At 38.1% G+C, this 144,179-nt stretch overlaps 2 protein-coding genes and 1 long non-coding RNA gene across 5 annotated transcripts; all 3 read left to right on the top strand.

The window, feature by feature from the left end:
• The first annotated feature begins 14,193 nt into the window (after positions 1-14,193).
• E2F6 (E2F transcription factor 6) lies at positions 14,194-26,177 on the top strand. Its single transcript, XM_067294298.1, has 7 exons — positions 14,194-14,460; positions 17,795-17,843; positions 19,374-19,590; positions 19,919-20,078; positions 21,029-21,142; positions 21,795-21,942; positions 23,428-26,177. The coding sequence occupies exons 1-7, from the start codon at positions 14,404-14,406 to the stop codon at positions 23,430-23,432; spliced, it is 750 nt and encodes a 249-aa protein (XP_067150399.1). The 5' UTR covers positions 14,194-14,403; the 3' UTR covers positions 23,433-26,177.
• A 16,175-nt stretch (positions 26,178-42,352) lies between these two features.
• ROCK2 (Rho associated coiled-coil containing protein kinase 2) lies at positions 42,353-140,030 on the top strand. Of its 3 annotated transcripts, XM_067294294.1 has the most exons (33): positions 42,353-42,602; positions 82,273-82,354; positions 90,863-90,963; positions 97,941-98,078; positions 100,680-100,940; positions 106,447-106,591; positions 109,863-110,001; positions 111,657-111,748; positions 112,549-112,708; positions 113,340-113,403; positions 115,251-115,330; positions 115,690-115,738; positions 116,515-116,650; positions 116,777-116,868; positions 117,122-117,368; positions 117,689-117,795; positions 118,461-118,620; positions 119,549-119,709; positions 120,132-120,316; positions 121,576-121,645; positions 123,069-123,172; positions 123,294-123,480; positions 123,708-123,801; positions 123,917-124,011; positions 124,506-124,685; positions 124,922-125,090; positions 128,232-128,302; positions 129,293-129,381; positions 130,253-130,331; positions 130,549-130,810; positions 131,508-131,721; positions 136,569-136,678; positions 137,921-140,030. In XM_067294294.1, exons 1-32 carry the CDS (start codon positions 42,462-42,464, stop codon positions 136,663-136,665), a joined length of 4,251 nt encoding a protein of 1,416 aa, XP_067150395.1. In that variant the 5' UTR covers positions 42,353-42,461; the 3' UTR covers positions 136,666-136,678; positions 137,921-140,030. The 3 variants fall into 3 exon arrangements, with proteins under 3 accessions (XP_067150395.1, XP_067150396.1, XP_067150397.1); XM_067294295.1 differs by lacking the exon at positions 136,569-136,678; XM_067294296.1 differs by lacking the exons at positions 42,353-42,602; positions 82,273-82,354 and adding an exon at positions 90,115-90,139.
• On the top strand, positions 51,528-60,422 carry LOC106494771 (uncharacterized). Its single transcript, XR_001294358.2, has 3 exons — positions 51,528-51,551; positions 57,504-57,586; positions 58,249-60,422. It is a non-coding gene; the product is annotated as an uncharacterized lncRNA (long non-coding RNA).
• Positions 140,031-144,179: the final 4,149 nt, after the last annotated feature.

Below are 144,179 nucleotides of genomic sequence, written 5' to 3'. Positions count from 1 at the left end.
AGTGCTAGCTCCTTTTGAATGGTCACCCCATTTGAAAAAGATACAGCAGAACAGAAAAACAACATAGTAGGGTCACTACAAACTTGAAATAACTTCCATACAAACTGTATTACATAGGCTAGGAGTCTTTAGACTAGAAAAGAGGCAACTGAGCTGATATACTAAATATATATGAAGTTACAAATAATACGGAGAAAGTGAATTAAAAATCATTTCTAGCAATTTCTCATAACACAAGAATTACAGAGCATTCAATGAGATGATCAGAAGCATATTTGAAAAAAATTGAATTAGTTTTTTTAAACAATTTATAATTAAATTGTGGGACTCACTGCTGCAAAATATAATAGCAGCCAAAATTACCAGTAGTTTCAAAAACAAATTAAATTAACACATGGAGACTGGTCTATCGGTAGATAGTCCAGATGCAGGAAGTCTGCCAGTATAGGAATTCTCTAAACTGTTTATTCCAAAGGATATTCTGTATCTCTTCATCCTCTTAAACTATTCCCTAAGATAGCTGTTGCTAATGTTCATTGTCATGGACAGAATACAAATAACATACTTTGGTACCATGTATTCTTATGAAACAAAGTTTTCTGTAGACAATCCTGTGTCCTTTTAATAAAACACATTTCTAACAATTTTCTTAGTAAAGTGAGATGAAAAATCTGCACATAAGACATCAATTCTATAACTCAGTAGTCAACGTGCTTCATAAAGATGCTAAACATTTAAAAACCATACACTGCATAAAACTTTAAAGATATAAGCAGTCTTCAAAAAGGGCAAGAAGGAGGAACCAGGGAACTACAGGCCAGTCAGCCTCACCTCCATCCTGGAAAGGTGATGCAGCAGCTCATCCTGGAGGCCATCTCCAAGCATGTGGAGGAAAAGAAGGTGATCAGGAGTAGTCAGCATGGCTTCACCAAGGGGAAATCATGCTTAACCAATCTGATAGCCTTCTCTGATGGAATGACTGGCTGTGTAGACAAGAGGAAAGCAGTGGATGTTGTCTCCCTTGACTTCAGCGAGGCTTTCAACACTGTCTCCCATAACATCCTCATAGGCAAGCTCAGGAAGTGTGGGTTAGATGAGTGGACAGTGAGGTGGATTGAGAACTGGCTGAATGGCAGAGCTCAGAGAGTTGTGATCAGTGGTGCAGAGTCTAGTTGGAGGCCTGTAGTTAGCGGTGTCCCCCAGGGGTCAGTACTGGGTCCAGTCTTGTTCAACTTCTTCATCAAGGACCTGGATGAAGGCACAGAGTGCACCCTCAGCAAGTTTGCTGATGATACAAAACTGGGAGGAGTGGCCGATACACCAGAGGGCTGTGCTGCCATTCAGAGAGACCTGGACAGGCTGGAGAGGTGGGCAGAGAGGAACCTCATGAAGTTCAACAAAGGCAAGTGCAGGGTCCTGCACCTGGGGAGGAATAACCCCAGTCACCAGTACAGGTTGGGGGTTGACCTGCTGGAAAGCAGCTCTGCGGAGAAGGACCTGGGAGTGCTGGTGGACACCAAGTTAACCATGAGGCAGCAATGTGCCCTTGTGGCCAGGAAGGCCAATGGTATCCTGGGGTGCATCAGGAAGAGTGTTGCCAGCAGGTTGAGGGAGGTGATTCTCCCCCTCTCCTCAGCCCTGGTGAGGCCCCATCTGGAGTACTGCGTCCAGTTCTGGGCTCCCCAGTACAAGAGGGATGTGGCACTACTGGAGCAAGTCCAGCGGAGGGCTACAAAGATGATTAGGGGACTGGAGCATCTCTCTTATGAGGAAAGACTGAGAGAGCTGGGCCTGTTTAGCCTGGAGAAGGCTGAGAGGAGATCTTATTAACGTGTACAAGTATCTGAAGGGAGGGTGTCGAGAGGATGAGACCAGACTCTTTTCAGTGGTGCCCAGAGACAGGACAAGAGGCAACGGGCACAAACTGAAACACAGACACTTCCATCTTAACATGAGGAAAAACTTTTTCACTGTGAGGGTGACAGAGCACTGGAACAGGTTGCCCAGAGAGGTTGTGGAGTCTGCTTCTCTGGAGATATTCAAAACCCGCCTGGATGCAGTCCTGTGCAATGTGCTCTAGGTGACCCTGCTTGAGCAGGGGGGTTGGACTAGATGATCTCCAGAGGTCCCTTCCAACCTCAGCGATTCTGTGATTCTGTGATAATCACATAGCAAAGATTTATTTATTATATCCTGATACAGCCACAGCACGCAGTCTTTAAATAACTGCACATTTTTCATCGGCCATGTCCAGCAGAAGACTTCTACCACAGATACTCTAACAGTCTCCACTGTTTCTTCATTGATCATACGTAAATCATACACCACTGCAAAGATGTAGCAAATGGTACTGAGGGCATGCTAGATAAAAAGTATACAAGTTCTCAACAGAATTAAATTAGCAATAAATAGTATTTTCCCTCAAGGCTGACTGTCCTCTCAACTTTCAATAACAGGCCATCAAAACAGGTTCTTAGCTTCGTTAGAATAGCTACACTCTGAACTCCAGTAGCAAAAGACAATGATGACCTGTACAATTTCAACAGCAGAATCATATTTTTGGCAGAAGCCTAGGTTTCTGACCAGAGTGTACAGATCAGTGGAATAGCCCTGGGGTTGTCATGGCAGCCATGAAATTCTGAACTAGTCCAGAAGACTCATTCTCTGTATGAACAGAGTAAGTGCCTGCTTTACACTTCCAACACCAGCCAGGAGCTTGATCGTTTCAGCTGAAGCATAAATTTTAGCATATATTTTACTTCAGCTATAATCACTAAGCCTCAGTGTTCTCCTATTTTATGCAAAATATGCAGAAGCTTTTTCTAAAAGTTTGCAGAAACTCATTGTGTTTAAAATGTTCAAACAAAAGGCAAATCTGCCAAAATCCACTGTCTTATTAGAAACTATTTGGTTTGCTGTTGGGGCCCTTGCGGTGCTTCAGAACAATAATCTATATGAGATATAGAGCATGGAACTAACACTGTTTAGGATTAATTGCTTAGCACAACTTGCTTAGCATTAGTAGCTAAATTTGCTGAAGCCTTAGGCCTCAGGCTATAGCCACTGCTACGTGCTTTGAAGTAGTTTTACCAAGGACACTGGTGCAGCTGGGAATGATACATCCTGAGAAAGTACAGATAAGCTAGCAGAAGCCAGTGGGAACCAAGGTTAAGGGCTAGACAGCTTTGCTAAACAAGCAGCAAGGTACAAGGCATGACCGCTGCGTGCGTGATCGGTGCAATGATTGGCTACCTGTGACATAATCTGTATGAACCACAAATCAAGGGCCAGAGCGCCGAATACCTGTACTTATAAAATGGGCAAATTGCTGAATAAAGATGGAATTGAACCTGCATTCTGTGAATGCGTATGATTCTTTCCCGTCACTCCCGCGGACCGCGACAGTTTGCATTATTGATCATAAGCAATCATTTTAGGTGTCTGTCACCTATTTTCTAATTTGTACCTGATTTGGCCTCCAGCCTTCTTAAGCCTTGTAATAAACTAGTGAGAAGATTTTGTATCATTCATGTTACAAACATTACCCAAGGTAGTATAAATATATAAGCAATAACATTTAAAAGGAAAATACTAAATATCCAATATCTCCTCATAGACAGAGAGAGTAACTGAGGATGTGTTTCTGTCAATAGTGATATATTTAGATAGCCACAAGAATGAGGATGCAATCACATTATACATAAATATGTACTAGAAATAAAAAAGAAATCTGCATTGTGGATTCTAGAATTAGTACTGGACATATTCACAAACTATAAATGAAAGTGACCACCAGATTCTCACTAACTGATGAAATTAACCATGTAATCACCACTTTCCTAAAACAAAACTCAGTTGATGCTGAAATCCTAGAATTTAAGCCATCTTTGACACCTTTACGGAAGTCATGCTAGACACTTAACAGCTATCCACTTAAAATGTTCAAGTTCTAACCTACAGAGGGAAGAAATCCTGTCCAGTTTTTATGTCTAGATGTTGAATGAATTCCTGAACTTCCCTCTTCAAAATCAGTATATTTAATTATCTGAATCCCAGGTGCTCAATATATAGTCTACCATTTGGTGGACTACAGCCTACCAAGACAATTAATTTGGCCTATAGCCTTTTCTTTCCCTTTTTCTAGGACACATTGTTCTTTCCCACTACTCATCTAGAATAGCACTCATTACATGACCAAAAAGCATTTTTTTTCTAGTGCATAATGGATATGCATCCAATCACTTCTAGAGAAACAAAAGCAGGAACAAAAATCCCCACAATATTTTGTTGTGAAACTGTGAAAATTAATGCATCATAAGCATTTTCAATCACATGACATGCTTATCACATGGCCAAAATAAAGGCATCCTCATGCATGTGACTAAAGGTACCCAGAACTTAATGCACTTGTCTGCATTTTATTTAGGTGACATGCATGTTTGATTATTCCTGAGTAGAGGTTACTGTAGTAACTGTAAGTGCTTCTAAGAAGATGTGTGGCTCATCTCAGCTACATAAGCCACTCTCCATCATCTTTGAAAGGTCATGGAGAACAGGAGGGTGCCTGAAGACTGGAAGAAAGCCAAGGTCACCGCAGTCTTCAAAAAGGGCAAGAAGGAGGAACCAGGGAACTACAGGCCAGTCAGCCTCACCTCCATCCCTGGAAAGGTGATGCAGCAGCTCATCCTGGAGGCCATCTCCAAGCACGTGGAGGACAAGAAAGTGATCAGGAGTAGTCAGCATGGCTTCACCAAGGGGAAATCATGCTTAACCAATCTGATAGCCTTCTCTGATGGAATGACTGGCTGTGTAGACAAGAGGAAAGCAGTGGATGTTGTCTCCCTTGACTTCAGCAAGGCTTTTGACACTGTCTCCCATAACAGCCTCATAGGTAAGCTCAGGAAGTGTGGGTTAGATGAGTGGACAGTGAGGTGGATTGAGAACTGGCTGAATGGCAGAGCTCAGAGAGTTGTGATCAGTGGTGCAGAGTCTAGTTGGAGGCCTGTAGCTAGCAGTGTCCCCCAGGGGTCAGTACTGGGTCCAGTCTTGTTCACCTTCTTCATCAATGACCTGGATGAAGGGACAGAGTGCACCCTCAGCAAGTTTGCTGATGATACAAAACTGGGAGGAGTGGCCGATACACCAGAGGGCTGTGCTGCCATTCAGAGAGACCTGGACAGGCTGGAGAGGTGGGCAGAGAGGAACCTCATGAAGTTCAACAAAGGCAAGTGCAGGGTCCTGCACCTGGGGAGGAATAACCCCAGTCACCAGTACAGGTTGGGGGTTGACCTGCTGGAAAGCAGCTCTGCGGAGAAGGACCTGGGAGTGCTGGTGGACACCAAGTTAACCATGAGGCAGCAATGTGCCCTTGTGGCCAGGAAGGCCAATGGTATCCTGGGGTGCATCAGGAAGAGTGTTGCCAGCAGGTCGAGGGAGGTGATTCTCCCCCTCTACTCAGCCCTGGGGAGGCCACATCTGGAGTACTGCATCCAGTTCTGGGCTCCCCAGTACAAGAGGGATGTGGCACTACTGGAGCAAGTCCAGCGAAGGGCTGCAAAGATGATTAGGGGACTGGAGCATCTCTCTCTTATGAGGAAAGGCTGAGAGAGCTGGGCCTGTTTAGCCTGGAGAAGAGAAGGCTGAGAGAAGATCTTATTAACGTGTACAAGTATCTGAAGGGAGGGTGTCAAGAGGATTGGACCAGACTCTTTTCAGTGGTGCCCAGAGACAGGACAAGAGGCAACGGGCACAAACTGAAACACAGGCAGTTCCATCTGAACATGAGGAAAAACTTTTTCACTGTGAGGGTGACAGAGCACTGGAACAGGTTGCTCAGAGAGGCTGTGGAGTCTGCTTCTCTGGAGATATTCAAAAGCCGCCTGGACACGATCCTGTGCAACGTGCTCTAGGTGACCCTGCTTGAGCAGGGGGGTTGGACTAGATGATCTCCAGAGGTCCCTTCCAACCTCAACCATTCTGTGATTCTGTGATGACAGCTAAAACACAGAAAAATTACTGTACCTGTCCTGGGGTCAAGTCCAAAGACACAGTGTCAGAATACAAAAGCCGAGGCAAACTTGTAAAGAGAGACATCATCTTTGTTAGATCAAGAATTACAGCCGGAAAACAGAAGGATTTTTTTTTTTTTTTTAGGGAAATGAGAGAAATATAACATGTAATGTAATGAAATGACATGAAATTTCATGTCATGTAATAAGAGTTATTCCAAATGAATATTGAGGAAAAACTATTCTAGAAAAAGAAGGAAAGAAAAGTCTATGGGCCAAATTTTTCAGAGAACTGAGAGGAATAGGATTATGGTAATTTCATTTGCTGCATTATAAATGTGAAGTTATCTCTACATTTTTTTCTTGCTTTGCCAAGGTGTATCTTTAGAAAAAAAGTGACATTTACAATCAAATAATTTACTATTATTTGTTATAATTTACCTCTCAATCAGACCCCACTCAAGATTTCTCAGTACCATAGGCAAAACTGAATTTTGCCATTCCATACAGAGCAACTAATTTTGTTCTCATCACTGGTGATAGCTACACTGTTTTGTTTGTGGTGGCAAAGCAGGAGGAAGGGAAGGACAGAGGGGTAGAAAAGTCTGCTTGGTCTGGGGATGGAGGTGGTCTAACCTTGCTGGAGGATTGGAACCTATTCCTGAGGGGTGTTACCCAAGAAGGGGAAAACATGGCAGAACACGGCAGCACTAGATTTGGCTAAGCACAGCATGGGTGGTTGGAACACAGACACTTCCAGTATGGAAACCGCTCCCAGGGTTTTGCCAGTATTTTCTGCTTTTCCAGCATTCTCCCACAGCATGGGATGCCAGCAGCAGGGAACCCACTTTCCCAGAATCTCTGTCTCTTCTACACTCCCATCAGCACAGATCAGGTCTCCCAACACTCTGCTCCCACTCCTCTGTCATCTCATGCTCTCATTGCTAATAAGCAGAGTGAAAAACAGGCGAAGAGGATGGCGGTGGTCAACTTAAACCTTTGCCTCTGTTAGGCTATAGTATATTCACCCAGATCCAACTCTGCCTTCAATGAATGTGCTATATCATAAGCCTCAGCACACACATGAGATGATTACTCTAATTTCAGGTAGGCGCTATAAAACATTTTCTCATATGATGAAATAAAGTTAAGATATTAATAAAGATATGTGTTAGGTTACATGATAAAAAAGCTCATCTCCACAGTCACAAAGGAGCGTAGAGGCACAACGGCAGGCAGGGGAACCTCAGTAAACTAGTCAGAGAAACAGATATCCCCACCCAGCTCCTCCTAGGGCTGTCCAAGGAAGGATATAAAGCCCCAGGGACCAGGAGGGACACCTACTCATAGAATAAGGGCAGTTACTCCCTGGGGAGTATGGGACACATTATGGGATGCAGAGGAAGAGTATTTTGGAATTGCAGATTACTTATGGGAAGTTTAGGGGAGGAACCAAAGGTGGGGAAAAGATGGGATCAAGGTGGTTTGAGGAGGAACATATGTGAGGAAATAGATAGTTGAGGGACTAAAAGGGGCTGGTCACATGTAAACAGGTTGCTGGTCAGTACATTTGTCTGGCCATACCTTGCATCTGTTCAGTGCAGTCTGTCCTGTCTTCTTATTAAACCTTATTTCTAACAATTTTCCTGTGTGAGGGGGCTCTTTTGTGTGTGGATGTGTGTGTGTATGGAGGTCTAAGTGCCAGCAACTGGAGTTAGACCGTGGGCCAGAGAGCCTGTGTGTCTGGGATGCCAGCAGCTGGAGAGATGGAAGGTATGTAACTCAGTGGGTGATTGCTAGTGAATATCAGGCTGGACTAGCTGCCGAGTAGGTTAAGTGGCTTGGGAGCCAGGTGTGTGTGTGTCTGAGGGGGAGGCACGGGAGCAGCTGGCTGCCGGAGGGACCAGAGGGGCCAGCCCAACTCTCAAAGAGACCGTGAGGTCTGGGGATTAACTGAGAGACTCATTTGTGTGCGTGTGTGTGTGTGTGTGTGTGTGTCTCTCTCTTTGTGCAGGAGGCTACTGGGGAAAGCGAGAATCCAGGACCGCCTACTGTATGCACTGTGCAGCTAAGCCCAGTTACTGGAGAGATCCACTCTGCGTGTGTGTGCGTGTGTGTGCGTCTGTGTCTGTAAAGTAAGGAGGTCTATACCAGCAACTGCAGTGGAGCTTCAGGCCTCACAAGCTCACATGTCCAGTTGCCAGCAACTGGGGAGATCAGGGATCTAAGGGCAGCTACTCACTGGACAGAACGTCTAAGCCCAGCTACTGGAGGGATCCACACTGTATATAGGTATGAATTTCCCACTAGCAGACCTTCATCCTGATCAGCCTGAGAGGGGAACAGGATGAGGCTGTAGGTGCTGTTTGGGTTTGTAAGAGTAATGAGTGTGTCTGTGTTGTGTGGCCTGTCATGTGTATTTGTGTATCTGTATATTGTATATTTGTGTTTGTTTGCGTGTCTACTGGGAATATAAGCTCAGCTTTGCTAGTGGTTGGACTTGGGGCCTGGAGCTGCAGCAGCCTTGCTTCCAATGGGCTACTAGATTCTGCAGCTCCCTGATAATAAAGATATTAAATGAAAGCATCTCTCCATCAGCCTTTCCTTCATTGTGTTTAAAATAACATAAAAATTGCAATGGGGCAATCTTCACCTAAAGCAAAAAAATAACTTCAAATAGCTAGAAAACCTGTCAAGATACTTTCAGCCATAAGATACACAGAAGCCATCTTATGAGGACATGCTTCAACTTTTCTATACATTTAAAGCTGACAAAATGAAATACATCATGCACTTCTGAAATCTTCTGGCTAATAAATAAAAATAAACATATTTTTTTACTAGTCATCTTTCAAAATCAAAGGGTGACTCACCATAGCATTCTGCTGCATTATGTAAAATTAGTTGGATACCTAGACTGAAAGCAAATATTCATTGTAATTGTTCATTATTTCATAAACAGGGGTGTCTCCCAAAGTTAATATTAAGATTATGAATTGCATATAACAATCTCATGTCAAACTTCAAACTGTTTGTTTATAGCATCCTTTTCATAATTTGAAATGGAGTTTAACTACTCCCTTGAAGAGAATCAAGCAGAAAATACATTATTCACCTCTCAACCATATAGTAACAAGCAGCTATTGGAAGTTTTTTGGTATTTCCACGGTTTTATGCATCAGAAGTTGCACTATGCCTGTCCAGATGACTTAAACTGTTTTTGCATTCAAAAGAAAAGCAAACATCATACTTGCAATTCCCAAAGTTTTCTCCTATCTAGAGGTATTTTTACTATGGAGGATTCTTGAAAATCTAAACTATGTGAATTCTTTTAAAATTCTTGTCAAGGGTTCTATATTAACTAGCATGGAAAACTCTTTACAATATTTTTGTTGTTTTACCAATAGCTACTCAATCATCTTTTATATTCTAGAATTACCTTTACGTGTAGTGGCACATGAGCAATAAAGGTCTTCTACATAAACTTCAGTAACCTTGCAGGCAATTTTTGTTGGCTTGATTGATTCTCATAATTTCATTCCTCTACTCATTTTAGAAAATACAAATCCTCTTCTTTCTGGGAGATAAATTTTTAGGGGTAACTATTGGACAGTAATTTTGAACATTACCATAACAATAACCATCACAGTCATATCTAAGGGAGGAACATATCTTGTCAAACTAAATATAAAAATCAATAATCATGCGTACAAGATTTGATCTCTAAGAGCAAAGTGGCTGGGGGAAATGAAGCATCTTTCGGGAGAGAACTCAGATTTGAAAACTCAGAAGTTCTCCACAGTATTTCTCCCAGCTTTTCATAATGAAGGAATTGAGAATCTCCACCTCCTTTTGGTATCAGAGAGCCTTCTATCTCAATTCTCCTCATGTAGGTTTATCAATCCTTCTTTCATGTCTCATGCCACAGTTCTGAAGCACTCCTTCAAAAAGAAATATAATAAAGCCTACTTGCAACAGAAAACTCATGTTTATAAACTACTTATCATGAAAATTTCCAGCAAGTTCGGTTAAGACCTTTGCTTAGAAACACTCAGGTTCTTCCAGATGAGGGATGGCTCACTGCCAAGTTTCAAAACCCTACCAAGCACACAACATTCACTGAACCTTTTCAATAAAATACAATAGTGTTCATATGCAGCAAGCACTTGCTCTTTGCTTAACAATAATGACCCCTTTAGGGTACTTTTTCCATTTATTTAATTTCTTGTCTGGGTTACAGGTACAAAAAGTAATGGTTTAGGTTAATATCATGTCCTAAAAAGCTATGTCATACCATGTCATATATATCTATGACTTTTAATTTTATTTCAGGTGTACAATGCAGGACATCACAGAAAAAAGAATGCTGCTTCGCACTGCTCTGTAAAAGATCTGACTCAACCTTCCCAATACTCCTATGACAAATGAAAGAAATAGACTTGATTTCTTAAATTAATGGATGAGTATTCACCATATATGCAGAAACAATTTTTCTACTCAGATTAAGATGAGCAAATCAAATAAGGCTGCATTATTACCAGAAATGGATTCAAATCATTACATTCTACAGAATAAAAAAATTACATAATAATGTTTCATATCTTTATGCCTCATCATTATGCAGTAGTGAGGACCTTTAAATAGGATTTCAGGAAGGCTAAGCAGCTTACAGAAACAGGCACACTAATATACAAAAATATATATTTTAAACAAATACTTGCAGCCATTTCTGTCTTCCATGATTTTTCACTTTTGCACCTTTGCAGGAAGATATTTCCCTAGCTCATCTTTGCAACGGTACATATGTACCTCCTGGAAGATTCACTTACAAGATTATTATCACTAAATAGAAGACTGCATTTAATACAGAATCTCTCTTAAGCGTGTATAGTTTCTTACAGAATAAGGCCTTGGTTTTAATTGTAGTATGTTAAAACTCCTATACATATAATTAAAATAAATACATATCAAATGAGGATATAAAGGCATCTGTCAGGTGATATAATTCCCAAATTTAGGATTATGTATATAGGCTAATAAATACTAATAGGAAACTAGTGCAATAAAACAAAAAAGGACTAATGTAAAAGCAATGGCATTCAAAACAAATTTTAAAACATTAGAGTGGGAATATAAAATATACAAAAAAATCCATTTTGCATGAAACCTAAACCATGCAGCACTAGGTTCACCACTAAAAACTTTATACAAAACAATCTAAGTTCAGCTGTTCAAAATGGAAGCACAACCTACATGCATGAGAAGCGTAAGCAAAATACAAGATTCATTTTATTAACCTAAATGGCATTAAATTACACTAGTGATGTTTTTTTAAGCAAATGATATTTTAACTTTTACATATAGCCCTTCAAAAGTTTAGTGAAACCACTGTTCTTAAAAACACTAATTTTAACAGATCAGACTTAGGAAATGGAATTAGTGCCCCCTGGTGGCAGATCAAGAATCAATTCAATGAGGTAAACAATTTCAAAATGATAACTAAGCAAATCTTTCACTTTAAGAATCGTGTCTAGTACAGTTAATGCTGGAAATATTACAAAAAGCTGAAGAGCTATTTTCATGTGCAATAAGATAACAGTAAGTGGGGTATAATTTACATTTTCATACACAAATGTATTAACCAAAGAATTAATGTGGGAGAGATTTAATTATCAGCTTTATTAAAAGTAAATAGTAATACTCTTGAATTAAACTCTTTGTTCAACAAAATGCCACAGCTGAAATTCCTGACAGCCCAATCAGTTTCTTCAAAACCTAATTTTCATTTAAAATAAGAATCAGATTTTACACTTTTTAGGTGAATGCAGAAAAATCTTCCTGAATCTTAATTAGTGTGGGACTTTTCTGTGCTCAGTTACATATTTCCACAAGCTCATGGTTAGAGAGGCACAGGAACAACAGAATTTGATCTTACGACTCGCTAGAAAAACTGTACAATATTCTTTTCTAAAAGATGTAAATTTTAACACAATGTTTTTCACATGGGTTAAAATGGAAATACATGTGTCCTAATCCTCAAATTATAGTCCTTCGTCTATCCAACAATCATCAAAATTGTATGCAAAGGTTTTTATACTGCATGGCACATTCATTTCATAACCTCCAAAATAAAGTGGTCCAAGACATCTATTCCAAACCATCTTGCTGTTCCAGCTGCAAAAACCTGCTTTATCACAGTGGGTTTATACAACCTGTGATAACAAATGTAAGATATGTCTTCCAGTCAACAAGGGGACAAAGGAGGAGACATTTTGATTCCTTGGGGGAATATAGATTAGCACCTTAAAGCAGTTAGCAAGAATCCTGATGTTCATAAAAAGTGAATATGAACCAGGAATGTCACACTAGCATTTCATCTCCCGTGATGTGTTGTTGCTTCCATGGAGAACCTTTGCATTTGCACTAGTCTCAGCTCTCCCGAGAATACAAACAAGCAACATCAGCATCTTCAAATCTATAACTCAAGCCTCCACATCTCCTGATACATAGAAATCATACTTTTGAGGAGTTACAACATACTTTTTTCCCCCTTTTTATTATAAAATGATTAGAACACAAAAACAACCTACCTCAGTTCTATGTGTCTCTACAAGGATGATTGTTGTTATGCAAGTCATTAAATAAAAATGAGTTGCTATGCAGAAAATTCCATCCTCTATCAAGAGACCTGATGTATCATCAGTGGTGCCAGATGCTACTCCAAAGGAATGTCTAACCTGCAGGGATAAGAAAGAGCTAGTAAATGGAAATGGATTCAATATTTTATCAAGATAACAGAGTGTTATTTCACCTAATCAGTCAGGTACATTAGAAGACAAATCAAGTCATTCATGCCTTGGACTTCCTCATACTAGACTAGCAGTTTCACAAAATGTCCTGTGCAATTCACATTTCTACAGCACACCTGCCTTGAGAGTGTGGAAGAGGGAGTGACTTGAATTTTCACCTGAAGTGCAGGGCACGGAAGCAAAACGACTCAGAATGTTTTCATGTAAAATAACTCTATGACAGAGCATCTATTGTACCATATGGTGGAGGATGTTAACTGGCATAAACAGTCATCTATCAACAAATTAAACAGTTTAACAGACAAAAAGAGTTCCATGTTTTATAGAAGTGTTTTCACCTGACAAACAGAAGTTAGCTACTAAATGATGCAGACAAATGAGCAAGGAGAGAGTCAGTGACTGACAAAGGGTATCAGAAGCCTGGAAGAAAGGACAGAAGCAGCCACGGAATTGGGTATTTGGGAAAGGATTTGAGAACTCCTGCTGAGAGAGAAACGGAGAGGCTTGGTTGAGGCAAGCTCCAGCTGTTGGCCCTTGAGGAATATACTCAACTCTTCCTCCATTAACCACTTGTAATTAAGTTATTCTCGATATGGGCATGGGATCCCGATCTCCTTAACAAGTGTCACAAATATCTTTCTAGCGGCCTGCTCCTGGCAGGTCGTGACAGGAATGCATTATTTGGCAAGAAGCAATGCTAACTATTCCCACACATATTTACATGAAGGTGCCTGGGCAGGGCACTTTCTCCTGGCTTATGCTGTACATGGAGGGAGCACAAAGATGCCACTTTCAAATAACCGAAGTAGCGAAAACTCCCGTTTTAATCTATTTTAGCCCCCTGGGTGGGGTGAAGGGAGTTCTCCTTGCCAGCTACATCCCGCTGGAAACACACGGAGGAAGCGGGAGAGCAAATCTTCTTTTACGCTGCTCCGGGAGGGGGGAGACCAGCGCAGGAAGCACCAACCCGGGCGACACTCGAAGAAGCCTCCCTCCCCTCGGCGTCCAGAGGAGGCACCGCCCCGGCGCCCCCGCGGGCGCCACCGAGCCGCCCGCCGCCGCGCTGAGGGATGATGGCGGGGGCGGCTCCGCCCCTCCCCCCGCAGACGAGCGGCCGTTGAGGCCCCGGAGGGGGGAAAGGCGGCGTGGGCGGGGCTGCCGCGAGGGCGCGCGCCGCAGGGGCTCGTGGGTAAGGGAAGTCGCCGCTCGCCGCCTTTTCGGGGGTGGGTGGGGGGAAGGTTTGTCGTCGGCACCGTTCGCGCGCCGCGCCCGCGCCCCGTCTCCGCGCGCGGGTCGGGAAGGGGGGGCGGGGGCAGCCGAGCGCGCGGCCGCCGCCGCCGGGGCCCTCTCCCGCCCAACTGTCCGCTCGCGGGGGAGGGGGAGGGGAGGCCGGGAGGCCCCCGCCGCCCGCCTCCGCCCGCCTCCCCGCGGCGGGGTGGGGATGGCGGCGCCTTCTTCCGACATGGACTCGCAGCCGCGCCGCCGAGGCCGCTAAGCGCCCTCCCGCCGCCGCCTGCCCTCCCGGCGGGAGAGGCCTCCCTCGGCGCTAGGCCGCGGCCGGCCTGAGGAAGGAGGGGCCGGCAAACATGGCCACCCCCGCCAAGTGGGAGCGTCTGAGGCCCCTGCAGCCGGACACGCTGCGTGTGAGTGAGGGACGCGGCGGGCGGGCGGGGAAGGGAGGCGCTGCCCGCGGCCGGGGCTAGGGCGGGACGGCCCTGCAGCGCTGCGCTCCCGCCGCGGAGCGCTTTAGGGCGATCCCGGAAAGTCCTTCCTCTCACCTGCCCCGCAGGGTTGCCCTGAGCGGGGAAGGTGTGGTGTGCCTGGCCTGAGAAGTACATAAAAGCGTAGTGATGCCTCCCTCCCTCATCGCATCGTAGCAGGCCGCCTGGGGAAGGAAGCTGTTACAATGATAGTACAAAACGATGCCTTTCTTAGCTGCGTTAACTATAACCTGTTAGTCAAGTTAACTAGGTTGTAGATGTTTGAAAAAACAGTTGCAGGCTGGGGCTTTATTTTGCTTTTCTCTTCACATCTGTGAAGTTCAGGTAATCTACTTTTATGCAGTGTCTGGCATTATTTTTAGTAATGTTATGAGGTAGCTAATTAAAAATAGGTTTACTTTTAATTCTGTGGCACTTTATTTAAAAAATGCCTGGTTTTATTAACTTCAGCTGTGGGGCTAAATGTTGTTTGGTAGTATCGTCTTCATGCCGTGAAAAGGTTTCTATGAATTTTTCCATCAGTAGTTTAAAATTTCTTACTACTAGAGATGATGATTTTTAGAAACAAAGGGTGTAGGCCACAACATAGTGCCAGGTGGTGGATCAGTCAACCACAGGTGGTGCTGTCCTGAGTCTGCTTCTCATGAACAAGGAAGTCAGAAATGTGGCAATCAGTAGCAGCCTTGGCTGTAGCAGCCATCGAATAATGGTGTTCAAGATGCTGAGTGTAGGGAGGAAGACAAATAGCTGAGTACGGATGTTGGACTTCAGGAAAGCAGACTCTAGCTTATTCAAGGAACTAGTAGCTGATTTTTTTTTTGGAAGGCTTTTTTTGGAACTCTGTAGGGTAGAGGAGCCCAAGAGCTGGGAGGTCTGGTAAGGACAACTTCACTCAAGCACAGGAGTGTTCTGTCCAGGAATGTTCCATCCAGATATGCAGCAAAACAAGCAGATGTATAGAGGTATGGCTATGCCTGAGCTGGGCAAGGGGGGAGATCTGCAGGAGGTGAAAGCAAAGGCAAGCTACAAAGGGGAAATAAAAACATTGTCTGGACGTCCAGGTATGACGCTAGGAAAGCCACAGCTTATTTAGTGTTGAAACTGGCAAGGGGTGTCAAGGGTGACAAAAAAGAACTGTTATCGCTACCTTAGCAGTAAAAGAATAAACAGGAAAATGAGAATCTGCTGTTGAATGGGGCAAGTGATTTAGGGACAGCAGACACAGATGAGGTTGAAGTACTCAGCCTTTTTGCCTGGGTCTTCAGAAGCAAGGTCCTCTAGGCTTTTGTGTCTAAGGACAGGATTCAAGGAGGAGAGGAGCTACCATTAGTGGCAAAGTATCAGGTCAGGGATTTCTTGAGAAATCTCAACCCCTACAAGTCTAATGGGACCCAACGGGGTGCTTCTAGAGGGATCTGAGAGAGCTGGCTGACATCATTGTGAGGTTGCTCTATCATTTTTGAGAAGTTGTGGAGATCAGGTACAGGTTGGTCAGCTGCACTTCAGTCTCTCAGAAACCATGGAGCATGTTCTCTTGGAAGGCATTTCTGGGAACATGAAGGAAAAGAAGGTGACTGGGAACAGCCAGCATGACTATTCTTGCTTGACCAAACTGATTATCATCTTTGATGAAATAACTAGATCTGTAGACACAAAATATTGGATATCATCTACTTTAGCAGGACTTTTGAAACAGTGTCCCACAGCATCCTTGTCTTCAAGTTGGGATGTTATAGATAGTCAACTACTAGATGCATGAAAAACTGGCTGGATCGTGAAGCTCAAAGAATAGTGGTTAATGGTTTGTATTTCACTTGGGAGCAAGTTACAAGTGGAGTTTCTCAGGGATCTGTCCTGGCATCTATCCTGTTAATATCTTTATTGGTGATCTGGAGAAGGACATGGGATGCACTCTTATCAAGTTTATGGATGATACCAAATGGGGAGGGGAAGGTGCCATACACCCCTAGGCATAGGCTAGAGGAATGGTTTGACAAGAGCCTTATGAAATTTAATAAGTTGAAAATTCAATTCAGAGTGGAAGTCCTGCCACCTGAGCTTATACCCTGCAGTGGTACACACTGAGGACAGAGTGGCTGGGGAGCAGCTCTTCTGAAAGGAGCTGGGGGTTCTGGTGGACAGTAGGCTAAATGCAAGCCAGCAGTGTGCCCTGGCAGTGATGAAGCCCTATGGGACTGTATCAGCAGGAACATACCTAACAAATCAAGGGAAGTGATTATTCTTCTTTACTTGGCACTTGTTAAACCACTCCTGAATTACTCTGTCCAGTTTTAGGAACTCAGTACAGAAAGGATATTGATAAACTTGAGTGCTACCAGCAGAGATCCACCAAAAGTGGTCTGGGGATTAGAGCACATGAGCTATGAGGGAAGCTGAGGGAGCTGGGCTTGTTAAGCCATAGCAATGTTCCAGTACTTACTAGGAGGTTGTTGAGAAGATGGAGCCAGACGCTTAACAGCAGTACATGATGGGAGGATGAAGGAAAACATGCATGAATTGAAACAAGAGAGGTGAGAGAGGTTCCAGCTTGATAAAAGGAGAAACTTTTCACTATGAGGACAGACAAGCAGTGGAAGAAGTTGCCCATAGAGGTGCAGCCTCTGTCCTTAGAGGCTCTCAAGATCCAACTGAATAAAGCCCTGAGTAAGCTGATCTGATGTAGTAGCTCTTCCTGCTTTGAGCAGGAGGTTGGACTAGAGACCTTCTGAGGACTCTTTCAACTGGAATGAGTCTGTGAATTTGAAACTGTTCCTTTTGTTTGAATTGGGAAGGGGGAAAGGAATAAAGAAAGTAGTTGGGCTCGTTATGTCAGTTTCAAGACCAGAGAAAACTCTGCTAGTCTGAAAATCTAGTACGAAATAACTGTGATGCTGTGTAATAGCTGTGTATCTTTTGTATGTGAACTGTTACAGGGAATGTCTGAAACTGGTGTTTATAGAGCTTATACAGAAAGTGCTTTGTGTTGGGACCATTGCCTAAGCATTAGGGAGTTTTTGGTGGCATTTCCTGCTTTCCAAGACAGAGGAAGATGTGTTGAGATTAAAACTTGAAAATTCTGACAGGAATTAATACGCAAGTATCTCTTCTATCCAGTGAGATTCCTTCACAGTAGTACCTGCTGAGTTGTCAATGCAGTGATCCCTGTAGCATCTAGAGTTGAGGTGGGGGTTTCACCTGGAGAAGCTTCCTATGCAGATGAAATCTCATAACATCAGTTATCCTTTTAATTCTGCAGCCACCAGTGATCAACCTGAATGTGGAAGATGAGGTACAGTTTGTAAGAAGTAAGTTTCTGTATTCCATATGTAAAGATTATCCTTGAAGTCTTTTATCCTTTTTTACAATGTCAGGTATGTGTTGTGAACCAGTGTTGTGTATCTAATAAAGACAGAACAGAAGGAATGCTGCACACTTAGTGAAATAGTAAAGATAATGCAACACATTCTTAGGTTTCCTCTTTTCATTCCATCTGCTGCAATTATACCTCACCCTTCTATAATGAAAGTGAGCTTAAGGAAAAAATGAGTTAGAGAAAACTGGAACATCATGCTGGAAGAGTCTATATTTCAACTGGCATTAACAAATGTAAATACAAGCTTAAGTGAATTTTTGTGTCTTTCTTTTTTTTCTCCCTAGCTGTACATTTTCTTAGAGTAAAAGAGTCTAAAACTGATTAGTGACTTGTTGAATCTGTCAATTCATATTAAAATGTCCACAAGCTTGCAGCAATGGAACAGATATGATATGCCGTGAGTAAAAGTGCACATATCATTCATCCTGGGAAAAATGTTGAAGATTATGAAGTAGAATGTGCTTCGCAGTGGAACTTCCTTACACGTGTGTGTGTGCACACACACATACACTCCCTTGAAGCATTAGACTGGAACGCTCAGTGACACATTTTGATCAGATAAGAAATATCTGGTTTGCTTTGCAGGAGAAGACGCAAGTAACAGCAGGGTTTGACAGTCTTTCATTGACTCTAGCATCAGAACTCCTTGACTAGTGCATAGGCATCAAGTCTTTTTGGTGCTTTAAAACAAAGGAGCGCTCAGGCATGTATACGTGCACATAACAATCTAAAACTAACCAGGCTGTTCGTCAATAACTCTTCTGCTGTTTCTGAGAATGTGCTGATACTGGGAACATATAACACGGGAGTCTTGTTCAAACGTGTGATGTCCATGGTATCTGCAAATCTTCATCTGTATTAGTAAACTAAATAATGACATCACCAGCTCTTTGAGGCCAAATAGTACAACCTGGTTTTGTCCATATATTATTAAATTCTTATATTCTAGAACAGATTGGTCACATCCAGACAGAAATAGTCCCTAAAACCAGGCTATCTCTTGAACTGTGAAATTATTTGGGAGACTGCTGGTTGACCTGGGCCAAAAGGATATGAAGAATCATTTTAACAGCCTAACAGAGGAAATATTGGAGTTTCAGTTCTCAGGCAGGGCCCTGGCACTATCTAATATGCTAACTTACAGTTGACCTAAGTTTTTACTAGTATTCACTTAGTAGTTTGAGTCTACATAGCCCAGTGAACATATGGTTACATAACTATTAATATCCATGTTTGCATCTTCATGCTTTCAAATTTCATGCTTGGTTGCTTTTTTGGTATGCCTTTATTGGTTTGCAATAATTGTATCTGGTTAACAGACTTCATATGATGCCATCTCAATGTCAGTGTCGTAAATAGTTGTAGTGTTTCAAGACTTTTATCTTCACTGGTGTTGTTTTCTTAAGAACCACTTAATGTTGTTGCAGTAGTTTACGCTAAATATTGTATCAAACCTTTACAGAGACTCTGAAAGTCACAAAGCCTCGATTTGATGCATCCTTGGTTTATTTGACCCGAAAATTCATGGATCTTGTCAAAACAGCTCCAGATGGTGTCCTTGATTTAAACGAGGTAGCAACAACTCTTGGAGTACGAAAACGAAGAGTATATGACATCACCAATGTGTTGGATGGAATCCACTTAATTCAGAAAAGATCTAAGAACCTTATCCAGTGGGTGTGAGTTGGCTTTGAAACTTCTAGTTTCTGAAACAAAAACCAGCAGTGCTAAGTAATGTTTATAGTTTGGAACTCAGAGTATTTTTAAAGCATATTTAATTACTTTTGATAAATGAAACTATCTTAAGTTCTCCTGTGTCCTTAGACTGTCTGAATTACATACTATATTAATGGTTACCAAGTGGGGGAAAAAAATAACAATGAAATGTATTTCAGCTAAGTAAAACATGCCAGAATTCCTTTTTGGTTCCTATTAGTACACTTTCTGTATTCAATAAACAGGCTCTTATTTAAATAAACATACTAGACAACTTTCATATTCTTTTAGAGGTTCTGATCTTGATCAAGTTGTTGGAAAGGCACCAGAGCAGCAAAAGCTTAGAGATGAACTTTCTGACTTGTCAGCCATGGAAGAAGCTCTGGATGAATTAATCAAGGATTGTGCTCATCAGTTATTTGAACTAACAGATGACAAAGAAAATGCAAAATATCCTTTCAACTCTTACATCACTTTATCTAACACATGATTTTGGTTACTAGTACTCAGGTATCTAGTAATAGCTTTAGGCAGATACCACAGTTATGCAGTAATACTTGATTATGTGTATAGGGAACCTGCTGGGTTCCTTATATTAGTATGTACTAGTCATGCCCTCTACAGAATTATGTGCAGTCTAGCCCATTTCCAGGGAGTGCTACTTGAATGACCTTTCCACTGCAGAAGTTTGAGAGGAGGTGGAGTGGGAAGAACTGGAGTTGGACTATTTTCCTACTTCTTTTCCTTTGGCACTTTGCCATGGAAAGGAAAACAGAGTATCTCAGTGGCAGAGAGGGTAAGGAAGAGGATTATATTGAGATAAGGAGTCGTTTGGAACAGTAATGAAGAGGAAAGAAATTAAATGGAGGTGAAGGAATAGTCTCAGTACCTTGACCATCACCTTGTTCTCTCCATTATAGAATAATGTCTCGGGGACAAACCTTGACCTACCAGTGAGATTGAGTTGATTAGTTAGATGAGAAAGAGGACCCAAAACAGAGTCCCAGTGACCTGTTGACAAGAACATTGAATGGTGTGGTGGTTACTCTTCTGTCTGTTGGGAAAATTCCAATGTAGTCGTATCTTACAGGTGGGTCTTGATAATATAAAGAGGATTTCCTTTTATTAATTTCAATGTGATATAAACATTGTCAAGTGTGTGTGTTTTTTAATATTGAATGTCTCAATCTTTTAAGTCCCCCCCCCCCCTTAAATAGAGAGAAGGGCTATTCTCCTGTCAGCTACTACCTAATATTTCGAAGCCTAATATTAAAGCAACTTCAACTGAACTATTTATTGCTTTTCTTAAGCAGGTCTTCTGCTTCAATATAAGTTAACATCATACTCTTTGCTTCTGTCCATTAGCAAATCGCTTTACAGAATCCTTGACCAATGTATACACTAGCTTATGTGACATATCAAGATATCCATAGCATTCAGGCATTTCAAGAACAGATTGTTATTGCAATCAAAGCTCCAGAAGAAACAAAATTGGAAGTACCAGCTCCTAAAGAAGTAAGTTTTATACATTTCTCTCCTAAAGGAACAAAAGCACTGGAATCTGACCTTGCAACAGCAATCAGTAATTGACTTCCAGTTTCTCTGTCATGTATAGCAAATACTGGTACTTCCATTTTTCTTGTGATCTACTAAACAATGCAATAGGTATAATAGTCTAAGCAGCTTATTTTTAGACTATGGGGATTTTTGGTTTACCTACATTATTAAACAATAAGCATGTCTGAGCTTTAGTTACTTGGTTTTGCTAGAGATAATGGAGCAGCTGTAATAAGTGTTACTTATTTCCAGGATCAGAATATGTTTGATAATTATGTGGATAATGAAGCTTCCAAAGTGCTGTTAATGTTTGTATACTAAAATGTATATACAGTTGTAAATCTAATCAAACAAGATAATAAAATAAACATAATTTGATAATGATCTAACAGCAAATAAGTACTTTTTTACTGCTTAATGAATGGACAGTTATTGTCACTATAATACTGAAGTAGGACACAAATAATACTGTAGCCAAAATCAAAAAGTTTTGGCGCTGAGTAGATTATGTCAAGATAGATTTTTCCATGGAGGTGTGGACTGTAGCAAAAATAGGTAAATAATTTGTAAGATTTATTCTTTTGTTTATATGCAAGTCCTTGTTTTATAGGATAGCATAGAAGTACATATAAAGAGCACAAAAGGACCTATTGATGTGTATTTATGTGAGGTGGAACAAGATAAGCCAGGTGCCAAAACTTTTGAAGATATGGATACTGTGACCTCTGAAACTAAGCCATCAGTACCTCCTGATGAAGGTAACGTCTTCTATTTACCTATTTATCCCTGTCTAATTTTGTTAAATGCCTGTGATATTTAAAAGTAGGTATCATACTATTCTGATAAAATTGAAAAACTGTACAAGTATAATTTTCTGGGCATGGTTTAAGTCATTTAAGCTGTGTGGGAGTGTAGGAAATGCCTGAAATGGAAGTTTATGGTGTTGCGTTATCTCACAAGAGCAGCAGGCCAAGAGATTAGACATGTGTATCTATAGCAAGCCACTCTTGTTCCCTGACCCCTTTCCTTCCCCTGCTGGTTACTCGTTTCCTGTCAGAGCTGACTGTTCTGTTGCAGTCTGCCAGTGGAACTGAGTGTGTGAGTTCTCAGCTGCTTCAATGCAGAGTCCAGCAGCTCAGCTAAATACTAGCTGTCACAAGAGCTAAGATTCTGTTTCATGTAAGAGGGTGTGCTGCTTTCACTCATTAACTGTCCTGCCTAAAGGAGGGCAGGCAGAAGGGAAGCCAGTGTTTTAGGCTCCTGAAACACGATTGGCTGGAATTTTGTCTGTCAGAGCCCCAGTGTTGCAGGATATTGTGTTTTAAAAATAAACATGGCAGGAATTACAGTAGCTCAGAACACAAAAGATGATTTATTTTTAGTAATGCAACTTTATAGTTGAGGGGAACAGTTGGCTTTTTAATCTTGGGCTTTTTTTTTTTTTTTTTTTTTTTTTTTTTTTAACTCCTACATTGCTTGCAAACAACTTTTTGGTGCTGTTTTGATTAGTTTGCTTCATAAATTTCATAAATTATTTTTTTCCTCTGCTAACCAAAATAAATCTTAAGAGGAATGATTTTTAACATTCTTAGGGTGACTCTTTGCAAAACATTTATGGAACATAATTCAGAATGAGAAAATGTGACCATGAGAGAATTTAAGATTTGCTACAACCGGCTTGGAAATGTAGAATACCTATGTTTTGTTAGTTTGACAGATTCTTAAACGTACTATATAAGAATAACTAGTATTTTTCTTTTTTCTTTAAAGATGGTTTGGGGGAATGTAAAATATTAATAACGTAGTTTGGAATGACTGGATTTACTTCAGCATTGTTGCATAGCTAGAGCAAAGCAATTGAAAATAGCCTCTGGAGTTTAACTTTGCCCCAGCTTCTGCGAAACTCCTGTTTTTTTAAGTATCACTCATACTCTTACTGAATCTCAAAGTTTATCCATCTTGAAAGATAAGTATATCATGGGTGATAAGCAGTATACTGATGTGCAAAACTGAGCTCTTTGAATGATATATTTAACAGTATATTAACAGAATGAGTAACATATTCAGACTTTCCCTGTGTGCTTTCTTTTGGTATTTAAGTCATAGAAGGGAATATGCTTTATGAAATGGTTCTAGATATTTTATATTAGAAGCAGGTACAGTGCATGCGTCAGTGCAGTGCTTCCTCAGAAAAATATTTCCTGAAAAGCAGTAATTTTTTTCCTTTTTCACTTCTCTTTCAGAATGAGATCTCCAAAAGCAAGCTGAGATGTGAGAGATGAATTACAACTCAAAATCTAATTCAGAATGTAAATATCTGTGTTATAGAGCTTTTTCAAAACTGCTTGGAACTGCAAACTTACCGACCTGAAATGCTGCAAAATGTTTTAAATTTAAAACAGCAGTGGTTTGGTTGAGTGCTTTCACAGGACTGCTTATCTTCCCAGGTTAAAAGACAACAGTTCCTAGAGTTGCTTTTAGGAGTTTTGTTTTCATATTTGCATGTGATCTACACTGCTTTGGGAAAATGGCCCTTTTAGCTTATGAAATAACTTTGAATTGATGGAAAACATAGGTAAGGAATAACTTCTAAAAATGAGTATCGTAAAACTATTTCTGAACAATCCACAATCCTTATAAGAATGTATATAATAAAAAAATGCACTTTTCAGTTCTGAAGCTGCACTGTTATTAAACAGAATTGTCAAATACAAATGTAACAAGGAACTGGTATATCAGAAGTCTTCGTTGTAAGGAAGAAGATGTAAATATCATGAAAGTTTTGCCTTACACTGTGTAGATGCTGTTTGCATTGTTTGCATCCAGCTCTGCATGAACTACGGTATCAACACTGAAGTTAAATAAGTGGGCTTTTTTGTATATATCTGTATCAAGTCTAGGTAGTGGTTGATGTAGATTTATTGAGATGATTTGCATTTCTGCCTTTGTACAGCAAAGAAATAAAATAAGCTTATAAAAATGGTTAGTCTAACAGTACTTAAACTTCATGTTGGGGTTTGTCTTTAAACTGTTGTAATTCACTGAATAACTACAAGCAATAAAACTGATAAGAACATTTTTAAATCAGGTAAACACAGTGCTGGCAGCTAGCTTCTAGATCTGATTCTTGTGATGCCACAATACTGTAGCAATTGTCAGAAAAAACTTAATTATCAGTAAATACTTAAATTGGTCACTTGATTGTCTAGAATTTACATATAGCATAGCCTGAAACTAGTACCATACTCTCTTTATGGCTTCACCTTGCAAAAATGTCAAATACCTTACAACTACATCAAACTTCTGCGTTCATCCATCTTCAGTGTCTGTAAAATGAAGCTCCAGAATTTTGAGACTGGATGTCCTCAGTGAATTAACTGTTACTCTACAATTGACAAACTTAGCCTCATGCCTAGCATTAGAAGGTGTGTCTGCATAGTTTCCTATGTGTGATTAAAAAGCGGGGCGGGGGAAAAAACCCTCAGAACACCAGCTCTTGGTTTTCCAGATTGTACAGTATCAACAATTACCCATTTTTTTCTAGCTATTAAGATCTACTCACAGATGATCACATTAAAGCTAATAATCCACCCCCCCCAATTTAACTGACATCTTTACAGCTATTTTAGGCAGACACTGTGAAAGCAGGTGTTTTATATTCTACTAATAAATAAATAAAGTGGGACAGTTGGCACTGAAGAGCTTAAATATATGGTAATAAAGATTAAGAGTTAATTCATTTATCTACTAAGTTTGTTAGTTCTGTTAAGTATTATGGGAAATACACCAGACTAAAACTTGTGTCATAAAGTAGTCTTGACTTTATGTTCTAACAGCTTCCAGCTCTAGATGATAGGACTTCAGTGTTGGATACTATCCTTGTGCATCTCTATAAAATACAAACTACAGGCTGAGCTACTGCAATAATAAAGCAAACTGAAAGCACGTTTGGTAGATTGATCACAGTAAAAATGGGGAAGATGCTCCACCAATAAAGCTGGAGGGATGGGTGTAAAATTAGGAAATCAAGGTTTTGTACATAAGGATTGTCTTTTTCCTTTAAAGGCTGTCTTCTCTCCAGGTGGCAGACTTGCAGTTTAATTTTTGCATTGGCGTTTTGATTCGAGGGGAGGGGGGTGGAAGGGGGCTGTGTGTGAGAAACGCATCGAGTCCCCTAGATTGGTTCAACAGTTTGGGATAATGTTGCTTACTGTAAAATGTGTAGAACAACTGCCAGCATAAAATAAGGAATCCTAAATGTTATCTTTTGGGGTGAGATTTTTTTACATGATACAGCATTTTGACCTGGCGAGTAAGTGTACTTTTACAGGATAACTGTCTTATAAATATTAAGGAAGACTGTTTCTAAAAGCAGAACATAATTTAAATTACTTAATTGGAGCATTAACAATTGTTCATTTTAAATCTCTAGTGATTTTATTCCTTCCTTCCTCCCTCCTTTGTGCAGGTTTTCTAGCTGTAGAAAAGAATTTATTTTTTAACTTCAAGCTACACAATTGTCACAGTGAAATGGGAGAAGCTGTAATACAGCAGTTATACTTGAGCAATTTTCTTAAATACCTTAAATTGTTTTAATAGTACACCTTCAGTAGAACAAGTGGACTTTTGAAGATTTAAACCACTTACTTGTTATTACTGTTACTTGAATTTTTTTTAGTATTATTCACCTGTGATACTGGAATACCTTAAAGTATTGCGTAGGCTCCAGAAGTCAGCTACCTTGCTAAAAAGATTAGACTTGGACTGTGGGAAAAGTCGTTGAGTGATGCTGAGCTTAAATGCAAGTTACAAGCTCACTTAAAAAGTAGATGTGATAAGACCTTACTCTATGAATTTGTATAATAATACTTGATTTTTTTCTGAAAGGTTATTAAACTATTTTTGTTGAGTCCATAAATGTCCATTTTTCGCATATTTGTATGTGTAAGCACTTCCCTCAGGACTCTGCCTGTAATAAATTAAAAAGCTCTAATCACTTTTTTTGTCTTTCCTTTAATAAGAATGGCTGAGCATCTATTTCGCATTAATTGGTGGTAACGCCAGCCAGGATCCATAATTATAAAATACCCTGTTTTTGCTGACTCTGTACTTGAAGCACACTCCACAACTTGCAGTGTGTCTGAACAACAGTTCAGGCCTTATTTGGTGTGGGAAGTTACTCGTCAGCATTTTCAGATGTGAATAAAGGTCTTTAAATAATGCAATTTGTAAAGAAGAGAGAGGATTGCTTTAAATGATTTTGTATAAAATAATTAAAACAAATTCCTTCATTTTCATTCACACCCATCTTTTGTTGTGTGTGAAGAGCCTCATTTATAGGCATAATTCAATTACACTGATTTCAAAAGTCACTAGCTCCTGTGATTTTCAGTGCTGAAGCGGGTGTACTTGCCAGGCAATTGGTTAATCCTGAGTAGGCGGAGTTTACTGCAAACTCTAAACAATTTCATCTTCTGTAATCTTGGTATATAGGCTGGCTCTGGCACAGTGCTGGAACTTTGTTAGCTGCTGTAGTGTTTTTCCAGAGCAGAAAATCTGCGCTTTTTGGCTCCATTTCTGATGTGCTAATAGTAATTTGTGTGAAGTATGTTGAGACTAAAATGATATGAGTTATATTTAGTTGTGTATTATTTGTATAAACCTACACGAGCGCTCTCACATACAGATTTACTGATGGATGTGATATTCATTTCTAAAAGGCTATAGTATATGTTTGGAAGGAAATCTTTCTTGATGCTTAGAGAAAAAGAAGTCTTATTCTCTTCATGTACCTGCTGCTGTCATATGTGATCTCTTTCCTCCCTTTCATCCTACTGAAATCTGATAATGGGCCTTATCTAAGGGCCTGTGACTGTGCTATCCAAATGCCCTACATGTATATGCGGGTGTACAGTAGCTTCTCATACTATGATCCATGAATGAGACAGTGTTTGTAATCATCCCTGGATTAAGTGACAGGGCTATAGGAGACAAATAATTACTAAATCCTAAAAGTTGTAAGAGCAAACCCAGAAGATAAGCACTCAAAACATCATTAGCCTTTTACTGGCTCTTCTTAGGCCTCTAATATTTCATAGCATCCTTCTTAAAAAGGAAATCTTAGCATTAGCACTTGAAATGAAAGCTTTAGGAATCTAAAAATCTCTGCAAGAAGCTATTCAAATTCCTGGAATAATTTTGCTTTCTTTATAGAGTCTAATGCAGAACCTGTACAGAACATTTTAGATAATGCAATATTTTTTTGCAGACACAGGCAATTTTGGTGGTATGGCTGTCATTTTCTAAGGAATTCTTTTTTCATCTATAGCTATGAAAATGTCACAAGCAGGTTAGAGCAGTAGTTGTTGCTTCTCTCACATGCAGCCGAAGTGAATGTCATGAACAATTAAAAAAAAGTTTTTCTTGTGAACTAGAAAGGTGTCAGCTATAAAATTTCAGCAAGCTGGGAAAGGGAACTTTTATATATATATAAATATATATATATATGTAATTACAGGGCACACAAATTCTTAAGAGGTTTGTTGATTCCTAAAACTAGGATTAAAATTGTATGCACAAACAGTGGCCTTAGAAGAGTTCATTTCTAAATGTGAAAATAAAAGTTATCTGTCCAAAGAAAAGTTCAAAGTTCAGTATAAGCATTTCAGAGTTTATGGGGATAATAAAGTTTTTAAGGGGATTATAAATCAGAGATGGGCCCAAACCTTTAAGCACAAGTTAAGATCCAAATATCTGCAAACTCAAAGAGTAAGACAAGGTCAATAGGCCCCATTCTTATTATTCAGCTCATTAACAGTAAAGGTTGAAGCTAGATTCAGACTTCTCTAAAGATCAAGATTTCTGACTTAGCATAACCAGAATAATTGTGAGACAGCTGGGATTTGAACAGAAGAATTCTGGATCTGGCAACATCAGCAGAAGCAGAATTTCCCTTCATTATTTGCAGCAGTAACTCTTCATAGGCAGTTAACTGCTTGTTTATTGTCTTTACAAGCACACAAAGAGGAGTTCTTGAACAAGGGTACCCTTATGAAATATATCCTACTAGATAGTGCTGATACATAGAGGAAAAGTGATAAAGTTTTAATGTGGCATCTGGAACTAAGAAAGGTATTAGCATGACTGTGGAAAGGAGGACATGCAGTAAACATTACCAATACTGTTAGTGATATGATCGATCTTTCCACAAACTGTGATGAAGCTGCTTTCTGAAATTCTGATACACTAGGTTGTATTCTGGCTTTGTTCCTGATCAGAAGTGTCCAGAAAATAAATTTTATCTAGAATGAATGAATGAATGAATGTATTCCAGTCTTCCCCTGGTGAGAATCATAAGCATTCAGACCACTTTTTTCTGACCACATAGAAACTATGAAAGAAGCTCCTCTGACTAACAGCAGACATTGTACTATTACCTGGGCACTCAAGGATGAAAGCCAGCTTCCCAGTAGTTACTTGTGATAGTAGAAATTCCTCTTCATCAATGCATTTCCCCAAAGAAAAAAGGAGACAACACCCATGTGCTGTCTCTATCCCTTAAACTAAAGGAGGTTTCACAGAATTTGTAGCCTGGAACAGAGCAGTGTGATTTACCTTGTAATGCTACTCCACCAATCAGCAAAGAACCTTCATGCAAAGCAATGTTCTCTTCAACCAATGGTGGTGATAATTTATTCTGTTTTACCCGAGAAACAAATTATTGGGGACAAAAATCTCCATGGCGTTATAGAAAGATTCAACCCTAACTGTACAGTAATGTGTGCAAGACACTCAAATGGCAAGAAGCTATCAGAGCTGATGATTTTACATCCTTATTCGGCTGAAGGTAAAACAAACACCCGTGAAATGACACAAAATGATCCTACCCTGGGAGACTATTCGCGAGGGAAATACAGGCATCCGTCTCAAGAACTGTTGGATTAGTTCTTCCTGTGATCAGAGGATTGAAAGTAAAAGAAAAATACTTCGGAAACATTAATGCACCTGTTCTACAATAATTTTAACCTGCTCCTGTAGTGGCTCTTTTGAGGTCACATAAATCTTAAATGCAGATTCTTTTTCTCAGAGTACTAAATAAAGGAATAAATACAAATATCAGTCTTTTAATTGCCAAATTTGACTCATAGGTTGGCAGCTTCACAGTGCACAGATCTGTGGTTTCGATTTGTTTGTAAAGTGTCAAAGGCACTGACAGCCCTAGGTGGATGAATAGCACAAAAGGAAAATATGGATTACTGAATATTTATTGTGTACTTATTTCTTTCCTCCAATCTGAAAGGCTCCAGACTATAGTGGAAATTTACTGCAGATATAATCTTAGGAATCATACCTTTTTTTCAAAAGGGATTAAATTTGTGACATTAAAATGATCACTTAATAGTCTTGAAAGCAAATATCTTCCAAATTAAAATATCTTCTATTCCTAATCTGTAAAATACTGTTCCATTATTCCCGGAGAAACTAGACAGTGGTATCTGTTACAATCTGGATAGGAGGAGTTGGAAGGCTGTCCAGATATTCTCTGCATGCTATATATATATATTTCTGAAAATTTGTTACCTAGAAATGAAAACAAGACAATAATAATTGTTTATATAGATGTTCCCTGAAAACTTCTCATGTATTTATGCTCCCTCTGCTGGCTTTACACCAGCTTTTAACAGACTGTTCTTAAAAGTGACAAGTGGGAGCTATTGCTGTGGGATAAGGACAGAAGTCTGCAAAGCCGCGTTCATGTTTTGGAGAGAAGATGATACAACTATATAAAAAACCTCCAACCCCCCAAAACAACTAAAACACTTTTTACCACCTGTGACATAAAAATTGGCCAGGCTAGTGGCTCTTCAATTAATAGCTTCTGATCAGTTTAACAAAATTGAGGCACTTTGAGTACACTCCAATTTTCAACCAGAAGTGGGCTTTATTGACAGCAAACGGTGGCTTTGAAATGGATTTTGAACTGAATTGTTAGAGTTTCATATTTTGTAGAGGAACATCACCGTTTACAAAGGCTTCAGAATGGTAATACTAGTAGTGTAGAGGAATTTCTGAGTTTGAGAACTATGGTTATCAGGAAAAGCAGAACTGGGTATTCTGTTTCCATATAGAGAGAATCTCAGTGTTGGGTCCTCTAAGGACAGTTCTAGTTACGCATAAAACCATATATCCAGCCTGAAGGTCTCAACACCAAATCACTCTGCCCTCAGGCAGCTTGCTGCCTCTGGGCAAATCATTTCTCTGTTCTGCGCCTAGTTTCGAACAGCAATGACTGTCCTGAACCCCTTTGCAAATTGTTTTGCAGTGTATTGAAGGGGTTATAAGGTAGGGGTAATGTAAAAAAATATATTAGGCTGATCAGGTAACATCTGCTTCATGGATAAATGATCTGCTGATTTTAAGCATGAGAGTCTTTTACCACTAAAGTGGTAAAAAATAAAACACAACAACAACAAGTACAAAGCAGGAACTTGTATAAGTTTTTACTACTTTTCTTTTTACAAGTTTTACTACTTCTACTGTAGCAAAATAAGAACATCTTTAGAATGTAAACGTGATCTGCTGCCTTGTATCCTAAAGTTTAAGACCTGGCTGCCCTTAATAATCTGAAAATCTGCAGAAATTGCTAATGATCATAAATAGTGTTTCAGAGTTGGACAGCTTTAAGCAGCCGTGAATTCCAAAGGATGTCCAAATAAATGCTTCCTTTTGTTTATTTTACATACACAGTCTTTTTTTTTCTTTTGGTATCCTATCATTCTTGTATCCTATCATTCTTGACAGGAAAATATTTAGCATCTGATTAATTTTCAGTATAACTTGCATCATTTTCAACAATAACAATCTTTTTTTTCTCTCTAGGTAAAATAATCTGACATTTAAATAAGCTTAGAGATATCCTTAGCCCTTTCCTCTTTTTCATCTCCCAATACATTTTTTTTTACAGTGGTGAGACAAGAACTGAAATGAATTTGTCCTTTTGGCATGGTGGCTTACATGACATTAACATTGTAACCTGCAGACAGCTTGAACTGGTGCAGAGGTTCAAGGAGAATTTTAGTGAATAGGAAAACAGAGAGAAATGTAATTCCTTGGTATCTTGAAATGGAATTTTCTATCCCACCTTCCCTGCGTGATGTCATGCCATTGTTTTATGTAAAAATATAATGCTGTCCAAATTATTTACTTGCCATTTTTTTTCTAAATCTGGTATATGTAAATTTGGGTCTGTTACGGCTTAGAAACATAGGAATTCTGCTTACAGTTAGATTGCTACTCTACCATCACTTCTGATGGTGGGAAGTAGCTGATATATATGGGAAAATAGCAAGAAATCTCACAGGGAGCTATCTGCCAGGAGAAATCTCTTTCTAAAAATAATATCTAAAAATTATGTCACCAGCAACAGTTGGCTTGTGTTCTTTACACAGTAGGATTTACATCCCTTACAAAACACACCATCTAACCTAAGTCGTCTTAACCACATACCTGCTATTCATTAGGTAGGTATTAGCAGGTATCACTGTATTTGCCAGTTACGTCAGATATGTCCCAAACCCTATGCTGACTGAAATATGTAACATGCAAAGACCAAATTAAAAGACCACTCATATGCCTACCTATGTATATGTCTACACGGGGAAGAGAGAACGTTGCTTGTTATCTCACAGGAGATGGTGAGGTCCACTAGAGGGCTACCTAAAACAATACTTCTGCAACTTTTCCAATCACCGAATTACCACTTTGAAATTTCTTGCCAGCTGCAAACTACGCTTACCATCAAACACTGTAATTGAAAGCGCTGTAACGAATATATTTCAGGGCCACTTACCATAGCCTAAGGAAAATGTTTGGAAACTACTGATCTGAAGGGATGCTACGCAGAGCTGACACGGCACAAATGTCTCGAAGCTCTGAACAGAAATTTTCCAGCTGAACAATCTTCCACTGTAAAATTCCAATTTGGCGGAAAGCAAACAGCTTCCTCACAGATCCCTGGTTGCTTTTCTTCTTTCAGCACATCAGACACAATCCCCCAAGTCCTTGGCAGCCCAAGTTCAAGGGCTTTCCCGCCATCAGCAGCCCGCCCGGGGGATGCTGCTGAATCAGGGCCAGGGCTCAGCAGCCCAAGGCTCCCGGCTGCGCTGCGGGTGGCTGAACGGCTAACCGGGCGCCTGCCTTGCGGGAATCGAGGGCAGCTCCTTGGAAAATTCTCAAAAACCTACATTTCGTTCTTCTCTGAAGTGAAATTTTGTATTTCCATTCTGCAGGCAATGCCATGTTTTCAACATTTTGTTTTGAGCTGCAATTCTATTGTGGTGTAACAGAAAACATAAAAAACGTTTCCTACAGTTTTCTCTACTCCAGCTAAATATTTTCTTTTTTTGTTTCCTATGGTTTTACTTATACCATGTGCCATGGTATAATCTATTTAAACCAATAAGAAGTTAGCCATATGTTCAGTGACAAATGTATTTCTTTCTATTAGCTCTAAACTAGTTGACTGGAAAAGGATGCAGTGCTAATACTGAAGAGTCTCCCCTCCTACAGGGACTGGCTGTTAGGAATGACCAGATGAAAGGGGCTGAAAAAAATTGTCAGGCTGAAGAAATAAGCATTAGTTGTAAGTGATATAATAGGCCTTATGTGCCGCAGTAAAAGAGTACAATTTATGAACTATAATTTATTACCCTGGCTGGGTGGATGGGTCAAACTCTTATACTTAAAAAAGATTAAAATGTGTTTCAGTTTAGGTGCAAAAGAAGCAGCATAGATTTTTAAAATGGTAATAGTTAGAGTCGGGTGACTTATTTATTTTTTTAATGGTTAATTCCCCAGCAAATGTGGTTTCAGTCATCTCTAAAATATTTGCTTCAAATTTGCTGAATAATTTTGGCTGGGGGGGGGGGGGGAAGGAGAGGGTAAACTCTGGTGGAGGAAAGTCCCTTGTTACCCAAAAGCTCAACAATTTGAGCATTTACTTAGGTAGCAGAGACCCCTTACCCGTGGGGTATTTTGAGACAGGCACACTCCATCCTTCCCTTTAGCGCGTTGACTTGGTACAGACGGACGTGGCTGTGGACCTACACACAAGTAGGATTTCCAGATCCGAAGCAAGCACTGGGAGGTGAAGAGCAACTGCCTCTCTTCTTTCAAAGGATCCAGAGCAAATACACTATATTGGGTCAAACAGAACATTTAATGGTCTATGTAAAGAAACGTTTCCAGGTTATTTTCTTTAGGCAAGAAAAACAGTCAGTCTGGTTTCATCCAAACTGTGCTAGTTTTTATTATTTTCAGGGTGGCTTTTGAAGAAAAAAGGCAATCTTCACAAAGTCTTTGATTAGTCATGAAATAGCTTGGTTTTACTTTCCAGGCTGCACTACACTTTTTACAAACTATTATGATGGCAGCCATAGAAACAAAGAACTGAGAGCAACTGTGACGGTTTCTGAGTCCAGTTGCCGTCACTGCAGTCACCGCATCATATAACGGCTTTCAGAAATGCACTGATCATGCTGAAGGTAGTTATTTTTTTGCTGCCTTTTCTCAGAAGAAGGCTGTACCAAAACCTCACTGCTCTAACAGCTAGAAACTTTCTTCTTACTTCCACTCTAAGTCTATCCTTGTCCAGTTTACATCCATATGTCCTTCATTGTTCTGTAACTTCAACAGCTCTTTCTTTTGTGGTATTTATTTGGTGTGTCTACCGACAGCATCATAGCCTCTCCCAGCCATCCTTCTGTGGCACTAAGCAAACTCAGTTATTCAAGTCACCTCATATAAAAACAGCTCCCTTGTTCCCTTATCTCTGTCCAGCTCCCAATTTCAGTTCATCTCCTTTGATACAATGAACAGAGCTGTGCATGTCCCACCAGTGCTTTTACCTGACGTTGCCTTTACTCTATCTTACCTGAATATCTTCATTACATTTTACAGTACCATTTACCCTTTTTATTTCCAGTTTCATCATCTGATACACTGAGGTCTTTCACCTTGGCTGTTTCCAAATGATAAACTCTCATCTTATTTCAGATTTTCTTACCAGGTCCCCAAAGCATATCCCACTATATACTGTACTATTTAATTATATCATATTTCTATCATTCCTGTCATTAAGATCATGCAGTTCTGAGCAATATCTCAGACCTCAACTCTATTGATGTTGTCTCCTGACTTTGTGCAAATGGCAAACATCATCAGCACAATCCCAGTTTTTGTGCTGTTAAACAAGAAGGTTGAAATTCTAAGGTGCTAAACAAGACTGACAAAGACTGGTTCTTGTAATTCCTACCAATCCAAATCTTCAGCAACTCAACAAATAACCTCCTGTTTCAACCTATAAGGCATTGCTGTCTTACCTCTAGTTAGTCCTTTCACATTTTATTGTTCCTTTATTAATTCCCATCTTCTGCAACCTCAACATATCAAATTCTTTACTGAACGGCAGGTAAATGAGATCAGCTAAATTTTTTTTTTGCCTAGTTATTTTAAAGCTTTCAGATTAATCTGGTATGATGTACATATAATCTATTCCCTGTTTGCTTCCATATCTTTGTTATTTGCATTGAAATATGTTTTCAAACATTGTAGGCTACTGAGGCCACTCAAAGAGTTTGGTAATTGTCATATTTGTCTCCTTTTAACATACAGATCTGTAGTTCCTATTTTCAATCATATGGCATTACCCTGACAATAACAATTTATTTGAAAATCACTTGTTACTGAATTTAAGATTTAGTTTTAGTAATTTCAGAATTCTGGTGCTTATCTGACACCAAATTTATTAAAATCTTCAAAGTTTTTCTTCCACTCCTGTTGTAATCACTTCTGTGGTAATTTTCATTTTTGTATCTTAATTCTGTTTATCCATATTGTAGGTTTTTTTAACATCATCACCTATCACCAAAGTCTAGATGAGTATTCATTTGGATTGGAGCAAAACAGATCATCTCTATGCTAGTCTTATCATACAGTTATCCCATTTACTATCTATCTGACAGTCAAGCCTGACAAGTCGTTAAACAAGACTGTCCTTGTAGAACAAAATGAGAACAGGAAAATCAGATTTCTTTTTTTCCAAAGAGGGAAAAAACTAGGTTCTTTCTTTCCCTCCCTCTCTGTTCTGAGTGTTTATACTGCTGCTTAACTCCTCTGTTGTTTGAATATAAAATGACGTAATTTCTTCAAGTGAGTAAAAACTTATCTGCAAAGCTATGTCTTCACTGGGATACTCAAGATTGTGCTTCTTCCCATTTTACAGCCACTGCAAGTTCCCCAAGAACAGGCACAGCAGCCATAGCTGTTTATGCCCCAGTATCAAGTAGACTGGCTTATTTTACCCCCAGTTGACAGTAGCTAAGTCCTGATGAAAAGCAGACTGTTTGTAGGAATGATAGTGCTAGTACGGAGATATCTGTTTAACATAATGTGGGGATTCAGAGGTGCAGATAGAACTATGGCAATAATCATCTTTATTTAGACTGCTCTGTACAAGCCCTACTGGCTTTTCACCCTCATTGCAGGGACTGCTTGGTGCCTAAGGTTTAACTGTCACTTTCTAAGCCAGTTCCTGCATATTCATGACTAACGGCCAGATCAAAAGGATTTAGGTGCCTAATATGGGTCTTGCACCAAAATCCAGGATTGCAATCCAAAAATATTCTGTGCAATCTAACTGTGGAGGTAGCTAAATTTTCTACCTACCTCTCTCCCTTCATCCTGCTGAGTGCTTTTATCAGGAGGCTAGAAAATCTTTCCTTCTTACTCTCTTCTTGCCTTCATATTAATGCATTTTTACTGCATAAAGACTCAGCTTCATCAGGAAGGCATCCTTAAAGGGGCACAAAGACACACATAAACCTGTAAGACAGTGGTTAGGACCTTTATTTGGAGGTGATACGGCAGGAACACCCAAAGGAAGGAGAAAAGAAGGGGCCTAGGATGCCCAAGACAACATTATTTCAGAGAATACACATGGGTTCTCACTCTGCTAAGAATTCCAGATTGGTTCAGGATGGACATATCAGTTCAGAAGTACATATGAGCTGAGAAAACATAGGATTTCAAGAATATTTCTTATTAACTAGTTCTGCCCAGTATACAGTTTGGCACATCTTTCTAAAATTTCTGGCTCTCCTCATGCCTATTTAGACAGTTCTGGGTTTTGGATTTCATTTCAGAAAGCAGGTGTTTACATGTTTGATCTTAAATCCAGAATAAACTATCAGAAATGCTTGTATTCATACGGGCATGTGTTCACTGGAGGAGAGAAGTATTACTAGCATGCAGGTGACAGGACTGAATCAATCCTAATTCTCTTTGTTCCCCTGTCGGAATTAAAAGGGAGCAGAAACAGCTTTGAGAAGATGCCACCAGCACTGCTGAGGGACTAGCGGCTTTATATTATGCACGCTTCCAATTTTGCAACCTGCACAACGTGTCATGCAAAGGAAGCACTGGGGAGAATGCATACAGCAGAAGGAAGAGCAGCAGAAATCCTGTTCTTCTCTAAGGTATTATAGTCGCTACAAGCAGCCTATTGACAGCAAGACAGGGAGGATCTCATAAATCAGAGCAGCCTTTGGGAGTGCTGTGACATACACCCATGGGCTGCGTAGCCCCAAACTTAGCCTAAATGTAGAAAGAAGCAACGGGAAACTTCAGGTCCCTTTGTCCTTGCTCTCCAAGTTACGCTGAGTGCATAGTTCCTCCTGAGGTTTGCAGCACAGAATCTGGCACAGCAGCCTCACGTAAGCATTGCAATTAACCTAGATTGAGAGTTTCACTTCTGTCTTCCAAATGCCTCCAAGAAAGCACCCAGCTGGCAAAGGCAGCGGTAGCAGCTGGGGAGGGTTATGTAAGCAGGTAAAACAAAGGCACCCAGAGGAAGGCCTGCGTTTTTGGGCACACCCAGGCATTACTGTCAGCCGCTCCGCTTCTGTTTCGCACCTCCTTTCCTTGATCCTTTGGCATTTGTATTTTAGATCCTGAATTCTACACAGCACAGACTATACCAAATGATATTTCTGCATTTACCAGCTAGCGTGCTATTTAAAAGAGTGCAAAGCAATAATAAAGTGTATCTATTAAAGACACAGACTTTCTCAATTAGAGACAGCAGATATATGCCTTTACCTACAAAGTTTACAATATGAAGATATTTCCTTTAACATTTGCTTGATTGCTTTGGTTTGCATTTAATTATACAGACGGCTTGAATGGTTTTGTAATTTTATAGCCAGCCTGTGCTTGTGATTGATGTGGTAGTGTCATTCTTACCCAGGCTTGGTTTGGAAATATGTGGGTTTTGAAAGGCTTGTTGTATTTAAATCCTCCAGTTGCAATGCAGCAGATGCTGTATCGTGAATGAAATGAAAGAACATTAAAAATTGTTTTTGTAGACTTTACACAACTGTATTATTTGCACCGAGACAATATGGGAATCAGAAAATCAATGATGATGATTGTGGCTGGTTATTTAACTTTGTGACTCCTTTAAAACATAGCTCCTCTTACATCTTCCAGATACACAAAGTCATAGACATTCCTTCTTGTCTATGACTATTTTCATTAACCTATAATCAGGAAAAAAGGGAGATATTTTATTTTTAATCCAGGAAAAAAATATTAACTTTTAGACAGATTAAGCACTAGCATGTGGAAAAAGGAAACTTAAAAAAAAAATTCATTTCCCCCATTTCATATTTATGGATCTAAAAACAAAGGACCTGTTACACTAATGAAGTAAATGTAAATTATTTTCTGGAAGCTTCTTTAGCTATAACCTCTAAAGTCCCAAGACCTCATTACCTGCAAAACTGCCTTTCTATTTCCATCACAACAATTACGATTGACTGTGACACTCAAACTGTTAGTGCAGCACTATGGACTCTCCAGCGGGAAGGCCATTAGCTATATACTCTTGGCTTTAGCAGTTTGACATAGCTTATATGTGGGAGCTTTCAAAGACTGTGCATTTGCTTGGACTATTTGTTTTATTGTCCTTCTTACTGTATTGACATAATTTGTTTCTCACTCATGAACAGAGTCAGATCGTGTCTCCAGGCAGAGACAGTTCATGAGAACAGAGTTCATGAGGGCAACTCACTCAACTTTTCTATGCCTTGGTTTTTCTGTATGTACAATACAGAAATGGACTGGATCCACATGAAGTGCTACAGTTAATTTCTAGGCACCCTACCAACTAGTAGAATCTACTTCTTCCCCTGAATAATGCTTTACACTCTCTATACAGCACATGGGGAGAGTGGGAACCTAAGAATGAGATCAGCCAGCAGCAAGCGGTAAAAACATAGGAGCTCGTTCTCCTAAAACAGTTGCACAGATGAGCGGTTTCCCTCCTTTATCTTCTTACACAACAGCTAGTAGTTAAAGCATGTCCAAGATCCAGATTTGAATTCTTCTTCTTCTTGAGAAGGCTTGATCTATATGACACTACCCTAATGACAGGCATATGAAGATTTCTGCTTTGTTGAAACTGTTCCACTTTGTATTACCTAAGTCTGAGAAAGAAAGAGGTAATGCAAGAAACTTATTCTGTACAATCCAACGATTTTAGCTGTTCATCCGGTTTCAAGGCCCCTCCTGGAAAAAAAAGATTTGAAGCTGGTGACTACTGCTGGCTACTGCTTAGAAGTGTTGGATGCTCCTCTTGGGGCTGTTCTGTGAGATCAGAGTTGTTACTTTTTATGAGGATCTGAAGCCAATGAATGCTCAATTTACCAATTTCTTAAAATATGTTTATAAAAATGCAGGCAGTCCTAAGTCACTCAAGGATTTTGCTGGTAGATATTTAAGATATATTTGGATTGTAAACACCTGAAGAGTTAAATGACATCTCAGAGAGTAAAGAGACAGGGGTGAAGTATCTAACTGTGGACTCAAATGACTAAAGCTGCAGTATCTTTTTTTTTTTGTGGCAACTCCAGCCCAATAGGACTAAAATACTGCACAAACCTATTAGGAATATTCACCAATATTTTCAAAGCACACTGGAACTCTTGGATTTTGCCTTACAAAACACAGTGAATAACATTTGACAATTCACAGAGTCAGAGACTTCAAAACTATCCTACTTGAACTAAGTACTAATAGTTCTTCCTTAGGTGGCTTTTGATAGGGCTAGGTGTTATCATAAAAGATATGTGTTATTATAGGTAGAATTGCAAAAACACTGCAAAAGGTGGTGTTATTTTTCCTTTAGGATATCCATATAAAATTTGCCCAGCTATCATGTTAAAACAGCATTTTTATAAATACCAGCCCTGCAAACTAAGGGCAGGACTCTGACTTTCAGAGGGTTCTTTTGGCCACTTAATCATTTATAACCAGTAATAAAGATTCTGCTGTTAGAACTCAGCTGATGAATTTGTTGAGGATTTGCATTGTACAAAGGAATTCAGCTGACTCTACCATTGTGATTTTGTCTCTGTAATGCTAACAGAGTAAAACTTGTTTTGTCAGTAAACAGATACGTTCTTAAGGATGGAGGAATAGATCTATTGGGCAAGAATTTCAAGAAGGTACTGTGTCTACACAGTCACCTTTGAAGTCACAGCACTCACAGTTTTTTGTATGCAAAAAGAGCTGTTATGCTTATTTAAGAATTTCTTTGTCATATTACATTTAAATAGTTCCCTCAGTGATGTCACTAAATCATATAAATCAGATGAAGATTAGTTTTTACAAACTTTCTTATTTTATAGATAAGAAAATGATGGAAAGAGATGCAGCTTGCCTGCGGTTAATGGGAAACAGAAAAGCGTAGGTCGTCAAGCTGCCTGGTGCTTGGTTCAAAGCTTGATGTAGTCACCCCAAAGATTCCTGTTGACATTAACAAAACCTGACACAGGCTCTGTGGCTCTCTGGAGACACATTCCCCACATTTGCTCTTTTGTCCAAACCTATTTGAAATCCCTTCTTAAAAAAACATTTCTGCTGTGCTGCTTACGAGAAATTAGCTGGTCGCTTACGACTAGGCTGTGTGCGAATAAATCTTATTTTTCTTTTAGGTAATTTAGAGCTTCTATCTCTTGAAGCACTAGCCCACGTAACTTCACAATCCTATTAGCACCCACATCCCGAATCCTAGTAGAACCCCTAAGAGCTGTTGCACCTACCTCTTTTATCTTGTCTCAAAGTAAACTGTTTGAATGAATTATGTGGGATTTTTGCGTTACTGTAGAGTGGATCCCAACCTGCTTTGGGGATTAAGCAGTCCTTAAGTATAAATAAACTGTATATCTCCCAGATTTTCACCAGTTCCTTCAGAAAACTCAAAAACTCCTAAATGTGTTTCGATGAGAGAAGTGTGAGCAACAATGTCTGAATTCTGATTTGACTTTTCACAAAGTTCACATGTGTTTCTGCCAGATTTGGGGATTTTGATTCAGCTGACTGTAAAACAGAGTCCAGTTACAAAGTTCAGATTAATATTCAGATCTGAATTTCCTAGAGTTGGGGGTTTTTCAGCTCCAGGGTCCTGACTCAGAACATCATATAGAGCGATCTCACTCAAAACCATGCAAGTGACTCATATATTTAACTTCTCTTCGACTCTATCTCCCCTTCCTTTCAAGTTAAAATATTTGCCTATTTTTCTGACATCAGTTCATCGATATCCAGCTGTCAACTGCAAGGCAACACACCAGAACTGAAACGCTGACCCTTCCTCCCCGAGGTCTTCCCATGCCTGTCGGTGGTAGTGGATCACGCTTCCACGCCTGTCGTTCTGCCTGGGAACATTAGCTTCACCCCGATCCGCCCTTTTCGCAGACCACCGCAGGGTCACGGCCACACCGCTTCTCCCCACAGACCGGCTCTGCGGCCCCCATCCCTGCCAGCCGCGCACCGGAGCTCGGCCCCGCGGCGCGCTCCCCGCTGCCGCCTGCTCTCCGCCAGACCGATAAAGAGCCCTTTGCCCCCCTGCCCAAACAAAGCACTGCCACTAAATCCACCCGGGGCAGCTCTTCGCCCGAGCCAGGCCCGGTGCCGTGTCCTCGTGCGCTGCGGGACCCGTGCCCCGTCCCATCCCGTCCCAGGCCTCCCACCGCCAGCCACGTGTGCTCCCGCGACACCTTTGCCTGAAACTCTTCTGCTGAGCTTCTCAAACCTTGTGTGCGGGGGGGTGCGTGTGCGCGCACGTGTGTGTGCATGGTGTACCTGTGTGTGCATGTATGTGCGCGTGTGTGTGTTGCACGCGCGCGTTACCCCGCACGCACAGGCAGAGGCCTCAGTCGCACTTCGCCAGGCCACGATGCTGCGCTCTCTCTTCTTGGCAGACGGCGCTGTACGAGCCGCCGCGGCTCTCGGTCCTGACGCGGGAACAACAGCAGCAACAACAAAAACCACCCGAAAACACCGGCCCAGCGGCGAGGCGGCTGCAGAGCAGCCGGCGGCGCCGCCCCTCAGCGCCGGGCCGCCCGGGGGGGGCAAGAGCTGGGTTTGCCCTAGGGCACAGGTTAAAAATAATAATAAAAATAATCCGTGCAGGGCCGCCGCGCGGCGGCCCCACCGCCGGCTCAGAGGCCGCGGTAGCCCGGCGGGTCACCTTGGTGCTCTGGCGGGCGGCCCCGGCCCCCCCGGCAGCCCCGGCGCCTCCCGCGGCGGGCGCTGAGCTCAGGGTTATAGTTAGGCGGTGAGTGAGCGCTGAGCTATGCGGCCTCCGCGCCGAGCGCTGCCCGCCCGGCGGCCGCTCGCAGCGGGGCTTTGTGGGTAAGGGAGGCCGGCGCGGCGCGGCGGCGGCCCAGGGCCGGCAGCGGGAGCGAGCGGCGGCCGCGCCATGGACTGAGCGAGAGAGGCGGCGAGCGGGCGGGGAGGAGCGGCGAGGCCGCGGAGCCGGCGGCTGCGCTGCTCCCGCCCGAGCAGCGGCGGCCGCGGCCCGCCGGGCCCCATCGCCCTTCGCTCGCCGCCCGCCTCCGCGCGGCGTCGCGGCATCAGGGCCCGGGCGGCGGCGGCGGGGCGCGGGCAGTGAGGCGGCCGGCGCGGGGCGCCCGTGCGGGGGGAGGCGGGGGCGCGGCGGGAAGCGCTGCCTTCCTCTGCGCCCTCCCCCTCCCTCCCGTCCGCCTTTCCCTTCCCTTCCCCGCGCCGTTCATGCCCGGCGACTGCGAGGCTGCCAGCGCTCTGCTCCCGCCTCGGCCCGGCCTCCCCGCGGCGTTAGGCCGCGCCGCTGCCCCGCTCCGCCCCCTCCTCCGCGGCCGCGGGGCGGGTGCCGCGGCGCCGCCCGGCGAGCGGCGCGATGAGCCAGCAGCAGGCGGTGAAGATGTCGGCGGCGCCGGAGGCTGCAGAGCCGGCGCCGGGGATGCTCGAGGGCCGCCAGAGGAAGCTGGAGTCCCTCATCCGCGACCCGCGCTCGCCGGTCAACGTGGAGAGCCTGCTGGTGAGGGCGGCGGCGGGGCGCTCCCGCGTCCCGGGGGGCTTCGTGGGGCCGGCGGGGCCGGGGCTGCGGCCTGCGGGGCGGCCCCGACCGGGCCGGGGCGGGGGGAAGCCGGGGCCCGCGGCGGGGCGAGGCGGCCGGCGAGGCTCCGCGGATCCTCCCTGGCTGGCGAGGCGGGAGCAGCGCCCGGAGCGGCCCGCGGCGAGTGCGCGGGGCCGCGTCTCCCCGGCGGCGCGGCGCGGCGCGGTGCGGCGCGGCGCGGGGGCGCGGGCAGGGCGAGCCGGCGGCTCCGGAACGGACGGTGCGGGCGGGGGCTGCGCGCTTCCCCCAGACACAGTTCCCTGGGGGGACGTGGGAAATGCCGCTGGAGAGATCTGGCCTGGGGGGAAACTCCCTTTCTTCCCCCCCCCCCCCAGCATAATTCATATCTCCTAGTTTCACGCTTCGCCGTCATGGTGTGCTTATTTATGTCAGACAAAGTACCTGTCTTTGTGTGCGCTTCGCGGCGTGCAGTACCCATCCCCTCAAAACGCCATGTTAGAGCGTCTTCTGATAAGTTGAGGTCGAGATTTGTTGTCTGATGTGGAAATAATTCAGGAAAAGGACACGCCTAAGGGAGAAATGTGACTTGGGGACCCTTTGGGGTCACGTTTGTTCTCCATTGGGACAAATTGATTCGTCCATCTCCTATTTCAAATGGCGTTTTTCTGTGTGAACGTATGAAATATAATTTCCTTCAGTAAGAAATCCATGCCCTCAGGAAGGAGTGGGAAGGGAGTTATATTTCCCCATTTAAAACATCTAAACCCTGCAAAGGTGGTGAGAGGGAGTTTTTTTCTTTCTTTCCTTCTTCCTTTTTTTTTTTTTTTATTTAACACTAAGCTACTAGGTCTTCAGACCTGCTGTTTCCAGTCTCTCCCAAGATTTCCAGTCTGTCCCGGTTAAGAGAAACGGAAAAAGGGGCAGAAATCCCAATCCTTCCAAGAGTTACTAAAGGCACTTTAGCCTTTAGGCTAAAGGCTGAGTTCCTCCCCCCCCCCCCCCAAATGACTCAGTTCTGTTTGGCCAAAATACAGGAACTGACTGAGCAGTATGTGTGCCTGTACTATGTGGAGAATATAGGAATCTCCTATAACATCTGAAAAATGTTCTTCTCAAGGCTCTAATACTGTATTGTTCCTGTCACAGACATTCAGAAGCATAATGACATGCATAGTAGTCAATGAAGGGGAGTGGGAAACAGTGCTGCATATCTAACTAGATTCAGATAAGTTTTAGCCTAGGCCAAAGCAAAGAGAGCTGCCTCTGGGCTTCGCTCCCAGCATTTTCACTTTGGTATTTTGCTAGGAAAACTTTGACCTGTGGCCAAAAAAGAGCAGTTAAAAATAGTACAGTCATTCTGAAAAATGCATCAGGTTAATACTTAACCCTGGTAGAGTTTTTCGCACTCTCTACTTTTATACTCAAAGGAGCGTTTCTTTTTTCTTCTCACCCCCCCTGCCTTGGACAGAGATTAGATACACTAAAAACTGTTTATGAGTCTGAAGAGAAGTTCTAACCTGCAAAACTGAGATTGGTGGCTGCTTAGCTCTTGATTTTTATGTTTTGTAAGCTTACATTGTAGATCAGTTCATGTAATACATTGGAAAAATTAGCAAACCAAATAAGGGTACCAACTGGATTGTAAATGCATTTTTTTGTAGTAAGGGTCATCACTTTGCTTTCTGTACTCGCTCTGTAAGTATTGTTCAAATGATTAGCAGCAAGTGAAAAACAATGTTAATGAATCAAGTTTCCTAGTTTGTGCATTCTACATGCATACGTATGAAATAATAACTACTTCAGTTTTCTTCATTAGTTTATGAAATTTGTAGTGAATTTCCCATAAAAGCCTTTTCTTCTGGGCTTCAGTTGCTTTATACAATTTGACATTAATTCTCTGCTGGCATTCTGATGCATATGATAAAAACATATTCAAATTGCAAAATTTACTAATTTAGTAAAATACCTCATTTTTTCTGCAAATTATCATAGGTGGAAATGTGTTTTCAGTTAAAAGTAGAAATACAGTGACAGAAACCAAGAATCAGGGAAAAGGTCTTAAAAAGTCTAGCAGGAATGCTACTATTTCATCCTCCAAAAATAACATAACCAAAACTAAAAATGTGGAATGGAATTCAAAATGGAATTCATTTCCTTGCACTGTGAAAAGTCATAAACAGCTGCAATTCTGCATTTTCTGTGCATGTTTTATTTTTGGGAAGCTGTAAAATGCAAAAAAGTAACTGTTAATCTGCAACACATGGTGCAAATTTGAAAGAAGTGAAAAGCTGAGGTAATAAGCTGTTTTTCTCTAGATATCAATTCTATTGCCTGGCAAAAGCTGAATTGTTCAGTGGTTATAAATGAGGAGACTTTGTGTACCGTGCTGACCACTTCCATCTATTTTTTTAACAGGAGAATCTATGGAACCAAATACATTGATTGATTGCTCCTCTTCCCATTAAGGCTCAGAAGGGCCATTGATCTTCTAATCTGATCCTTGCTATATTGTATACCTTAACACTGGTCTATTTATGCCTCTATCGAGCATAATAATGTATTTGTTTAAAATATATCTTCTGAAAAGACATGCAGTTTCAATTCAGAGACATCAAGAGATGGAAAACTCACCACTTAGTTTATTCTGGTGGTTAACGATTAAGACTATTTTAAAGATATGGAAATTGAAATACGTAGCATGATTCTAACCAACCTTTTTCTGCTAAATTTAAAAATTATTTTACTGTAGAGACTGTTCTCGTCATTAACATAGTTCTGTTCTAGAGCCTGCGCTTGGTGGGTTTCTTCTGGTTTTGGTTTAAAGAGTTGAAAATGGGAGCACTAGAACTGTATTACCCTGTTCCATTATTGGTTTCAGATTGGTAAAATCCTCTGCAAAGGGAAGTGGTTTTTTTTCTACCTTTAGTGTTTCAGACACCCCATGAATGTCCTTTTCTCATTGTATCATGTTGAGAGCCTGGGTTAAGTTGCATATGCTATAATAAATAATTTATTTTTTTAAGTCACATCTTGCTATGTTACAGTCTCTTATTCTTTCTGGTCATGTAACATTGCATCAGCTGATATGAAAAACTATTTTACATTTAGATTGCACAGACCACTTTGTACAAGTACTGTATTCTTATAATTTACTGTTCTGCCAGATTATGTCATCCACTAATTTTAAGAACAGTGACTTTTTTATATGTACGTCACGTACGTTGATGATAGTGTTAAATAGTATTTGACCTTGGATGATCTATAAGAAACCCTTCTATAAATACATTCCTACTGAATAATTCCTGCTTGACAACTATGTTTAAGAACAGCTTAACAGTTCTCAAATACATTTAAAGTCTTTATTCTTTTGCATATATGCTTTATCTACAGTATTACCCGAGTTACTTTGAATAGTATCAAATACATCTTATTTAAAAGTGCGCTGATAGATGTTAGCGGAACACTTCATGCGCTCTAAAACTGGAGCGGATAGATCAATGTAGGCTGTGTAAATCTAACCCAGACTTCCACTTCCTTGCCCGTGTGTAACTGTATCGCCTCAGCACATGTCGAACTCAACTTCAGAATTTCATGGCGGTGGCAAACAGCTCTAACAAATCTTGTCACCCTCCTGCCTGCAGTTGTCTGTTTGGCCCCTTTGCTGGAGATGGCAATTGAATGCAGTTAATTAGAGACAGGAACTTGTGCCCGCTCTTCGTCTTGTTCAGTGCAAGCCACAGGATTTTAGCATTAAGCTTAGACCTTGACATTACACTAAAGAGGCGAAGTGTTGAATATTTTCTTCCAACTCTGCTCTAGTTGTGTTAACCTTTGAGAGAAGGAGCTCTTAACTGTGAATCTGTCAGCGTGGCGCTGGAGTTGTCAGTGCGGTGCTGGACTGTGCTACGGGGAGGTTCAAGGCAGACTGAAAAGTGGGGAGAGGAGAGGGAGCAGAATGCCTGAGTGTCCCGGGATAGATGTGCCTTAAAGCTTTCTGAAAAGCTAATTCCCTATGTATTTCTGTGTTAAAATAAAGTTGATGGGTAAACTGCGTAGTTATGCTAGTTTGAACATGAATAGTGCAATGGAAAAAGAAGTTCAACTAAGTTTATCCTTAGCATTGGGACCCTAGAATTTTACTCATGATGAAAAATGGGCTGTAGATTCAGCTATGGCTCTGGTTCTTTTCAAGCTTTCAGTAGATGCATCTGTCCGTAGGAATCCCATCAACTGAATGTGTACCAACCTTATGCCCTGTTAAAATAGCAGTTCACAAAGCTGAGCTCTCTTAATACAGGGTCTCCAGATCATCATGGCCTATACACGTGGATCACTTTGCAATATTATGGCCATGCTACTTTCATGTACCACGTACACTTTCAGAATGTTTCATATTTAATACAAAGGTTATCTCATTTTTCTAAAATTATTGGCATGTAATTCTGAATGCATAAGACCAATCTATTTTGTTAATTTGAACCATAAAACACAGGGAAGAGCTGAAAATGCAGTAGTTAGCAGGCTCTGATCGGAAATTTATTGCCCAGTAAGTAGTGGAAAGGCCAAATGATCCTGTGTTCTTGAAGTAATTTTTTTTCTTTTTTGATACAGTTCTTGTGCTGTAGTTTCTTTTTTTAGCTCTAGAAATTTTTATTCCTGTTTTTAATCTATGGTTTCAGAAGATCTTCTGTAGAGGTGGAAAAGATGAGCTTTAAAGAAACAGAGTTGTCTTTTGTTCATTGTTCTTTCATGATGGGTTTATATATAGCAGTTTAGCTAACTGGAAAAGCACTTTTTTTTTTTGACAGCTTTCAGTGTTCTTATCTGTTTTATTCCGCTGTAGAATTAAAGCATTTCACTACTAGTTTAAAAAAGAGCCAGTTTGCTCACCTTTGATACTTTTAATGCCACATGTGAGAGAAGTAGGTAGATTTTGGTAATATAATGAGCTTCAGAAAGGGTGTGTGCTTCCAGTATTTTACCTGTATTGATCGGATTGCAGAAGTGGGTCACTGGTATCCTTTAGTTGTTCAGTCTTTGTGACAATTTAAGAAAACAAACAAACAAAAAAAACCCCCAAACCCAAGCCATTGAATTAGCACAGTTCTCTTCTGCTTTAAATATATAAGATAAAATAAAAATTCAGAAACCCTTCACTTTTCCAAATATTAGTAGCCTTTGTGTTAGTTGGGGAATGTGTGCAAGTGTTGATTAAAAACTGTTTTATTAAGGTCATTTTCAGGTTTCAGGTAAAAGAATAGCATTTGACTATTTGGCTAATAATGCAAGCTGTACCAAAACTTGCCTAATTAAACAAAACTTGCTACCACAGTAACCAGTGTCTGCAGCTGTCAATTAATGATTTCTTGCCAATGTTTGATCTGTAAAATGTGACTGTGTTTCTATTACTAACATGAGGAAGCTATCCTTGGATTTTAGGGATGAAGGTCAATGAAACTTGAACAGAGTTTTAGAAAATGAAAGAATATATATATATATAATATATAGTTGGTGGTGGTGGTGGTTTTTTGGGTTTATATTGACTCTGCGATTGTTCAAAACAATCATTCTAAAAAAACACCAAATATCTTTTGGTAACAAATTTATTCAAAATAATATTTTCTTGGTACATCACTTAGGTTAAGAACAAGAATACTACGTTTATTTTGGCAGCTTTTGTTAGTAATAAACCTTTTTAATGAGTCTTGAGCTATGTAAACAGAACACTAAATATAATGCTCGGTTCCAAAATCGTGCCTACTACGTGTGAGGCCTTTGCTGCAGTGCTGAAACTTTAGAAATGCTCCTGATAGCCCCAGAAGCAGCTCATCTTCTCAGCCAGTAGCATTTAAGCTTCCTCGTGCAGATGAAGTGTCAGCCTTACTTTGGAACATTGTATTAATTACCTGTTAAGAAGGTTTTAAGATACTGTGCCTAAAATGTTAGCATTGACCACCACCCTATGTGCAGGCATTGGAGTGTTACTATAGTTGGGAGACTGTGATTTGTGAATTTTGTCCAAATTTCATTAGGTTAAATAGTCTGTTACAGTTGTTTGTTTGATGTGGATTGGCTTGCTTTTTTCTTTCCTTTTTTTTTGTCTTGTGCCTGTGCTATGGTTACAGCTACTAAGAGAATTGAATTTTTTTTTCCCTCTCTCTCTCTCGTATGAAGTATCATGGTGTTAAACTGTGGTTTGTTTCACGTGAAGGGAAGGATGCACAACTTTCTTCATCCGCTTGCCTTCCTGTTTACTCTCTGCCTCAGTTGTTGTAAGAGCTGGGATATGGTAGATGTGAGAAGAAAAGAAATCTGGCGCATACAAGTAACTTTTCATTAAGCCTGTCTCTCATTAATTTTGTTTTACATAGAACAGTTTACCTAAGTCAGATCTCTTGCAAATGGTTATCAATTGCGTATTTTATATTTTCTGTGTGCCCAAACTGAGATAATTGGATTTTGATGCTGAGGAACAGCATTGCTGCTTTAATACCAGAGTCATATTGTTCATTTTTTGTTAGTAAGGCAGTATAGTTTGGAGGGATAAATCCAAGGGTGGAACTCCGGAGGCTCCAAACTCTAATCGAGTGCTGACACTGCATTTGGCAAATCTTTCTGTTTCCAACTTTACAAAATGGGGAGGATGAGGCTTGCTTCTTTCTTTCTTTTTCTTTCTTTCTTTCTTTCTTTCTTTCTTTTTCTTTCTTAACTCACACTGCAGAAGAATTTAATATTTAGAGTGGGCTTGTCTGGTATAAAGAGGGTGACCATGAAGAAACTTTGTGTCAGTCTTTAATTCTGAACACTGAGGATTCAGATAACTGAGTGGTTGCTGTATTTCTTGACTGTTCTAAATCATGTCTGCTGGTTTTTATTAGTCTGTATTTGAACTACAGAACAACAGGATCCTGCGTAATAAAGCAGGACTATGTTTGGATGAGTCCCCCCCAAACTTTACAATCTTTTTAACTTTTCCTGAGGAGGAAATGAAGTGGAGCTCATATGCAGACATGAAAGGTTTGCAGTCATGATGAGAGAAGAAAAGCTAATGTTCGTGGAATATATTTTTTATTCTTTTTTCAATTTCAAAACAAATAATGCTGAATGTGACTGTTACTGAACAAATAAATAGCTAGAAGGAGAAATGCTAAAGTTCCCCACTTTTTCTGAGTGCAATTTAAAGTTTAACTAAAATTTCAGTTACTATTTAAAGGCTGTTATGCATCTTTGTTCTTTTTGCAAGTCTGTCATTGCTGTTGCAGGTAGTTGTCCAAAGTCTGTAGCTTAGCTGTTGATTAAAAATCAAGCCTTGCTCTCTCAACAGCATAGATTTGCCCTGAGATGATATAGATGAGAAATACCTTTGAGTGTTTCTTGGGAATTATTTTTCGTGAATGAGCTGTGAATTTGGAAAACGTACTCTGCTCGTGTGTGTTGTTACTGCACAACTTGATTGATCCTCTCCATATTTTTCTTCTGTTCAAAGTGAAATGTGCTGTGTAGATAAGTACACTGTAGTGTATGTATGTACACATCTTCCTCAAAGAGATTATGCCCTATGGTTTTTTACAACAGCACAGTTTTCAGTTGAGGGGTGTGCAATCAGGCCTGCTTGTGCTATGAAAATGTTGTTCTGTTTCATGCACGAACTAGTTTTAAACTGGTTTACCCTGTGGTTTCTGAAACTGGTTTGTTCTGGTCTTCGTTTTCAGTTAAACTGTGTTTAGCACTGATTAAGCCGAGTGAGAGATTAGGGAGAGGAGCCTCGTCATTTGTTGCATAGAGAGGGCGCAGGGTTTTATATGTAAATGACTTCTAGCACCATCTGCTATACGGGGGGATGTGTGTTGTGGCAGACTGCTCCTATGGGCGGCTAAAGTGATTTGGAACAAGCTGCAGTTAAATTCGTAGATGTGAGATATTATTGGGTTAAAACTGTGTGAAAAGGGGCAGAAGCAATATTATGACCATACATGACTCCTGAACGCTCATTTTGAAGAACTTCTAATGCGTGTGACAGAGCGTCCATGAGGTTCCCCCTTAGCAATGGAATTAGTCCCTCTGGTAGCGCGAGAAAATGGGGAAGTGCAGAAAATAATACTATGCTTGAAGTTTTTGGTTAGTGACTAATGAAAAACATTCTAATAGCAGCCATATACGCACACAGTCCGTTTCCCCTAGCAAATGTTTCAGGACCTCTTCCTCTAATGCTAAAAGTCAGCCCATTTATGGGATTAAGACATGGTTTTTAATACTTAGCTTTTAATACTTTTAATACTTGATTTAATGATCTCTTTAAATGTGTATCAGTCTGGATTGTAAACTAACCCCCCACTCCTCCTCCTCCCCCCCACCTTTTTTTTTTTTTTTCATACCAAAGGTAACTGAAGACAACTACTTGAATTACTCATGTGGCAAGGAGATACTGACAGTTTGTTCTTGTATTGCAGCTACTGCTCTTAATTTAAACATTATTCTGTGCTTAATATTTTCTCCTGGGATATGAAGTAGTGGTAATTTCCTAAAATTTAAGAGTTGCATCTGTGCTGTGCTATAAGCACCTGAACCAAGCTATAGGTCTGATAGAGTAAACTAGAAATAGCCAGGTTTTCAAGATTAAAAAAAAGTCTTTCTATTATTGAATTGTAAAAATTTAATAAGACCCAGTTCTTTTCATTCTTTTTATTAAGTTCAATAGTAAATGTCACTATTAAAAACTGTAATGAAATGTACTCAATTTATGATATTTAATACTACCTTCAGTGACTGCAGAGCAAAATGTTTTTTTTGTTTGTGTTTTTTTTTTCTTCTTTGAATCCCTGTCCTACTTTGGCTTTCCCTACTCTTCATATCCGCAGATTTGAAGGGCTTGTCTTCACTCCAGCCACGTTGTTGACGTGTGTCAGGAAGGTAGGGAATAGTAGAACTCCAGTTGTCAGTGGTGGCAAAATCTTAATGTAGCAGCAGCTAAGCTAGCAAAAATACTCTTTTGCGTGAATGTGGTGTTTGTTCCATTTGGGAATAATTTAAAGGTGAATGAGGAAAAAAATAAATATGTAAGAAACAGTAGAATATACTAGTATAAGCTGTGTCCCCATAATATATGGGGATGATTGAGAAGATACTGTGTTGGCAAACACTTTAAAGTGTATACATCTAGCTACTTCTCTGTTTTGAAAGTTATTTCTAACTGTTAAGATTATGAAGAAACCTTGCAAATGTGGGCAGTGTGATGAAGTACTGTTTGTATATCTGAAACAGTAGCATTATGAGGTATGAATCACTTCATTTATCTTAATCATTGGTTACCTCTGAAGAAAGGCAATTTAAGTATCAAAATAAACTATTTCCATGCTCTTCATTTTTTAGAAGAAATATCAGTATTCTTTCCCACATGTGCCCTGCAGTCTTTCTCAAGGAACAAAGTTTCAACTGTCCCTTATCTACATGTCAAAACATCTAACAGCTTCTTTGCTAAAACTTAGTGTATTAAGAACTGAAAATGGAGCTTCAAAATGAATTCTGTGAAATGTGTCATTGTTCATTATTTAAAAACTCCTAGTTTCATTTTATATGAATCTACTGCAGGGCTTACTTTACTCAATAGAATGCCACATACAATATTATATATTGAGCCTTACTGTAGAGTTTATTTTAGGTTTTCTGTACAGTATGCTGTGTTTTATTTAGACTATATTGTCAAAAGTGTGTTTGGTAATACTGTATTATTTCTTTTGAAATCACATGGTCTAAATTTATCAGGGAAGATGAGGCACAGTATGTCTTTCAGACTCGGATGTAAATCAGTGAAATTTCACTATACGTAAGAGCCAAGTAGTATATTTAAAATAGAAAACAAGCAATGTGCAATTAATTAAGCTTATTTCTGCCTGTCTACGTGTTACATAGAATGTGTACTGAATTTGGTGGGGAAGGGGGGTAATGGCATGATGCGTAAGCTATTTTGAGTTTTTGTAGTGTGTACAATGCAGGATTGAAGAAATGCCTTATGTACGTTCTATTCCTGGGTAAAACTTTTTTTTTTAATTTAATTTTGACTTTAAGCTTAATTTCTAGAGCAGGAGTATCAGAAGAGGCTACCATGTGATTGCAATCATTTCTTAGCATTTAGGAATTGTTCTTATTTTTATACACCTGGTAATTTTCTGAGTAGTGGAATTGGTATCATAATGTCTTGATTTATTTTCTAATGTACAAAAACTTATCAGTATTGGGATAGATGTCCTCTAAAACTGAAAAAAAGAGGGGGAAAAAAGAGCACCTTAATATCTTACAGTACCAGTGATATTGAAAATAGGTATAGATCATGAGAGGATCGCAACTTTTTTTTCTAGTATTCGGTTGTATGCAGAGTACTCCTGGAAGTAATGTTTCGCTTGCCTGCAAGTCTACATCTGTAGTAATATAGCAAACAGAGCGAGGGTCCTGCCGTTCTCTAGCGCGCAGGCTGGCTGGCACGGTCTCACCCTGTCCATCCCGTTAAATTTGTCACCCCCAGTTGTCCAAGGTGCCGTGTTAACAGTTAAGCACAGGGGCTGTTGAGTCGAACCTGCGAGCTCAGGTACTGGTGTTGTTTAATTTCCTGTTACTGAGGTAGTCCTGGAACAGGTCGTTCTCTCTGGGCGCTGTCAAGGTCCTCTTTCAGCATAAATTGCTGGTTCCTTTCTAGGTTTTAATTTGATTCCTACGTTAGATGTAGTTTCGCAGAACAGGCTAAGAAATACTGTGATGAAATTCTCTACCGCTGCTCTTCTAGCAGAGAGGGAGGTGGCAAAGGAAAAGTAGGTCTTTTAATCTAAACTAGTGCAACTCCTGTTATCTGATCCTATTCCTATGTACATGTTCTGAAAATACTGATCTGTGAGTAAATGGACTTAGTCCTGGTCCTTTGGTCAAATTTTTCTTCTGGTTGAACTCTCTTGGACAATAAGATGCATGTAGGTAGTTGTATACAGATTTTCCACAAATGACAGTAAGGAAGCACAAGAAACCTGAGTCACTTTGGGGGCACGACTTTGTCTGGAATAGCCTGAAATATTAGGGTCATGCTCTTAAGCGATGTGCAGTGAGGCTGGCAAGCTGCTTTTCGTTTTTAAGGATTTTGCTTCCCCAGATCTGAATGTTGCTTTAGTAGCTAGGGGGATTGGCAGAGAAGAGCTTGGGAGAAGAAAAGGCAAGCTTTCCGTGCACACTGGATGTGGTTTTTTTTGTTTTTTTTGTTTTTTTTAATAAACACCCCACCCACTGCTAGCGCACACGGAGGTACAAGGTCAGGTTCCAAAGCGGGCTGTGTGTTGGCAGGGAGCTATGGCAGCGAGTCGTGGGCCCTGCTTGGTGGAGGGTAGCGCAACTCCAGTGCGGCTGTGCAGCTTCTAGGTAGCTCGTGTGCTGTGCGCTCAGCTTGCGCGTGTGCCATACGGCATGCGTGCTACGGTGCTGCTCTCAGAGACATACGTACATCTCTTCCCCCCGCCCCAGCGTTTAGCCATGTTTAGATACTCCTGCTCTCAACTCGGGAGTTTCTCCTTCAAAGGTGAGAATAGGGTTCCCTCAGGAAACAGCTGATTCAGGTGATCTTGTGGAAATTGGTCTGCTCAGATCTAATGGAAAGGCAAAATAGTATGTGCCTATCAGGAACTCCTGTTGTTCAAGCTTAAGGAAACTTTAGAAAAGGTGAAGTTATTGTATCTATGGGAAAACTGTTTTCCATTTTTGGAACGACAATGAACTTGAAGACTTGAAATCTAAATTTTTTTGTTTTTTCTCCAAGTCGTTTGGAGTATTCACTTAGCTCTGAGTTCCTTGCCAGATTTTTGTTTCACAATCATGTTTTTTCATTCTTTGTTTTCCCAAAGACAAAATTCACACAGAAAGGGTAAACTGACCATGTTGGGAAAAACACAAGCTAAATAAGCTGAAAAATATTCTTCCCTTTTTTTAAAATTTCTTTTAGCTATCATAATCACAGGTGATATTTTTAATAACAGTATGTAAGTAATTTCTGATAGAATTTAACTGTCTCATTAAAGGTAGGCATGCATGTAATTTTGTTAAATGATATGGTGATTAGGGCAACATTTCATTGCCCAAATATTTAAAGATAATAGCAAAACCTTGCAAACCATTATATAATGGAAAATATATATCTCATTCAAGATTTACAGTACCTGGGAGTCCTTTATTGTAATAGCTTTATCTCAAAAAGACTGTGAAATACACCTACGAGTACAAAGTACTTCGTTGTCAGGCTGAGACTGAAGTTCCTGAGAATGTTGGTTTCTTCGTAAAAATCTCTCTCAGGCGTAAAGACAGACCTCTAGGACGTCTTTCTGTCTTTTCAGGCAAGCTCTGTTTTCATCCTTTTAAGATCTGTGAGTAGTCAGGGGATTAGGAAAACCTTAAAGCGCTGTAGGGTGCAGTATCTGTTTCTGAATGACTTCTAGAAGCAGAAAGAGAGGAGACTTTGCAGACACAAGCTGATTGAATTGGCCAGTATTTCCCTGGGCCAGGTGACTCTGGCCAGCAAGGCGGAAGTAAATAATGCAGTAATTTAAGACTAGCCTGGTTGCTTGCAGGTAGTCTATAACAAGTACCTGGGGCTCTCAAGGAAGGAAACTAGAAGGACAAAGAACATGACCCTTTTGTATTTTAGGAAGGCAGGCACCAGCTTCCCAGGCACGTTCTAAGGAAGCGATATAGACCGTAGGATCATGACTGCACTAAATAGATCCTATAAGGAAAAAGAACTGACTGCATTTACAGTAACAAAACATCTCTTTGAAAATAGGTCGTACACGTACGCACAGAAGAGTACAGGCATACATTCTCAATGGTATGTATGTGCAAAAGTTATTTTTGATGGAACCGACTTGGCTTTGCTGCCTGTATAGCACATTTAGAAGCAGAACTGACATGATGGTTTTGATATTTAAAATAAAGGTTTTTGTGGGTTTATTCTGCAATAGTCTATGTCTATTTTAAAAGAAAACGGTGTGCGTATTTTGGTATTTATTTAAAGGGCTTCCGTCATTAAATATAGTCACAATCAAGTTTTTATATATTTAACAAAAATATATTTATATTCCAAGATGTTTGTAAATGAACTGATAAAATTATATACTGTTGGAGGGAGGAACAAAGCAGACTTCAGTTTTAGAAAAAGAAATGTTTAACCGTCTCAAGAAGATAGAACATAAGTATGAAGAACTGAGGTTGAGTGATCTCAGTAACATTTTAACCTAAATCTTTAAACCAGAATTTCTCCAGTAGTTATACGGATGGGTTAAAACCAGCAAACTCTTAAGGCCTGAGTTCTGCAAATACTTTCACTATCAGTTAAAGAAATAGCTCCACCTGCCTCTGTGGGCCACCACCTTTATGGTGACGCAAATGTTTGTGCTAGTGCATTGTGAATTGATCTGGGTAACTAATCTGCATTAAAACTCACCTGAATTAATCAATAGAGCAGCCTACTTTTTTGACTGTGTGTCCTGCCAAAATGTTGGTATGAAACTTCCCAGGTGCATTGGAAAGCAGCTTTGAAGGGAGCATGGTGGCAGGAACCAAGCTCCGTATCCTGCGAGGCAAATGCTGCAGTTGTTTTGCAGATGCCCGCTGGAATCTGCCTTGTAGCTGTTACGTGACAGCGGTAGTTGTCTAGACTAACTAGAAAGTTAACCAGGATGATAGACACTCAGAAGATCGGGTTAGAATAACAGAGTGGGATGGGTTCAGCTGCCCCTTTGGGGTCTGTGTAAGAAGGTAAGGGGGCAATTGCACACTGTCTTAGCCTATATACAGAGAAAGCTGTAGAAACTGGAAGATTTAATTTGAAGAAACTTGTGAAGTAATCTTGCATGGGAGAAAATTCTTATTAGTGCTTTAGGGATTTGAATTCAAGTAGCTCAAACCTACTTCTTACAATTTTGTGGTCCATTGCTTTAATCTATTGTTCCTTCACCTTGGTTTTAGGAAACAATAGAGTTGTGTGTGTAAACAATCTTGCTTTAAAGATAAATACTGGCATATATTTTCTTCTGAAAATAGTGATAAATAGTAGAAGCCATTGAAATATGAAGGGCCAAAGTGACTAATTTGAGGTCTTATCTGCCTTTCCATATTTGGAAATCGTCATTAGTGCTGTGTTACCATTGCTCCACCAGGGGTAAACCTCCAGTACACCCATTGTGTTTTACTGGCACAAAGTAGACTTAATATGCAGCTTGCTTTGATACTTTATTGGATTAAATTATACAAATATTAATTTCACCTTATGCTTATGGAGGATTTTCTACTTTAATATTCTTACACCAGAGCAACTACATCAGTGGCATTATACTGAAGGCTGTTGAAGTTTAAAGAAATGAGGGGTTACTTCTAGGTTGTTAAAGGAGAGATGGATGCATGTTTATCACAGATAAAAACTATTTTGAAGGTTCCACTGCAAGTAGGCTTTTAAATGTTGTTTTAGATTATTTTAGAATCAATAAAAGAAAAACATTTTTAATGATGGATATCATTTGTAAACTATTAAGTAAGTACTTGGTTATTTTATTGATGTAGGTTTTTGCCACTAATCTTTGAAAAGACAGTCTTTCAGAAAAGGTCAATGTAATGTACATTTACTACAGTTGCAAGGGAATTGGTATTTTCAATTTATTACCTTAAAATCTTATAAAACTACGCTAAGTATGCTTTATGGAGGAAATGGACACCTGCAGTTTCACCACAGTCTGTTTTATATTTATTTTCTATTTATAGCTTGATATTCAGCAATTCTGAGCCTTGTTTTGTAACAAAACAGACTGAGGGGTGGTAAAAAAATTTTTCTCCCGACATTAGAATTCAAGAGCTGTGACGGCATCACTTTCTATGGATACAAGAGCTCCTGGTCAGACATACAAAGGAAATTTTCATTCAGAGAAGTATGTATTCCAAGGAATGGTATTACTCAGTTATTTTTATAAAAGTTTCTTTTTTCAACAAAAGCAATCTAAAAGTTCACCTGCTATGAATTCAAAATATATATTGTTCTACCAAAACTTGAATTTATGCCCTATTTTAAAGTGAGCTTGAAAAATATTAAAAAAGGCGGGGGGGGGGGAGAAGTGAAGCAAGTTCCTCTGTCGTAATGGAGTTTCTTTGGGGCTTTGTATGTTCTCTGAAGTCTTCTATTATAAATTTCTTTCCCCAAGGTATACAGATTCTGTTGCTAGACTAGGATAACTTTTTATTATTTAACAAATAATAAAAACGAAATAGGTCCTAGAGAGATGAATTCCTGAAAGTCTTCTGTAAGGCACTTACTTTTTTGTTTTAATAGATGTTTTTCAGAAATATTTTTAGGGTCCAGTTTTACAAGCACTTACATGCATGTTTAGCTTCAAACGTTTTAGTAAATCCAATTAACTAGATAGGACTACTTATGTGCCCAGAATTAGGCATGAGATAGTGTTTTTGTCCAGAGCACTGTGGATTTGATCATCATTGCCAGTGACTGTGTCTGCAGTTGCTTTTTTTTTAGTCAACTCTGATATATATGATATTCGTTGTATCCATTTCATGTTAATCTTTCTTGTCATCTTAGACCAACATGGAGTCGCTTCAATTGAGAATAACAAATGAAATCAATTTCCTAATAAAAATGTGTTTTGTTTAAATGAATTCCTTACATCTTAGTCTTAATATTTGAATATGTATGTTGTTAGCATGTAATTTCGTAAGTTTATTAATTACTGATTTGGAATAAAACAGTTTACCTTCTCTGAGTTTTGGTAGTACATTCAACTTGTGCTTGTATTTGGTAGTACATTCAACCCTGCAATTCCATCCACTTCTTTCTCAGATATTTCATTATATTTTGGAGTGAGTTTTGTATGCCATAGGTGGGGAGAAATTGGAGGAAGAGGAGAGAGCAGATGTCCTGGGTCCACTGGTTTTGTTTTTAGACTCCAGATGTTTTGTTCTGTTGCTAGAATATCTGTGTGAAACTTTGACAAATAGGGATGTGTAAGACTCGAGTAAAAAGAAATTTAATAAAAAATAATATATTCTTTATATTTCTAGTGAGGAAGTGTATATGTTACCTGTCCTTTCTTCCCTTCAGAACTTTTCAGTAAGTTTAACCAGGTGATATTGGCTGACAGATATTCTGTCACGTTCATCTCATTTTGTCAAGCATTTAGGGAAAATTACTTCAATTTTATATATAGGTTAATAGTCTTAGAGTGAACTGCACTACCTTTACTAATCTAGTCTTTGAAGAGCAATTTCAACCCAAACTGTCAAATAATAACCAGCTATTATTTCTTTTTCTCCCTCTTTTCTCAGTATGCATGCAGGCCATCTTTAAAGAATAATTATTATCTTTTAATTCTGAAATCTTTTTTTATTTCCCAACTACTCATTTTATAAGTAACTGTGGATTAGGTGACTGCTAATTGAGGAAACCTTTTAAGTACATATGGGAGAAACTTTCTGCAACAAACTTCAAATTATGTTGAAAGAACACACTTCAGTGTTATGTTTTTTTTTTTTTTAATGAGCTCCATAGAAGTGAAGAACTACAGTGTAAACTTTCTTCAGATTTATAAGTTTTACTACCTTCAAAACTACTGGAAGCTTTCTTTATCTTTAGGATTTGGGGAATTATATTCTCTTCCATCAGCACTAACACTGGCTTCCGTGCTACAATGTTTAAGGACCTTTTTGTAGTGAATAAGCAATAACGAGGAAATGCATCTTACATATGGGAAGTTGGTGAGCATTCCCATGGTCCTTAATTTGTGTGTAATTTCACTGCATAGTTTTGGATCAGTCCCTCAAAAGCTCAGGCTTCTGGGTAAAGATGATAAAGATTCTCTCTATTTCAGAAAGCCTCTTTGCTGGAGAGGAATAACCCAGGATTTTGGGGTGGGAGATTTCATTGATATCGTGCATAACGTGCAGTTCATGAGTGCGTTGCTTTCTCAAGGAATATTAAGGTCAGAGTCTTCAAAATTTAAATCAACCTCAGGAGCCAAAGACAAGTTCCTGGAGACAGCTAGTCCGGCTGTGGAGGAACAGTGTAGTGCTCTGTACAGCAGATTGGGCTCCAGGAGTCTTCGTGCCCATGCTACTGTATGGCAATACTTCAACCAAGATTTAAGATGAAAGAATAACTAGTGCTTATCTGTGGAATGGTATTGGAAGTTGCGGAGGAAAAGAGTTGCTGTTTTAATTTTTGCAGACTTTTTTATTGTTTTTTTTGGGGGGGTGTCAGTTGAAGGAAAGGATACACAGAACCCAAGCTAAACATTTTTCAAGGTGCTTAATCTAAATCCAAACAAATAACATTTTTACAAGGGGGGATGTAACCATTGTCTTAAATAGGATGAAAAAAATGTGAAGAGTGAAAGTGATATCATCTTTTCTAGATAGAAGATGGTTGAATTTTAACAGTAATTTAAATGCTTCTATTTTATGTCCAGTACTGCAATTTATATGATGAATCTTTTCCTAAAAGTGTATTTCTTAATACAGTTGTATATGTTGATTTGCAACCGAGTGTGACCCTTATGCAATGTGTAAATTCAACCTTCAGATGAATTTCTTTCTCTCTTACTCCCTTTTTGTAAAATTCCTATTCTGTTTCCTAAGCAAAAGAATGTACTATATTCATGTTCAAACGGTTTTATGTTTTAGTATAGAGATATTCACTATCTTCCTATTTTTCCACTGTTTTGGTCAGAAAATAAAGAATGAAATTACTTGGATGACTTATTTGACTGTGTAGGGGGTGTTTTTTGCTTGAGACTTCTGTCATTCTCCATTTGGATGTAAAGTATAACTCAACAATGCAAAAGATTTCTTATAGATAAACTAATAACTATTGATAGTAAGCTTAGTGTGTTTCTCTTACACAGTTATGAAAATACTTTCTGTACTTAAAACAGACTAATTATTATGACCAGGAACAATTAGTTCTAAAGACACAATATGTCTCCTCCTTTTCGTCTGAAGCTGTATTGATAGGTTAGAATAAACTCCCTCCGGCTCTTGGAGTTTGAGTGAAATGACACTGGCGGGGACGATTCCCATGAATCCGAACTGATCTGTCTTGGTTGCTGTATTCCTTTCTGCTGCCTTGGCACTGACTTTTACTCATCTGATCCTGCAGTGAGCAGGTTTAGGGAGCTAAATGGCCAAAGCTGAACCCTACAGAAGGCTTGTGCAGCTTAGCTCCCTGAGCTGGCTTGCTCAGGACTGCAAAGGCACGGCTGCTGAGTCAAAGCAGGCTGGGGACCTCTGCTCTGGGGACAGGGAGACGGGTTTAGGCTCTCGGGGAGCTTCACCCGCAGAACCTGAATAGGTTATTGCTATATGCAAGCATACGCTGCTTGACTGGTTAATCTGCAGCCCTGAAAATTTCTGCGGTTGGTATAATTGATTTACTTATTGTAAGATGCCTATAACATACCCACCTTTGGAAGAAAAAGATCATGTTTCCTGCTTTGGTGGTTTGCTCTGAGAAGAGTCAGGTGGAGAAGTACTCAAGAATACTCAAGCATGTAAAGTGCTGGGGATATCACATATCACTTAACTATAGCACAGACCTCAGCTTTGGGTGCCTCTGCAATTTTCATTCAGCTGCTTCTTGACAGTGTCAACAACATAGTGTCTGCTTTCTATGGTTTTGGGCAAGCTGCAAGAAATAAATGTCGACAGATTCATTTTACAGTTGTCCTTGATACAGCATGTATATTAGAATGGCATGTACTTATAATTATTTTCTATGAAAATTATCACAATTAGTCAGTTTTAATAAAAAGTAAAAGTTGTTCACTAAATTCCATCTGATCACCCCAAACAAGAACTACTTTTGGTCATTTTTCTTCAGTGAGCTAAAACAAAGCAATTATCAACATATTTTACAGTTTCAACAGTTTTCCATGTTATTTATGGAAGTTCTTCAAGCTTGGTTAAAAGATATACCAAATAACTACTTGGTTGCGCATTCCAAGAATCATATTCATTTACTACAATTCCAAGGCTTTTTCTTATTTTAAATTTAATGCATTCCTGTTTAAGTGATTTTAATAGATTATAATATGTTTACACATAAATTGCAAATTTATTCACTTTATTTTATAAATTTACTTTTAAAAATAGATTTTATGCATCCCATTTAGTTGACGTGCAATATCTATTGCAATTTATTTGTATAAGTGATGTATTTTGAGATGTTGAGACCTTGAGGTAGGTAAAAAGAAGGGATAGCGCACATAGATTTTGTTTATAAATCTATTAGGTGCATTATTCCTAGTGTGAAACTGTATGTTAGGGAAGGAATGCATAACAGGAGTTTTTATTAATCTTCTCATTTGCATAACCGTATCATGTTAAAGACGTGAAATGAATCACACAACTAAAGCTTAATGATTGGAAAGACTTCTCTTTTAAAATAGGAGCTGCATTCCAAAAAATTATGGAAAATAAATACTAGAAATGTAAAGCTGCAACTTTATATGGCCACCCAAGCATTCTGTTAGTGTTGGCATTCTGAAACCTCGATGTTTTAATTAATGATGTGTGTCTCCTTAGGAGATGGTGCCTGACAGAACCTCTTTTGCTCCCTCCTCAAGCTTGTGAAGTCTTCTTAAATAACATTTTTCTCAAACGTTTGCCAATTTACTGACAGAACTTTTCAGTTAAGTTGGGTCCTTCTGTTGAATTTCACTGTGCAGTATTGCTCACTCAAAAAGTCTCTTCGAAGCACAGGGAAGAAAAATGTTTGTAATGATGCTAAAACTGTGTGGTAAATTTAGTATTTTCAAAGAAGATGCTGAGATAACAGTATCATTCAGTGCAATAGAGCTTCAGAATCTCTTGCTAAATGGTAATTAACAGCATTTCCTTTGAATTTTCCTGCTTTTCCTTAAGTTGTTACAGTGCCATTGTATAGATATAGAATAGGTTTGACTATTGTTTTTTGCCACTGAGGGGATTAGAAAAAGAAAAACCTTCGGGGAGCAATCTAAACTCTAAACAAGGCACTAACTTCAAGGGAGAAGAGGATCCTGCCTGGTCTGATAAGGAATGCAGCCTGTATTGCTAATATGGCAGATCTGTTCACATGTACTGCAGGGATGAAGAATCATAGAAGAAATGACATGGCAACCTAGACTATGTAGTGAAGATGAATGTGAGAATTTATAAATATGCTGGCTGAGTAAGACATTGCAGCTCTGAACAAGGTATATGACTGCAATCAAGCATTTCATGTGAAGATGAGTTAATGATAAATTACTGAAATAATGCAAAATCAGCTTTGAGAGAATGAAATTTTGGCTGGAAATTAAGCTGAGATGGAGCCACAGTAAGAAAAAAAAAAAAAAAACCTAAGAATGAAAAAGCTGAAGTCAGCAGGAATGCAACAGCATCTCTTTGTTTAATGAATGTATTTCTGACAGTGTATTACTGACACAATAAAAGTAACTCTTTTTCTGAAAGCCTTAAGTGTTAAGATAAGACAATTCCACTGACTTCGGTAAAAATAAAGTTAAGCTTGATTGAGGTGACTTATGCAATGCAAAGAAAATTGTGAGAAACTTTACCTTTTCATCTTTATTTCCATAGCATAAAGAACTGGTGTGACTTGGTTTTCAAAAGGAGGTTGCAAAAGTGTTCATCTCCGTACCATGCCTGATGGACAGAACAGCTTACCTCTGCATGCACACAGACAGTACTTCACACACCTCTGAGTCGCCCAAAAATCCCAGCATAAATTTCAGTTATCTTCATCCTTCTATGTGACTTTAAAATTAGCATTCAGCCCATTTCTGTCCAGGCAAAGACCTAGCTTTTTTAGGGAAATATGAAGTGCAGATGGATGGTGTCCTGCAGCTGTGTCATATGGCTCCTGAAGAGCTTGCTGAAGGTCTCTGAACGCTCCTTGTTTTTGGTTTAGTGAGAATATTCTAAAGAATTGAGTTGATTTATTAAGATGGTGGCTGGTTGGAAGAATGCTCTTAATTGTGATGTGGCATAATTGTGTAGTTAATCAGAAGGTGATTTTGCTTAGAATGTCATGGTTTAAGTCATCACAACATGTGATGACCTTTTTCACTCAAGAATGTCGGAATTCAATACGTGTATGATGTCATACCAGGAGTTTTAATTTTGACATGTATATTTTAAATAATTTACATTTCACTGTATTATTTGTTAAAAATTCCTGTTTCTCACACCAACATTCACAGAGTAGCTAGTGCAGATGGGTAAGTGTTATGTAATACCTTTTTAATTTTGAGACAGATCAGGAAATCAAACAATTTTCCCATCTAATCCTGTATTTTCTATGGGATACTATTTGAGCAGCTGTTCTCAGTTTCTGTTTTGTGTTCATCCACTTCCTGTTGTGAGCGGAAAACTTCATAAAATGAAGCAAAGTATGATTGTCTAAGCGTTGTAAAAAATGAAAACTTTATTCTGTTGACTTTGCATATATAATTTTAGTTGCAGCAGTTGATGTGTGTAGAAATCAATATACAGCAGAGCACATTTGCATGTCTGCATGTATATTATGAAGTAAAATTGGATTGCACATGTAAAAGTAACTTCAGAACTCAGGAGGCTTGCAGTGAAAATGTCTTCTCAGTTTTGTTTCTATTTACTTATTGCTAGTTTATCTGTAGTAGATTTTATTTTTCCTAGCACAACATATTAAAAAAAAAATCTGTAATTTGTGCTAGTAAGAGATTTCATATTTAAAATATTTATCCATGCCAAAGGAGATGAATTCATGTCCTTATTAGCATTCTTGTTAATTGAATAATGCAACTGTAAATGTCAAATTGATAAGCAAAATAGCCCATACTTGTAGTCAACTCTAACTTCTGGTAAACTGCATTTTGGCAAACAAGGTTGACGTTTTTTCAACTAGGATAGAATCCTGTGTCAGCATTAAAAATGAGGCTTGTGCTCTGAAGTCCGTATTTGATTTAATATGTGAGTGAAGGGTAGGCTCCTAGTATTGAAAATGTTGGTCTGTGGGTTTGGGGCTTTTCTTCTTCCACTCCGCAATGTTCAAATCAGCCGATGTTGCTCTCCGATGGCCCCAGGGAGTTGGCGTGTGCTGAAGGGAAGCAGCTCGGCCGACTCTCTGGCCCAGAGTGATCTTGTCACCTCTCAGTGCCCAACCGTCCACCCTGCTCCGGTACCCTGCAGGGCTGGATTTGGCTGGACTGCCATATGAATGAGGAAAGGGATGTAAAGCCCGTGTTCCTCACTGTAATCATAAATATGGGGCAACAGGACTAGAAAGGCCTTTCCCTGGCTGTGGCCACTTTTCCTGCTCCCCTCTCGGTAAAGCCCCTTGCGTAGCACATCCTCAGCCCTCACCCTGGGAGCGGAGGGCTGGTGCTTCCCGCATTGAGAGCTGCTGCTCTGAGATACACTCCTGCACGCTCTTAGCCAAAAGGCAGTGAATAGCTGTTGGTTTTGCTGAAAATATGGGTAAAGCAATAGATCCCTTTTAGGTATGTATTTTATATAGTATATGCTACATATTTGTTTCAAATTGTTAATTTTTTTTGAAGTCGGACTAAAATTTCATGCAGCGGATAGATTATATAGTGAGAGGGTCACTATAAGGGCCACCGAAAGTCCCAAATGATGGCGGGCAGTAAACATTTTTCCCTTTAGTACAAGTTTAAAATAAGTTACAGGTTTTGTTACTTTAAGGTTTTGTCATATTTCTTATCAATTTCATATCAAGATGTTATGCTTTCAGGTTTTATCTAAAGTATTCTTAATATATTAAATAGAAAGTACTTAGCACTTTTAAAAATGTGTTTATACTACTATAGACAAGGAACACTTTAAAAAAAGCTCTGAATTTCTTACATGTCAAGTAAAGTTTTCTTTTGGTAACTGAATTGTAGCAACACCTACAAAAATTGGAATAAGCAAGTGACAACAAAAAATGATGATACTAACTGTTTGAGTTGTTTTCATTGCATTGGTAGATACTTTCTTGTTAATGGGTGATACTTTTAAACCCTTGCTTATTTTAATTTACAACACTTGACAGACTTTGATCTTGAGATCATTTGCCCCTCCTGTTCAGTGTACACAGTCTTACAGGCTTGGCTAACAAAGGGGTGGGAATGTAGTGGTTTTGTTAAACTAGTGCTATACAGATCCCATTGAAGGAATCAGTTGCTTGACTGAGTCTGGAGCATGGATTAGAAATGGTCTGTGACTCTGGAAGACTGAAAACTGAGGAGGAGGAGAGGGGAAGCATACTGATAATGTTGTCCGATTATGCACCTCTTCCAAGCAAGTGTCTCAGTCCAAAAGTCTGCTTGCGCTCCAGGTTATACTGGGAAGTACAAGTAACAGCTGTTGTGGGATCATCTACTTTTTCATTTATGCGCAGTGAGAAGGCTGTGCTGGATTATGCTGGGTGTAATCTCTGCTGCTGGTACTGCTGTGAAATACAGTCATTGGCATAAAATATAGCTATACAATCTGCATGGGGTCTAGATTTTTGGAGATTTTTCCTGGAGAAGACTTCATTGGTTTGCTTCCTATAGAGTGCGTTTCCCTAGGAACTTGGGGCACTTGTGATTCGTAAATTGGTGCTGCCTTCTTGACAGAAGGTAGGATTTTAGGGTTTTTTGGTTTGACTTATATATAGCCTACATGGCCTGTGAACTGTCTATCTGAAAGTCATTCCATTTGCCTGTGCTGCAGCGTTGGAGGTGCTGCCTTCCCCCTCCTGCGTGTAGGCGTGCTGGATTGCTTAGCCTGTCTTGAGTTCTGCAGCATGCTGGATCTGAAACAAACCTATTTTACTGAATCTATAAGCAACTGTAAGGCACATCAATTTTTTATTAGTTGAAACTGGGAAGGACTCAGATAAGAGGTCATAAAAACTAATTAATTGCCAAGTTATGATACTTTATCAGTAGTTATGGGTATGATTTTTTTTAAATATATGTAGGAGTATATGCAAGAAAAATTACGTATTCCTTTTGCTGAATGAATTTATGAACAAAAATTATAAGTAATAGAAAAGTTCGCTTTTGAAAAGAGCTGCTTCAGTTCCTCCCAGAATATGGTTCAACAGTAGCTAGGGAGGAGAATGTCTGTTTAATTCATTTGCTAACATTTTTTAATTTTAATATCTAATCAAAGTCTATCACATAGTTTATTAAAGGGATTTTAACCCAAGACAGAAACATTGGTTTATAATTTGAATTTAAGCAATTCAATTTGAAAACGCCATAACAATATTATCCATTACTCTCCTTCTTGGCCCAAGTCTCTCTCTAAGTGATAACAATATTTAGAATTCCTTTCAAAACGTCTTTGAAATGATCTTTGGCATTTCCCTGTATAATCCTTTTTGCATCCTTTTGCCTTTTTTACTGCTGTCCCCCTTTCTTGTCTAGGTTATGTCTCCTAAAACTCTGGCTTGTTGTTTCTGGTCATTTTACTATAAACCTTGGGTTTTAGCACTATGTTTACTGTGAGAACCTGTGGATTTTCATTCTCCAAAATCCTTCTTTGCATGAACAAATGGGATCTAGTGTTTGAAATACAGTCATTGGCATAAAATATAGCTATACAATCTGCATGATTGTATAGCTATAACAGATTTTTGTTGAAATTCCTGATTATTAATGTTTCAGATATTAAATATCTCCTAATTGGATGACTGCAGTATTTCTTAGCCTGTTGAACACTTTCTGCAAAAGGATTTTACTTTGCCATTGTTAGGCGAATACAGTTAGTTCATACATACTTTTGAAACAGGGACTTCATAGTTTATTACTCAGACAATTTTAAATCACTGTAGAATCGGGCAAAATGGTAGGGTTTTGCTGCATATTGAAGCTTCGCAAGTAGTTCTTACTGTGATGAAAGCAGTAACTGCAATGAGTGTTTCTCAAAAGTATAGCTAAACATCTATGATGTGAGCCCATAATGAAATTAGGTATATACTTTCGAAGAACTGAAGTTATATTTTCAGACAGCGAGTCAGCATCAAGGATTAATGTTTCTAGGAGTTCTATTTTGGGATCTAACTACAGTGTTTCCACTGTGAGTGATGGCATTCTGAATGAAGAGATGGCTTAAATATAGAATTACATTAGTATGTAATTCTGCAGGTGATATCAGAAGTTAGAAAAAGGTAGTATGAAGTGAGCTGTGTTGTGGGGGATTGCTCCTTTGTTTTAAGTGATTAAATAGTACACTAGCTTTCTATCGTGCTGGGATTGTGCATTACCAGTCAAATGTTTCCTTGTGCCTTGCAAGTAAAAAGGGAAGGCTGTTTATGTACCAGCTGCATAGCTTCATCTTCCTGGTTTGTGTACAGGAAATTAGAGACCAGGAATTTTCTATAGTTAAAGAAGGTAAAGATACATGTTGACTTCAAAATGTAGTATTTTTGGAAGGGATATTCTCTTGAGAGTTTGGTGGAAAATTGTATGTCCACCTTGAAAATCATGCTACAACTTTCATAGCTAAAAGGGTGAATGTGCATATGTACAGCAAAATATTTTTTGTACTTTATCCTTAATGGGGGGGAGAGAGTGTACTCAGGAGCACCTCTTTACTGCAAAGTAAATGTCTAACTCCAGTGCTTGTAATTTCAGAACAATTTCACTATATTGCTTGTCTTAATACAGACCAGTCTTACTTGAATTGGATTTGAAAATAGCAAGTTTCTGATTTGATAAAACTGCCCAACTAACCCTAAAAATGAAATTTGTAATATTTTAGTGCCCTTTCTTAAAAAATAAGACACTAGAGTTTTCTCAAAGCTGAATAATATATTTAACATATTGTTATGATTTGCAACTGTTTTCACTTTTAGCAGTAAAAGACAAAGGAAATTCACTTTAATTTTGAGTCTTTCTAGAAGACTGCAGTTTCCTTTGATAATTTAATATGATTCCTTTTCAGAAATGCAAACAAAAAGATCTGACATATATAGGCACATCCAACTGTTTGATTTGTACCTACAGCTGGAACGTTTAGGAAGAAGAATGTTTTGAGAACTTGTTATGCAAATGCCAGACCAAGTGTCCCACTTTATTGCAGAATTGCCATCTAGAGTATTACCACAACAAATAGCTTTTTTAACTAGAATGAGGTTTAACCAGCTGTAAAATTGATAATCAGTCATGATTATCAGAAATTCATTTCAGAAACTGCAGTGTGAGTGGTTTCTGCATTGTCTGTCTAGTAATGAAAATCAAGTTCTAAGAACATTGAGTTTACTTGAAATACTGTTTTTAAACAACCAAAGAGAAATTTTGTAGGTTTAGTTCCATTGGTTTCGTTGTCACCAAAGGAGAGATGAAGCTGTGCCCAGTAAAGGGGACACAAATAGATTGCATAACCATCCACCCCATGGCTGCCATACCATGGCAGGAGGATCTGGGAAGGATTATCATAATGTAGAAGGGAAGCAAAATAAGATTGGACATTCAGTCTTCATTCTCTTATATCCTAATTTTTACAGCTTTTTTTCTTAATATAATTGTATGGAATGCGTGTTGGTAATGCCACTTTGTGATATACACATTAGCTTAAAATAGATGCAGTATTATTTAAAAACATGACAAAATGATAAATAGTTTCCTTGTTCTGTGTATCACTAAGATTGTAACAACTATTTCATTCCACATAGGGCTGATATTAAGTCCTTTCAAATGTTTTTACTAACCTCACAGCCTGCTTTATAGCAGTAGCACTGGATTTGGCTGTTGCCAGAGCTGGTATTTGAACCCAGCCTCTGTTTTCTCATGTGTGAGGTAAGATCCACTGTCCTATTGCTTCAGAATGGTCTTCTCTTAGTCTCCAATGTTGAAACTCTTCTTTTTCCTCAGATATTTGTGAGTTTTACACCTGATGTCTTTCTGTGGCCAGAGCCTATGTTATTGGGGATATGGAAAAATCTGTCTTTTTTTCTTTTAATTGCTTGTAGAAAATGAAACAGCTTCCGTAGGGATAATGAGACAGTTGCTCAAAATAGTAATATGAAAATGCATCACCAGAACTGAAACTAGATCAAATCAAGAGTCTGTCTAGCCTAATACCCTATTTCCAACAGTAGCCAATAGCTCGAAAAAGCCTGGGAAAGAGTGTAAGAGCAAGGCAAGTACAGAAGGATGCTTCCTATGCCATTATATTCTCTCAGCCTCTGGAGATGCACTGCTCAGATATGCTACCCTGAGATAGATGTGGTGTTCTTCGGTTTCATAGCCCTTGACAGCTTTATCACTCTTGAATCAAATAGCCTTCAGACCACTTCCTGGCTGCTCAGACATCCTATGGCAACAAGTTTTAGCTTGGCACTGTATGATGTGGAAAAAATACTCCTTTTTGTTTTGAATTTCTTCATGCGAGCTTCATTTGCCTTGTATGTTCCTATTAACTGGTATACAAATAGCCAGTGATTTTGCTGTCTGAGTCACCACAGATACAAAAGACTGGGTTCAAGTCAATTGCTTTTTATACTATCTGATGTTGTCTCTGTGTATTCCAGTTTGTCCATATCCAACGTGTGTCTCCTATCTTATATTTGACAGCAGCACAAAATAAAACAAAGTCATGATATTCCATAGACAGGCCCTGATCCATGACTGGTGTTCTAGACACTGTGATAATGCAATCAATGATGAAATACTGTTTCAGAAAATTTCCAGTCTTCAAACGGCAGTGCCTAGACACATAATTTGTGGTATTTCTGAAGATTTACGTGGCACCCTGTCAGTAATTAAGCTGTGTTTGCTAGAAACTTTTTTTTGAATTGAATAAAAAATACCCATCATAGAATCATTTAGGATGCAAGGAACCTCTGAAGGTCACCTGGTCCAAGCAGCTGAGATGCTCTAAGCAGGTCCAGTTAGATCAGGTTGTTCAATACCTGAGTTTTGAAAATCTCCAAATACAGAGATTCCAAATTCTCTCTGGGCAGCCTGTACCAATGTTCGACCACTCTCCTGGTGGAAAAAAATGTTTCCTTATAGCCGGTTAGAGCTTCCCATGTTACAACTTGTGTCCATTGCCTCTTGTCCTGGTATGGCAGGAGACCACGTTGAAGACCTTGTTGAAGTCAAGGTATAAACAACATCTGCTGCTCTGTCCTGGGGCACTGAAGCAGTCATCTCATCGCAGAATACAACCAGGTTGATCAGGCACAATTTGCATGTTACAAATTTATTCATTGACCTTTTCCTTCATGTATTTGGAAATGGCTTCCCCATTTGCCATGACCTTTCAAAGGTGATAGAGAGCAGCCTGGCAGCAATGTTGAGTGGCTCCTGCATGACCCTCAGCTGCACCACATCTGGTTCCCTGGGGCTGTGTATATCCAGTTTGCTTCAGTGATCCCTAATTCTGTCTTCCTTTACTGTATTTCTCACTATTCCAGGCTCTGCTAGTGATCTTGGGGACTGAAGCAAAAAAGGCTTTGAATCTTGGTCTTTTCCATGTCCTTTTGTCACTAGGTCCCATACCTCGTTGACCAATATGCCCATATTTATTCAGTCTTTCCTTTGCTGCTGATCTACTTGTAGAAGCCTTCCTTATTGTCCCTCATATCCCTTCATTGCCAGGTTATGAATACATATTTGCATGTGAGTTTATATATATATGTATGTATGTATATTCTGGTTTCCTAGTGGCAGTGTAATTCCAAGTATTTCCCAGTTTAAGTGAAATAAGTTTAATCACAGTCATACCAATATTTAGCTGCTCTTTCATGGTTAGCACAGGATGTTTTACAATAACGGAAGTGACACAATACGTTTATTTCATTTTGGTCATATATAGCGTTTGGGTATTTCGCAAACACTAATAAGGTGATGTTCTTTTCCCTAGTGCTGCAAAACTGAGGTGCTACATATTAAGGCAAAAAGTATTTGTTTATTATGGTTGACCAATTTAAGCTGCAGTAGCCTGGTGTTTTTTCCTACATATCTAGCAGTATCTAACATTTAGTTTATTTTTAAAAACAGTTCCTTTTGATGTTACTTGCAGTTAGCATTAGGAACTTCTGCAAATTGTTTCATAAGACAGAGGGTGTAACAAGATCCACTGATTGGAAGTTAAAGCTCGGTGAACTGACCAGAAATCCAGAGCTGCTATTTTCCCAGTTTGTGGCTGACTGTGGTAAAAATTTAAATGTGGTAATGAATTGTTCTGCTAGAAACTTCTAAACCAAGGTTATACACTTATCTTTGTCACAGTCTTTTAAATTTTAAGTGGATTTTAGCAACTAAACAAATGATCTATCTTCCATGACTAAATTAGTTTATTGATGAACTAATTGAAAAATGCCTTAGAAGAAATTATTTGCCCACTTCTGTGGCCCTTTGGATCACCTCCTCTTCTAGCTAGGAAGGTCAAAGATCTTACCAAAACCTTTTCACAGCTGCGGAGAGCAGCTGTGTTTGCAAAGCAAGAGTCTTGACTGATCTTCTAGGTGAAATGTACCATTTATGCACAGAACAAACTTTTATCTTAGGGACTTGTAAATCAGTAATTACAGCAGGAAATAAAAATAGACCCTTACTTCATCAGGCTTTTTGAATTAAATCTATTAAAATCTGTAGAGAGGATGGTCCTGTCATTCACACTTCTTTACTTTACTTCCATACTTTTTTGCAATAAAGAAATTACTTATTTAAGGACTATCTTCTGTCACAGCCAGAAGTTCTGGACTTAGTGGTGTAAAAACTGATCTTAACAGTGCCCACCTCCATATGCTCAAGTCACACTTAATTGTAGAATCACAGGATATTTCAGCTTGGAGGGGATCTCAGAACATCATCTAGTCCCATGTCCTGCTCAAAGCAGCTGCTTAATGACTTTGCCAAGTGTGATTTCGGTCTCCTTTATACAAGACAGCCTGTTATGTGTGGCTCATGGTTGGAGAGGGGAGGGTTTTTTTTTTTTCCTTTCTTTTTATTTTTTTGGGCAATATTTCAGAAAGAGGAAATTTCTATGAATTATTTCAGATGGCAAAAGCAATCTGGTTCTTCTTGTTCTGGAGAAAAACATGCAAGTTCAAACATTTCTAGTTGGATTTGTCATAAAATCTGATGTGTTCCTTTCCATTGCTACTACCAATAGCTAGAATGATATAGGTTGAGGCAAATGATCTCATAAATGCCTTTTTATTATCACAGTTGTTGAGAAAATTCCAATTAACTGATAATTCTATTCCTCATGGATTTTCCTTATGAAGGAATGGTTTGTCTGGTTAATTCCTAAAAATGTATGTATTGAACTGCAACAGGAATCATCTAGAGGAGAGAAAAAAGTGTTTCTGGTCTGTTTTAAAACCTAGGATGTTGTGTTACTAGTCCTGACATGGTTTAGAATTTAAATGTTATTTCTATTATTTTATAACTAAAACAATCCTGCTTGAAGCAAGTATATATATATATATATTTTTAATCCCTATCATGTATTTAATAATACATAATATTTACAAATAATACAAATAAAGATAATATTTACATTTAGATTTACTTTGTGGAAAAATGCATTACCTGTTTCAGAGACAAAATTAATAGTGAATCCCATTGCAGGGTCGTCAGCATAGATTGATGGTTCTCAGATGCATGTTGAACTGAGGAATGAAGCATTGCAATGTGTTTATCTGAAGCTCCAAATGAAGCTAATATATGAAATGAGAAGCTCGTACTGCATATGAAATGGGAATTATTCTTTGTGAATGCACTGTTCTACTTAAAATTACTAATCATTCTTAAAACTGATGTCACCAGCTCCTTTTTCAAGTTATAAAATGCCTTTTATCCTTGTAATAGAAAGTCTAAGGTTTGTAAGAGCTATGGTTGTGAACAGGTGTAATTACTGTTAAGAATGTTAGTTTGCTTTAAAAATAAGGCATTCATATAATCATTTATTGAAATGTGCTTTGCTAACTAAATAAAAAGGAATTTTAAACAAATTTCCTATATTGTCAAATCTATTTCTGTGAGAAAGTTGTTTTTTAGTGCTGCCTAACTTCTTTGGATTAGAATAATCTTCTCCTTTCCAAAAAAATAATGTGTAGATATCACTGCAAAAATAAAAAACTTGTTTTCTTGATGTTGGTACTCTTTTGCCCCAGTTATTTGAGGGATCAGTGATTGGTATAAATATACGTATTCATTTTGTTTAAATTACATTAATTTTCCTCTAATGTCATTAGGTAGGTACTCATTCAAACTAAGCATCAGCTAATTGTTTTGTCCGCCTTAGTAGACAACGGACCAACAGTCGTTTAAGGTTGAACAAAGTCTTCTGACTCATTAGCATTTGAAATGAACCCCCCCCTTTTTTGTTCCATTTCCATTTAATCTTTTCCATACTGTCTGTTACTTGCAAGCTCCTTTTGTCTTCATAATCATTTTTATAATTATTTCCTTTTCTGAAAGTGCTCCACAAAACATGTCTGAGTGTTAATACGTGAACAGCAGCTAAATAGCAGGACCGTCTTGTTTTGGCTATTTCTGTTTGACTTGCCTTGTTTCTCCCCTGGAGCAGAAACTGCGCCTTCTTCTGCTAGCCCATTGATAAGACCCTTCTGATACTCAAGGGACAGATCTTGATATGTTGACCTTAAAAACATCTGTGACAATAGCTCTTCTGCATTTCTTTGTATTGCATCTGAATACTTTATTTCAAAGTTAATGAGATTTTGATTGCTTCACTTTTCTTAATTACTGCAACTGGAAATCAGGGCTTCATGTCTGGAATTAATTTGGAATACAGCACTTCAAGAAATACATGATTCATGCGATTAGGATGTACTGCTAGCATCAAGTTTGAAGTTAGGCAGGAGATAATATGATAGATGGACATTTGTTGGGGTTAGAAATGTTCTGAAGAGTAAATTAAACAGTTGCTGATATTTTTAGTATAGGGAAATTTTGTAATCATTTGTTTTGAATCAGTGGTTGGAATAAAACAAGTCATTTCATTACTTCTAATGAATTCTGCTTTTAGGGGAGGAAGGTGCTAGATGGTATCTTGACCTTCTTTTCAGCCTTATTTTCTGCAATTCCAGCAGATAAACCATAAAACAGATGGTTAAAACTTTCTTTACTTACTCTAGTTAGTATCCTTTTTTAGTTGCCACATTGGGTTTTTACATATTGTTTATCTAAGACTTCTAAACAGATTGGTAAAATTATATAATAAAACATAGCTGCTTGCATTGTATGAACAAATATAGATGAAATACATTTATCTAAAAATAGGTTCACAGTGGACCCAAGCAGTATGTGACTGGTGTTCTGGCACGTGCAGTGGCTGGTTACTGAAGCCAGCTTCACAGCCCGAACTATCTGAGGGCAAGAAAAGATGAACAGAAACATTTTCATGGTGGAGAAGCAGAACTTTACTATGAAACAAGTCTGGCAGTCAAAATGTGATTTTAAGAATAGACTGTACATCTGTCTCCCACCTCAACCACAGATGAGCTCCCTGACCTTTTATTTGTTTTCCTAGTATTATCTCTGATTTCTGCAGCTGTAGCCTTTCGAAGTCCTGAGTAGGAAAAGAGAAATGAATAGATGCCATGTTTTCCATCTGGATTTTTATGAAACACAATAGGTAATTCCACTTTCTCAGGGTGTCAGAAAGACAATTATAGGCATGTGTTTGTTTTCTGTGTGTTTGTAAATCGTCTATTTGCAGTTCTATTAGTATGAGTTCTGCTTGATTGCTTGGGAAATCTTCCTCTAAACTGGTGCATAACTGGCTTGCTGTGGGAGAGTAACAGTCAAAATTACCATACAGCTCTTTGTTCTCTTGTTAAGAGGGAAAACTTGCTATTAAAGGCCTTGGAACATCCAAATTAATAGGAAATTATCTCTAGTTTTATTGTAACAGGTTTGTGGTTCTGGGCTTCAGTGCATATTAATTTTTTGAGAGTAAAGTGAATTGTAAAATCAAAACTAGCTAAAGAACCTGGACATGTATAATGACTTCAGATAAAAGCAGATTATTCTCAACTACTGAGTTTTCCATGGCTACCCTGCTTACCAGCAATACATGCAAGATCTATTTTATGTTACTGGGGTTTAAGGGGAAAATGGCAACAACTGATCTGGAGGGGAAACAAATAATAAATTTAACAAATGTATCTGGGGAGAAAGTATTTTATGTAATAGTTAAGTGTAAACGCATTCTTTTTTTAAAATAAATAATACTCTAAAGATTAAATTGCTGTAAATGTATTCAAAGCTGCTAGTTTATTCCTCTAAGTCCTTTCTCTTTTGCTAAAGTGCCTGCCTTTTTGTGTGTTTCTTTTTAAACTAATTTATGAAGAATATCTGGGTAGACTTGGAAGGGACCTTAGAGATCCCTAGTAATGAAAAAATTCAGTAGAACTGGAGCAGGACAAATGGAGATTAATTTCTTTTTGACAGACTTTTCCAAGTCTTACACCAAACTCCTGATAATTACCCTTTGCGTGTTTTCTCCATGATTTCCTACACAGTATAACTCTTTACTTTGCTAACGAGAATGGTGAGTCTTCTGTTTTATTTCTGTTAAGATGCTTTTCTTTATCTTCTGCTGCATCTTACATTCTGCCAGAAATCAATTATATTACCCCATTTTATTTTTGAGAAAATTCGTGTTGTAAATTGTGTGTCTCTTTTATGTTAATCTTCTAGGTGTTTACCAGTTGCTTAGCATCTTGTTCTAGCTGCCTGTCTCCAAGTGTTCTAATCTATAATTCAGAAAGTCCTCCCTTTTTTTGAAGATAATCCTTTGGTTGGCCCTTTTCAGTCCTGTTGACCTCTCCTGTTCTCCAAAAATTGATGGCTAAGATAGTCGTCTTAAGTATTTTAGAGTGAATTTCAGTTGATCTTGCTGCCTTCAGTACATTTTCTCATGTATGGTGTATAACTTTGCTGCTGTTCTTATCCTTTGTAAATACATCCAAAAAAGGTTAAAGAAAGCACGGAAAGCTTAAACCTTCTGTGCATTACCTTTCTTAACTCTTAATGGACTTTTGTTTTAATTGTTCTTATTTATTGAAGTGTCCTCTCTAGTTGCCTCACATCCCTTGCAAACTATAACTCATGTTGCTTTGCCTTTCTGATCTTTGTTTATGTATTCTTTTGCTCCTTAACGTTCTTGTTGCACCTTGAGCAATTGCTTTGTGATTATTCTTTTACTAGTCTTTAAGGATGAAGCTATTTTTGGTCCGTTATCATCCTGTCTTTACAATGGAATGGTTTGACACTGTGCCTCTCAAATAGCAGTGTAAAGAGCATAAAACCATTAAGGTATGTGTCAGGATCCGGCACAGGAGATGACAGAACCGGAGAAATACGGCTTACAATGTTTTCTACAATGAAGAAGAATCTGTATTTATTCAGTAATAGACCATATTTAAACCGTTTCAATATTTGCTTATTTACATATTGTGCAGAAATCAAATTACAGGTAAAACCTGTTCTTAAGTATTTACATACCTACTTGTGAGCAACAGCTGCTTTTAGATACAAGTAGACACACTTTATCAACTGTGTTTTCAAACTGTGCATACTCAAAATTGTTAAAACTTAAATCCATTAATTAACATACAACTATTAAATTTTAAGCACTTCCAGAATAGCAAAAATTCTCGACAGTAACTGCTGGCTGCTTTATCGTGTCCTGAATTATTCCTTCATATGCTGATTATGCTTTAGTAAGAGAACAAATGAATTACAAGGTATACTAATGATCACTAAACTAGGAAATAAATTTGGTAAAACAGTATTTTGCATTGTACATCAGTTGTTTTTCCTACCATATGCTGTCATGGAGCTCTCAGCCTTATTTCCAATGGTAGCTTCCATGATATGGAAAGAACTAATCACTTGGGAAGGGTGAAAATTATTTAGGGGTCCATTTGGCATATGGAGGAATGTAGTGGGAGTTTTAATCCAAGTGAAGAATCATTAGATGGTCAGTTCAAATATGCACAGATTTAGGAAGTTTGGTAATTTCCTATTGCACTTTTCTGACTTGGCCTATGTGCTTTTTAAAGTTTTCTCCTTAGTTTGCATTGCAGCGTAGTTCATTAAAATAACTGTTTATTTGACGATTTGAGGGGCTGGCATTGGGGATGGAAACAGTGGGGTGTTTTGTTTTTAATATGCAACGGTTTAGTGTAACTTTTCCTGTTAGTGCAGGATTATGAATTGTTTCCTCTGGGTATGAGGAAGCAACTGATACTGCTTTTCTTTAGTGTTCTTACTTTTTGGTTTTGAGATGCCATATTTTTTTTCTCATCATGAAGGTGAGAAATAAATTGAAGTAGCCAAGGCCGTTGTGACACCATGTGGAATTACATGCACATAGTCACTTTGGGCGGGTTCAAATAGCAAACTGAATTTTAGGAATTAGTATCAACACAGTGTGGTTTAATTCTGTGAGGGCTTCAGGTGGGATTACCTGCAATTAATGTTGAGCTTGGTTACTTAGAAGCTACTGTTATTTTCCCCTGTTCCTGCCCCCTTGAACGTTTAGTTCTTAGCATCTCCGGTTTTCTTGCGCGGATTTTCTCAGGCTCGCTGAGGCCTGTAGCAGGGCACGCTGCTTGCTGGGAAAGCCCAGCTGCATGTTGTGTCCAGCGTGGGTTTCCGGTGCCGCAGCGGCCTGGGACTCTTTCCCTCTGACGTGGGAGCGGGTTGCAAAAATGCCTGGTTTGGGCCTTTCTCTTGGCCAGCGATCTCTGGGGAATGTAGAAACCTGTCTGTTGGGGGCTTTAATGGCACGGTGGGGGCAGAGCTGGCTTTGCCCACACTGTGTGTGTCTGGGAGCTGCTATTTTTAGCCTGTTGGTTTTTAAACCTTTTGTCATCACAGAAAGAGGAAGGGAACAGTGAAATCACTTTAATAACATATTTCCTAGTTGAAGTGACTTATCTGTGAGGCCTAGACAAGGGCTGTGTCATTTCCTGGATTACTTATCTTCAGTTTGGATGGTCCATTTTACTGTGTAATGTTTTGACCCAGTTTCTTAACTGTAGTGCAATTTCAGTGTTAAGTGAAGTAAACTAGGCCTTTGAACAAAAACATAAAGCTTTAAGGAAACACCTATGTCAAAATTCTGGTGCAAAAAAACCATGGGTGTCTTTCATGAAGTACACGTTGACATGTACTGGAAATCCCTTATCTTAAAATTTATTTTAAGAGCGTAGAATTCTGCCTTTGAGGGACGCTGGATACAGTTCATGGGGGTAAAAGCAAGTTGATGCCCTTTTCAGCTCCTCGGGGTGCTCACATTGATCACCCCTCCTGGGTAATGCCGCCCGTAGCTGACTGTCCGCAAAAACTAGGGTGCTCCCAAATAGTTAAGAAGGGGCCGTTCCTGTGTTCTCATGTTTCTGTTCAGCAGTAGCTGCTTGTGCAAATTGCTGCCAGGATTCTGGGAAAAGGAGGACGAAAGAGCTAATCAACAAATTTGCTGCAAATATAGTACCCAGTTTTTACAGCCTACGGTTTTTACAGAAAAGCTTTGGAATGGAAATGACAGAGGGAAGACACAATGACATCTAAAATGATAATAAACAGCTCAGTTTAAATTAGAAGTTATGGTTCTTTTGGACTTTTTAATGCGTCTTCACTGAAATGTCTGTTGGAATTGATAACTTCATTTTTTCCCTTGAATTTGTGAATGATATTTAAATAGGGCACACTAACAATGTTTTTACTTGGTCAACCTCTAAAATACCTTTGCATGAAAACCATTGGAATAACACTTGAACTTCCCTCTCTTCTCCAAAAAATGTAAAGAACAAAGATATGCATAATTTATTTGTATTAAAACAGAGTGCTTTTATTTCTTCTCCCTTAAATGTCCACGCAGTTGTTAGTGATCATTAAAATACTGTTTCGGTAGCAATAAAAGAAAAATGGAAAAGGATTGAAAGGATATTAGTCTGTGAAGAGAGAAATAGAATAAGAATGTGCTCGCAGCTTAAGAGAATTAGCTTTTAAGTCTGTGAAAATGAGAACTGTGATTCATCAGCAAAATATGCACAGGATGAATTGTGAAACTTTAATTGCATTAGGGGATTCTAGAGAGTGAAAAAGGCTTTTACTTCAATAAGTTGGCACTGTAAACAGCAGTCATATATTAATGCAGTTACATTGCAAATATATTAATGAAAGTGTAGCTTAAAATCTTATTTGGTGCTGGAGTTTTGTATTGTGTATAGGCTACCAGCTAATTAGAATTGGGACTTCCTTGTGCTAGGTACTGTAAAATCATAAAAGATGGTACATCCGTCAGATCATGCAGCATGGTCCTTTTTGTGATGTTGCAGGTAAAGATCCATATTTCTGCAGACACACTGTACTAAAGAAGGAAATACCTGTTTTTGAAAGCCAGTGTTTGCTAAATAGCTTTGAATTGTGGCTTCTGTTATGTTACTTTGTAGGAAGTCACCTACACTAGTTTCGGTCGGATATGTGGTGTCTGTGTAATTGATGAAATGCCTAGGCCGTAAGTATTTAACAACCTTGTTAGGTTTATATCTTTAGTAAAAATTTCATCAGCTCTAAAAATGTGTATAGTCTTCTGTTGCTCTGGAAGATGAATAAGGTGTCCTAGTGCATCACATATAAAATGTTGACAAGAAATGAGAAATTTGGTAACTCATTAATGGGTCTTGCAAGAACAGTTATGGTCAAGGCTCAGGTAATGGCTATAAATATTGTTCTTAAAGTCTGAAGCTTGATATTGTGTATTCTTCAATGTCTTCCCCTTTTTGTTTTTTAAACACTAGTTTATGTTTCTTTTAATAAGTAAGTTCTAAAATAGATTTTAATGATGTTTAAGATCTTCAGATCACTGTTCTTGTTAAATAAATTCAACAATAAAATTCCACATTTTTTCTGTGCTGAAACTGCAATATTGTAGGTATTGCATCTTTTGCCTTTTGGGCAGGGGGTTGTTTGTTTTTTGAGAATTTTTGCTTTATAAGATGTTTTAATGCATCTGTGAGGTTCTGACGTTTTATAATAATAATGGCAAAGAAATAAATGTAATCCTCTCAGGAGCCTCACAGACGAGCCTAGTGAGATGCAACTGATGTTTCTGCACCAGTTTCAAACAAATAGTAAGGCAAGCTTATATTCTGAGATTTTTATCAGAGGGAAATAGACTGTAAAATCACATAAACATGTCTGTTCTGTAATTTCTTGAGCAAGTCCTGTTTTTCGTATATGCTCTAGTGACTGCTACTGATATTTTCCAAGACATTTTCATTATGTAGGAGGAAAAAAAAACCTATTGCAATTGAATCTCTTAATTTTGGAAGTGCACTTAATCACTAATGGCTTTTGTGGTGAAACTAAATACCTCATCTGTGGAGATGTCACTTGTGTTATTCATGTATATGTTTAGCACAGTCTGGTATTCAGAATGTGTTTGATGGTCTTGGGCCCTGCCTTTAACTCTGTCCAGGTAGATATATTATTAGAATGAATATAATAATTTTAGTAAGATTTGTAATAGAAATGATCCTTTCCCAGTTATATTTTAAAAAAAATCAACAGGTTAACTATAGCATTACTTATGTCTGTCAGATATAAAGAAGAATGAAGGACTGTAGTTCTAGTGGTTGCTTATTAATAAATATGGTATTGTCTCTGATTTAAATCTCTCTGACTTAAATCTCTGTGATGCCCTGTGGAGGTTCAAAGAACATTAAGAAACAATCTCAGGATTTTGTTTTTAGAGCAAAGAACAGAAGTGTTGGTCCAGGCAGAACGCTGGAGATGCTGCACGTGAGGGGAGCCTCTGGCTCTTCTTAGTATCTGAAGCTTTCTACTTTTATTTTCTGTGTATGACTAGAAAGGTGTCTGTACTTTCAAGTGTAATCCTTTTAAGCTAAGGAAGATGGAAGTGTGTATCAGGTATTTAAAATACTGTTTTTAGTTTAGATTTCAGTGGTCTCTCTCCTCGCCATTCTTAATGGTACCAAGACAGTTGTTTTATATGGAGGCATTGAGAATTGGTAGCAGAATGACACATAGTGTTCTGGCTTGTCTTGTGTTGAGTTGCTCAGAAAAAGTAATCTAGTTTTGTGAGCTTGAATTATGTGGTGAGTTCTCTTCTTACCCTTAGGTCATGTCTTGCTTGTGAGAAGATAACTGCTCAGTCAGTTTTTGAAAATCCAGAGTAAGAAGGGAGAGAGAGCCTAAACAAAGCAAAAATGTGGATAATACAAATGTAAGGAATGTGCAGTAAAAGTGTAATGGGGGAAAAAAAAAAAAAAGAAATTGACTGGACCAAGTATCTTAAATTGGTGTTTCGCCAGTAAGATTACTATTCCAGTTTAAGTCCCAGTGCCGCTAATTGGTGGTAATGTATCTATACTCTTTCTAGACTGACCTGGAGTCAGTCAATGTGTTTTAGCTCCTTTGCCGTGAATGGTGCATACACATACTTCAGAGCTAGTTTTATTAGCCTGCTAGGAGTATAACGTATGCTTGAAGAATATATAACCATTCTCACTATAGTAGTTTTAAGCAAATTGTTAATTTCTATTTTAGAACTCAATTAACTTGTTTTTCTTTCTTTCCAGGATGGCCTGAATTCCTTGGTCCTTGATCTGGATTATCCAGCGCTGAGGAAAAACAAGAACATAGATAATTTCTTAAATAGATGTAAGTTGCAAGTGGACCTTAAACGATGACACTGCTGTGATTGCAGTCTTAGAAGTTGAGTGATCAGAAATGCATTACTCATTTTCATTTTACTAATTGTTATAACTCTTGTTATAAAGCTTGTATTTTAAAGACTCACTTAATCACAGTGATATTTCATTATATTGATAAAAATATGTTGTAAAATACCAGCTGCAGAGTGTAAGTTTTACAACTACAGTTATCAATTTTTTTTAAGATAACTTTTCCCTTAAGTATCTACTATAAAGTAATTTGCAAAGCATATCCTAGTTATCACTTTGTAGTAATCAATTACTCAAAATGTAAACTTGGCATATAAACTCTTATCTAATCTAAGAGAGAAGCCTTCTGTTGACTTTAAAACTGAATTATTATATCTTAAAGTTTGCTGCATCATTTGGGTTGTGTTTGTTCTCTTATAAAGAGCAGTCAGCTTCTTTCCACAATATCTACAGCACTTTTTCGACCTCGGTGGCATATTTCTGTGCCATTTTTCTAGCTCAAAAAAAGTGGCTGTGTTGGTGTCCAGAGGGCTCTCTGTGACAGGGAGAAGCAAATGACAGCCTTTTCTTTGCTGCCCTTACACGCAGAACACCACTCGAAGGAACAGGATGCATCAGCATACAGAAGCAAATGAAACTTGCTCTGTTGAAGTAAACTAAGGACCCAAGAGTTGTTCTTGTTTGGTAGTATTGCATGAAGCATGCAAGACAACATGGCAAGATTAAGACCTCATCGCTTCCAAGAGACCAGATGGCTAGGGAACAAGCAGAAAGAGAATTTTCTCAACAATGAGTAGTTCAGTGATGTATCCAAACTGACACAGCATAAGAATCTAGTGTAAGCATCTATATTAAAATTACTGTGAGGGAAATGTCCTATCTGCAGCCAATGTGAAAAGGATGCACATGACAGTATCAGTACCTTTTATGAGCTATTTAAATCCACCGGTGTATTACAATACTATTTTTGCAGTATGACAAAGCTAGATGCCTTTTTCACTTGTAAGTTGTGTGTTCATGAGGTATTCAAAATAGCAGCTATGGAAAAGAGTTAAACCTTGGAAACTGTGTTTTCTTCTGTGGCCCCAAACATTCTTGCTGGCTGGCTGCCCTTTCCTGAATGCTGTTGCTCTCTTTTCTGCCTTAGCTGCTCTCCCTACTTTAACCATAGTTGTGCTAATGTCTTAAAAATTATTAAGCATCCCATATGATAGGCAGGCTACCAGCAGTGGGAGAAACCTACAAATATACTTTGCTTCACAATTTTATGACTGCCTTGTCTTTATATCAGCTGATGGTTTACAGATGAAATAGCCATAGAACAGCTAAAGAGGATTCTGAAATGCATTTAAAAAAAAAAAATCTGACATTTATGGATATGTGAATCCCTTAAATTCGCAGTAGTTAATTAAGTGTTTTCAGCAATGTACTTCACACTTACCTGAAGTGTCTTACAAAAAAGAAGTTATTTACATTTAAAGAAGTTATTTTGGTTCACACATTGTGGAGCAATGCATGTCTTTCAGGAATTAGTCATATAACTTCTGTCCTGTTGTAGTATTGCCTGAGAGAGAATGGAAAATAGTGCTGCCTATCTTGTATGATTTACACTTTTTGAAAAAAGTCTGTCTGAAGCGAGACTTTTGTAGACATTTGATGCTGGTAATATATTGGCGTTGAAACTGAAAGAGTCCATCCTGGCTCAGCATTTTGTTTCAAATTCCTTTCCCATACATGTGTTTGTGTAGTTTGTTGTGAACTAGGTTGAGGAATTGATCAGAACTAACACAAAGGGTGGCCTGCTTGGTTCGTTGGTTTATTTTTATTAAAGTTAGTCAGGCAAAAGGAAAGCAGAGACCCGTTTCTGTTTTTCATATTGCTTCACTGATACTTTTGTCAGCACAAAGGGAGCTGTTCAGGGGCAGGAAGAAGCAGGAGGAGAATGAAACTCTTATTGGCATTGCCAGTTTATATAGTTTAAAGTTGCTGAAACCACCGCTTAAGTCTCTTTGGAAATGATTCTGAGGGTAGCAGGTGTCAGTGGAAAGGAAGAGCACGCGCATGCTTGCCCCACTATGCAAGAAAAGCTGTGATGACCAGGAGAAAGTTCTGGCCTCTCACTGCCTCAGACTTGGAAAATAATTTGGGAATAGGATTCAGAACTTATGGAAAAGTAAGAAAAAGATCTCCTTGGTGGAGGAGGATCGGGTTAGAGATCATTTAAGCAAACTTGACACCCACAAATCCATGGGCCCCGATGGGATGCACCCACGAGTGCTGAGGGAGCTGGCGGACGTTATTGCTAAGCCACTCTCCATCATCTTTGAAAGGTTATGGAGAACAGGAGAGGTGCCTGAAGACTGGAAGAAAGCCAATGTCACCCCAGTCTTCCAAAAGGGCAAGAAGGAGGACCCAGGGAACTACAGGCCAGTCAGCCTCACCTCCATCCCTGGAAAGGTGATGGAGCAGCTCATCCTGGAAGCCATCTCCAAGCATGTGGAGGACAAGAAAGTGATCAGGAGTAGTCAGCATGGCTTCACCAAGGGGAAATCATGCTTAACCAATCTGATAGCCTTCTCTGATGGAATGACTGGCTGTGTAGACAAGAGGAAAGCAGTGGATGTTGTCTCCCTTGACTTCAGCAAGGCTTTTGACACTGTCTCCCATAACATCCTCATAGGTAAGCTCAGGAAGCGTGGGCTGGATGAGTGGACAGTGAGGTGGATTGAGAACTGGCTGAATGGCAGAGCTCAGAGGGTTGTCATCAGTGGTGCAGAGTCTAGTTGGAGGCCTGTAGCTAGCAGTGTCCCCCAGGGGTCAGTACTGGGTCCAGTCTTGTTCAACTTCTTCATCAGTGACCTGGATGAAGGGACAGAGTGCACCCTCAGCCTCCAAGTTTGCTGATGATACAAAACTGGGAGGAGTGGCCGATACACCAGAGGGCTGTGCTGCTGTTCAGAGAGACCTGGACAGGCTGGAGAGGTGGGCAGAGAGGAACCTCATGAAGTTCAACAAAGGCAAGTGCAGGGTCCTGCACCTAGGGAGGAATGACCCCAGTCACCAGTACAGGTTGGGGGTTGACCTGCTGGAAAGCAGCTCTGCTGAGAAGGACCTGGGAGTGCTGGTGGACACCAAGTTAAGTATGAGGCAGCAATGTGCCCTTGTGGCCAAGAAGGCCAATGGTCTCCTGGGGTGCATCAGAAAGAGTGTTGCCAGCAGGTCGAGGGAGGTGATTCTCCCCCTCTCCTCAGCCCTGGTGAGGCCACATCTGGAATACTGCGTCCAGTTCTGGGCTCCCCAGTACAAGAGGGATGTGGCACTACTGGAGCAAGTCCAGCGAAGGGCTACACAGATGATGAGGGGACTGGAGCATCTCTCTCATGAGGAAAGGCTGAGAGAGACGGGCCTGTTTAGCCTGGAGAAGGCTGAGAGGAGATCTTATTAACGTGTACAAGTATCTGAAGGGAGGGTGTCGAGAGGATGAGACCAGACTCTTTTCAGTGGTGCCCAGAGACAGGACAAGAGGCAACGGGCACAAACTGAAACACAGACAATTCCATCTGAACATGAGGAAATACTTTTTCATTGTGAGGGTGACAGAGCACTGGCACAGGTTGCTCAGAGAGGTTGTGGAGTCTCCTTCTCTGGAGATATTCAAAACCCGCCTGGATGTGATCCTGTGCAATGTGCTGTAGGTGACCCTGCTTGAGCAGAGGGGTTGGACTAGATGATCTCCAGAGGTCCCTTCCAACCTCAACCATTCTGTGATTCATTCTGTGATTCTGTGAAAAATAAGTTGGTGCTCTCATAGGCTAGGGAGAATGAGCTCTTGCCTTTTCTGATTTTTCACAGCATCTGAAGAGCTGTCTCAAATGCCTAGATGAGAATTATTGTCCAAAGAATCTGACAGACCTCTGATTAGTGGTATGTTCTAGGAGCCTAGGAACCGCATCCCTCCCGAAGGCAGAAAGGTTTGCTGAAGCAACTGCAAAGGTGTGGCATAGCCATTTTGTGAGTCAAGTGCTCTATAACACAACATGAAGTAGCTGAAGCTTACAATCATTATAGTCCATGTTAAACAAATCTTCAAAAAATTGTGGAAAACATTGCTATAATGATCACAGTTTTAGTCATTTTAATCTCCTAATTCTTCCACAATATCACTTGAAGAAGAAGAGAATTTTTTAGCATATTCCCAGGGGTTTGAATATCCACCAATTCAGACATACTGCAGGTTATTAGTAGTCAGCTTAGTGTTTTATCGAAAGCTTATTTTAATTTAAAAGTGAAATAGTTTGTGTCTCAGCTGAGATGCTAAATGATATTCAACTCAACGCATAATTTCAAGCTGAAACACAAGTGTTTAACTCATTTCACAGTTACAATTTATTAATTGCCCTTACTGTAGGAGTTTGGTACATCCTATTTCTGGAAACACTTTGCAGAAGAAGCCTCTTCAGGTGTTTAATATGCAAGAAACTTTTCATGCCCTGCTTTCCCTTACTATTCTCATTTCTTGCCACATTCTTCAAGACACCGAGCCAAAGCAGAACATGTATTTATCACAAAGTACATCAATATCTCATACATAAGTACTACTACTTACTATCAGTCTTCTATATTACTTTAATCAACCATTAGGACTCTGGTTAAACTGCTGCTTTTTCTGAGTATCCAACAAAGGATACTCAGAAACAACAAAGGGTTTCATGGGGCGGGAAAGCATAACTTGAAATTGAATTCCCCAAACAATGAGAGGAATCTTATAGTCCTCTATGAGCAAAAATTAACTTGCTTATTTTAGAGAAGAAACTTGAGTTTCCCAGTCGTGGCATAACAAATCTTTCTTGATCGTTTCCTCTTCTGTCATCCTAACAATGACAACAGATTGAGTAAATTCTTCCAACTCCCCTTTTCTGCAATCTGAGATTTGCCAAGTGTTGAATCGTGTCTTAGTGGTTTACACCTTTTTTAGGTGGTCTCCCACACGTGTACTGCATATCCTTTCAGTTTAACAAAAAAATTAATTAAGCAACAATTTTAGACAGCAGTTAAAGATATTTAATTGTTGATACCCTATGGTCAGGAATAGAAGGGAATGAAGAGTGGATTTAGGGGAAATCTGAACAAGAGGGAGTGGTTCCATCGACATGTCCAATACAGTTCAAGAACTCTGACTCTGTAAACTCACCAGTGACTTCATATGCATTAATCAGCATCACTCAAAAATTGGAACCTCCATTGTTAGAATGATTTGCTGATGTTTTGGAGGATGGTGAACTTTCAACTGTAATGGCAACATACATCTTTACACTAGAAGGAACCTTTAATTCAAGTGTGTCACTTGTGTAGCAGCTGTGCAAAAGCTCTGAAGAGACTTCCTGGAAAGTATTTTTTTGCCATTTCCTTCTCCAAGCAGATACTGCTTAGAAGCCGTATCCATTAAGCGAAGTTAATCCAGATGAGCTGCTTGCAAAGATAACAATTCTTATGAGTCATAGGCCAACTCTGCAGTTAATGACATAAATGCCTTATCTAGTATGGTATTAATCATGCCGTATTGATTATCATGATTGTAATTCTCTGTATTCCATACTTCCTATCAGTGAAACAGATGAAATGTTGGATACCAAGAGAAATCTTAGAAACTTAGTGTAGTGTAGATCTCATGTTGAGTTAGTGACTAATTGCCCCTCTGATTTTCTCTTAACTTCTTTAAGGCCACTCCTTGATAGGTCATTGTACTCACTTCGGCAGGTTTGGCTTCAATTCCATTTTAAACAATATCATTCTATTAAGAGTAGTGATGGGGGAGGTATCAAATAATCAGCTTTTTCAAAGGAAAGCAGGAATTGGAGTCAAAGTTTTTAAGACAGAATGTCTTAAAAGTATAAACAAGTTATATACATCAGTGTTGTTAGCCCACTTTTCCATTTGGTCACTTGGTCTAAAGCAGTTCAGTTCTTCCATCAGACTCATTTTCATGTGGTCAGGGGTGGCTCCTCTCAAAGTCAGAGGACTGCTGCTTTGTATGTCTCCATGTCTTCTGTTTGTGTTGGTCTACAGAGAGCCAAATATTTTTTGTGTGCCCCTTTCTTTTCTCTGGAAGGGGAAATGCTAGCCTGTCTGAAGCTAGTTACTGCTACTTCTGCGAGGTCTCCAGCAGCTTCTTGTTCCCCATTCCCCTTTGACCAGCTATTGTGTCTGCATCCCTATTTACTTCAGGTTTTCTGTTTGATTGATTTGTTTGAGGGAGGGTGCAAGATTGCAGTACTTTCTGGCTGTACTTCAATTTAATTTCTGGCTAGACTTTTGCCCAAAGCAGCAACTTTCGGCTTAATATGTTCCATAGCAGCACTCACTGACTGAGCGTCTCTGGTCTGTAAGGATAAAATTTCACTCTTGCATTCTTTTTTTCCCATATATAGGGCCCATAACTGCCTGATATATTTTCTTTTTAACTTCTGAGAAAATAACCTAAGTATAACATTTTTCTTTTAAAGGGCAGAAAAGCCTAGTCTTTTTCTCCTCTTCTTTTTAATCAGGTATTTACGGGATTTGCACAAGCACATGTAAGCTTCAGACACATTCTTGTTGCCAGCTGTCAATGTCTGATCCAAAATCTCTACCCACTCAGAAAATGAAGCTCCATTTGTTTCAAGTTCACAGCATCATTTTTGAGTAGTAAATCAAAAGCTGACTTAAAACACTCCTGCGACCTAACATTCCTTGTCCTTGCTATGTTGAAGAAGAAACCTGAATCATAGGTGGTGGATATTTTCACATTTTAGGGCTTCTACTCAGATATTACGATATTTTATATGACTCTTATAATCTAGGATTGCACAGTTCTTCTAATATCTTTCTTTTCACTTGACATTTTTCTGCTACTGGGCTTCATGCTGTTGCAAATTTATGTAGAAATTATCTCTGTCCAGGATCTGCTGTTTGCCTTCCTTGGTTCTCTCAGGATCTTCAATTCCACCATCCCATGGTTGCTTCAGTGAAGGCTGCCATCGACTTCGTCCCTGACCAGTTCCTCCAGGTCTAGCAGAGTGCCTCGTCATGTTGGCTTATTGCTCACTTGGATGAAAAAAGTGTCCCTGATGGAATCGAGGAATCTCCTGGATTGCTTGCACCGTGCCAGGTTGCCCTTCATGAGGATGTAGGAATGGTTGAACTATTTGCCAGATATTCATTATTCTTAACTCCCCAGTGACATAGTCATGTGTAATGTCATACCAAATTAACTGTACCTCTGATCCTTTTTTCCCCATCCAAGTCTCTGATCACTTTTAATTCCTTTCTTGGGAATGAATCCCACAGTCTTTCACTCTAAGCGGGGATCTCGTAATATGCACCTCTACACCCCTCTGGGGCTGTAAAGCATCTACAGCTCTTCAAGCAGTTTCATGTTCTTTCCTGGAAGAGTTCTTGCTCAAGCCAACCTTTTGTTTAGTTTTGTTCTTCATCTAAGTATGTGTGGGGGCAGTGTCAAAAGCTTGTCACACTTAAGAATGATTACCTCCAGTATTACAGATTCCATTCATTGCTTCTATTATCTTTTGTCCTTGGAGGAAAAAAAAAAAAAAAAGATTTTAAAATGAATTTAGCCAGGAATACATTCACTAGCATGCTACATTTACAAAATTAAGAACCTTGGCCCTTCCTTTTTTGTTTTTTTTTTCTTAGAATTAGAGGTCAGAATTTCATTGGATTTCCTCATAGATTCCCACAGCAGCAAACCAAAAAAACCTGAAAGGTAAAGCTCATCTGCAGATTATTGCACCAAAATATACTTGAGCAGAATATTGTTGATTTAATTTTCAAAAGTGTAGAACTAGGCATGCAATGATAATTAAGGAAAGCGCTTTGAGATGGCCAGCAGTGATATAAGCATGCTTAAGCTGAATTACAATGTCATATGGAATGAATAAATGGATCCAAAGTCATATCCTTGCATAAGCTAGCCTGCGGTTGTGCAGGAAGGTTATTGAGTTATATTTCTCATTGTCTGACTGCTGTTGAATCCTGCAGGTGCGTAGCAGCAGATTGCACCTGCTGTGCTTTTTTGTGTGTTGGGTACTTTACGCTCCTGTGTTATCCGTGGAAGTCAGCGGCTGATGGAAGCACAGCAGATGGCAAGGAATAAATATCTGAAAGATTCAAGATAGGCATGTCTGGTTCTTTTAGTTATCAGAGTATTCCTGGAAGCTCGTAAATGATTATTAAAGGCGTGAAATGAGAATCAGTTAAATCTCCTCAAAAGTTTAAATGTTACAGTTTAAGGTAGAAGTTGTTACTCTTTTCCAGACAATACCAGAAGGAGCTTTTTAATTGAGATTGAATGTTTAAAGAGTTACCAAGAAGGCTGTAAACATTTAGATTCAAACAACTTACTTTGACGCTAAACGACAAATATTAGCAAAAATGTTTGTATTCTGTTATGCATGCATTATGATAGCTTTTGTTCAATTTGTTTTAGATGAGAAAATTGTGGAAAAAATCCGAGCTTTACAAATGAAAGCTGAAGACTATGATGTTGTTAAAGTGATCGGAAGAGGTGCTTTTGGAGAAGTGCAGCTGGTAAGAATGTCCTGATTTATTGATTAGACAGATTTGTGGCTCCAGCCAGAAACTGCCCTGTTTCAATCGTGCACGCGTTGCATTTAAAAATGGATTGTTACAAAAATTAAATTTTAAAGTAGGTATTATTTTCTTTTGTGCATAATAAATAGTACATCTAAGTTTAAAACTTAATCATAATGATGGAATGGGAGGGAAGGAATCAAGAAGCAGTTTGCCAGACTTTAACCAAAATGAAAAAGGCAGTTCATGGCAATTTTAATTTTTTTAGCCACAAGTGTCAACATATAATAATGCCTCAAACCCTCCTTTTTAAGAGCAAGCTGATAGTGCAACAGAAAAGTTTTGTTTTGTTTTCGTAACTGTGATGTTTACATTGTATTTAACTAATATTATTCATGTAAATGTTTTTTGTTAAGACTCTTTTCTTAACATTCCTCGCCCACCAGCATAGTATCGTATATAAGATCTAACATAGGGGTGGTGTTATGTCTTTAAATCTACACTGCAGATAAATTAAACTATAAAAACAAAATAATAAAAGTTTTCACTGAGTAATTTGATGCATCATGCATAGGCTGCTTTGCCTTTAATTTTGATTTGTTGTGGACTTCCAAGTTGTTTTGTGTGATAAATAATACAAAACTGTGAGCATATGCATAAAAGGGGTTGATCTGTCAATTTTGAAATACGGTGTAGAAATAAGGACCAAATGGCATCTGAGAATGCAAACACCAGGAACAAGTTATCATGAATTAAGAGATTGCGCTGTATCAGCTGATCCATGATAATTGTCTGTATAAGCATTTTTAGCTTAAGATAGATGTGAAGCAAGTCAATGGAAAGGGGAGTAATTTGCAGCTTTTGAAGCTTGTTGCCTTGTGCTAATTTTGCCTGTGTTTTTTGACACAAAATTGGCATTTCATTCTTCTGTGCTATTTTTGCACTAAGATATGGGTAAAATCATATAACTTTGTAATGTAGAGCATTTTTGGAAGATATGATGATATTTTGGGGTTTTGTTAAGAAATGTAAGTTTTTAAAAACAACTCTGAAGTGCTTAGAGGAGCTGCACAATGTATAAATACAATAACTTTATTATGTATCTTCCATATTAATATTGGTGAAATAATAAAACTGGAGTGAAGAAAATTACTCAGGATGAAAAACAGAAAGTAAAGAAAAAAAAGCAAGCCTATAAGACTTTTATTTTTCTTATTGTTTGTTTACCTTTTAGCAGTGACTTGATCTAAGTTGTGCTGGCTAAAACAGATGTAATTTTGATCCTTCTTTACCAATAAGTCAATATTTATTTTCTTGATGAAATAATTACTAGAGGTGTTTCTTCACTTGTTGTGGTAGATGAGTTAAATACTGGATTCCTCATTTAGTTAATACAATGTAAATAAGATGAAGCTTTTGCTTAAATATTCTTCGTGACAAATTGTGTAAAATGCCTTTCAGAGTCAAATGAAAAATAGAGTGGGGGAAAACTGCGGCTAGAATGTTTGTATGACTCATGCATAATTTTCAAATTTAGATGTGATTCATGTAACAGTAAAAAACATTTAATCAGTGTTTTTTTAATTTATTTTGTTTTTTAAGGCAGCTTCATCCATGTGTGGCAATATGAGAATGTAGCTGCTCCTCTCCTGTTTCTTTCTGGGTCTGTTCTACTTTGCTGTGTTCAGAAGAATTTATGAAGTGTAGACAGTAGCATTTCCAAAGATACCCATTCACAATCAAGACGTTAAAGAATTAATGTATATATTGCATGTGCTTTTATATCCTTGCTGGCAAGAGATAAAAAACAAAACCTTCAGCAGAACCCTACGTATTTGAAAAGGGGCTGCTGCAGGGAGCTGTGTAAGAAAGCATGGTGCTCTTAGGCCTCTGTCTTTTCACTGACAGTTGTGTCAAATATTTTATTCTAGTCTTCTAATACTGATTTTTCTTTCATTATATGTTTCCACTTATGGTAGCTAGTAAAATCAGCTTGTAAGGACCAGAGTTCCTCTTCCATCTGTTATAAGGGGAAAATAAAAAAGAGATCCCTATAACCAAAGCCATGTGCATTTTTTAGATGTCATGCTGATATGTTTGCTAGAAGCATGCAAGGGGATTGTATTTTTCATGTGCTGCAGAAATCAAAATACATTGTTTTCTTATGCACATTTATAAGCGCTTAAGGATTTTCTAAATAATTAACTACTCTTCCTTTGCTTTTTACATTTAATTTTAAATACAAGTTTTAAATTTGTTCTGGCTTAGAATGGAAACTTTTTTCCTTAGTTCACTGTGTCATACCTGTACCTACCTTTGAAAAATTCTAACTTGGAGACGATAGTTCATGGGGTACATACTGTAATTATTTAGGTAGTTCAAGGGGGCTGAAGAAAAGCTTTGCTTGTCATTTGCCATCATTATAATGTAATGTTAATATTCATAGTAATTTGGTCATATAAAGTTTTTTGTTTTTTTTTCTTTTAATAAGCCATTGAAGCCCCAAAATACAAAGTTAAAAATGCCTGGGACTGGAAGGAAATTTCTGTCTGTGCACACTGAACTTTTCACACCAATTTGAACGAACACTCTTTCCCTGGGATCTAAAAAATATAAGTAGAAACCATAATACTGTATTCCATTACTGCTAAAAAGCAGTGGGTTAATAAACACAACTGTAGACCTGTACTAATATTAGCTAGTGATGAGGGCATACATACCTAGATATTTTGCCTCACAAGGTATGATACAAGTTTAAACGATTGAGCTGCAGCCATATCTATTTCTGTGCCATTCAGAATGTGAACGCCACGGCTGCAGATGATGGACTTGCAGGAATCAAAATATTTTGCAACACATTCTGTGATCAAAATAGAAGTTTGCTTCAGTTTGGGCCAAACACGGAAAGAACCAGAAATAAAGTATGCTTGAATATATGAGTTAAGTTCACGAATTTCACATCCTTTTGTCAGCACGTGCAATTGTGCATTGTTAAATATTTGTAACACAAAAATAAGCCAAAAAATGAGCGTGTTAACGTATCGTGCAAAATATACAGCCTATCACTCCCTTCCTTCCTTCCAAGAAAAGAAAAAAAAATCCAAAGTCTGTGCTCCCAGGTGGCAGTCTGCTGTGAGAGAAGTGGGGTGTAGAGATGAGCTTCCCCCAGATCCCAGCTACTATGAAAAACGCGCTCGCCACTGTTGTATCTCGTAGCTAGATTTACAAAAACCTGCCTCTTTTCCCTTACAAATTCTGTCCAGTAAAGAGATTTCGGTCTGAGCATCTGACTTGGTGGAAAAACAATTTTCTACAACTCCAGAAGTGTTAAACTCTGCTCTTGCGATCCGGCCTTCGGCTTTGCTGGCTCTGCCGTGGTGGGCAGAGCTACACAGCCGTCATCAGCTGCCGGATCGCTTCTTCTCTTATGCAGGAAGTGAATAAAAGTGACTGGTGTCTAGGGCAGACATAAAAATTGAATTACGGTGCTTAATATGGTACTCGTGATTTATGCAGAAACAGTGATTGATGAAAGCATGTCCTGGGTACGTCTCTGTTTGTTTTTACTTGAGCAAAAATCCTCTTGCTTTGAAACCGAAACATATGCTCAGTGCCTTCTCCCAGGTCTGATGACAAAACACTGACGTTCCAGCGCCATGGCGCGCCGCCCCCATCGTACGCCTGCAGAAGAGCAAAGGAAAGAAAGGCCAGCGCTTTTCCTGGCAGCTGGGCAGCGAGGCATGTCCGGGCGGCAGTCTGTGCTGCGGGATTGCATGGTGCTGCAAGCCGGTGGTTAGCGCGCTGTGTGTGAGCACGGGTAGTTTTTGCCATTAAGGGTTTTGTATTAGGTATATTAGGTTGTGTTTGCCAGCCGCAGCTGATGCACACTTCCATAGTGGTGCGTATAAAGCAGTAGTGGTCTATTAGCTGGAAATTTTTCCAGGACGTTAACTATGGTACCATTTCTGTGGTAATTTCCTATGGCTCTGTTCAGTATTTTGGGATATTTACAATTACTTCAAAATCTTATGCTTAATTTCAGTACTGCATTCTAGGATTTTCCTTTTCTTTCTTAAAATGGTACCAATTTTAATACTATGTAGTTAATCTGATAACTCAAAACAGTCTTATTTTCTTTACCTACAGATTGTCTCCTGATAGGAATGCTGTAGGAATTATGGATTTATTTTGTGGTTACTTGTTCTTGAAAGTCTTATCATTGATGTTCTTTTACCTTTCATTAGTGAGGCAGATTAGAGAGAAATTCTTACTTCATGCATTTTCATGAGTTAAACCAGGCCATGTTACTCTATGATACTGGCATGAAGGGATTTTCCTACCTATTTTGAGAGTGACTCTAGTGATGTGAGCCTGGAGTTTAAATTTGGCAGTTCATTTAAACAGTTGGAAGAAACTGAAATATCATGACAGTTTAATAGCGGGATAATTTGCTGTATGAGCTAGTGTCTATATGTGCAAATACAGCTTTGAGTAAAGAGCACAGCAGCCTAAACGCCTAAAGAGCCTGTCTTCAAGGGGCCATGGGAGTGCTATGAGAAGCAATGCCCTTGCTCAGCCTGTTCACCTGTAAGGCACGCCAGGACACCGCCAGCCTTCGGATGTGCCTGCACGCTGGGTGCTGCTTCAATGCCTTGGTTTTTGTAGAGAGAAAAGATCTATCTTGAAACTTTCTCAAGAAATAATTTAATCAACTAATAACCTGACAGCACTACCTCAGACAGATGCACAGACTGATTTCTGTCCCCTCCTTATTTATTTTGCTCTTCCTGTGCAGGAGCTTGTTTCAGGCTGTACTGACTTTTGGAGACTTTTTTTTTCTGGTAGCAGGAAACAATTATTCTCTTACATGAAGTCAGCTATACTAACCCCACCCAGGCGAGAGCACACAGTGGTCTGAGGAATCATAAACTAGTAAAATACGTTAGAGAGTTTTATATATGCAGTTTCACAGAAAACACTTCTTTGATAAAGCAGTATTTTCTTCGAGGTTGATGGACCTTGTGTTTCTTCTGTTTCTGAGCAGAAGGATTACAAAAGCTCTACTTTACGGAATATAGTTTGTGGTGCTCCACCAGTTCTTTGTAAATAATCCCATCTGGGATTAGTAAATGGGAGGTAGGCAGTTCTCAAAATAATATCTTAGATAGGACACGTTCACTAGTGGGTTAGTTTTTAATGTCTTAAAACACACCTGTTTTTAGAGTTATTAATGTATGCAGGTAATGTGTTTCTGTTTTGGGGTTTGGTGGGGGATTTTGATCTAGCTCTACAGAAAGTTGTTGGCTAGTGTTAAAGTATGCAAGAGGCTAATCCTAAAATGTTTGTACCTGTATCTTGACAGCAAAAAGCCCAGTTTGAAGAACAACAGATTGATAGATGACAGTGTTTCTATTTGTAATTGCACTGCTTCCAAGACCATTTTTTTCAGCTAATACTTATCCTGTTTCTACAAATCCTGCCTGTTGGCTTGAGCGATGTGAATGCTTACAGTTCCGCAGGAGGAAGGAGACTGATGCTTCCATAGTGTAGAGCAAACGGAAGGTACTTTCCTGAAGCTTTGCACTGCAGACAGGATGGGCACAAAGTGTATACTGCTGGGCAAAGAAAGATGCTGTTAAACATTCTTCCAAGTAGCATAATTACGTTGGACAGTGTATAAACTAATAGGTTTGGGGGATATGGTTTATTTTACTAAATGTTATATCTTAGAATGCACCAGAAACTCTTAACCATCTGGTTCTGATTTCGCAAATTAGGCCACTGAATTTTTATTAAGTTCATAAGAAGAAAGTATGCAGACACCTAAGATGCAGTTAATTTCTTTTTTCTGCTGATTTGGACATGTTATAGCTGAAAACTTTTCAGCTTGATTTCTTCAAGGAACGCTCACTGTTAAAACATGGATCCTTTAGGTGATTACTCTATAAAGTTGAACAAATCTAACCTTGTTTCATTAACAGGGTAATGTCTTTACAGCCTGTGTTCTAAGGATTCTGTTTCATGTACATTTGTATACATCATGGATTCAGATGAAGAATTTTCCAATTTTTTTCCAGATTTTGTGATAGAAGTTTTAATTTCAGATTTCTCGCAACCTGTATATTATTGATTTTACACCATTCAAAATGGATTTAGGAATCAGCTAAGGAAAGAAATCGAAACAGTCAATTTTTGTAAAAATAATAAGTAAGCAAGCATTGGAAGAGACTGATGAAGCACTGGACTGCTTGCAGAATTTATAACATCGCTGAATGAATAAAAGGATCAACTGGTAGATGGCGTTCAGCATAAGAAAATAAAAAACTGAGTTATACTTTATTTTTCTTTATATGATGGGATTTTGATGGGGAAATAGAAGAGCATTTTCCTTTTCTTCTGTAAATGGAATTATTTCTCTCTTTTTTTTTTTTTTTAAGTGTTCTGGGTTATATGAAGTAAGCAGAGTCACTCAGAAAATACTACAAACAACATTTCCGTTCTCTGTAGGAAAGTGAGACTTTTCTCATTTTGAGAATTTCTTTTTAGTAATTTCAATTTGAGTAAGCTGACTGCTGCGGACACCCCTCATAACGCTTGTACGTCAGTGTGTCATCAGAAAACAGAGCCCACAGAGCTCTGCAGCCTCGACTGGGCACTGCCGTCTCCCGCCCCTGCAACACCTCCTCCTGGGTTGCAGCAGCAGCTGCAGCAGCTGGCCAGGCTCTGGCATAGCTTCCTTCATTTGGCATCCTTCTTGTTTCGCCCCATTATGTTTTTTGGAGCAGCCATCAGGTTTTTCATTCCAGGTTTGGAAGTTCTCAAGCTCTTACTGTGTAGAAATCTGCATATAGGAAGACCTTGGGTCATCAAATCCCAGAAAACAGTTTGCAAATAGGAGAAATATGCTATGTTGGTATTTAATTTTGTTTACAAGACATATTAAAAATGTTGTTTTGGTCCTTTTCAACCAACAGGTTCGCCATAAAATGACACAGAAGGTTTATGCAATGAAGCTACTTAGTAAATTTGAAATGATCAAGAGATCAGATTCAGCCTTTTTCTGGGAAGAAAGAGATATTATGGCCTTCGCCAACAGTCCCTGGGTGGTTCAGGTAAGGAAGATATGGACCAGTATAATAATAATAATAAAGCTATAAATCTTTCCCAACCTTGGGTTGGTTTTGAATATGCATTTAAACTCAAATAATATGTTAGATTCAGATCTTGCTTTTAAAGATGTATATTTACAGAAATTTTGCTGAGTTTTGTTGTTCTTCATTTATATTTGGCTGCACTGTAAGGCAGATTAACTTGTGTATTGGTCACTTCAAATGCATCATAAAATGGAATTAAACAGAATTTTGAAATAGCTACATAATTACTTGGAATGTAACATTTTCAGGGAAACGAAATGAGTTACTGTTGCAGTTAACAAAAAATCTCTGTAGGAATGTAAAAACAAATGTCAGCATTATTTGTTAAAGTCAGTCTTTCCCAGTGATAGCATCATTAGATTGCAAGCAATTAATATGAGCGTGCTTTAAAAAGTTACTGCCTTCTCGGCTGAGATATGGGTGACTGCACACTCCTAGCCTCCTGCAAGACAGGAGGCTAAAACTGATGCGCTTAAATCATCTTCAGTTAGTGGTCAGTGACTGCATCTCAGCCCAGGAGCGATACTCACCAGCTGATGGAGAGTTAACTTTAGCTGCTTCTTAGCACAGTTGCTTGCAGCTGTCTCATGATGTGCATTATCATAGTATTTGTAATATGGATTAGGCCTTTGGGAAGCATTAGTGTTAAATGGTGCAATTTGTTGTAATTGGTAAATTAGACCAATTAATAAAATGTGTGGTGAACACATGTTTTACTAACATTGTTAGTACTTTATTTTGTTAAATACTTAATATGTTTAAACACTCTCAGGTGTATTGCCATGCCTCTGTATATTTAAAAGCTAAAGACAGACCTTAAACTTTTCACATTTTTTCAAAATAATTCACTTCATGTATGCAAACAGTGTTTTCAAGTTTTTTCATTTGTATGTATGTTTTGCTATTCTGAGGATATTCTTGCCTATGCTTGGTAGAAATAATAAAAACATCATCTATTCTGTTAAGTTACTAGTTTGTTCTAATGACAGAGGGTTTTTTATTTTTCACAATTGAACTGCAGTATCCTGCAACTGAAAGTAATGAGAAATGTATGACTCAATTTTCAAGGGAAAGTGTAGCAAGCATTATATAAATATGAGTGTGTGTATTTGTTAATAGCAAATCTTGAACAACTTAAAATATAGTTGCAGCTGTGCCTTCTATGATGAAGCATATTCATGATATATTTAGGTATTGCAAAGGATAGGGTATTCAGCTGGTTTTAAGAAAATTTAGGTTCTGCTCTCAGCTAGTAACTGGGACAGGTCACATAGCTTCTTTGTGCCTTCTTTTTTGCACGAAAAACAAATGAAACCAGAGCCCTAGATAATATTGTTTTTATGAAATCCTCTGAGAGCAATCGTGGAAAGTGATAAATATGGGCATAATGTTTGCAGTTATTGTTGTGTCATATTAATATCTTTACATATGAAAATAAAGAAACTATTTTAGTTTTTAATTTAGATTTTAATTACCAAATATATTATCACATTATCTATATTGCATGTATTATTTATGAAAACAAAAGCATCCAGCTGCAGCAGTGCAATATATATGTCCTTTGTTAATAATATACAGTAAATTTTACTCCAAAGCCCCAGTCTCCCTAATAATCTTCCTACCTTTCATTCCCCATAATGTTCCATGACCTTTCATGACTCCTTGTTTTTGATGCCTCCCTTCCACTCATCCTCTTTATTCACTGCCTTTGATTTTGTGTTGGTAGCTTGAAGATGTGGATTATTTTAGTTTTTAGCTTAAAGGAGCAATATTCCCTTAGAAATAAAGTGAGAGGGACTTTCAGAGGCCTGTTTCACACTAGTTGCTGGACAGTTGATGGTAATGCTCTGCTCTTCTGGGCTGTCGTCAGACCTGGTGACGTATAACTGAAAGCCTCTAAACTTCAGTGCTCTAGCTCTGAAATGCATATTAAAGAGATTAAATTTTCATTATCATGTCAGGAAGTAACATACTAGCTGCCACATACACCAAACATTTCATTGTTAAAAACAGATACTTTACGTTGTTTTATGGTTCTTATCTTCAGGGACATGTATTTTTTTTGTCATTTCAATGTACTTGTTGATTTAGGAGGAAATCATTAGTGACAAGTGTTGTTACAAATATTTACAGAGATGTGGCATAAAATACATGTGAAATTCAGAAACAGTCTGAGATGCTATTCATTGTTGAGCTATTTTCAGACCAATGCAGGATAATTCCCTTCTGAGTTAGCATTTTGCATTATAACTCTTAGCGATATTTTTGAATGCCAAGAAACATGGATATTCAGGAGATCTCATACCAGAGTAGTAATTAGGAAATCTTTTTTTTTTCTTCCTTAAAAATGGGGAAAAAAAATTGAACTTCAATAAACCTGAAGTTATTGCCAAAATTAATATATAATGTGGTTGATTTGAATATAAAAAATAAAGTTGCTTTACACAGATCTTGAAAATGTATGTTCAGATGTAATGAAACTTCAAGATAAAGTACTTTATTATTTTTCCCAGCTGTCTTTGAAAAATAATTGCTGCATTTTCTTTTCTTTTGTTGCAGCTTTTTTGTGCCTTTCAAGATGACAAATACTTGTATATGGTAATGGAATACATGCCAGGCGGAGATCTTGTAAACCTTATGAGCAATTACGATGTGCCTGAGAAGTGGGCCAAGTTCTATACAGCCGAAGTCGTTCTTGCACTTGATGCAATTCACTCCATGGGCTTGATACACAGAGATGTGAAGCCTGATAATATGCTTTTAGATAAATTTGGGCATCTAAAGCTGGCAGATTTTGGCACTTGCATGAAAATGGATGAAGTAAGTATGCAACAGACTAATTTATCATCTATAAAACTGTAATTTTAAGGTTTATTTTTGTGCGAGTTATAATACCCCAAGGAATATTCATCAAATTGTCCACTTGGTTGGAAAGCTGTTCCTTGTTTCCAAATTTTAAATACAGGGTACTTCAAGTTTTGTAACATTGTCTATAATAAACTGTTCTGGCACACGGAAGAAGGAAATAAACTTAATTTTTGTTATTTCTGAGAGCATATGTGTTTATGAATTTCTGAGGTTTGTCTTTTTTTGCCAAATTTCTGAAAAGCTTATAAGACAACTCCTAGTTTCAACATTAGTAATGCTGGAACAGTTCATAAGCTGACATTTTTCTGTAAATGAAATTATTTTAAAGAGAAGGTACAGTCCCTATGATTTTTTACCATGTCTGGTTGTTCTCTTAGCATCCCCTAGTGGTCATTAAAGTGAGGTCACAGGCAGCAGTGGCACATTATAGATTGATTAAGATTTATCCTAACTATTACTCAAGATGTTGTATATTTTAAACTGTCCAGATTTTACCATGCACAGCCAGAGAGACTTTTTTATTATTATTTTTAACAAGATGTACTACCTTGTATTATTTAAGGAGAGTTAAATATAAAGCTACTTTTTTGTGGTTTGCGCTTTTTTTTTTAACCTTCACTGAGAAACAATATGTTATGCTGTAATGTAATACTCTTGCTTCTTCAGTATAACAAATTCTCAAACTTAGTATAAATGTATGTTATCATTGATCTGGCCTTTGAAAGGTTTCTATATTAACGTTGGCAAGGATGATCCTTTTTAAGCTTGTTTGCATTAATGTGCTAGAAACTTTCTGTATTGTTTAGGCAGTGCTTGGTAGAATCTCTGCAGTCTGCTTAATTTGCATTTGCATCGTTATGAAAATGTCTTAAGCTTACCTAGGAGCACTGGTTTAGGGGGTTGTGGGTTTTTTTTTTTCTTTTCTTTCATGTGACAATATATTAACTTCATTGAACAACTACAGCTGTTTATTGAGATTCACTAATCCATTTAGTTTTGCTGATGTTGTAGATGTTATTCCATAGGCAGACAGATTGTTTACCTCCACTTCAATTATTTAGTTGTCCACATTTTAATGGACAGCATTTACTTTAATTGGAAAAATCAAAAGTACTATTTAAGCTCTTAAAGTGAACCCCTTAGTCCTTGCAAAATTAACCTTAGTTTTGAGCCAACAGACTGCCAGTTCTTAGCAGGCCTTAAGCAATTATGATGTTTATCAGAAGAGACAGTAAAAAAGTTTCACAAACCTTGTAATGTAAATCTACCAAAAGAAAAAAGTGGTGATTCCTTATGGTGTTTGAGGGATCCTAGAAATGGTAAACCTAAGCTTATTTTTTCTTGTTAAAGGAAAGGAATAATAAAATATGGTTGATCTTGTTGTAAATGTGAGAAGCATTTGCAGATTTCTCATAAAGAGTTATAGCAACCTCCAGTTTGAACTGGGCGTCATCAATGAATCAGTGATCCCCTAAAGAAGTTAATTTTTTAACAGTTTAGATTTTAAATTCTTCATCCTTCTCAGACTCAATGGAATGGCAAAAATATTTTATACCAGAAGCTTTAGAAGTTGAAAGGGTTCTGGACTGTCTCCAAATCTCATGCTGCTTCTTACAAAACATGAACACATCCCAGCTGTGTAAATATAATATTGATGTTGGCAGGATGATTTCTAGAAAATATATGCTTACCCAATAGTTATTTTCTCTGACATGGAGTTCTTTTACCAGTTGTACGCATTAGCATCTTCCTTATGCTGTTGAGAGCCCAGGAAAATTTTGCTGCAATTTGATAAGAGATGCAGTTTAGAAGAGAGATTTGTTTGTTTGTTTGTTTGTTTGTTTATTTGTAGTGGAATTTAAATCTGTATTCTCTTAAGTCTTCCAAGCCAGTCCAGACACTTGCAGTAGAATTCCTTCTAACCAGTATATGGAAGGATTTGCTAAATGTTTCAGTGATGTTTTCCAATATAAAAAGAACTGGCTCGTTTATGTAACTCAGTTGTGGGTTAGTTTTTCTTCTTCTTCTTTTTTTTTTTTAATCTGCAGCAAGGCAAATATCTGTATAACTGAATAAAGAATGGAGTTGACCTCAAAGTCTTAGTAGGAGCTGTAGTTCTCTCCATGTTTAGATGTTATAAGCTACCCTAGTGCGGGTTTCGCCAGATTCAAACCTTTGGGTTCTGTGGGTAAGAAACTGGAGTCACATCGCTGACTACTGTAGATATCGTAGAGCCAAGCACTGCTGGGTTGTCGGGCTCCAGGCTCGGCCTCATAACTCCGGCCTATGCTAACTGAGCTCTCAGCCAAGCACAGGTTGGGAAGGGTATCTGATGGAAAGAGACTGAGAGAAGGAACATTTACCATTTTGGTAATATCCCTTCAGCTAAGGCAGCTTATTTGAAATAAGCAGCATGTTCCTCTTTCTAGAACTCCACTCATTTCTCATTAAATGTCATCCAAAACTCTGTGGGATCTTTCTCACTCCAGTTACTTGTCTGTAGCATGGTGTGCAAGCCCAAGTGTGGTGTTGACACCTGATCTGAACTTTCTTACCATCTCTGCACCAGTACCCTCCAGCTCTTGTTTAGTGGAAAGGACTTCATGAAGGAGTGAAAGTCTAATCCTGAAAGCCTTGCTCCTAGACAGCAAGTTGCTCAGGTCTGGCTGAGGTGCTCCTGAGGATGAAGATAGAACTGCTTTGTCCTCAGCAATATAATATTTCTCTATGAGGCTAGGAAACACTATGACTTTGGGTCCAAGTTTTCATAAGCTTTGAGGACATACTTTGTCCTGTGTCTTGTTGAGAGCTTTGTTTATTTATTTATTTATTTATTTTTAATTCTGCACTGCACATCTTCACTTTAGCTGCAGGAGCCTCCCTCAAGATGCAGTTCCAAGGTCTATATTGATCTTTTGAGGTGATGAGAAAAGTCTCAGGTAATATGCAGGCTTTAGACTCATGAGAAGAACCTTTGCTTCAGAACTGCTAGAGTAAGTGCGCCACTTGGGCATAAAACAAAGAGGCTTCATATTTGAAACACAGAAATAAGACTTTATCCGGAGAAAACAGCACCCTTTAGATCTCGTCAGATGATGAAAATACAGAATGCAGAAGTCATCTCGCAGAATGTAGAGAATGTCAAAATGTCATGTACTGCTCAAAGAGGACTTCTCTGGTTCCTTGGCTTTGATGTTGGAGATCACAGAAATTAGTCAGACTGCAGTATTAAGAGTATCCAGTACTTAAAAATACATACAGAGCAACACCCAAGTTTTTGGAAAGAACCAGTGTGTAAACAAGAGGAATAGTGGTCTGGGAATATTGTAGCCAGGTGATAATGCATTTTTAGATTTGTTCTTGAGATGGGAGGTAGAGAATTTTATGGGGAGAAAGTGCAGCCAACTCCACATGCTTGGGAGAAATACAGTCCATTGAAAACTGCTATTAGCACATGAGGCCCTTTTGCTTGTAGAAATATTTTTGTTTGCCTTATTGTTCAGTTCTTTGACATCTTGTCTGAAAACTGGTGTTCTTACCTAGAATTCTTTAGCATCTGTAACATCCTTGAAAAAAAGGTTTCTTATTGCTGAACACTGGCCATTAGATTTAGGTAGGGCTGGTTTTTCTTTGGCACAACCTTTGATTTATTTACATAAGACTTCATAAAATATTAACATGTATAAAATATTAAAAAGTGATCTTGTTTTGTTGTATTAATTATAGAGGAATGGGAAATGGCATGTTATTAAGTGCTTAGGTATCACAGTGTTGAGATTGGTCGAAGTACATAGTTCTTGCGACTGAAGCTATGGTCTTCAGAGAAATCTTTCAGAACTGTTTTGGTGACTTTGCTTTTAAAGAAGCTTCTTTCCTGAGGAGGGATTCAGATGGCTTCAGCCAGTTTTCACTGAGCAAAGACTCAGACTTTCCCTTTTTGTAATTTTGCCTTTGGATAAGGAAGGCACGGACGTGTACCAGTGCTGGGGACTATTGCCTCACTGAGATGCCACGGTCCTAGTTCATCAGCAGAATCAGACTAACCTACAGCAGTTTCTCCAGTGCTCGAAGCAAAGAGAGACTTTGCTTTAGTTTATTTGCCAGTATTAAATGTACTCATCTGTATTCTTCTCAGTCCGAGAAGGCAATAGGTCTTTGTCTATTCTAAAAAGTTATTTCACTTTCTTATGCCAGGATGGCCAGGTTATGTACTTTAGCATAGAAAACAGAGGTTGACCTGCTCTTCATTCTAGAACAGGCACTAGTTACACTTTACTTAGACTTCAGCTTCATAATGGAGTTTTAGAAGTAGATAAGCATTTATGAGGAAGACATTTCAGTACTCCTTAGGTCTGCAGTATTTAATCATCACCTTAATTTTAGCCTACCAGTTTATTACTCGGGTTTAGTACATAAATAAAAACTTTTAGCAGTTCATATTGTATGTGAAAAGAAATCTTACAATTTGGTGTCTGATTTTTACATGTCAGTATAGTTCTGAAAGCAAAATGTTTCTCTTAATTTCTTTAAAAATGTATTTTGGTTTCAGTTGTTGCTACGAATATCATATACTAATATTCAGCCAAAGCTGATGGCAAAATGTATAAAGAACTTTCTAAGATGACTTAGAAGAGACTTTAGGCTGAGCTACAGAATAAAAGACGAGTGTATTTTTGGTACTTTTCTAACTTCATCCAAGATTTCATTTCATTCATCCATCTGGTCTCTCTGGAATGAATGCAATGAATTTGATTAAAGGAAACAAACCTCCTAAGTTTGAACCAGCATGCTGGCAGATCTGATGCTGTTCCTGCTTATTTTTAGTCTCTCAGTGTGAAGCAAAAAGGATAAAGAATTATTCCATTAATACAGTTATGTTAATATGTTAATAAAAATAATTCATATATTCATGTTTTACTTCTTTTTAAAAAAAGCTTTGATTTTTTTAAAATAGATTTTCCTTTCCTTATTTGCTATCTTTAAATAAAAACATATAACTACAACACTTTACTTATAACTTTGCTTATTGTCTAAACTAGATAAAAATGGTATGTATCTGCTATATGAGGCCTAACTCCACGCTCCTCAGAATTATTCAGAAGCTTGTCCTACACTTCAGTGAGGTATATAAACCAGTCCAATAGGGTCTGTGGTTCAATTTGTTAACATAGAAACCAGCATTAAATCATAAATTTTGTTAACACTTGAAAGATGTCATTAAAAAGGAAAAAAGCTGTGGAGTAGGCAGAGGAGTAGAGCCTATCAGGGACTGTCATTTCAGTCCACATTGCTTCTGGTGCAGAAATGGTTAGATGCTTTCAAAAATATCCCTCAAACCAAGTATTTTGGGTTATACTTCGTATATTTTTCTGGGCTCTTGATGGGCTGATAGTAATTTTGCTGAAAGACAGTGCAGCATTTGTAATTAAAGAAGCTCTGAACGGTTGCGTTTGCGCAGACAGGCATGGTGCGCTGTGACACGGCAGTCGGGACTCCGGACTACATATCGCCCGAGGTGCTGAAATCCCAAGGCGGGGACGGCTACTACGGACGGGAGTGTGACTGGTGGTCTGTCGGGGTCTTCCTCTTCGAGATGCTAGTTGGTGAGTAGCAATTTTTTCTGCCAATAGGATTATCAAGTAGTCTTTACTATGGCTTTATCTGTGCTTTACTACAATGCGCCTGGCTGTAGCTGAGTATCTAATAGCTTCTTACTTTTGGCCGATGCTGTTGTTTCTCTCCTGCTTCCGTTGCCTTCTCACGCTACGACGACTGCTTGTGCGCTTGCACAGTGCTTAGCTCCCTGACTTTGCTCAGCTTAAAGCTAACTCTTAGAATAGTTTTAACTTGGGTCGGCTTCCTGTTTACTTTGCAGTCTCAGGAATGCTTGTGCCATCTCAGGGGCAGTATTGAGTTGTCAGGGATGCAGAGATGGGAAAAGAGTGGGAGGGATGCTTCTGCTTTTTTTCAGCACTAGCAGGGGCTTCTGTTAGGTTAACTTGACTATGGAACTACGGCCTGATTCTTCCTTGTGCCTCCGTCAGGATTTTCCAGTAAAATACACTGGACTGCTATAGCAACTGACATAGAATATAATCTGCTAAAGAGATGAGTCATCCGCAGCTTAAAATACACTGAAGATCAGTATTACAGTCTAGTAGCAAAATACTGATTATACAAGGATGGAATCGAGCGTATAATTATTCAAAATCCAAATCAGCATGTTCTGGGAATATTTCAGATCTGATGTTTCTGGCATCCTGAGCCAGGAAAGATGCTTGGATCTATGATGCTATTGAAACATCTCTCTCTCTGGGGATGGAAGCAGTTTGACATAGAAAGAATGTTTTATAATTAATAGTCTCTCATAAAAATTTTTAGTAATAAATAACATTCTTAGCTTACGAAAATACTGAACATAGCTGTCCAAAAATGCTTTCTCAGAGCTTCATTGTTTTTTTTCTTATATAGGAGAGGGTTTTCTCTTTTATTGCTCTAATAAAAATAAAAAGAACAAATGTGGGAAGGTATAGCTTTTGCAGGAATTAGATTATATAAGGGAGCTTGATTGGGACAAAAATCTGTCTACATTTCATGGCAACACCGTGTTTTTTATAGATCTCATATATTTTCCTATCCAAAATATATCTTGTTATAATGTTTCAAGCTACACTGTTTTTACTAGTTTTGTGGGTTTTTTCTTTTAGCCCTCAACATCATTTTTTCTTGTGCATACTGTAGTCTGAAAACTTTGCTTTCATTAATACTGTGATTTTTCAGGCTCTTTTTCTGATGGGAACAAAGTAACAATTTTGTTTCTGTTGAAGTTTTAACCATGGCATAAACCTACATGTGGTTAACACTATACCCTTTCTGCTGAATACTGTCTTCATTCTTTGTGGTTTTAATGAAGCTTTTTTACTGCTTTTTCAGATGGTATTTATCTGATCATCTTTCCTCCTGTGAAATGGGAAATCTTCTATCTATGCAGTCTTTTTGAAATGTTAAAGCCTGCTTCACCTTTATACTGATAATTACAGGGCCCAGTTATGCCCTGTAATTTTCTACAACCATCATCATATTCCAACCTTAACTATATTTACTGTCTAACAGCGCCAACATTGTTTTCTTCAATGACTTAGTTTCCACATACTTTTTTCTAATACTTTGAGCTTTGATGAAACCCTTATCCCTACTATCATCTTATGGTATTTTGTTTATTGAAGATTTATTCTTTTTCAACTTCATATTACAATATCTCACATAAAACAATTTTAGCACTATCATTTCCATTCTGAATTAGCAGTATTAATTTCAAAATCCAGTTAACAACAATTGTTTTTAAAAGCCTTTGTGGACGCGTTTTGAATTTGGTTTTCTCTTGATGATCATATTTAGTCTTTCCATATCATACATTTTGGTAGAAAGCATCTATTTTATTTTGCCTTTACATATCAATTACTCTGTCTATAGTCTTTTAAAACTATATAATTTTATGTTTTAAAGAAAGCATAAAGCATTTTAGCATTCTGTTTTTAATAAAGATGCAGTACCGATGCAAATCGTACTACTTCTGATTGTGCATTTAAGTAAAAGCTAAAATGTTAGAGGATGAATCCTATAATTACTTTAGTTCGGTGAATTAGGATTGTTTCAAAGTGTGGCCTAAATCAAAACTTTCTAAGACCTAAGACAACTGAGAGGAGGAAGTTTTGGAAAGAGGGAGACAGCAGCAAACACCCATGGAATTAGTGCATTCGATTAGAATGAATTTTTTTTTTTTGCACAAATGTACTAGTATGACAACCTAAATAATACTAAAAATCTCAATATTTAACTCAAATTGATATGTGCTAATTTGTTATTTTGCCATAAAATGACCGAATTTGTTTTTATATGCGTCTTGAAAGCTGAATGGCTTTTATACATTGGTCTGTTAATACATTTTTTCATGTATCCAGGTTTTTAAAATTTTAATAACTTATTGCAAGTGTGTAATCAGAATGCTGACTTTGCTGCTGCATGGTCTCTCTCCCGACGCACACACCACACCAGGATGGAGAAAAATTGTGCCCAGTTCACTTGCTTGTTCTGCGTCTCCATTAAGCTTATTGCTTGGTTGTGAAGAAGGACTTGCCTAGGAGTTGAAAGCTTTTTGATAACCAACCCAAACCTTTTGCGTACTCAAAATGCTGTCAGCTAACTTGAATCAGCATCAATAAATGTGCGTGTCATTTTTGTAAGCTGTCCTAATCCTGCCTTCCCAAGGAGATGTCTGCAACAAAGCTAAAATTAAAGCCTGCAGACCTTGGGATGAGAAAGGGCTGGACTTTAAAAGCCGCCTCCCCATGTTAGTACGGGAACCCAAGCTAATAGAATTCATCAGTCAACAAGGTTTATTAGCAGGGGTTTTAACAGTGCGGTAGCACCCTGTGAAGGTTATTTTTTGGCCCTGGCTTACCCTAGGCAGGTGCAGGCAGAGTAGGTCTGCGTGCCTCTGACACCAGCCGGAGGGGGCCTCCGTCCCGCCGGCCTGCGGGAGCCCTCGCGGATGGGGATGTGTGCCGCTGCTGTCCCTCGAGTAAATTAGAAAACACAGCAAGAGGCAGAACAAAAGACATAATTTCAGTGGGCAAAATCTTGGTAGTGATATGCAGGATGGAGAAGGGTTTAGTTTGCAACGCAGGCGTTCGGGGGAGGGGATATTTTTAGCAGTGTACGTTGTTTTGTTCCCTGCATTCCAACTAAAAAAAAAAAAACAAACTTCAGCTAAAACTGCTCCTAGACTCTTCTTTATATCTTTTATATTTTTTAACATATTTGCCTTGAACTTGACTAAAAAACATTGTTAATTTACAATTTTATTATTTTTAGGCGATACTCCTTTTTATGCAGACTCGTTAGTAGGAACCTACAGTAAAATTATGGATCATAAGAACTCATTGCATTTCCCAGATGACGTGGAAATCTCTAAGCATGCAAAGAATCTTATCTGTGCCTTTTTAACTGACAGGTATGTGTATATATTCTTTTGGTACTACTTCTATTTTAGGTGGTCGTAGCACATTTACATTACAAAAATAAATGCCTTCCATCTACTTGTGCTAATCTCTCCAGATCTCTTCTGCATAATCTCCTGCTCTCGGGTTTTTCTTTTGGGGTGGTTTTGCAGGCTCTGCGTTTTATTTCCGTGAGCAGGTCTGACAGTTCCAGGTCACAATGCGGCTGGTGCCAAACGAATCCTCCCGAGTGTAGCATGAAAGGCAGCTTGTAAGCTCCTAAAGACAGAGACCAGGTTGTTGTGCTGCAGGTCTAAGGGGGTGTTAGATAAAACTAATAGAAACAAAGTCTTCTATGCAATAGACACGTATTTACTGAGTTTAAGTTTGCTTAAACCATTTGAACTTTTTTCACTTGCTTTGTGGTATTAATTTACAGTTACAGCCTGCAAGCTGGAAAAGAGTGTTGTTTTGGCTATAAACAGATCATAGAGGTCTCCCTTTGTGGAGCCGAGCTGTTTATTGGTGTTAAGCTGTGTAAGCTTGTTCTTGACCTAAACACTCAAATTTTCTTCAGTGCCAGAAAGCAGGGAATCTCTTAGACTTTTCTGATGGACTTAAAAGAAGAACACTGCAGGTCCCTAGTGGATTGATGATGCCTGCTTACATTTTCCTGTGATCAGGAGTGAAAAAAGAAAAAATTGCGATATACTGATTTTGTATTCAAAGAGGGACTGTCGGGTCTGTTGAACAAGATAGATAAAGATAGGCTCACGAAAGATGTGCTTTTGTGGGGTTTCTCGCCCTTAGTAGCTAAAGGGTAGAGAGAGAATATGAGCAGCATTTCATAATGCACATGCGGCATGCGCTACGTGTGCGTGTCTTCCTGTTTATATTTAATACAGTGCTCAAGCGATTTATTTAAAACAGATGCCTTCTTTCTGTATGCGTGATGGCTGCTGAAGCACTTAAAGTGACGAGCAGGAGTAAGCGTCTACGCTGCGACTTACTAGCTCTGTTGTACGCGTTGTTTGTACGCATGTTCTGGTAGATAGGTTTAGGAGAGGCTTCTTTCAGTGATACTAAAAGTTTCTTGTTGCACTGAAGATTTACTTCGTTGTAAATACCAGCAAAAGATGTGTGAGGGCTGGTTCTAGGGGCAGAGGGTAGAATTCTTAAAATATTTATTTCAGTTAAGCTTTGAATAACTGTTCTGTGCACTAAGTTAGACTTTCCTTCACTTGCATCTTAAGGTTTGTCATGTGGTTTGGCAGACACTGAGCTTCTGCAGGTTTTTTTCCTCCTAGGGTTTTTCTTAGGGTTTTTTTCTTTTTCTTTCCTTTTTTTTTTTTTCCTTTGCTTCTGTGCTCCCTTTCTTGCTTTACTCCACACGTGGCAGACTCCAGGTTCTGGCCATTTTAGCAGTTGCAAGGAGAGTGCCTGCTACAACACTGAAAACATTTTGTATGAAAAACTGCAGATCAGTGGTCAGTTTTGTTGTTGTGGGTTTTTTTTTTTTTTTTTTAATAACCATTTATGTGGCTTGCCTAGACCAACCTCAACTCCTTAATGGATGTTTCTTTGCTGATTAGGAGCAAGTCAGAATTTAAATAACAAAAATGAAGTGCTGTTTTTCCTAATGTGAATTTGGCTTAATTGCTTTGTTTAGGGATGTGCGACTTGGGAGAAATGGGGTAGAAGAAATAAAACATCACCCTTTCTTTAAGAGCGATCAGTGGAACTGGGATAACATTCGAGAGAGTAAGTAAATTAGCTTAAAAGTTGTATTTTTATTCAGTATTTGCATAAGCTAGCCTACTTGTTCAGTAGTAGTAGGAATGGATAAGAATTCAGGCTGTGTAAATTAAGTAAATATTTTCTGTCTATCAAGAAGCTTGCACAAACTTTCTTATTTATCATGCTTATTATAAAAACTAAATATACATTTTTCCTGCTGAAACTATCCTTATGTTTATCATGCTATTCATTTATAGAGTTCTGTTTTGAATGACAGAATTGGATGGTTTTTGAATTCTGACCAACGAGAAAGCCTATTGCCTTCTGTTTCTTTGGGGGGCCGGGGGGGGGGGGTGCATGTGTGTAGGGGGGGAGCATGTGTGCTTTTTTACCTTCTGTAGTTAAAACTAGTTTAAGAGCAGTCTGTCAGTTTACTACTGTTCATTTAAGGCAATTTGAACTTGACTGCTTTCGGTAAACTCCCCCAAACACTTCAGTTCATGAGTTTGATCATAACTTCTCAAGTTGGATAAATTTACTGAAGTTTCTTAAAATGTTGATTGTATTTGGAGTTGTATTCTAAAATTTGATTACATTAGCAAATATATTGTGTGCATTAGAAATTGCATACATTTGGAAACTAATGTTAAAATTACTTTTCTTCAGAAAAAAAGTCTTGGCGGTAGTATTTACACATCTGTTGCATGGTTAATATATATTAACCAGCAAGACATATTGTAGGCTTTGTAACGTTATAGAGATACCAGTATATGCCAGGTTGTTGAATCTTGGAGTAAAGTTAATTTTTTCTCCCCTTCTTACAGCTGCAGCTCCTGTTGTTCCTGAGCTGAGCAGTGATATAGACAGCAGTAATTTTGATGACATTGAGGATGACAAGGGAGATGTGGAAACCTTTCCAATCCCCAAAGCCTTCGTGGGAAACCAGCTGCCTTTTATAGGATTTACCTACTATAGAGACAATTTGTATGTGACATTTTAATATGTGTTGTTAGAAATACACCTGAGGTTTTTCCTCATCTCCTATACTTTTTTTACTCTAGATACATTATTCATTCACTGCATTATATTTAATTCTGTCCCATGGTGAAGATGTGAAATGATGATTTTAAGTAGGATATATTAGTTGTCACTGTTTTGATTGTTTTGATAACTCTAATTTAACAAATGGTATTTTATAAGCATAACATTACATAATGTCTTTTAAAAATCTGCTTTTGGTTTAAAATACTGATAGATTTGTAACTTAGTTGTAATATAGATTTTTCTTAGTTGCTTTAGAAGAAAGTTTACACAAGATCATAGCTTTCTATCCATTTTGCTTTGATTTTGCATCATTAATCAGGTTCAGTGTATCTGATAGTTATGGAATAATTGTGAGTGTTAATTAAAAATAATAATGTGCTATTGATTTGAAAAGGTAAATGTTATACTTCACTTAAGAAAAGGTCAAGCTGGAAAGAGGTACTCATTCTGAGAGCAGCCTAGGACAAATTAAGACTTGAGAGAATTGATTAAAATGCGTTGATTGGCAAGGTTGCCAGAGTTGTTGAAAACTTGAATAAGAGCTGGTGGGATTTGTTTTTGTTTTTGACAGGTTGCTAAGTGACTCCTCTCAGTCTTGTAGAGAAAATGAATCCATGCAATCTAGTAAAAATGAGGTTAGTGCCTGTTTTCATAAGTATTAATGTATGATTGACTAATTTTGTTAAGTCTGTTAAGAAAAAGCAAATTCTGAAGTAGGTTTTCAAGAAATTTTTTGGGGGGCTTTTTTGTCTTTTAATACTCCTCAGTAAAAATGATATTTTCTATTTACAGGACAGCAAGGAGGTGAGTGTATTATGTTGAATTCTGAAAGGAATCAAATAATTCCTACATAATCTGTGTAAACGTGAAATATCTTAAATGTTTATTCACCGAACTGTTAATAGTAAACCAATCAGTGTTTTGAAACAGTTTTTGAATGAGAAGTTGTGCTCGAGATTTAAAGTATTGTAGTATAAAGATGAATGAAGACAGATTTTTTTTCATATTCTTCTGGCATCTAGAATTTGTTTTGAAAACAAATGTGTAAGGCTCTATTTGCCACAAACAACATCACTCTTGGGTAGGTTGTGAATTTTGGCTCCACATTTGCCTAAGTGATTTATGACAGGTTTATCCAGGGTTTGGAAAATAAATTGTCATCTGCAGTAATAAAGGAATATTTATGAACATAAATCTCACTCTCAGTTAAAGTGAGTGAATGAAGCCTGCTTATCCAGCTTTTGAAGATTGCCAGCTGAGTTTAAATTTGCAGCTGACAGAAGAATGCTATGGATTTTTCATGTACTGAACTAACTGCATTATATTACTTGAACATCTGTTTCATTCAAGCATAGATAGTATATTGTTAACATTTGTTTCAACTTAGTTAATTTTTAAACTTTGAAAAGGTGCTGTAAAGGAAATTCATTTATATAGCAGCCAACATAAATATACATACAAATGTTTTTTAGTTTCTACTTCTTTACTTCCTATCATTATTGAATGTATTAATAGCTTTGAGATTCCTTTTAAGAAGAAGTTCTACTGCTGCTTAAAATATGCAGTGCCATGTTCGTGACACTTGTTTTATATATTATGATAGTAAGTATATTTTGATTTTGTAGTTGTTGGTAAAATTCTATGTTTTTTTATGACAAATTTTTCATTTTTATTTTTCAAGCAATGACTCTCAGGTTTTTGTGTCCTTTTCAAAGTTCCAGTTCCGGGAAAGATATAATTGTGACAATTATAAAGTATTTTGGAAAACTACATTTCTATGTTTTGTATTTGGGGAGTAGGAGAGAATGGGAGGAAAATAAATGTACATGAAAACTTGAAGACATGTTAAGATTCCCAAATTCATGGTTTATAATCTAATTTCACAAATTTGGGGTATTTGACATACAATTTTTTTTATGTTTTGGTAAGCAAAACAATATTCACAAATTTGAAAAGTGTTTGTTAGCTTCTGTATGTGTTAGACTAAGCAATTCTTCTTTATGTAGGTCACTGAGCAAGCTTAGCTGTATTCTCTGAATATTGTCCCTTTTGGTCATTTGCCTTCTCCACTCCTCCATTTATTTAGTTTATTTAGAAAAGACTAGCCCCAAAATTTGGCTCCAGAGAAAGGTCTGTCTATACAGAGAAAGAGTAAAGCAAAGGGCCAGAAACAACATTCTTTGCCTGTAGAAATTTTGTGTCTCTCATTGTGTGGCACATAATTCTGGGATGATCACATTTAATGTAGTGTGCAGCAAATTTTATTGCTGTGGATCTGGATTTTAAAAATCATCAGGATTAATACATTGTTTAGATGGGAAATAAAAATACTGTAATCTTCTGGTGACTGTTTGAAAAAAATACAATGGAAAGTTGAAATAATTTTCATCTCTTTCATGTTTTTGTTATTTAATTGAATTATACTTGCTTTATATGATAGCCTTTTATATGTGGGGCATGCTTTTTTTGACATTTTATACAGTTTCAGAAAAAACTAAGCAAGTTAGAAGAACAGCTCAGTAATGAAATACAAGCCAAAGATGAACTAGAACAGAAGTACAGGTGAGATTGTTTTGACATCTGTTTGCTATGTTTATAAGTAAGTATTGTTACACCTTTTGTTTTAGAATGCTTAAAGATATTTTAATCCCCTTTAGGGATTTCTGGCCTTGCAAGCAGATCCTGCTGTAAATAATGTGCTTCTTGCTACTCCTGTGATTCCTACTTTCTTTTTTTTTCTTTTTTTTGCTATATCCTTATGAATCTCTCTGTTGTTTGAGTGATTCCCCCCACCACCACCCTTGAAGTTTCATGTGATTGCTAACAATAGTGTATCGTACACAAAATTAACAATACACAAGCAAATATTCTAATTTCTGTATAATAAATGGGGTTCAAATATATTTTTCAAATTTCTTCAGGTCTACTAATACTCGTTTAGAGAAGATAGTGAAAGAGCTAGACGAAGAGGTAAGTCAGTAGTTGTTTCTTACTGGAATTACAACTTTAGCATTTATTTGTGGGGGGGTTTTCCCCTTAGGAAACAGCAAATTATTTTTGATTAACAGTGTATTTGTAGCACTGTAGCTGTTTCCTGATATTCACAAATATGAAAATGATGTCACTGCTAAAATATTTTCATCACGACTGCTGCATTATGACTACACATTGATATCCAGAATCTGTTTTTACCATGTTTTTAATTTGGAGGACAATGGAATATAAATATCCCATATATGATTCTAGTAATTAAATTGAAGAGGTGAGAGTAATGTTGCTCAAAGAGGAAATCCGCTCTTTGCAGCATATAGCATGGTTCAAACAGTGTCGGTAGAAAGATCCTATTTTTTGCCCAGCTTTGCGCCCTAATGCTGCTGCAGATTTATCTTATCTTTCATGGACATGCACAACTAATGTATTGCCCGTTCAGATATGTTTTGAGATCTTACAGTGCATGTATGTTTTTGTGGCTGTTGCTTCCTGAGTGGCTACTAGAAAGATTACCAGATTCATTGAATGCAACCACCAAACAGTCTTTTAGTGGTACAAGTTCCTGGCTGTTGTCAGCCTGGGCTGGATCTGCACATGTGTTCTGATACACTGTGTTTACAGCAAGCAAATGGAATGTGTCTCTGTCTCTCTGTCCATTATAAACTAAATTGAGTGCATGAGCTGTCTTTTTATCATATAACGAATACCACAATTCTGTGGGTAATTAGCGTTGTTTTTTTAAAAAATATGTCCAGATAACTTCAAGGAAGAATGTAGAGTCTGCAGTAAGACAATTAGAAAGAGAGAAGGCTCTGCTTCAGCATAAGAATACAGAATACCAGAGAAAAGCTGAACACGAAGCAGATAAGAAACGCAATTTGGAAAATGAGGGTATGTGGAACAGTATTTCAAGGGTTCTGTTTTGATGTGGGTTTTTAAAAGACAAAATAAATGAATTATAGTACAGTTTAAAGTTTCATTGCAATGACTAACAACATTGAATTGTTTTTATTATAGTTAACAGTTTGAAGGACCAGCTTGAAGATTTAAAAAAGAGGAATCAGAGCTCTCAAATATCCAATGAGAAAATCAATCAACTACAAAGACAGGCATGCCAACTTTATATACGTATATTTTAAAATAACAGCTTTTTGAAGTTCAGATTCTGTTGGTGGTGGAGGGAGTTGAAAACTGTAAGGGAGTTTTAAAATCTGTTCTTTCTTATTATGTTTTGATGTTTAAAAGTAATCTTAGAAAACACTCCTTTTTATTTCTTAAATCCATAAAAACTAGTACTCTGTAATGGAAATGAGATGTGTTATATTTTAATTGTGTCTGAAGTATGTTTTTATCAATCTGTAGTTGGATGAAGCCAATTCTTTGCTGCGATCAGAGTCTGATACTGCAGCCCGGTTAAGAAAGAACCAGACAGAAAGCACGAAGCAAATCCAGCAGTTGGAAGCTAATAATCGAGAATTACAAGATAAAAACTGCTTGCTAGAGAATGCTAAACTCAAACTGGAGAAAGACTTTCTCAATCTTCAGTCAGCTCTAGAATCAGAAAGGAGAGATCGAAGTCATGGATCAGAGATTATCAGTGATTTACAAGGTATTGCAGCAAATGTTCTGAAGTTAAGCTTGCTTCTAGTTTCAGAAATAAAAATACGTTTCAGCATTACTTGAACTTCAAATTGTGACTAGTTTAACCATGCGTTTTATACAATGTTATGTAAGTGTAGACACACATTTCAGGAGGGAATGTGCATTAACATTTATAAAATATTGTTGATAACTTTTTAAATCTCCCTAAAGGAAGATGTTCTTAATATTCAGATGCTATTAAATTTGAATATTTTTATCCCTAAGTAGCTATAGTGCATTTCTTTTCTGCAAGTTATGCAGTCTCTTTGATGTTTTGGTCATTCTTAGGTCGAATATCTAGCCTAGAAGAAGAAGTAAAAAATGGAAAGAGTGCATTAGCCAAACTGGAAATGGAGAAGAGGCAATTGCAGGAAAAACTTACAGATTTAGAAAAGGTAACAGCACTTTTAGGTGAACGTTGGTGTTTAATTTGTATACAATTTTTAAATTTGTGCTTTTATTACTTGAGGCTCTGAGACAGAATCTATGATTAAATAAACCTTGTTTTCAGTGTTTTTTTTTTTAGTTTTCTGTTTGTTGTTTTTACAACATGAAAAGTGAAAATAAAATTACAGCATTTCCCTTAAGATTATAATACATTATACTTCTAGACTTAAGTACATAATATACTACAGTGTGTAGTTTAACAATGAAGAAGTAACACTTTATTTTTGCTGAAAAATTCAAATTTTTTAAACTCTCAATATTGCTGAAAATTCAAAAGCTTCTGCTAATATGTTTTTTTGACAAGTTTGTCATTGAACCAAAAGTATTGAAACAAATCTTTTTCAGTAAACTTAATCTTGAAGTGCTCTTATTGCAAAACGTTGCTCATTAAGGCCCTAATCGTATAACTGTGTGCAACTAGGAATATCACTGTGCACTCCTGAAGCCCTTTGCCATCCATACAAAAACGTTTGTAGAAATAAATCCTTAGAGCCTGAGCGGTCTCTTCTACTGTTAGTATACTTCCAAGCGGCATATTACTGTTGTCCAAAATTTTTGGTCTTTAACCTGATTTATTTAATGTTTTATTTCCATTTAATTTTTCCTTTAACAGGAGAAGAGCAACATGGAAATAGACATGACCTATAAATTCAAAGTTATGCAGCAGAACCTTGAACAAGAAGAAGCTGAACATAAAGCTACAAAAGCACGATTGGCAGACAAAAATAAGATTTATGAATCTATTGAGGAAGCAAAATCTGAAGCCATGAAAGGTATGTGTTTGACATAATCATAGATCTTAAATATAAATTACAGAGAGTAGATAATACAATCTTTTAAATGCTAGTGGAAACTTAAATGTAGGGGTATTTTTTCTCCTCAGTTCCTCTGTTCTTTTTTAGTATAATTAGCAAAATCAGTCATAGTCCCTCTGTCCTTGTTTGCTAGGTTGAAGACATATTGTTTTAGTCTCTTTGAATAAAATAGATTCTCCATCATCCGGATTACTACTTCATTTTCTGTGCTAGTGTATTCTGAATTAATTTTTCTTAAATTTTATATTATAGTACTATTTGGAACATTTTAGTTGAGGGCTTACCTGTGTTTTTACTCAGTATAGTCATACCTGTTAATGTTTTCCTAAATGAAATATATTTCAGCTTACTTTGTGATGACAAAACACTTCCAGAAGATGGCTGTTATTTTTGAACCTACAAGTCTTATCCTTCCAAGTGTAGAGCATTAACAAAAATTTTGAGACTGCAGACGTTCAAAACAAGCAGAAAAATGGTTGAGTCACCTGGCAGATCAGCTTTCTGAACAGCTTCAACTCTTTAATTGATTTTGGGTTATCATACTCAAAGCAATATTTCAGCAGACTTAGATGAAATATTTCTAAAAATATTCACCCTTTTTATCTGTCTCAAATGTGTTGCAGATAAATTGGAAATTAACTTGAAGCTCAAATGTAGGAAATAGATACAAGGCAGAAATGCTTGCAAAACCATCCTCCAGTTGCGAGTTTACTATGTGGATTTTAATTAAATCACTTTTCTGAAATCTTTCTCTTCAGTGTTAAAAGGATAAACATATTAGTTATGGTTAATAAGGGATAGTACCTTATCCTTCCCCCTCTGCCCCCCAAAAAGCTGAATACACTTGGTTTACATTGACTGGCATCTGAAATATCTTGATTCACAGAAATGGAGAAGAAGCTTTTGGAAGAGAGAGCTTTAAAGCAAAAAGTAGAAAATCGGTTGTTAGAAGCTGAAAAGCAGCGCTCTATGCTGGACTGTGATCTCAAACAATCACAACAGAAAATAAATGAGCTCCTTAAGCAAAAGGATAAACTGAATGAAGATGTAAGTAACAATGACAAAAGGAGTCTTGAGTGGAACTGGGTTTTAAATATCTTGCTATTTTCCCTGTTATGAGCAGTTTTTAGGAATGTTTGTGAATGAAAATGACAGCACCTCTCTTTCCTTCCCCTCTTATTTTGGAGATAAAAAGAAGTCTGCTTTACAAAGTATGGTTTCATCTTTCTGAAATATTTCAGCACTACTGAACCTAAAGTTTTTCTTGTATAATGTAAGAGATGAGATTGACATGGAAAACTACCTTATTTATTGTGTATTGATACCTCTATTCAGGAAATAGCCTTGTCTATGAAAGGATGTGTGCATATTATACAAAAATGTGGAAAAATCCATTAAAACACTGTTTTAAATGTTGCTTTTCTATGTAGCTCTGTAAAGTTCTTCAATGGTTTCTGTTTACTTTTCAGGTAAAAAACCTGACATTAAAAATAGAACAAGAAACGCAAAAGCGTTGTCTCACTCAAAATGACCTCAAGATGCAAACACAACAAGTCAACACCTTGAAAATGTCAGAGAAGCAGCTAAAACAGGAGAATAACCATCTTCAGGAAATCAAATTAAGCCTGGAAAAACAAAATAATGAACTCCGCAAGTAAGCAGAGTTGCACAATCTGATTTTTTTTTAGTAATGTTACTTGTAATTTTCTTTTAGCAAAAGCTGAGAGCCATATTAATTTAAAATATCTACTGCACAGAATATACTATCCTACAATACAGAACTTAATTGTTGTTCACAATAATTTTCAGTGGCCCTGGTTGACATTTCCCCAAGTGATAAAGCAATGTATAGATTTACAGTAAAAGATGTTTGCTGCCCCTAAAACCTTAAATCATAAACACAAGAGTGTTAGGAGTTCAGAGAAACACTTATTCAGTAGGAAAGTCAGATAAATATATATATATATATTTTTTTTTTTTAAACAACTTAGGACTTCAGTGAAGAAGAAAGTTATTGGTGCTATTCAGGAAGGGTTATTAGAGTTGAACGGCAATGGTAATACAGAGCTGAAGAGTGTAACCATTGCCAATATCCTGTTCTAAGGATGTTTAAATACATCTGCTGAGCCTTCAAATAAGAGCTTTGTTAAATCCCAGCAATCCTTCTTCAAGGACGTAAAAGCAGTAATTGCAACTGATTAAATCAGTTGTTATATCAGATTAAGTCTTGTAATGCTGAAATATGAGCTGGGAAGGGAAATGTGCTCTGTGACTAAAAAGACAAATTGAGCATATATATATCACAAGTATCTCGTTCTTAGCTCCTTTATGATTTTTAATGATTCATCTCCTTGTGCTTTATTTTTTCTATTAGTAAGATGCAGTTACTCACCTAGGGGGTACATGTGAGATGACTACTGTAATGTCAAACATTGGTGAAAGTCTTTTCTACTCTATACTGGGTTTTGTTATGTGATGGGCTAGTGACTTTCTGAGTTGTTTTGACAGCAGATGAATTTAAGAAATAGTGCATGACGGAGAATATAGACATATTTCCAGAAATTGTTTGTACTTCTTGTTTACTAGAAGTCAGTGTGTTAAATCAGTGATGTTTTAAATGGAAATTAGATTGTCAGTGGCTGTTTGCTTTGTCTGTGTCTCTTACCGGTTAAGCTATGTGACATGGTTGTAGTTAATATATTAATAATATTAAACTGACTTATTTGTGCAGTATTCTCAACTGTGTAAGTGAAGATGATAGCTGATACCTAAAGGAAGCCTCAGGTTTAATTGTAGACCGTACTTTGATCAAGGAATCACTGAAGATCTTAAGAGTGCGAATCCACTCTTTTCTGTTTACTTGTTTGGAATATCTTCGTATCTTTTCTTTAAAAGCATTTTATTCCTTTATAGGGAACGTCAAGATGCAGATGGACAAATGAAAGAGCTTCAAGACCAGCTTGAAGCTGAGCAGTATTTCTCAGTATGTTTTACGCTTCTTTATTTTTATACTATTCTGTTTGCTAAGTACAGCGTTAGCCTTTGTTCTTCCTCCTCAGCTTAGGCTTAGCGATCATTTCACATCTCTATTCTAAAGTTAATTTTTTTTCTCGTGTCTGTCTTCAGTCTAGTCTGCAGTCCTGTCACCATTTATTTCTCTTGATCTCTGAGTAGTGTAAAAGAGTTTGCGTTAAGGAACGCAAGGGATGTCCCAGCTTTTGAAGGAGGTCCCAAACTCTGTTTAGAGAGAGGAAGGAATCAAGCAGCTCATTCCTTCTCTTCCGCAGTGTAAATAATTTTCTGCAAGTTTCAAGCCTTTTGCATTCAGCATCTGTTCCATGCTGCATGGAAGAGGCATATTCTCAGAATGATGTATTGTAACAAAACATGTGCCATTAGAACTTGGAAGAAAAATTTCCCGTTAGAACCAAACTTGGAAAAGACCTGTTGGGAATTTCTGTTTTCCTCTCAATACTGTGATAGGATACAATAGAGTAAAAAGCTATTTTATTTAGATATTAATCACTAGCATATGCAGATTAGTTTATGACAGTGTACGCCAGTCTTACTGCAGGTAAAAGGCCAAAAGGCCTACTTCAGAATTAAAGGAAACTTAGTATTTTACTATGGTCTTTATGTCAAAGAGGAAAATGGCTACCTGAAGTTTTTGTACATCAAAACGTTGCACATGTGGAAGGAGAGAGGAAGGAAGAATTAAGGTCAGTTGACTGTTGTGGGTACGTCAGAGAGATGATCTATCCTGAGATATACTTTGTCTTGAAAGTCCTGCACTAAGTCCACTTACAATTACCTGTTACTTTACCTGTATTCAGTCATTTGAGTGTACAGAGCAATATAATTTTTCTTTCATTTCCTCTAGAGCTCTAGATTTGTGTTCATTTTACAAAAATCTAAATATCAAATACTTTTCAAATCTGTTTTTTCCCCCTTTTTCTATACTCCTTTTTGCTCTTAAACTGTCATGTTATTTTCATGCATTTGTATGGTTAAAGTCTGTCTCTTACCTACCTCTGACAAGGATTTAAAATATTAGGGAAAGAAAATTCAAGATCTCTCTTGTTTCTGATACTTTTGATTTTCTATCAAATAGTTGTTTTCACATGGAGGGTCTCTCTAACTGCATCGTTATAAATATATAAAATATATCTAATATATCCATTTGCAAAGTTAAAAAAAGTAAAAACAAAACAAAACAAAAAACCCTAAAAACACATTTGGGAGTGGTGATGATCTTTAGTTAAATTTAGAGAAGACATTGCACAATCGTATTTGAATTGAGTGCACAACTGAAGAATTGCATACAATGTCATACTGTATCATTTTTTGTTTACCTTCAAGATATAATATGAAAGTCATGTTCTTTTCTTTCCTACTTTAAATTCTAGACTCTGTATAAGACGCAAGTTCGAGAACTTAAAGAAGAATGTGAAGAAAAGACCAAACTTTGTAAAGAAATGCAGCAAAAGATACAAGAGTTACAGGATGAGAGGTAGGTTTTACTAATTATACTATTAATACGTATAAGACTAAGATGTTTAGTTTTAGTTTTTGTTTTTGTTTTTTAAGGAAACTACCAATTTTTGAGTTAATAGTATGTCAATAATTTGCAGAGATTCCTTGGCTGCTCAGCTAGAGATTACTTTGACGAAAGCTGATTCAGAACAACTTGCTCGTTCCATTGCTGAAGAACAGTACTCTGATTTGGAAAAAGAGAAGATTATGAAAGAGCTGGAGATTAAGGAGATGATGGCTAGGCATAAACAGGAACTTACTGAGAAAGATGCCACCATAGCCTCTGTGAGTAATATGCATTGTAGTTTTGGTAGAGGTTTACATGTGCTTCAGTTTTATTTGCAGCTTGAAATATTGACAGTTTCCTAGTGATAACTGATATACAAGTATATCTCGCATTTAAAAAAATACGTATTTTGCATGAATAAAATGAAAAATATCCTCCTGTCATGTAGTGCTTTCATAAGTCAAATGTTTTTTGTTACATAGTCACATATACTTTTTGTTCTCAGTTGGAGGAAGCAAATAGGACACTAACTAGTGATGTGGCTAATCTTGCTAATGAGAAAGAAGAACTAAACAATAAACTGAAGGAAGTGCAAGAACGTATGTATTCCCTGAAATAAGTTTAACTTAATTTGAAAACAAATTTTGTTCTTAAATTTTGCTATTTTCTTTTGTAATGAGCTTTCATAGTTTTTTTATTATCATCTTGTTACAGAAATTACAAAGCTAAAGGAAGAAGAAGCAAATGTAGGAAATATTAAAGCACAATTTGAGAAACAGTTGTTGAATGAAAGAACACTGAAAACTCAGGTAAGTAAATGTACCTAAATGAATGATGAGATAGTGTTAATGAATCAAATAATTTTTAACAGAGAGCATTCCATTATAAAACAGAATTCATATTTTACTGTTGCCCATCTTGATTTATATTCCTCTGTAAGTTCCATAAAACATTATATTTCTGATTTTTAACCCCCGTTGTTTTTACAACAATAAGTGGCATTTTAATCCAAACGTATATTTTAATTCTAGCTAATGGAAAGTGAAGAGAATATTTAAATGAGTAGAAATGTTCTAAGCAAATGTTCACTTAAAGTGAAAATGATTTTGTTACCTTTTTTCCAATTTTATTTGCGTAATGCATTGAATTAAATTGACTTTATACCACCAGATATGCAGAGGTTTGAGTTTATAGTTAGATTAAAAGTGCCTGGTCACAGGTAGGAGATAAAGACTTCATTTATTCATGATATAACTCTCTGTATTTAATGATTTTGGATTTTTTTCCCCCCTCTCTTCGGAAGGCTGTGAATAAATTGGCTGAGATCATGAATCGGAAGGGTCCAGTCAAACGCGGAGCTGACACTGATGTGCGGCGGAAGGAAAAGGAAAATAGGAAACTGCATATGGAACTGAAGTCCGAACGAGAGAAGCTAACCCAAATGATGATCAAATATCAGAAGGAGATCAATGAAATGCAGGCAGTAAGATCCTCTTTGCAAATATAAATACTGGTAGCATTTTCTGTGATTCTCATTGAATCCATACAGACTTTCAGGTAGTGTACACTGTCTGTATTTGTCTGAATTTCCCATAACTGAAAGAAATTTGCAGTATGTGTATTAAGACTGGTTACAGAGGCTCCATAATTTTTTACTTATTTGTTCTCTAGTGAACTGAATATAGTGATAATAAGTAATCTTTTCATTTATTCTTACAGCAAATAGCAGAAGAGAGTCAGATACGAATAGAGCTCCAGATGACTCTAGACAGCAAAGACAGTGACATTGAACAGCTTCGTTCGCAGCTGCAGTCACTACACATTGGTCTAGACAACAGTAGCATAGGCAGTGGACCTGGAGATGCTGAGGCAGATGATGGATTCCCTGGTATGTTATTTTTATTAATATTGCTGCATTAATTGGTTTTACTGTAATTTTACCATTAATTGGTGTTTTACCATAGAAGCTGAAGTATAAAATTAATCCTCTGATGTTTCTATTCTTTTCATCTTTATGGATTTCTAGCACCTTATCAATGGTTTGATAGTGCTCAATATCCACATACTAACTAAATCTGTCTGTAGCGTAATCATACTTCATTCTTAAATTTATTTTAATGAATTTCTTTTAAAAAAAATTGTAACATATTCTGTCTCCCATTAAAACTGTTTTTTTTTTCACCTTTATTTTGGTGGTTAATTTTAAATCACTGTGTTATGTGATGAAATGTAAAGCTAATACTGTCTTCTTAGGGATTCTATTTTGACTTCTTTTCTACCTTTTTCCTCCTTTGTGCTTTATGTTTAGTCCATATCACTCAATCCCACACTATGGAATCCATGTCTTTTACCTACCAGCATTCTTCTACCTCTGTCAGTATTGCCACTAAGCCTTCCAGTTCTCGCATGCTTCTCGATTCTGATTCTGACTCAGAGGAAGAGCCTTTGTCTTGTTCACAGAGCCCTTCAGATCTTGATAGCACAGGTGACATCCCTGAGAACCGTTTGGTTTTGTTCTTACTGTGTCCTTTTCTCTGTTTCAAAACTAACACTAATAATACATTCTTAAAAAAAAAAATCTGGCAGTAAGCATTCCAATCCAAAACACTGAAAATTTTGCATGAAGATTGACCTATTTTCTCTAAGTGTTCACGGATGCTTGCTGCCGTAGTAGGTATGTTTATAGAACATCATTTTTATTAAAGCATTGAATAAATGATCCTCATGACCTTGTTTTCAAAGCAGCCTTTACCCAGTATTTGCATCTATCTGTACAACCTTAAGGTACTGGATACCAAAAAGCCAAATCTTTGTGTGAAGACATCCAATTGTCACCATCTAGACATATATTGCTTATAGAAATTCAGTCGAACGTTAAATTTTTTTGTTCAAATTTGAATCTTGTATTTGATTCTTAATGGTAAGGCAAGCAAAATTGAAGGCCCTTAAAAAAACCCTGGTCTCTAACTAATATATATGATCTCTGGAGGGAATTGCAGGATTTATTTTTCCAGATGCACAAAGAAAAAAATGAAATTATGTGGCTGTGGTAAAATAGATCTCTGTTTTACTAATTCTATATAAATTCTGTATGACTACACATACCCTGTGTTGAACAAAACTTCTGTTTAGTGTTAACATCAGAGGTGGATTTTTTAATTATATTCAAATTTCTGTATTTAACTTGAGGTTCATTAAAGTGTGAATACCTTTCCATAGAAGGCAAAACTCGCTTTGGAATATTGTCATTACTTCATCAAACTGAAGTAAAGATTAATGCATTTCCTCTATTTTTCTTATTCTGTGGTTTTTGTTTTGAGGCTTCTGATAAGAGAATCATTAAGCACATAAATAATTTTGTTGTTGTTAGCTGCTGTTGTGGTGCCTGCATGGTTTTGTTTTGTTCTAAAGTAAAAATTCTGTCTGAATTAGTTTTTGCTGACATAATTGCAGCAGATTTGACATATGAATTCTTTTCTCCTAGTACTTATAAGTGTATATTATGAAAATTTTGGAATATTCTGGTCTTTTTCTGATCTGTTAGTGTAGAGTGGACCCCAGAAAAGGAGTGGTGTAATAATAAGCTCTCATTTTATGCAGTTTCATGCTGTAGTCTTAGAGATTACAGAGGAAAACAGAAAAACTATGAAAGCATTCTTTTTCGCACCATTAATAAGTCCCTGCATGTGGGTAGCACTGTGGGAATCCTTTTTTTCTGTGTGTATTATGCTTGCTACCCCTTATCAGGCGTAGGTGAGGGGAACAACTTAATGTGACAGGTATGAGGCAAACTACGCATTATAGAACTACTTCAGGTGGTTGGTATATACATTAAAGTGTGTCATCAACAGCAGTGCTTGCAGAGAAGTCTGAAGAGAGAACACATCTGAACAAATACCCTCTCTCCAAGTCTCTGCACACAAAACGAGACTCCTCTGAGTAGCTGGTCGTTATGTGTTACGCTGTGTTACGTGTAGGAGTGAGCCGGCACTGGCCCTCCGATGAGAAAGGAACTGGCTTGGGCAATTCCAGGGCGTTTTAGTGCTCCTTTCCTGGGTTTGTGTTTGTTAATACCAAGGGCTTCAGAATTTTCCACCTGGAGAGCCTGTGCAGCAGCAGGGGTTTAATACGAGAGTGATCTGTCAGGGCGTAACTAACCAGAAAAATATTACTACAGTTGAGCAACTCTTAATAAACCCTAGAGGAAAGAAATTGTTTTAAGTGAGACTATAAAAACCAGAGTCAAAGGTTATGAGAGCCTAGGTATTACCAAGTGCAAGGATAGTCTGATTCTGGTTAGCTTTTGGTTGCTGCTAAAATGTATGTATATGTCAAACAACAGTTGAGCTGTTAATACTGCTTGTAAATCCAATTTGACTAACATGACAATATAACATAAAACATTTCAGCTGTGTGAAAGGGTAGTGAATGCAGGCAAGGCCTCAGCATTAGCCAAAAATGACTTATTTTGGATTAGAAAGTCCAGGAGATTTAGGCAGAATTAGAAGAAAAAGTTACAGAGCAAAACATTCAAATTATAATACCAACTCTCCAAGATTTTATTCAGAGTGTAGATAATACAGGTTTACTGATGGTGATAGTTTGCATTGTTTTGTCTTTTGCCGAGAATTGAGTGTTGTGTGTTCTGTACTAATGTCTTCAGAGACGCTGCTCTAAGGGGGACAGGTTGATGGACATAAGCATTTAAAAGCTTTAAAAAAAATTACTAAAGGGAATGTTTGTGCTATAATTGAAAGTTTGCTCTCCCCCTTCTTTCCCCATGCCTACTAGCTTTTTTATAATTGCATTGTTTGTTATTGGCCATGTTCTGGAATACACAATTTAGGTTTATTCCTGAAAATTTAGTGTAATAAACTTTGCAAAACCTTTTATTTTTAAGCAATTTATGTATTTATGTCTGCTTTTTTGCTTTATTATTGATCTTCAATAACTATTTTAAATGCACAGTAGTCTCAAAAATAATGTGTTTTGCAAATATTTATGTTCTTTGATATACATCTATTTTCAGAATCAAGATTGGAAGGCTGGCTATCGCTCCCTGTACGAAATAACACTAAAAAATTTGGATGGGTTAAAAAGGTAAGAAAAATAAATTTTTAATCTCGTTTCATGCATAGTCTAGATTTTACACTCACTGCAGGATTTTCCATGCTGTTTAATTTTTCTTTGATACATGTTCTGTCATTACTCAATGTATAAAATACTGTAGCTATTACAGTTATGTCTGAGACTAAGAGGCTAAGACAATGCTAATAGCTTAAGGCACTTTTATGTCCAGCCAAAGACACGAATGGCCACTTTGTAAGCTTGATATTTGTACATTCAGTAATAAGCATCCCGACAGGATCATGTAGCTGGAAGTTAGCATAGTCTGAAAGTAGATACCCCTGACAAATTCTTTTTTAGGAGATAAAAATATTGACTACTTATCTGCCTTATGCGGCTCTCGCTTGGTTACTGTTTTTCAATAGTTTCAGTGGTTCTTTATCCAAAGAATAGTATACATGGTTTCATACCAGTTCACTTGCTGCTCAGTCAAACTGTTCTGGATAAAATCCTTCTAGGTAACTAGTTATTAGCCTTTTAATTATATTTAAATATTAAATAATATTAAAATAAATTAATATATATTTTACATATTAACATATAATGCAACAGTCTGATGTATTATCTATTATATATATTAAATAATAATATTTAAGTATTTTTAAAATTTAGATTACAGCTATTTTTACTACCAGTCCAAGTGAAAATTAAATCAGTAACAGAGAAATGAAAAGTTTTAATCTTATTCTTTTCTAGACTTGCATTTTTATCTCCTCATAGCTATTTAAATCTGCTTAAATGTGAATTAAACTGATAACTTTTATTGATTTACCAAGTAATCAGAATTTTATGTTTGTAGTGCAATGAATTTATTGGCAAATCATGGACTCATAATGCAGTACAACTATTGTACATTTACCTACCATTTAATAAATTTATATAAAAATCTTGCTGTGAAAGTATTTGACTTCTGCAATTAGTTTAATTAAAATGTATTCTTTATCCTATTCTGTCTCTTAACAGTACGTAATTGTAAGCAGTAAGAAGATTCTGTTCTATGATAGTGAGCAAGATAAAGAACAATCTAACCCATATATGGTATTAGATATAGAGTAAGTATTATCACGTGGGATTGCTTCTTCTGGTTTACAGGTGACCTTTGACAGAAAAGACCTCTTCAGAAAATATTTTTGAGAGTTACAATTTGCTATGCTCTCGCATTATTCAAATCATGGTTTTCTGGTTAGACCTGTTGGCCAGCGTACATGGGCCTGAAGCACAACCTCAGTTGGGACACGCTCAGTTTAAAGAGCTGGGAGCTTGTGTGCCTGTTGTGATGTAGACCTGCCAGTTTGTCTGCTATAAGCAATGGTGGAGCCGCAGTGTGGTCCTGCGTCCAGCACAGCCTTTGTGAGTGAGGGGCATTAGGCCACGCAGAGCGCTGTGCTGACCTAGCTGAGCTAGACCTACCTCACATATATGTTGTGCCAAGGAATGTTAAGAAAACTGTAGCTGGGAGACTATAATTTTCAGTGTTTGTATTTTGCACTTATGACACATGCTTATTGGGGGGTTGTATAGTTAATCTAATTTCTTTCTTCAACAAGTATAGAATGTGGCTATTCAGAAATTGTAGGGCAGAGAGAGGATTGTGTTAGAAAGCTACTGAAAATCACTGCAGTCATGTAATGTCAGCTTTTCAGAGCTGTCAGTTTTTCATAAATACAGTTTGACTCTTAAATACAGTACAGACTCATAAATACAGTTTTTGAATCTTGTGACTTGTTTTTGTTTAGGGAAATTGTTGGGAAGGATTTAAGGATAAGGCTTTAATAAAGTGATTATAAATTTGTACTGGTAATAAGTAATCTTTAATGGCTGTAAGTCTTAATTTGGCATGATACATCCTAACTTTTTCTGTCAATTTAAATTTATCACTTTGGTAACATTAATTTTTATCTTTATTGAAATCATTTCCTGTAGTAAACTGTTTCATGTCCGGCCAGTCACTCAGACTGATGTGTACAGAGCAGATTCCAAGGAAATTCCTAGGATATTCCAGGTATTCAATAATAAATTAATGTTTCTGAGGTAGCAAACAAATGATATTTCATACATCATCAAAAATATTTTCATAACTTTATCTAATAAGGTATTTACTACAAAATTGTTGAAAAAATTTCATTCCAGTGTTATACTTCAATCTTTCTGATTAGATAATTACACTGAATTTGCATTTGTCATATAGGAATATTGAGAGTATTTTGCTTTGATTCTAGATTCTATATGCTAATGAAGGAGAAAGTAAGAAGGAACAAGAATTTCCTGTGGAGCCCATGGGAGAAAAGTCAAACTATATTTGTCACAAAGGACATGAGTTTATACCGACTCTGTATCACTTTCCAACAAATTGTGAGGCTTGTATGAAGCCATTGTGGCATATGTTTAAACCTCCCCCTGCTCTAGAATGTCGCCGTTGCCATATCAAATGTCACAAAGACCACATGGATAAAAAAGAAGAGATTATAGCACCTTGCAAAGGTAAATAGAAAGTATTTGAATATGCATATAGTCACATGCGCTACCAGGAGAACTAATAGGTCAGAGGATTCTAGTACTGTTCTGACACCAACTAAACGTAAACAGTTAGATTTATCTTTAGCTCTGATATTAGTATGTGGGTGTCGGAACCGTGCTAAGGGTGACTACAAGAGGATCAGCTCGCTGCTGTAAGTTAATGGCATGTGGCTAATATACTTCTTGTGTTGTCAGCATCAAACAGTGAGGCGTGATAGTTGTAAAGCTGCTCACACTGTGTTGTGCTGTATTGCTATGTGGAGCAGCAGTGTTAGTGCATGTTACGAAATAGGTGATTTCAGTGAAGTTTGCTCGTTGTGATTTAGGTTGCAGTTTCTTACCTCTTTGGGTTAGCCTTACTTGTCTTTTTCCTTGTAAATGAGTGTATATCTTCCATATTACTAAATTGTTATCCTCTAAATGTGAGAAGGAGGCACTAACTGTCAGCAGCCAGGAAACGTAAGGTCTGGCGAAATATATTTGTGAAATGGTGCTAATCATGACAACTGAAATTTGGTTCACTTTGCTTTTGGTTTCTCTACTGATTTCGCTTTTGTATTGATTGTGAGAGCATGGTAATCTGGCCACTAATTTTTGATGCGGGCGCATGTTTAGAATAATAATTAATATATAGTTTTTATTTGAAAATTTCCTTTGACAGTGTACTATGATATTTCAACGGCAAAGAACCTACTACTGTTAGCTAATTCTACAGAGGAGCAGCAAAAATGGGTGAGCCGACTGGTGAAAAAAATACCCAAGAAGCCTCCAGCACCAGACCCCTTTGCTCGATCTTCTCCAAGAACTTCCATGAAGGTACAGCCAAACCAATCCATCAGGCGACCAAGTCGACAGCTTCCTCCAAACAAACCAAGGTGACACAAAAGCTGGTGTTAAGTTTATAATTTTAAACATTTTACTGCCATTAGTGTGGTATGTGTTGATATGGGCAGTTGACCCCAAAAGTCATTTGGGCACAGGCATGTGGTCTGACATGCCATCTGCTATGAACTACAATTAACTGAAGTAAGATTAAGCTATAGGAAAAGCCACTGTGTGTGTTCCTTTGTTTAAAGGAGCTTGTATTACCTGTTAGTCAGTCCTACTATACGGATAATGTATCATATTGTTTTTATGCACAACAGGGAGATGTTGTAGTATCATCTGTAGCTTAATAGTTGCTGTGAACTGGCTGCTGGTTGGGAAAATGGAGTTTAACGACACAAAGAGTCAGTGACAGGGGTGAAGATTTAAAAAAAAAAAAAAAGCTTCAGAGATTTCCAGCATAAGCAGTGCTGTGGCTGATTTGAAGTTGAGCAATGAAGTTAGGTGCCTGTGGTCCCTAATTAATCTGTGGAGAGAATTAGGTGCCTCCAAAGAGCAATCTAGAAGGACTTAACATGTAGCTAAAAGCTACTTTGCCTTTTGTTTCTTAGTGGTTAGTTCTGAGGAATGTGTCTGAATTCCTGTCTCTAAAGGTTAGACACCTGATTCAGGACTTGTGTGTTAAAGTGAAATTCATCTGCCAAGTGAATATATCTACGTCTGATTCCCTTTATAGTTGATACATTGAAAGAGTCATTTTTAGAGTTCAATTCAGGTCATCAGGATGCAGAAAAGGAGCATGCAGAGCTTTCTTGGGCATCTACAGCGAAAAGCTAGGTCAGGTAAAATCCTGCTGTTGTATCTCTGTCCGTGCAGGTTCCACAGTGTGGAGCCAGTTGCTATAATGATAGGCACCTATGTGAGCTCTTTCCATCTGAAAGAGAGCTGAAAGATGGGAAGTGGTGGTCACCATTTGGTTAATGGTCAGGTGGTTGCAGCATGTACCAAATGGTGGGAGTACTGTTTCCAATTCCTTATTCAGCCTAGAAGGAGTCACACTCATGTCTCCCGTTTTCTAGAAAAGTAACCTTACCATAAAGTTCCTCTGCTTTGGGCAAAAAATGTCCATATAAAAGGTGATAATCTGTTACTGGGCCAGTTTTAAGAAAGAAAGCCCTATGCCATATCCATAGAAGTGACAATATTCTGCAGTTAGTGCTTATGTAATTGCATACTAGAGTATGCATACAGCCAAATCCTTTAAAGGAACAGTTAAGGTTGTAAGGCTAGTACTTTGTCATGTTAGTCCCCAGTTGTTGACCGCATGTGAAAAGTTTGGTCTATCAAACTTGTTTTGTTTGTTGCCATATTCCAACAGCAATGCACAGCTCAGCAGAGGCTTAATATTTCCTCCAAAAAGATAATTTGGAAGTGGCTAGATAGCATTAGTCTTGTTTCTGTGACCAGACTGCCACCAATATCTGAGCTGGCTGGTTTAAAACTAGGTTGAATAAATCACCATAGTTACAATGGTGAATGCGGTGTAAACATACTCTATTTTACAGTGATGCTGTTAGTATCAGAAAACAGCCTTATTTAAATGTGTGGAAATTCATAGTTAGAAGACTCAAAGTACCTTCACTTCACTTCTAATTTTCAGACCTTCTAAATTACTGTGGTTTAGAGGCTTTAAAAGAAAATCTGATATGATAATTTGCATTTTATGTGAGTAGATTTTCCATTGTATCCATGGATGTAAACAGTTTTTTAATTAACACTTTTTAGGGACTTATTAAAGGGATTTTTAAAGCCAAACCAGGCAAAATAGCAATAATTGGATTGAAGCATGAGTCAAGGAAAAATTATTCATGATTAGTTGGGGGACAAGTAAAATGCATTTATTTTGCATAATGCTTACAGTCTAATTCATTAGCATTATTATTTTTCATATTGTTGATATATAAAAGGTATACAATAAATGATTTTTTTCCACAGCTACTTTTAGGTGCTCAGAAAGAAGTTTTTCTCCTTTTACTCTCTTCTTTCATCTTCGTGACATTTTTTACAAAATGTTTTTATAACATAGTATTTGTAGTAATATTAACTCTTGCAAATTCTTTTAGTTGTGGCCCTCCTCCCCTTCGAATCGTTCTTCACTGATTTTTTTCTGTCTGTATATTTTGCCTTTGCAACAGTAAGTAATAGGGACCATGTGTCATTCAGCTGTGCATGCTTACAATATTAACTATGAAAACTCACAAAAAATTCCTGAATGAAAGTATTTTGGAATTTAATTGCATATCAGTTTGGTAACTCACTTTTAAATGGACAAATTCATCTAAAATATATTTTCTGAATGGCTGGTGCATGTTAAACATTTTTGTCAATTTTGGATTTCATGTACTGCTTTATGTGTTGCTATGTTGCAATTTTTCTCAGTGATAAGTGCTTTAGTGTCCTAAAGAACTAGGCTTCTTGCAGCCAAAGATAATTGCATAATTTTTCAATTTAGCTCTTTCAGTGGAATTTTACCAGGAATAAATAGTACCTGGTTATTGTAATGAGGTACATCTCAGAAATTTCATGATAGTGGGAAAAGGAGGAGGATGAATACTTGTGTAAACAATTTATTCTTGCAGTTAAACCTTCCAAGTTAGCTTTTCCAGATGTATCTGATATAGAAAACTGATGCGTAACAGCTTAGGTAGTTACAGATGGAAAAGTGCAGTTCTGTCAGGCCATCACACCTATCACCTTACTAATGCATGTGTGTCAAACCAGTGGAAATTTATACAGATTTAAACATTTTTAATTACAAGACACATTTATAAATCACTGTAATTGTTATGGCCAATTATCATCTGACTGGTGCCTCTGTGATTTTTTTTGTGCAACGGCCTGCTGTACAGTATAGTTAATTTTCTGTTGTGACCTTTATTAAGAGTGAAGATCTAGTTCCTATTAAACCTGGGCACTGCCTGGCTGAGGAGCAGCTCTGCAGGAAAGGCCCTGGGGCCCTGGTGGGCACCGGTTGGGCATGGCCAGCTGGGTGCCCTGGCAGCAAGGCAGGTCAGCAGCACCCAGGGCTGCGTGAGCAGGAGCATGGCCAAGAGAAGGGTTATACCCCTCTACTCGGCACTTGTGAGACTGCTTTGAGATACAGTGTCCAGTTTTGGCCCCCCACATTCAAGAAAGACATGGCCAAACTGGGGGAAGTCCAGTGGAGGGCCGCTGAGATGGTCAGGGGGCTGGACCACTTGCCCAGGGAGGAGAGGCTGAGGGAGCAAGGCTCATCCAGCCTGGAGAAGGGACGACTTCAGAGGGGACTGAACAGCCGCCCCCCAGGCCTACCAGGAGGCATCAAGGAGCCAGGTTCTTCGATGTTGCATGGTGGGAGGAAGAGAGGTGACAGGCACAAGCTGGTCCAAGACTGCTACTGGATATGAGGAGAAGCTTTTCCACCATGAGGGCAGTGAGGCAGTGGGACAGGTTGCTCGGCGGGGCTGTGAAACCTCTGTCCTTGGAGGTTTCCAAGACTTGGTGGGACACAGCCCTGAGCAACCTGGTCAGACTTCATAGTGTCCTTCCTCTGACCAACAAACTGGGCTAGAGACTGCCCGAAGCCCCTTCCAACCTGCATGATCCTATAAATGCTGTCTCTGCTGAGAATTTCACATAGTGATAGTTTCTCCAAGCTTTTCATGGCTGTTGTACTTCATGAGAATTTAAAACAGAAGCAGTTTTTGATACAGACCATGTAATTTCTGGTTATCCATTCAGCTGGATTGTGCCAAAAGAATAATTCAAAAATAAAAAAATCAATTTTAATTTATTTTAAAACCTAATGCATCCTGTAGATGTAACAGTAACTGCAGTTCATATAATAAATTAATATTGAGTCTTTTTAGGGATACATCACTTTTAAAAGTGTAAAAACTTCAAAACTTGAAAACCCAATAAAAACTGAAACCCGTTGTTTAAAGTATGTGATTAATTATATTAAACAGTGTCATATTTTAGCTGAAACATCTTAAGTGCTTTCTTTAGGATTCAGTTTCTCTCTCTGCCTCATGTGGTTGGCATGTAATCCTAATCTAAAATCCACTGAACTCACTGGAGAGATTACTAGATTGGGTTTCATTTCTTTAGCAATAGGTATTGTGAAGCTAGTACTTAGTGTACGATATTTGTCTAGGATCCTTCTATAATCAACAGAAAGAAACTAATGGCTCTAGACAATGATTCATCCCATCCAGAAATAAATGTCTACAATAGGTGAAATGACTCATTTGCTGAACAAGTCTGCCTCTTTCCAGTCTGTCAGTGTTGACCATGGAAGGAGCATAGACATTGACTCCTAGAGAGCAAGTTGATATATCCTCTTTTGACATTACTTAGCTTTAAATAATGAGCTACAGGATAAATATTAAAATCCCATTGTGTGTGTTTGTAAATTCAGATGACATTGGTTTTAATTTGTTCTGTTCAACAATCAAAATTACGTAATTTTATTGGAAAGATCATTAGCCTTGCATTATTTTTCTGCAAAGGGATAGCAGGTGAACATAAAACTGCACCTCAATCAACAAGAGCAGCAGCAAAACAGAACACAGTTAATTTTATGAAAGGTTGGTCTATTTTACTGGAATTTTGAGAAAAGAATCAATATGGTAAACATTATATAGAATTTAGTGATTTGTGAGGTATGTTTCCAATAGATAAAATGTTACTGGCTTACATGAAGACTAACTGAATCTTCGCATTCCATGATAAGCAAAGGAAGAAACCTTACATTAAGACAATCTTTTATTTTAAAAGTTTTAGTGATGACAAGTGGAATTTTGAAGTCATTTACAGAAGTGTGTTACATATTAAATATCAAACCCTCCTGTTGCAGATTACTTGATCTGGCATTTAAAGACTGGGATTGGTCATTTGATGATGTTGATGATGTTGATGGTGATGATGATGATGACGATGTTTTTGATTTCTGAAGAAGTAAAAGGGGTAAATCTGAATAGTGAGGAATGGATTTGTTTGCCTTTGAATACAGCATGCTGTGTTGGATTTTGTTTCTCAAAGCAGAGAAAATACAAGATCTCATTTTAATATTTTACACACAAAAAATGAGATTCTGTTCATGGTGAAGATGAATTTTTAGAGGAGTCATTTTCATTAAAACAAAGTTTCTGCTTTTTCAGTGTTTTTAAATTTTATATCTTTATTCAAAATTCATGTCTGCCTGCCCAAGAAGAAAGTAGCTGTTGTTGTTAGAGTAGGTGCTTATCTGAAGTGATAATACTGCTAACCTATGCAAATAATTTTTGAAGACTAAAAGGGAGATCATTAGATTTAGATATTTACTTGAAATACAATTGGTGTTTACGTATACTGTTTTTTAAGCTTTTAACGTAAACAGACTTGTCTATGGCTAGCAGACATGAAATCACAAGAGTTCTGCGTTTTGCTTTTCCGATGTTATGAAGTGGATTTGACTTGGCTTTCCTTTGCAGTGCTGTGCTTCTTGGGGACCTAACCATGCATTTGAAAACAATGTAAAGCAAAGTAGCTTTGCAGCTGCTGTGTTATGGATTCCTTGACTGCTATAAAAAAGACAAAGCTATAGTATTGATCTAATTTGTCCCATGGCTAACTTAAATATGTAGTGTGAATGTACTGGAAATAGTTATAGCTAGTTTATATTTCTCAATGTTTAGTCTTTTTACACGCTGATTAAATATGTTCACAATGCAGAAAAAAACCTAAATGTTAAACTGTGACTTGCCTTCAGATTTTTTTTTAAATAGTATGTAAGGTGTGTCTGAGCTTTATAAAAGAATGGGCAATGACAGCAGTGCTAGGGCTGTACCTCAGCTGGCACTCAATTAAATTGAGATATTAGCTCTCATAGAATGTAGCTGGCTTAGTGTTTACAGTAACTAGCATTATGTTAATTAAATATACTGCATCTTTAGGTATTACAAGTTTATAAATTACTAATTTTTAGAAGCAAGTATAACATTGTGTATATTGTACTGTAACCTCTTGTATATTACAAGTGGATTTAATTGATTTAGGGTTGTAATGCATAAGGATGTAGTATATTTAAGTAACTTGATGCTGCTTAATGCAGAGGAATGACATTTTTCCAAAGTATGCTGAAGAGTCCATTTTAATAAAGATTGGAGGAAGTCTATTTTTTTAGATTTTCATTGCATTTACTGACCAAACTTCCTGCTTCTTTTTCAGCTAACTGCTTTCCGTGAATGCAGACACAATTCAAGGTGATAATTTCCTTCCCATTAAAGCAAGACTGAAACATATCCCAAAATATATTAAAAATATATATTTTCCTGAGAGATTGTGCTATATATATCAGAGGTTTACATTTTTTGCTGCAATATAAATTACTAATCTCTGAGGGTTTTCCTGTATTCCCTTGAGTGACTGATCAAATGAGGAATGGTTGGTAAATAGTAAAAGGATATGTTAGGTAACCTTTGAGACTCTGTTCCACAAAAGCTTTCTTGGCAAGACACACACACTACATTTCACAAAAGGATTGAGAGGAATGAATATTTAAACTGAAGAAACTGACTTTTCAGCTTTCATAAAGATGCCACCAGCATGTCTGCAGGAAGAACAGGAGAAAGATCCACCGTAGTGATATAGACTGCATCTGTAAGAAGTGACCATTATACTGTGTATATATATTGTACTGTAATACTGCAAGAGGGTTTTAAAAATCTTTCCACTTTATTTTTTTATGCTTATTAATCAGATACCGTTACTTATTGCAGTTGCAACTATGCACTTGTATAAAGCCATAATGTTGACATTCATATCATTCATACATGTCTATCAAAAGCTGCATTTCAGTGTTCAGCAGCTAGTATAAGTTTGAAGTATATACTAGTTTCAGCTACTTCATCATGGGCAGTCCTGTTTTACCTGTCTAATTGCCTTAATTTAATTTTTTTCAAGTTTTTTTGCCCATTCTCTGTATTTAAGGAAAAAGAAGGTTTACCAGCTCTTAGGATGCAATTTTGCTTTGTGGCAGAAAAAATAGTGCACTATTTTTACACCTAGTAAGTATATCCATGTCAGCCTATTTTGAATGTATATCGACTGGTTTTGAGGGTGGAAAAATGTTGGTTACAGAAACAATGTCTGATAATATTGGAATTACTAGACCATTTGCTTGTACATGTAACTGCTCATCCAGCCCTTTTACAAACCTCAATATTAGTTATTGACTTGTATTAACCCTCATTAAGTGCTATGAAACTTCATTTTGCCTTGTTTTTGCATACTCTTCTAGATGTGTTTTTATTTCTGGAAAAAAAGAATCTGTGACTATTTTTACATTTCACAACTCAATATCCAAGGACTGTCACAAACTTTAAAGAAAACTAAAACATACTGTAGATGTACTTTAAAATTTTAAATCTGGTTCTCTAGCACATAGCTGTAGGCATAGATAAATATTTCAGTAGTGTGTTTTGAGAACTGATAGCTGGGAAGAAAGGGCCTCGGAGGCACTTAATCTGACTTTTTTTTTTTTTACTTGGAGTTGTACAAAAGATAATTTATGTGGGCTCATTCATGATGTATTCATAATTATCCCAGAAGATGCATGTTTTATACAACTACAGTATGCTATGTTAAACATATTGACAGTAAAAAAAAATGTAGTCTCCTATTTGGTCTCTTTTTATATATATATATATGTATTTATATATATATATAAAATATTGTGTGGGAGTGCAGTAATTTAAAATATGATCTAACACTTCAATGAAGGAGGACATTTCACTTTAAAATTTTGTTTCTTTGGTTTTGTTTTTTAAAGAGTGCTGAAAAGTTTGGAAGGATAGGCCATGATTTATTTAACACTATCATGAAAGGTGGACTTGGAAACACTGAAATACTGAAAATGAATAAATATATCTACATTTTGTAACCTCTACTACAGTTCAGTTTAACAGAGCCAGAATGTATTCAGTCTTCTATTTATACACTCGCAAAGTAAAATGTTGTTTGTGAGTTCTTAAATTCAAAACTAAAACTTTCATATAATTTCTGTTAAGGTATTATAACCCAACGCACAGCTAGAGTGTTTTTTCCCTGCTTGTTTTGATTTACAGAAGTACGGTATATTTTTAGGTAATGCAGATTTGCATAGAGTACAACATTAAAAATGTATGCAGTAAAACTGTTTCCATTCACTGAATGCATAAATATTTTATATATAAAAATTTGTTACATTGTGGGAAGTTCTATCCTTTTCAGAATTGGAGAATATTATATATATATATTTTTAAATAAACTATTTGAGTAAGGTAAAATAGTTCCTGAACTTGACAACCTGGTAATTAATTGAAATACTTAAATATATAGGCAACTACTGCAGCAGATATGGGAAATGCAAAGGTTACTTAAAAGGAAGTCAAATGAATGCTGTGTGTGGAGGAAGATGGTAGGTGGGCAGACTTAAATGGAGCTGCCTCAGGAGGCCATCAGGTGCTGGGGCTGGATCTGTTGCACTTTCTCCACTTGGATTGCCCTGATTTAATGTGAATCTGTGGGGTCCTACTAAGCCTGACATTTTAGGAAGTGTGTTATAGTATGTACTAGCCACAATTTATGCATTGTATACATGTACAAACAGTTATTAGTTATACATACAGCAGGCTGTATTTAGAAGCTATTATAGAAGATATAGGCTGGAAGTGAGCTCTGGAGGTCCTCTGGTCCTACCTCTACCTCACAGCGGGACTAACTTGCAATGGATTGCTCAAGGCCTTGTCTGTTGGAGTTTTCAGTGCCTCTGAGGATGGAAATAATGTAGCACTCCTCAGTTCTCCCTCATGCAGTTTGTCCCAAAATGAAGGAACAATGTGGACCCTGTTGAGCTGTACTGTGAAGGTAATTTGGTAAATGGTACAATGCACATGAACCCTGCTTTGTATCCAGAACCAAAAAGGCATAGCTGCCCTTTTGTTCTTCTCACTTGTCTTTCTGCTCAAGACAGAGCTCTTCTCTGCTGGTCTATGGACTGCAACAAACTCTTCTTAAATGTTGGCTCCTGAAGATTGTTTTGTTTCCTTGCTGTCCAAGGATAACCCCTTTAAGTTTTAAGAGAAGAGAGTATCCTTGGACTGAGGAATAGTTGCCTTAAGGTCACTGGGGCTTAAATACTTTTATTTTTTAATAGGGCTTTCCCAGAAAACTGAATTTTTTTATGGCCTGGATGATTTCATCTATAGAAATTCTCTCCTTGCAAGTCCTTTTGTTTCACAAGAGTATAAGGACAGTGTAGCCAAGCTACAAATTAACTCCCTAGAAAAATCAGGGGCCAAACCTGCAGCCAGAAGCTCAGGACACTTGTAGGGAAGTTACTCTTTGGTTCCCATCTAAGAGTTCACCAGCACTGAAGTTGGACGCAAAAAAAAAAAACAACTATCAATCATCTGAGTTGTCATCTGTGTCATTTGTCACAAAGGCCTTTTCTGAAAGGAAATTTCCACTTCTATCCTATTTGTGTACTGTGACTTCCTAGTCTCAGCAGTTCCTGCCAAAGCTCAGTCCCTCATGCTGATGCCAGTGATCCAGTACCAAGTGTGTGTACTAAAGAAAACATGTGGCTCTTGTGCTTCTTGCAATGGTTGATGCTGTAACTGAAACGTGATATGAACCATAGTATCCCCTCAGATAAACAGACACACAAAAGGCTCAGGTATCTTGGCAGTCAGCGTCAGTGGCCAGATTTAAAAAGTCACTAAGTTTCACTTCAAGTGTTAGAATCTGTTCCCACCTGTGCTGAAGATACTGAACCTCTTACATCCTCAGCAAGCATTCTGCAGCTCTGCTGAGTCACCAAGGCTAGCAAAGCTGCCACTAGAGATAACTCGCTTACTTTCTTTAGTGTCTCAGTCAGTGTCAAACAATAATTAGAATTTTGAGCATTTGCATAAGTACTATTGCAATGTATTGATTTCCCATATAGCTGCAAGAGAATCATCCTTGGAGAGGATTTATATCTTGGTCTCAAGTGCCTTCACCCATCTATGCTTATGAGGATATTTTTGGGATGATGCTGTGAAAAAGGGGGATCTTCTATGAAGACAGACTTCATAGCTGCAGGACTCTTAAGAAGCCTTACCATCATCTAAATTCTTCTATTTTTAAGGCTGAATATGATAATAGGCTATGGTCCAGTTCAGGGAATTGGAGTATTTCAGTCTCCTACCCCTTTCTGGTTAAAGCAGTACTTTTCCTTGGTATTCATGTTAGAAGAGTGGTTCAGTTGTTTTTTTCAGCGGATTACTGCCAATCTTCAGAATAGTTTGTGGACTACCACATGTGCCCATGCTGCACTTCAAATTGAAAACGTTATTTGGTATTTTTTTAAGACGATACAATAAACCACTTAGGGGATTATCAGTGTTTCATGACCATGGGATTTTGCCTACTGCTTTGAAGTATCCTTCATGAGAGTGGGAAGGACTTTTCTCTTGGATCTCCATAAAGGGAATTGATGGAGCAGTTCTGAAACTAATGTATGTTCCTTGTTGAAGTAACCTTAAAGTAGAAAATGATGTAGTTGGACATTCTTATCTAAGAAATGAGGCAACTCTACTGAGATATATATGGCAGAAAAGAAAAGCACTGTATCTAAACACACCTAGTCCATTACTGTCTAGAAATTACTTCAGTGAATGACAGAGCTCCCCAGAAAATCATGGTTCCAAGATGTAGGGACTCAGAGGAACTGGAATTTATTAGCACATATGCACCACCATGTGTTGCAGTTCAAGGATGCTAATTGCCAGGCCTTGCTAGGAAGATAGGGGGTGTTAATGTTCCCTTTGTAGGCAGGAAGCATTGTTTTACAAGGGTCAGAAAGTCCAGTTACTGACACTTGCTACTGCAAAGGTGCTGCTAGATGTGACCAGTGCTGCTCTTGCTCCAGTAAATATAAAGAAGCCCCAGGTTAAAGTCACCAAAATAAAAGCCACAGTAAAAAGGACTGCTACATGGGGGAGCGGAACTGTAAAGTATGAATGTATGTAGTCCTGCGTACTTCAAAGAACTGGAAAGATGTATTTTCACCTTGGTAAGAAGGGGCCCAGAGCAGCAACTGCGTGTCCCTGCAGCCTTTTTTAGGTAGCTTGGAGGAGCTATGCTGAAATGTTTCTACAGCCAAGGCACCTCACTTGTTTGACATCTCACTTGTTTCACCCTGTTTTGAGGTCTAAGCCTTCGGTGTTTGTTTAGAGATGTGAACCAACTTGTATGTATGGTCCCATACTACATCCCAGTGTGTCTTTTAGGTTGTCCAGTTCATCTTGCCACCTGTTATCACCCTTTTTAGCTCTTCAGGAATCTTCTGCCCAAGATGCTGTTGCAGCACTTAGTAAGCATTCCCAACATTGTGGTGGGAGAGGGCTCCACAGCTGTTATTGCAGAAGATCCTGACAGAAAAACCAGAAGCAGTCCATTTTGGAGCAGGGGAGACTGGTAACTGAAGATGGTGATGTTACCTACCACAATCTGCTCCCTTCTGTGGCTCACTGGCCTTACGTCATCTGCCTGCCTGTGTCTGCCTAGCCACCCAACAAGAAGTACCTGAGGCTTGTGGGATCACTGCCAATACCAGATCCTTCCCTTGGGCTTGCCCCCTGCTTACAAGTTAAGCACTAAATTGCTATGTTAGCAGTGTATCTAAGGTATGTGCTACCCTTTATTAACAAGTGAATTGGAAACTTTCTTGCAGGTGTCTAAGATATTTAATATCTTAACTGTTGTAAGTCTGAAATAGCCAGGAATCAGAAGCCCCCTTGTCTGAACATGTTCTCGCATTCACTGGGCTGAGCTTGGTCTCCCTAGTCAGCCATGGTGTTCCATTTGTCAATCTTGCAGCCGCATCCAGGTGTGACTGCAACTTCAGAACTCACCTTTACTTGATGGATCATGTGGCTTCATGCACCTGTATGATGTTGTCCAGTATACTACAGCCTTGGTGTATTGGGGGCCAGCTGAGATTCATACAAACTTCAGTCATTCCTAAGATATTACTTGCCCCTCTGGAGCAATGCAGGAAGGGAGCTCCCTTATATGCTTGCTATACTGTTCAGAGCTACAGCAGTGGGAGTTCTGTTACTGGGCTGGTGAGCATACATGCTGCCTTAAAAGAAACACCATGATCATTGAGATAGGAAGATATTCTGGAACTCAGAGGGACCATGAGGACTGTAAATCATGCTGATAGTGCATTTCAGGAAAAACAAATTCAAATCTGTCAAGATCAGTCATTGCCTTGAAAGCCAGCTCCATGGAATGCATATACAAACAATTGCTCAAAGGTGAAAGAGACAACAATTTCTTCACAGTAACTGGAATAATTTAAAATACACTTTATATGAGCTCAATTCCTGCTTCCTTAGAGCTCTGACTATCTGATTTACATGACAGAGAGGATACTGAGGCATAGGAAGCGTATTCT

Source organism: Apteryx mantelli, chromosome 3, assembly GCF_036417845.1.
Source record: "Apteryx mantelli isolate bAptMan1 chromosome 3, bAptMan1.hap1, whole genome shotgun sequence".
Lineage (NCBI taxonomy): Eukaryota > Metazoa > Chordata > Aves > Apterygiformes > Apterygidae > Apteryx > Apteryx mantelli.
This window is presented reverse-complemented; position numbering and strand designations above follow the sequence as displayed.

Excerpts from the sequence above, each read along its gene's own strand:
- ROCK2 (XM_067294294.1), top strand. The coding sequence starts at position 42,462 with ATGAGCCAGCAGCAGGCGGTGAAGATGTCGGCGGCGCCGGAGGCTGCA. Across the intron at positions 100,941-106,446 it reads CTTGCATGAAAATGGATGAA|ACAGGCATGGTGCGCTGTGA; the intron begins GTAAGTATGCAA and ends GCGTTTGCGCAG. Across the intron at positions 123,802-123,916 it reads ACTGAAGGAAGTGCAAGAAC|AAATTACAAAGCTAAAGGAA; the intron begins GTATGTATTCCC and ends ATCTTGTTACAG.
- E2F6 (XM_067294298.1), top strand. The coding sequence starts at position 14,404 with ATGGCCACCCCCGCCAAGTGGGAGCGTCTGAGGCCCCTGCAGCCGGAC. Across the intron at positions 14,461-17,794 it reads TGCAGCCGGACACGCTGCGT|CCACCAGTGATCAACCTGAA; the intron begins GTGAGTGAGGGA and ends TTAATTCTGCAG. Across the intron at positions 20,079-21,028 it reads ATGACAAAGAAAATGCAAAA|CTAGCTTATGTGACATATCA; the intron begins TATCCTTTCAAC and ends CCAATGTATACA.